The 144,179-nt window shown below is 43.6% G+C and overlaps 1 protein-coding gene and 1 non-coding gene across 5 annotated transcripts; one reads left to right on the top strand and one right to left on the bottom strand.

Moving 5' to 3' along the window:
- Positions 1-30,652: 30,652 nt before the first annotated feature.
- On the bottom strand, positions 30,653-142,230 carry MFHAS1 (multifunctional ROCO family signaling regulator 1). 4 transcript variants are annotated; one of them, XM_088832795.1, is made up of 4 exons: positions 138,955-142,230; positions 48,647-48,773; positions 41,398-41,508; positions 30,653-35,204 (listed from the first exon to the last, which is right to left on the bottom strand). In XM_088832795.1, exons 1-3 carry the CDS (start codon positions 141,950-141,952, stop codon positions 41,481-41,483), a joined length of 3,153 nt encoding a protein of 1,050 aa, XP_088688921.1. In that variant the 5' UTR covers positions 141,953-142,230; the 3' UTR covers positions 30,653-35,204; positions 41,398-41,480. The 4 variants fall into 4 exon arrangements, with proteins under 4 accessions (XP_088688921.1, XP_055272508.2, XP_055272510.2 ...); XM_055416533.2 differs by lacking the exon at positions 41,398-41,508 and having other exon boundaries at positions 30,655-35,204; XM_055416535.2 differs by lacking the exons at positions 30,653-35,204; positions 41,398-41,508; positions 48,647-48,773 and adding an exon at positions 124,232-124,461.
- LOC129549488 (small nucleolar RNA SNORA1) lies at positions 131,602-131,736 on the top strand. The gene has a single exon (XR_008684584.2). It is a non-coding gene; the product is annotated as a small nucleolar RNA SNORA1 (small nucleolar RNA).
- Positions 142,231-144,179: the final 1,949 nt, after the last annotated feature.

The following is a 144,179-nucleotide window of genomic DNA, read 5'->3' as shown; positions in this document are numbered from 1 at the left end:
GGTGGTACCTCATGGTAGTTTTGATTTGCCTTTTTCTAATAATTAGCAATGGTGAGCATCTTTTCATGTGTCTGTTGACCATCTGTGTGTCTTCTGAAATGTCTAGCTCTTCTGCCCGTTTGTCAACTGAGTTACTTGTGTTTCTGTTGTTGAGTTGTATAGCTGGTTGTATATTGTAGAAAGTAAGCCCTTGCTGGTCACGTCATTTACAAATATTTTCTCCTGGTCTGTAGGTTGTCTTTTCATTCTGTTTATGGTTTCCTTGGCTCTGCAGAAGCTTGATTAGGTCTTGTTTATTTTTTGCTTTTATTTCTATAGTCTTGGGAGATTGACCTAAGGAAACATTGGTATGATTTTTGTCAGAGAATGTTTTGCTTATGTTCTCTTCCAGGAGTTTTACGGTATCATATCTTATGTTTAAATCTTTAAGGTATTTTGAGTTTATTTTTGTGTATGGTGTGAGGGTGTTCACTGATTTATATGAACACCCTTTGGTGAAGAGACTGTCTTTTTCCCATTGTGTATTCTTGCTCCCTTTGCTGAACATTAATTGACTGTAGATGTACGGGTTTATTTCTGGTCTATTTTGTACCATTCATTCTTATGTCTGTTTTTGTCAATGGGCAGTGGTCAGTATTGTGCCATTTTGATTCCTGTAGCTTTGTAACATCTAAAGTCTGGAAGGATTCTGCCTCCTGCTTTTTTTTTTCCCCTCAGGATTGTTTTGGATGTTATGGTTCCATATCAATTTTAGGATTATTTGTCCTAGTTCTGTGAAAACGTCATGGGTAATTTGATAGGGATTACATTAAATCTGTAGATTGCTTTGGGTAGTATGACCATTTTAACAGTATTAACTCTTTCCAGCCAAAGAGCTTGGGATATCTTTCCATTTCTTTGAATCATCATCAAATTTCTCTATTATTGTTTCACCGTTTTCAGCATTTAAGTCTTTCACATCCTTGGTCGGGTTTATTCCTAAGTGTTTTTTCTATGTGTGTGGTATGATTTTAAAAAGTGTTTTTATTACATTCTCTTTCTGATATTTCATTGTAAGTGTAAAAAAATGTGACCAGTTTCTGTATGTTAATCTTGTATCCTGCTACCTTGTGGAATTGGTTTTTCAGGTCCAGCAGTTTCTGTGTGGAGTCTTTAGGGTTTTCTATATATTAGAAATAATGTCATGTTTGCATAACGACAGTTTTACCTCTTCCCTCCTAGTTTGGATGGCTTTTCTTTCTTTGTGTGATTGCTGTGATTAGGACTTCCAATACGATGTTGAACGCAAGTGGTCAGAGTGGGCATCCTTTTCTCATTCCAGATTTTAGTGGCAAGGCTTTCAGATTGTCACCATTGAGAATTATATTGGCTTTGAGTTTGTCATACATAGGGTTTTGTGTTGTTGAGACATCCTGCCTCTATACCCATTTTGGTGAGAGTTTTTATCATGGATGGATATTGAACTTTATTAAAGCGTTTTCTGCATCTATTGAGATGATCGTGTGGTTTTTGTCTTGTCTTCACGTGGTGTATCACATTCTTTGATTTGCTTATGTGGAACCATCCTTATGAACTTGGGATTAATCCAGCTTATTCATGATGTATGCTTTTTGTGTGTGTGTTGTTGGGTTTGGTTTGCTAATATTTTGTTGAGAATTTTTGCATCTATATTCATTGAAGATTATTGGCCTATGCTTTTCTTGACTGGTTGACATCTTTGTCTGCTTTGGGTATCAGGGTGATGGTGACTTCATAGAATGTCTTTGGGGGTGTTCCCTCCTCTTAATCCTTTGGAAGAGTTTGGGAAGAACTGGTATAAGTTCTTTGTATGTTTGGTAGAATTCTCCTGTGTAGCCATCGGGTCTAGGACTTGTGCTTGTAAGGAATGTGTGTGTGTGTGTGTTACAGATTCTATTTTCACTTCTAGTGATGAGTCTATTCAAATTATTTATTTCTTCTTGGTTTGGTTTTGGTGGGTGGTAGGTTTCTAGAAACTTGTTCATTTCTTCTAGGTTGTCAAGTTTGCTGGCATATAATTGTTCACAATATTTTCTCTTTTTTATCTCTATGCTCATTGACCTCTATGCTCATTGAAGATGGGAGAAGAAGGGGATAACAGAGGATGAGATGGTTGGATGGCATCACCAACTCTATGGACATGAGTTTGAGCAAGCTCTGGAAGTTGGTGATGGACAGGGAAGCCTGGTGTGCTGCAGTCCATGGGGTCACAAAGAGTCAGACACGACTGAGTGACTGAAGCGAACTGAATTCATTGACCTCTAAATGCTAAAAATTTCTTTTTTGGATTGTTTTTATAGCTAGTGGTATATAATTTTAATCAAAATAGCATAAATATCTTTCAAATTGTGATAAATATTAAGCATAAGTGAAGTTGCATCAGAAGTGCATCATTTCATTAAGTGAATGTGGACTTTATTACTAAGTTTGTGTATCCATAGATTAAATTTAGTTCGAATTAGGCCAGGTTCAGCATCCAGTTTCTTCCTATTTTTTCTTATGAAAGATTTAAGTGATGAGAAATGATATTCATATAAATAAGTGAAATGAAAGGTATGTTGTTACTACAATGTTATTCAAGTCTTTACTTTCCTTTGGAGTGATATAACAAGCAACTTAGCACACACACACAGCATGATCTATCATAAAAGTCGTTTCCAATCATCTATCATCTGGCAAATCAATTAGATCCTTCTTCATTTTGCACCTCAGTTGCAAAAACATTTGTTACCTGAGCACTGGAGTGCTTTATATACCTCGACATTGGAGTGCTTTATATAAAACTGACCTTTTTCTTGTCCTGGGGAGGTTTTAACAATCAAAGACAACAGACTAGAGGGCGGGGTGGGGAAGGCTGGTTGGAAAGAGAAGCCCTCTAGTGGCCCTGCACCATCCTGCAGAAGGAGTTTAGAAAGTACAGAGGAAAGGAATATGGAATACTGACTCACTGGAAAAGACCCTGATGCTGGGAAAGATGGAAGGCAGGGAGAGAAGGGACCAACAGAGAATGAGAGGGATGGATGGCATCACTGACTGGATGGACATGAGTTTGAGTGAGCTCCGGGAGTTGGAGATGGACAGGGAGGCCTGGCGTGCTACAGTCCATGGGATCGCGAAGAGCCTGACACAACTGAGCAACTGAACTGAACAGAGGAAAGGCTTCAACAATATGTGAACAGTGACCTTCCAGATGTTCAAGCTGGATTTAGAAAAGGCGGAGGAACCAGACATCAAATTGTCAGCATCCACTGGATCATTGAAAAAGCAAGAGAATACTAGAAAAACATCTACTTCTGCTTTATTGATTACACCAAAGCCTTTGACTGTGTAGATCACAACAAACTGGAAAATTATTCAGAAGATGTGAATACCAGACCACCTTACTTGCCTCCTGAGAAATCTGTATGCAGGTCAAGAAGCAACAGTTAGAACCAGATATGGAAGAGCAGACTGGTTCCAAATTGGGAAAGGAGTACGTCAAGGCTGTGTGTTGTCACCCTGCTTATTTAACGTATATGCAGAGTACATCATGAAAAATGCTGGGCTGGATGAAGCACAAGCTGGAATCAAGATTGCTGGGAGAAATATCAATAACCTCAAATGCGCAGATGATGCCACCCTTATGGCAGAAAGTGAAGAAGAACTAGAAAGCCTCTTAATGAAAGAGGAGAGTGAAAAAGCTGGCTTAGAATTCAACATTCAAAAAATGAAGATCATGACATCCATTCCCATCACTTCATGGCAAATAGATGGGGAAACAATGGAAAAAGTGACAGACTTTATTTTCTTGGGCTCCAAAATCACTGCAGATGATGACTGCAGCCATGAAATTAAAAGACACTTGATCCTTGGAAGAAAATCTATGACCAACCTAGAAAGCATATTAAAAAGCAGAGATATTACTTTATCGACAAATGTTCATCTAGTCAAAGCTATGGTTTTTCCAGTAGTCATGTATGGATGTGAGAGTTGGACTATAAAGAAAGCTGATCACCGAAGAATTGATGCTTTTGAACTGTAGTGTTGAGAAGACTCTTGAGAGTCCCTTGAACTTCAAGGAGATCCAACCAGTCTGTCGTAAAGGAGATCAGTCCTGAATATTCATTGGAAGGACTGATGCTGAAGTTGAAACTCCGATACTTTGGCCACCTGATGCAAAGAACTGACTCATTGGAAAAGACCCTGATGCTTGGAAAGATTGAAGGCAGGAGGAGAAGGGAACGACAGAGGATGAGATGGTTGGATGATATCACCAACTTGGACATGAGTTTGAGCAAGCTCCGGGAAGCCTGGCCTGCTGAATTCCATGGGGTCGCAAAGAGTCGGACATGACTGAACAACTGAACTGAACAGAGGAAAGGCACTTGCCTATAAACAAATGCCCTGAGAACCCTCTGGCAAGAAGCCCTGTGATTAGTCTGTGTAACCTCAAGACTGTACGTCCCCTAGATTAACAAATACTGATTCTGAGCTCCAGGACTACCAGTTCTGGCAAAGAGCACAGCCTGCTAAGAAAAGTGCCATTTAGGCAAGATGCCAAAGGGACTTGGAAACAGTCCACCTCTGGGTAGACATTTCTCTGAAGTGAATGACCACTTGCATCAAGTATGATCTGCGTGTTTATTTAATATGCTTACTGTGAAGATTCCTAGGTTCTGCTCTGAACCAGTTGAACTGAAGTCTTTAGGAAGAGGGACCTAGGAAACTTTGACAAGCAGCCTACATGTTCCTTAAGCACAGTTAACGTGGGAGAAACACTCTCTAGGCAACCTTGTTTCTACGCTTGGGAGTCTAGATGACGCATCGGAAGCTTCATCTTTTGCCCACAGGTCCTTCGCTGAGGTTTCATGTTACACCCTTGGATTTTGTAAACATCACAGATGTGTGACATCACGGTACCATTTATTAAAATAGCATAGTTCGTGTGGACATCTATATTACTCAGTCTCCCCTGTTGCAAGCCTGTTAAGGATTTTAATTTAGAAAGCAATGCTTAGAAATAAAGGATCTCCCTTGCTGGTCTAGAATGAGACCGAATTATACATCACAATAAAAATTAGGCTGTTTCTGTTTTTCCTTTGTGCCCTAACTGCCAGAAGCTCACAAGTGAATTTTAAGTTTAATCACAGTCATGTTGAACTTTGCAGTTAATAGAAGGATTTTCATTATAAAATTTTTATTAAAAAATTAAAATTCTCATTTTCGTTGCTTCTGAACTTTTCATATTTTAAAATGTCATTGTGCTTTAGTAATAAACTATTCAAGTCTAAATCTTGGACAAGCTTTTTTGTAAGTATAATAACTTAGGCCAGAAAGGCCAGTTATTTCCTTTTTATATTGGTGATGGACAGGGAGGCCTGGCGTGCTGTGATTCATGGGGTCGCGCAGAGTCGGACACGACTGAGCGACTGAACTGAACTGAACTGAACTGAAAGCATAAAGAAGAATTGGTCTGTAATCTTACTATTTGGAAATAGCCAGAGTTAATATTTTCTTGCATTTATTTTCTTCTCTTTCTATACACATGAAGTTTTTGTTTTATTTTTTTGGCCACACTGTGTGGTATATGGGACCTGAGTTTCCCAACCAGGGATCGAACCCATGCACCCCTGCAATAGAAGTGTGGAATCTTAACCAGTGGACCGCCAGGGAAATCCTAGAATCATACTATTCACTGTGAATCCAGTTTTTAAAAAACTTAACGTGATTATATTTACCAAAAGCATTAACCAGGTCATTAAACATTCTTGATAAACCTGATTTTTTAAATACATCCCTCTTCTAAATGTATCAAAATGTGTGTATCTTCTCTGGTTGTTTCAAGTTATTTTCTGCTATACCTCTACTGTGATAGGCATCTTTTACACACGCTTTTATGCTCATTTGTGATTATTTGGGAATAAACTCCTAGAAGCAAAATGACAGATCCATAGGTAAGAACATTTAAATCTTGCATGATATTTTATCAAATCACTTTTCTAGCAGTGCTCACTAGTCGTTGAGTTCCCAAGCTCCACGGCAGTGAAAGCCACCAGCTCTTCTGCAGATTTCATTTTATCATTCCTGCTGCCCAAGGTCAAGTCCTGTCATTTCTCACACTGTGGGGGAGAACCGCCCCTCCCCCACCTCCCACCCCTCCCCATCTGTTCTTTCTTTACTTCCTCCTCCTCTATGATTTAGATAACTTCTCTTTTTAGTATTTTTGCTTTCCCTTTGCTCGCATCACCCTTTCCTCCTTTTATTGACGCATACTTTGTTCATTCTGTGGGACAAGACTTGCCACAAGTGGCTACTGTAGTGAGGAGGGCTCTTCATCTCTTGCTACAAATGTCCACGTCTTTATCCTCTTTAGACCACGAGCTTGAATTGTCCTGTGTCCTGGCAGAAAATAAGCCCACGTTTGGCACCTGTGCCCAGCAAAGCTCGAACAGATAACTCCTTTAGCCGTGGAGCTGAGTCTCTCCTTTGCTCAAAAACATTGAGAGACTCACATTTTATTACCCCCGCCTGCAGTCCATTTCCCGCGTGGTAACTGAGCCCATTCAGGGCGGCTCCAGCCTGGTTTCCAGTGTCACGGCTCATTGTTTCTGCCTCATGGACATTCTTTCCTCTGGCCAAAGTGCCCCGCTTGTTCCTTCGAAAGTCCTCCAGTCTATGCTTTCAGGCCCGGATTCATCTTTCCCTGTCCCCTCCCTCTGTCCAAAGTCTATCCACACTTCAAAGTCCCCTTAGATGCTCCGCCGGGAAGCTGTCCCTGATCCTCCTGCTTCCAGTCAGCTGCTTCTGTTCCCTGGAACCCACAGATGCTGCCTCACTGACTCTTCCAGATATAATCCTTTGCCTCCACCGCAGCCCTGGGGAGCCCTCAAGTGCAGGGACTTACTCTGCGTCTCTTTGAGCCACATCTCCCAGCCAAGTGACCGGCACACATGTGTGCCCAGCAGGCAACAGTTGTATGAATGAATGAAAATCCCAGTAGAAAGAAGTGAAGAAGGGGGAAGAATGGTTGAAGACAGCTGCCCCTGATATACGGTTAGGGTTCAATGACATTAAAATCACACTAGAGAGACTGGTGATGTGGATTAGCACAACCACAAGGTGACCTCCAATCACGTCTGTCTCACCTGTACATTTTTATTAGCTTAAATGTATGTCATGAGATGGGGTCCATGATGTCATGAGCAGGGTTCTGGGATGGACGATAGGGTTATGCCTTCAGTTTGGACATCTGTGAGATATCAGGATGCGTGAAGATCTGTTTGCTGAGGACCCTGTCAGCCTCTTAGGGAAGAGTGACAAGAACTTCGGGATGTTTGTTAGGACGTTGGATATCCTGATTGACATTTATAAGGTAGGCCTGGAGATCTCTCCTCTGCTCTGGAGTTGGGGTGGTAATTTCAGTGGAGGATAAAAATCCTGCCTTTGGCCCAACTCTTGGGAATTTATCTTAAAGGCCTTAGAATGGGAGAAAAGAGTCAAATTACTCACTGGAAGACTAATTAGTAGTTGAAAATGCTAGTGGGTAAAGAATTTCCCTGACTAGCACCCTGAAGCAAAAGACAGCTGCAGGGAACATGGCAATTGCAAGCTGTAACCACAAGATAGCGCAACAGACCGCAAAATTCTCAGCAGGCCCGCCGGCGGCAGGGAGCATAGGAATTGCAAGCTTTAACCACCAGATGGCGCAGCAGACCACAAAATTCTCCGCAAGCCAAGGTAAACCCACCCCTTAAGCTCTTCTTCCCAAAGAGGAGTTTGGTAACCCCCAAAATTTATCTGGATGAGGGCTCAGAATTAGACACCCTTGAGATTGCAGCCCAGTGTTTTAATTTCACCACTCTCCCAATTTTCCCTTAAAAAATATTTCCAGAAAATGTAGTATCTGATAGAACTGGCTCTTGAGAGCCAACTGCTAAATTTTCAGGAATTAACATTTTTAAAATTAGAATTAGATTATACAAATTTTTAATTAAGTAGGTTAAATACTCAAAATTTAGTTATCTATTTTTTGACATTTAACTATCTTTGTCCTTTTTGAGTTTACATTGTATCTTTATAAATTAGGTAATGAGACTGTATTACATATCTCTTGGTAATTTGAAATTAACCACTTGGAATTTGGCCATGGAAACTGACAAATGCTACACATGAGCTTTTCAGAGAGCTGGTTGGTAAGCATTTACCAAATACCAGTGGGTGAGGGAAAGGAGAGATGGCCCATGTATGATGCCAGGAGTCAGGGAAAAGGAGTTTGAAATGACAATTTGCCTCTGATGTTAATTCAGACAGAACAAAATACAATAACTTAAAAACTCATACTCTGCAGTCAGAATCAAGGCTTTGAGTCTGTGCTCTGCCATTTATTAACTGTATCCCTTAGGCGATTGACTCTCAGTGCCTATTTATCTATAAAAAGAATGTAATAGTGCCTTCTTCATAAGATTACTGAAAGGATTAAATGAGTCAACATATATGTCACCTTAAATAGCTCTGTGTGTGTGCTCAGTCACTCAGGCATGTCCGACTCTCTGCGGCCCCATGGACTGTAACAGCCTGCCAGACTTATCTGCCCATGGAATTTTCCAGGCAAGAATACTGGAGTGGGTAGCCATTTCCCACTCTAGGAGATCGTCTCAACCCAGGGTAAATATTAATAGCTCTATGGATTGGTTATTCTGTTTGTTGAAAGGCGATGAGATTATGAATACTCATGAGAGAAGGAACGTTGACGCAAACAGCAGAGATTCATTAGAATTCTAAGACCCTAAAGCTATATATTTTCCAATCGTGTTAGATCTTTACATATAATTTCACATCATTTCCATTTATTTTCTGAAAAGAGATTAAATATAATGCCACATTTCAAGACAGAATAATAACTGTCATACGTCTCTTTTTTTTTTTAACATTTGGGAAGTTAAAATTTCCAAAGTTTAGTTTGAAAGACTATCTTAATGTCTTAAGTATTTTGTAAATAATCAGAGAATAAGTTGAGTTTTCCCAAAGAGCACGCCATTTTACCGCAGAATATATCTTGGGTTGTCCCTGTCAATCTGAGGGGTTGCTCAGAAATCAAGTTAATAGAAAACCTACATACAATTCCTTTAATGAGGGGTTAAGAATTTGTCTCCATACTCAAACGGTGACCGCCTTTGTGAATAAATTCAGAGACCGATCTCACAGTGACAGAAGGGGCATGAAAGGAATCATGAGTAATTGAACACGTGACTTTCTCCGAAATCACAAATGAAGACCCTGCTTCGTGGCATGAAGAGTTGGATCTGTGAGGACCAAATTTTCAGTGGTATAGAACTTAGACTGTCCTTTGGCATTAAGCTGTGGAAGCTCTTCTGGGGAATGTTGGCGAGCAGCCCACACTCCAATGTGTTGACAGTTCTCTGCCCAGAGTCAGAGGAAAACACTGTGACACACTGGAGTCCCCTCCAACTGGCAGAAGCTGGAAAACTGCTAAACAAATTGCCCAGAAACTGTCCAACCTATTGCATAATCCAGACTTTAAAACCCAGACTGCACAGTTCCCTCCTCACACCAGTCACTCGCACCTTTCGATTTATTTTTCAATTAGCTCATCAAAGGAACATTTCTTAGCTATTATGTATGCCCAACACTGTGAGAAGTGCTTTTAATTTATTTACAAAACTTTAACAGGGGAATAATTTGAGTAGTTTTTCCAGGGAACCCAAAGATTGAGACAGCATGTTCTATAAATTGGCAATAAATAATAATTTAAAAAATCAGTGACATGTGAACTGTGCAGATAAATGCCAGGATCATTGCTCTGGATCTCTGCTGCCCCCAGAAAGTGAACAGGGCATTTCTGTCCTAAAGAGAGTGTGTGTTGCCCTATTTGGCATCTCTTCTGTCATACAGCATCGTCCTGGCCTCAGGGGAGAATCACGTGACACCCCCAGTCATTTGAGACCACAGCTGTCTCACTATCAAGACCCCACTGAGGACTATTTTGGCATTTCCGCAGCTGCTGGCAGAGCCCAGATGGGTGTAACCACGTTGGGAGAGTTAGTGATAGTACAAGACAACCGACGCCCACAAGGTGCCAAGGGCGGACCAGGGGCCTCAGCCCTTGCTAGCGTTTTCTAAAATCGCAAATATTCCCGAAAGAATAAATACACTCTCACAGTTGAGTATGTGTAAAACATAAAAGCGTAAACAAGATTAATTTTATTCTATTATTGTTTTCTATCCCTCCCCAGCTTTATTGAGATATAATTGACATATAACATTGTCCATGTATAAGGCGCAGAATGTGATGATTTGGCGATAGTGAAGGACAGGGAGGCCTGGCATGCTGCAGTCCATGGGGTCGCAGAGAGTTGGACGTGACTTGGCAAAGAACAACAACATATTGCACAGTTTACAATTAGGTCAGTTACACCCTTCATGATTATCTTGTTGTTATGGTGAGAACATTTAAGATCTACTCTCAGCAACTTTCAAGTACACAATCGGTATTGTTAATTTTCGTCCTCATGTTGTACATCAGACCCCTGAAGCTTATTAACCTTATGACTGGACGTTTAGACCTTTTGACCAACATCTCTGCATTTCCCTCACCCCCTGGCCCTTGGCATTCACTATAATATTCTGTTTTTATGAGGTTTGTTGGTTGTTTTTTAGATTCTGCATATAAATGATTCTGCATATAAATGCATGTATTTCTCTTTGTTGGACTTAACTTCATTTTGTATAATGCCCTTAAGGTCCATCCATAAATGGCAAGATTTATCACAAATGGCAGGATTTTCTTCTTCATTAAGGCTGGATAATATTCCTCTGCATACACACACACACAGACATATACACACATACATGTGTATACATGCACACATGTATATACGCTTATACATAACACACACATACATGTGTATACATGCACACATGTATATACACGCGTATACATAACACACACGCATGTATTTCACATTTTCTCATCTGTCTGTCAGTGGACACCGAGGTTGCTCGCGTATCTTGACTGCTGCATATGATACTGCCGTGACCTTAGGGGTGAATACATCTTTTCTGATTAGTGTTTTTGTTTTCTTTGGATAAACACCCAGGAGGGGAATTGCTTGATCATATGGTCATGTTTAAGTTTTTGAGGAACCTTCGTAACTGTTTTCCAGAGTGGCTGCACCAGTTTACATTCCCACCAACAGCGCACAGGGGTTACCTTTTGCTCCGTGGCCTCGCCAGCTCTTGCTATTTCTTGTCTTTTTTAAGACAGCCATTCTGACAGGTGAGGTGGTGTCTGATTGTGACTCTGCCTTGCATTTCTCTAATAACTAACGATGTTGTGCACTTTTCACGGACCTGTCAGCCACTTGTATGTCTTCTTTGGAAAAATGTTCAGATCCTCTACCCAACTTTTAATCAGATTATTTGATTTTTGCTACTGAGTTGCATGATTTCTTTGTAGATTTTGGAAATTAATCCCTTATCCGATATATGACCTGTGAATACTTTCTCCCATTTGGTAGGTAACCTTTTCGCTTTGCTGTTTCCTAATCATTTGGTTTCCTTTGGTGCAGAAGCATTTTGGATTAATGTAGTTCACATGTTTACTCTTGCTTTTGCTGCCTTTGCGAGATTAACTTTAAAAGTAGTGTCCCACCATCTAGACATAAATGCTATTAACAGGCTTGCTACATTTCCCTCGGACATGTTTCTGTGGTTGGGTTTGCAGAGAGAGTCAGGGAGACACAGGAGGAAGGGAGGGAGAGGTTGAAAAAGAAGATATTTTTTCCCTTCCCCCCCTCACTATCTCTACCATTTATTTTGAAATAGTTTCAGGTTTACAGAAAAGTTATAAAAATAGGATAAAGAATTCCAAAACGCCATTCACCCAGATTCCCCAAATATTAACATTTTTGTCACATTTGCTTCCCCTCTCTCATCTGTATATTTTTTTCCTGCACCATCTGATGACACATTGCAAACTGCTGGCTCTAAAAAATATCTGCATGTATTTCCTAAAAACAAGACCCGTTTTGCAGATACCTACACTAGGCTTAACAAAATCAGAAAATTAACCGTGACATATTGTATCACTCCATCTACGGAATTTCACCAGTTGTCTCCTTATTGCTCATTTAGCAAAAGAAAAAAAAAATTCTAGCCCAGGATCCAGTCCCACATCGCTTATGGCATTTAGTCTCTTGGGGGTCCTCCTGTCTGGGTGGTTTGTCAGCCTTTGGCTCCGACATTTTGTAAGCACAGGCCCATTTCCCTGAAAGAGAGGTTTGGTTGTGTTGATGCTTCCTCGTGATTAGATTCCTGCTACACAGCTTCTGCAGGAATGCAGAGAAGTGAGGTGGAGTTCTCCTCCTGGCATCTTATCAGCGCGTGTGCCGTGGTTTCGACACGTGCTGGAAAGGTGAACCTCTGTAGGTCAGTAAAGGTGGTGTCTGCCCACACACTCTGTCATAAATGATACCATTTTACCCTTTGTAATGAAAGAATATCTTGCAGGGAGATTACTTTAATACTATATAACAATTGTATTAATCTTACAACTTTTACGTACTGTGTCTACGATCCTTGATGTTCTTGCCTGAATTCAGTATTATTATGATGGTGACCAGGTAGCCGTTTTCTAATTCCATCAACCCTTATTTATTTGTTAGTTGGTTTTCTACTGGAAGGGAGCACTTTCTCCTCCCTACTTACTTACTTGTTCCCTTATTTATGTCAGTATACGATGCAAACACTGTAACATGTAAGATACTCAGAGATTCTCGTGAGTCTGGCTTATCATTTGTTGCTGTTTTGATTTATTTGATGCCCAGACGGCCCCACAGGCGGTTGGGGGAGCCCCTTCAGTGTGGCTCCATCTTTCTGACATGTCTGTTGAGCACACGCTTACCTGTTTGCACATCAAGATGCTCCAGCAGCCCTGGGATCAACTGGTTCCCCAGGAAAATCATTCCTTTCAGTGGAGGATGGTATTCAGTCAGGCGCCAGATCTTGCCAGTAAATGCATTCATTGCTTCTGAGATGGCAGTGCTCTCCAACATATTCAGCAAACAGAGCGGGAATATTTGCTTTGTGTCCTGAGAGTCGTATTAATTTCAGTGTTTATATATTGAAAAACCACGTGTTTATACTCACACATCCAGTTACAATTCAGCACCACAGGGCACATCCCAACTTTGCCTTGGTGTATTTGAAGCTTCCTTCCCTAATGGTAAAATCTGGATCCCTTTGCTCAGTTCAGGAATATACATAAAGTCGTTTCAGAATTGCTAAAATACAACTCTGCAAACAACAAACTTCCTCACTACAATAATCGCTTCTAGTTTTTGTCTTTAGCCTCAGGATATAAAATCAAACAACTGTATTCAAAAATTACTTGGATGGTTCCCCAAGCTCTCTTTCTTATATGGTGGCTGTTTTAGATATTATTAGGCTGGTTTCTGCTGACATTCTATTTGCAGTTTTTATTCCACATCCTCCTCGATTCTGGTTATTAACTAATGTATTTGTGTATTTATTGAGTATGTGAAACAGACATGGTTCTAAAATGTCAAAACTATACAAAAAGGTTATTCAAAAGTATCACTTCCTCATCCATTCTACCCTGTTGCCATCCACCTGTCCTGAAAGTTTCCAAGCTCAATGATTTCCAGTCTCTCTTTCTAGGATTCCTTTTGCAAAAATAAGCAAATATATTTTCTTATTCCTCCCACTTTTCTTGTTATACAAAAAGTAACATACAATACATACTCATTTGCACACTATTTTCTGTTTAACAGAAATCACTGCATATCAGTTCATAGAGACACTCACGTTTTTTCACAGGTGCAAAGGACTCCATTGTACCAACATACCATAGCTGATTGTATGGCATGTACCAACATACCATAACCTCTCACAGCCAGGGGCTCAGGGTGTTGCCAGTATTTTGAACTTACAAACAGTGCTGCCACGAATGTGATTTTCATTTTGCTGGGGTTCTATATTCAGGGTAAATTCTTAAAAGTAGACTTACTGGATAAAAAGTTGTTTTATTTATTTTTAATTTATTCATTTTAATTGGAGGCTAATTACTTTACATTATTGTATTGGTTTTGCCATACATTGACATGAATCCGCCCCGGGTGTACATGTGTTCCCCATCTTGAACCCCCCCTCCCACCTCCCTCCCCATCCCATCCCTCTGGGTCATCCCAGTGCACCAGCCCCAAGCATCCTGTGTCATGCATCAAACCTGGACTGGCGATTCATTTCACATATGATAATATACATATTTCAATGCCATTCTCCCAAATCATCCCACCCGCGCCCTCTCCCACAGAGTCCAAAGACTGTTTTATACATGTGTGTCTCTTTTGCTGTCTCATATACAGGGTTATCGTTACCATCTTTCTAAATTCCATATATATGCGTTAGTATACTGTATTGGTGTTTTTCTCTCTGGCTTATTTCACTCTGTATAATAGGCTCCAGTTTCATCCACCTCATTAGAACTGATTCAAATGTATTCTTTTTAATGGCTGAGTAATATTCCATTGTGTATATGTACCACAGCTTTCTTATCCATTCGTCTGCTGATGGACATCTAAGTTGCTTCCATGTCCTGGCTATTATAAACAGTGCTGCGATGAACATTGGAGTACATGTGTCTCTTTCAATTCTGGTTTCCTCAGTGTGTATGCCCAGCAGCGGGATTGCTGGGTTGTATCGCAATTCTATTTCCAGTTTTTTAAGGAATCCCCACACTATTCTCCATAGTGGCTGTACTAGTTTGCATTCCCACCAACAGTGTAACAGGGTTCCCTTTTCTCCACACCCTCTCCAGCATTTATTGCTTGCAGATTTTTTGATAGCAGCCATTCTGACCAGCATGAGATGGTACCTCACTGTGGTTTTGATTTGCAGTTCTCTGATAGTGAGTGATGTTGAGCATCTTTTTATGTGTTTGTTAGCCATCTGCATGTCTTCTTTGAAAAGGTTGTTTTAAATGTGCAATGATTTGATACTGCTGCAGTCCCCTCCAGAGGTGTTGCACCAATTTCACTTCCTATCGGGTATTCCCATACAAGCTGACTTCTCTTGGTTTCTTCAGTAGAATGTGTAGTCATGCTTGCTAATCATTGCCAACATAAGTGAGAAATGGCATCTCCATGAAATTGTCATTTGCATCTCCCTAATTATGAGTGGGGTTAAACATTTTTCTGCAAAGAGTCGGACACGACTGAGTGACTGAACTGAACATTTTTTCACCTGTTTAGGCTATTTTTAGATTTTTCTTTTTGATGAACCGTCAGTGTCTTTTATCCTTTTCTTCTACCTAGCTTTTGGTTTTCCCTAATTTTAGAGAGGTTTTTACATATTAGGGACATTATCCATTTATGTGCGATAAATACGGCAAATGTTTTCTCCCAGTTTATCAGGTGTATCTTGATTTTATTCATCTTTTGGTGAAAGATTTTTTATTAATCTTTTCTTCTTTCTCTTTGTTTTTAGATTTTTAATATTAAAAAACCTTCCTCAGTACCTGTTATGATGGAATTTACCTCTGCTTTCTTCTAGTACTCCAATTATTTAATTTTATAAAATTAAGATAATGAATTTTATATCCCTTTTTAAAAAGTTGACATTATGTATGAAGACTTTTCTATGTTGATTAAGAATTCTCTGAAAATGTGCACATTTCTGCTTTTTCTTTGAATGTTACTACTACTGCTGTTTAGTTGCTCAGCCATGTCTGACTCTTTGCAACCCCATGGACTGTAGCCCACTAGGCTCCTCTGACCATGGAAGTTTCCATGCAAGAATAGTAGAGTGGCTTGCCATTTCCTTCTCCACGGGATCTTCCTGACCCAGGGATCAAACCTGCACCTCTTGCTTGGCAGGCATACTCTTTACAACTGAGCCACCTGGGGAGCCCTTTGTTTGAATGGATTGATTATAATTGCTTGATTTATCTCTTATTTTTGGACATTTGTGGTTGTTCAGTTGCCCAGTCATGTCTGACTCTGCGATCCCATGGATTGTAGCGTGCCAGGCCTCCCGGTCCCTCACCATCTCCTGAAGTGTGTCCAAGTTCATGTTCACTGCATCGGTGATGCTGTCCAGCCATCTCATCCTCTAATACCCTCTTCTCCTTCTACCCTCAATCTTTCCAGCATCAGGGACTTTTCCAATGAGTCAGCTGTTTGCATCAGGTGACTGAAATACTGGAGCTTCAGCTTCAACATCAGTCCTTCCAGTGAATATTCAGGGTTGATCTTTCTTAAGACTGACTGTTTTGATCTCCTTGCTGTCTAAGGGACTTTCAGGAGTCTTCTCCAGCACCACAGTTCGAAGGCATCAATTCTTTGGTGTTCTGCTTTCTTTATGGTCCAGGTCTCACAACCGTATGAGACCACTGGGAAGACCGTAGTCTTGACTACACGGACCTTTGTCAGCAGAGTAATATCTCTTCTTTTCAAATCACTGTCTAGGTTTGTCATCGCTTTTCTGCCAAGAAGCAATTGTCTCCTGATTTCATGGCTGCAGTCACCATCTGCAGTGATTTTGGAGCCCAAGAAGAGGAAATCTGTCACTACTTACACCTTTTCCCTCTCTATTCGTCATGCAGTAATGGGGCTGGATGCCGTGATCTTAGTTTTTTTTTAATATTTAGTCTTAAGCCAGCTCTTTCACTCTCTTCCTTCACTCTCATCAAGAGGCTCTTTAGTTTCTCTTAGCTTTCTGCCATTAGAGTGGTGTCATCCACATATCTGAGGTTGTTGGTTTCTCCCGCCTATCTTGATTCTGGCTTGTAACTCATCCAGCTGGGCATTTCTCATGATGTGATCAACATATAGATTAAACAAGCAAAGGGACAGCAGACAGTGACAGTTGGACATTTAGATAGCCTCTAATTTTTTGATAATGTAAATAATGCTATAATATATATACCTATACATAAATCTTTGAACAGATCTTATTATTGCCTTAGAATACATGTCCAGAAAAATAATGGACGGTGTTATGCCAGTTGACAGGTGAATGAATAAATTATGGTATATCCATAAATAGAATATTACTCAGCAGAGAAAGGAATTAATTAGATACATGCAACAACATAGATAAATCTCACAATCATGATCTTGAGTGAATATGTAGAGACAGAAAAAAAAAGGATGTACTGTGCTATTTAATGTATATAAAATTCTAAAAGATGCAAACTAATCTATGATGACACCACAGCAGTATTTGCTTGAAGATAGAAAAGAACAGATTATAAAGTGCACAAGGAAACATTTAGGTGCATTGCTTGACTGTGATGATAGTTTTTTGAGTGTATGTGTATATCAAAATTTTCAAATTGTTCATTTAAAACATATACAGTTCATGGTATACCAATTGTACCCCAATAAAACTGTGAAACAAGAGTTTTCACAGTTTCATGAGGGAGCCAGGAGGAAAAAAAAAATAATAGTCACCTTCAAGGCACTTAATACTATGCTGTGCTTAGTCGCTCAGTTGTATCTGACTCTTTGTGACCTCATGGACTGTAGCCCTCCAGGCTCCTCTGTCCATGGAATTCTCCAGGCAAGAATACTGGAGTGGGTTGCCATGCCCTCCTCCAGGGGATCTTCCCAACCCAGGGATTAAACCCAGGTCTCCTGCATTGCAGACAGATTCTTTATCATCTGAGCCACCAGGGAAGCCCTGATATGCTTTCTGCTAGTCGCCCACAAAGGCTTATATGCTATCTACTACAGTCGATCCTCTGTATCCATGGACACAGAATCCAGATATGAAGAGCAGACTGCACCGCACAGTTTTATACTAGGGTCTTGAGCATCTGTGGACTTTGGTATCACAGGGGTGGTGGAACCAATTCCCTGAGGATGCTGAGGGACACCAGTGTATGTGTATATCCACTTCTCTCCCCTCAGTAGCAAGGATTTTGCATCTTTAAAACATCTTTGCTGGTTCGGTATGCACAATTGTGACATTGTTCTCATATGCGTTTCATAAATAAGGCAGTCAAACATTTTCATATGTGTACTTACTATTTGTATTTCTCCTTTTGTGAATTCTCCAGGTTGTTTGATCATTTTGCTAAATTTAATTGATTTTTACGATTTCTTTTTATATAGTATACCATCTCTTCATGTATGTTGCAAATATTCCCTTAAATTTGTCTTTTAACTCCTTGTTTTGTTCATTTTTAGATGGACAGAACTTTTGATACTTAATCAAATGTAATTTCCTTTATGGTTCTTGTTAGAAAATTCAACCCCTTTCTGAAATCAAGTAAATAGTTGCTTGTTTTTTCAGTGTATGTTTTAGTTTTTATACTTAATCTCCTTATTCTTGTTTGGAATTTATTTGTGTATTAAAAAGAAAAGATCTAACTTTTTTTTTTTTCCTGATGAGTAGTAAAACGTTTTCCAGGACCATTTTGGTGATATTTCTAAAGAACAAATGCCATTTTAAAACAGAGGTTTTTATTTATATTGTCCTGGTTTTTCTGTCTGTAAACTAGGTGTAATAATTTCCTCCTCCTCATTTGCTCTCCAGGCTAGTTCTTATGTGCAAGATAAGCACTTTTAAAAAGAGGATTATGAAACTCTGATGCCCTGAATTAATGTACCAGCGAGAGCTTAAATTAACTCTACCTGTAACCCACTGTAGGTAAGATGAAGGACTTTGGGGAAAATGTTCACACTTTTCGTGTTCTCAGTGTCCTAAGAAATGTCCTAAGATTCAGAGGAATACAAGTCAGATCAGCTGCAAGACAGGGAAAGGGAAAGAGGTAACAGAAACAGTAGGCAGTAACATTCACCTACATGAGGGAGAAATGTACAAATCACATCACCTACATAAATTTGACTCCACATTTTCCCCTCTGTCTGCTATTCTCATATTTGGTCCCTAAACACACATTTGTTCCAGAAAAAAAAAAATAATATAATGACATACTCTCTTATAAACATTCAGTTTTGCAGATAAAACCCCTGACACCTACTATGTAAAACTTCAAGTTTATGTGAAACATAAATTAGAGATCACCTACATTACTGTGAAATTACCTACTCTGTGGATCCTTTTAAAGAATTAGACATCCTGGTACATTAAAACCCTGCCCTGGTTGACAAAATACAATGTTCGTGGGTACAGAATATGAATCTTGTGACATTTCCCTTTGGCTTTTAGTCTATATATAGCTGAACTTCTACCCAGGGAACACTGCAATCATCTTTCTGACCTGCATCCAGAAATCACTTTATAAGTGGCCTTACTATTTTAATAATACAGGAAGCTCCTCTAACATTTTATGATCACAGGCTTAGATAAACCATTGGCGACGTCAGGCAGTTGTAGAACAGAGTCACTGCATGCTCAGCAAAGGCTTTACCCAGCGTGGTCAGTTTTATTGCCGTTTCCGGCATCATGGATGTTGGTCTGTTTCTTCCTCCCTTGCCCACACACACGTAAGCCCTTGGAAGAGTCTCTGGAGGCTCTGGGTGTGCTGATAATATTATCAAAGTCTCCTTCCTGGAGGGCTTGAATTTAGTGGTCTGTCGTTTCTCTAGTGGTGGGTTTATGCTTTCACGTGGCTAATGGTGTGTCTTAGTCCATTCAGGCTGCTATAACAAAATAGACGAGGTGGCTTATATACAATAGAAAGTGATTTCCTACAGCTCTGGAGGCCCAGCGGTCCACTGAGCGCACTGTGCTGATGGATTCCCTGTCTGATGAGGGCCCTCTTCCCGGCTCATAGACCAGGTCATCTTCTCGCTGTGTCCTCACGTAGCAGAAGGAACAAAGGTTCTCTGGGGCTTCTTTATAAGGGCACTAATCCCTTTCATGGGGGCTCCACCTTCATGACCTCATCACTTCCCATTGGCCCCTTCCTCCAAATTTCATCACATTTGAGGTTAGGTTTCAACACATGAATTTCAGAGGGGATACGAGCATTCAGCCTACTTCGTGGCTTTCACACACTGTTAGTACTTTTGGGGGTCCTTTTTATTTTGAGGCCAATGTTAAGCCGCCTGTAGGTGGAAACCTATCCTTTCGGGAAGAGGTAGAATATCTGATTTCTTTGTTGTTGTTGTTTAGTCACTAAGTCACGTCTGACCTTTTACAACCCCATGGACTGCAGCACGCCAGGCTGCCCTGTCCTTCACTGTCTCCCAGAGTTTGCTCAAACTCATGTCCATTGAGTCGGTGATGCCATCCAACCATCTCATCCTTTGTCACCACCTTCTCCTCCTGCCCTCAGTCTTTTCCAGCTTCAGAGTTTTTTCCAACAGGTTGGCTCTTTGCATCAGGTGGCCAACCTGAATATTGATTGGAAGGACTGATGCTGAAGCTGAGGTTCAAATACTGTGACCCAGAGATCTACCTAGTAAGGTATCAAGGAGTCTGTGGGCTGATTGCGAATCCTGCCTTGCGGTCCTATCCTCGCCCTTCTCCGCATCTCCACTTTCAATAGGAGCACACCATCTGATGGGGATGCCACTCCGAGCTCCCGGAGCACCCTACGTACCTGTCTTTCAAGCATTTATAATGCGGTGGTCCTCCAAGGGTGAAGCCCAGGTCAGCATCATCTGGGATCAGACTGACTGACTCAGGGAGTCTGAAGGTGGGGCCCAGACACCTATGGTTTAAGAAGCACCCCCACTTGATCCATGCTCAATCTTAGGAACCACCACTATTCCATACACTATTCTGTAACCTCTGCTTCTGCATTCTTGGATTCAGCCAGCTACACATCCGAATCTATAGATAGATGCAGAACCTTCGGATACAGAACACAAGTTGTAATGCACTGTTCTATATAAGCCTCGAGTGTCCTAAAATTTTGGTATGATACAGAGCCAGGTGGTGAGGGGTGGCCAGTCCTGGAACCAAGCCCACATGGATGTTGAGAAAGGACTGGAATAGCTGGTTAACTCTTCTATGTTCTCAGCAAGGGGCTTCCCTGGTGGCTCAGATGAATCTTCCTGCAATGCGGGAGACCTGGGTTCAATCCCTGGGTTGGGAAGATCCCCTGGAGGAGGGCATGTCTACCCACTCCAGTCTTCTTGCCTGGAGAATCTCCGTGGACAGAGGAGCCTGGTGGGCTACAGTCCACGGGGTCGCAGAGAGTCAGACACAACTGAGCGACTAAGCACACGTTCTCAGCCAGACAGAAAGTTTCTTAAGGACAGAGACAGATGTAGTCATAAATGTATTGGTCAATAAATGAATGAAACAAATGAACAATTTTGCAGTCCTCACTAATAAATGTTTAGTAAATAATTTCTGCAGCGTCGAGCTTGAGGTGGATTCCTAATAAACCAGAGCAAACAAATCACTAAAAAAAAATCCTTCCCTCCACTCCCCCAGTTTCATCTTAGTTGTGAAAACAAAACATTTCTCCATAATCCATTGAGGACTCATTTAAATAATTGTATTTTTTTCTGTTGGAAAATGGAATGCAGTTTTATTGCAAAACTGTTCGAAAATGCAAAGAAAGTAAAATTGATCTCTTACCCCACCACCTTCTGAGTCTTTTTTTATGGACTTTTATGCATATCCCTCAATTATCATGTTAAAGATAACTCTCTTCCTTGCAAGCACAGCACATACTTACAAAGATTGGAAAATACAGAACAGCATCACAGGGAAAAGAATAACACCAGTTAATTTCATCATTCGGAGATGTTAATACTCTGGGGTATCTTCTCCAGACTCTGTGTGTCTTTGTACGTATTTTAAAAGCTGTGTGTATGCTCTGTAGCCATCTCCTCCTCTCTGATTCCATCCTCGGCTCCAGCAGGTCATATGTGATTTCCTCCTACGCTGTGTAATATGCAAGGCACACTCAGGGTTACCGCACAGGGCAGACTTCCAGGAAAAGCTCCTATGCTGGATGTGGCTCAAAAGTACCAAGGCTCTCTGATTTTCCTTAGCACTACTTTGACTTATTTTATGATGCCTTAGTAAGGCAGTAAGGAGACAAGATGCTGGAATCTTTCTATAGCTCTGGGCTTTCACCAAGTGAAAAGCCAGTTCCGAGAGAAAGTGTGGAGTCACCGGGGCCAGAAGATGGAGGTGTGCTGGGATAGTCTGCTTTCACCTGGCTCTTCGGTAATGCTGAGGATTTCAGAACAAAGCCATGGTCCATGGATGTCCACCTTGCCATGTTTCTTCCTATTATCTTCAGAAGAGTTATTTGAAATTAGGTAAGATATTGCTCCTACCTATGTTGAAATTCTCCATTACACTTGTCAATATGGAAAGTGACATTTGTAGTAGTTATTACGAGCAGAAGTGAATTTGTGGCTTTGATTTTCTTGTTTCCATTGTATCTGCCGAGAGAAAGGCATGGTGGGGATGAACAGGGAGATAAAGTAGTCACCAGGGAGGGAGGAGTAGTCATCTAAGACAGTGGTCCCGTTTTGACACCAAGGATTGGTTTCATGAAAGACAAGTTTTCCTTTTTTTAAAAAATTTATTTATTTTAATTGGAGGCTAATTACTTTACATTATTGTATTGACTTTGCCATACATTGACATGAATCCGCCCTGGGTGTACATGTGTTCCCCATCTTGAACACCCCCTCCCACCTCCCTCCCCATCTCATCCCTCTGGGTCACCCCAGTGCACCAGCCCCGAGCATCCTGTATCATTCATCGAACCTGGCCTGGCGATTCGTTTCACATGTGATAATATAACCCTGTACATGAGAGAAAGACAAGTTTTCAATGGGCCAGGCTGGGGCTAGTGGTTTTAGGATGATTCAAATGCATTACCTTTATTGTCACTTTATTTCTGTTATTATTACATCAGCTCCACCTCAGATCATCAGGTATTAGATCTCAGAGGTTGGGGACCCCTGACCTAAGGGCCACTCAGTTTTTTGTAATGATATTATAATTTCAAGATAAAACTTGTTGTAGGTAATTCAGAAAGCAGAGTACAGTGGAAAGGAGAAAGGAAAAAAAAAATCACCCACCCTCCCAAATCTAAAGTAACCTGTTAGCATTTTGCTTTGCATCTTTTTGTCTATTTTTCTTCACAAGTGTTGAAAAAATAATATACGTAGTACTTGCAGCCTCAGTTTTCCACTTAAAATTGTAGCAAAAAATTTTGTATGTTATTATAAAACATTCTTGAAAAGTGAAATCGCTCAGTTGTCCAACTCTTTGCGACCCCATGGACTATAGCCTACCAGGCTCCTCCATCTGTGGGATTCTCCAGGCAAGAGTACTGGAGTGGGTTGCCATTTCCTTCTCCAGGAGATCTTCCCAACCCAGGGATCGAACCTGGGTCTCCCACATTGCAGGCAAACGCTTTACCATCTGAGCCACTAGGGAAGCTCTTAGTAAAACATCCTTAAGAAGTGTCATTGTAGTGATATTTTCCATCATGCATCTCTAAGTCACTTCCCCCTTGTTGCTTTACAGTTTTGCTAGAAACATTCTTTTACACAGATCTTTGACCATTTCTCTGCGATGGGATGCCTGGGGTGCTTCAGTCCATGGGGTCACAAAGAGTTGGACACGACTGAGCTAATGAACACATCAACAGCTATGATGTTAGGATAGATTCCTGAGAGCAGGATTAAAATTTGGACAGTTGGCAGCTTTTGAAAGCTGTTCCTAATTGGTCTTCAGGGTGGTCCAGTTTCCACTCCCAGGCCTCAGCACGTGTGCAGAAGAGGCAGACTTGAGAAGCACATTGTATGGGAACGTTTGAAGGACCAGATGACATAAGATGTCAAAAATAAGATGTTTACTGATATGATCCTTCTTAGCAACATGGTCAACATCTGTATTTTACAATCCTAATGATGTGGCATGAATCCACTTTGGATCGTGCCTGGGGAGTCTGGCCTCAGAAATGCCTCACATTAGTATCCAGTCAGCCCACATTTTCAAAACTCAGGTTCTAAGAACAGTCTTCTAGAAGGGACGCCAGGGTATAACCATTTCCCGTAAAGTCAGATTGATGGTTGTCGTTTGGCTGTGCTGAATGCCTGCCTCATTTTTACAAGGCATCAGCCTTGGGCAGAAAATGGATCACTCCTCCGACCTCTCCACTCAAGAACTTGAACATTTAGTTCTTTTCACTTGGGTTTAAAAATAACATAAAATAAAATCCTGGAGGGCCAGTGACCTCATGAATTGGTTCGTTAACTGTCTCTGATCCTCTGTAACTAAGGAGACAGTGGTTCTAGGGACTGTGTCCCTAATACTGTTTATGAGTAAGAGGCTCAGTGTCATCACCCTGGCCAGACCCCATCACCTCAGGCCAGCGTGTGGCAGACACAGGGTATTCACATGGAGAGCCGGGTCAGAACGCACATGTGGGTCAGTGTGATTAGATGATCATCTTTGTGTGGGTGGGTCTGCTCAGTGCCTTTGTCACTGTGAGACTACAATCTCATGGACTGGCCCAGATTCAACTCTAACCCTGGAAGGCAGCTTAAGCAACTGCTGAGTGTGTGGATGAGCAGTTTAAGGCCTAAAGAAGCCCAGGGACACGCCCCAGATCCATGACTAGCCAGAGACTCTCTAGGTCTGTAACCAGGCTTCCTGACTGCAAAGCTCAAGGCTCTTTCTAATATGCTAGCTGCACCTCTGGCCATTGACCATGGAGTCTTGGCAAGGTCAACGGGGCTTGGCAGAACTGGTTGAGAGACAAGCCTGCACACAAGAGAAAGCATCCTTTATTATGACCATTTATACTGCTGCCTTCCCAGGTGGCTCAGTAGTAAAGAATCTGCCTGCCAATGCAGGAGACATGGGTTTGAACCCTGGGTGGGGAAGATCCCCTAGAGGAGAAAATGGCAATCCACTCCAGTATTCTTGCCTGGGAAATCCTATGGACAGAGGAGCCTGGTGGGCTACAGTCCACAGTGTCACAAAGAGCAGGACACGACTGAACGACTGAGCATGTATGCCACCTGCATACAGTTAGTGGCGTTTTCTGGTGCAGCCCAGACACAGTCAGCCCCTCACCCTCATATGCGTGTCTCAGGAGGAAATAAAATTCACATAAGCACCCCGTTTCACAACCCCTCATTTATAGCAAGCCCCCCACGCACGAAGGGAATGATTCCAAACTGAGATTCTTTCCATGTGAGATGCAAACCAATCTGCAGTAGAACGTGAAAGGAGACTGTAATTTCCTGACCCAGCACCATTAAAGCTCAGCAAAGCCATCACGTTAGCTTGTTTGCATGTAATTGTATAAACACAGTTTGCCCAGTTCAAAGCACTTGGAAGTATTTCATTATGCCTTCGTCCTGGCCAGGCGACACTGACCCCATGTCAGAGCTGAAAAATAACCAGCTCGCCCATGAGCTAGGGATGATGTAGAGGAAGACAACTGTACCAGAGTCTTTAGCTGCTTGTCACCGGTGTAATTGTACTCTCCCAGGAGACACGGTGACCGTGGACTTGAATGTGGACGCTGAGCATCACCAAAGGGCATGTGTCCCCCTCACTTTCTCCCTTACAGGTCGAGTTGAATTTGGTTCTACCAGTATGCATTGGAGGGGGCCCCGTGGGGAAGGTTCAGGCATAGGAATCAGGCCCAGATCCTATGCTCAACCAGTTCAAGTTCCTAAAGATGAGAGGGGCGTGTGAACAATGAATTCTGAGGCAGAAGTGTGGCCACGATGGCCGCAGGAGTGCTAAGTAGTCTAAGAAAGAGGGGAACCGTCTTGCCTCGGCAATCCTGGGAGGCTGCGAGGAGCAGGTAGCATTTAGCAGGTGAAAGTGTTTCTATGGAGAGGAACCTTTCTAAACAGCTTGAGCCAAAGGCTTGTAGCCAGGATGTGAGAGTGCAGGGCCTGGGGCCGGAGGAGGGTAATCCAGGGTGAGAGTGAACACGATGGTCTCTGACCACGAGAAAATCGTCTCTCTGCAGAGACCCGGCCTGCCTTAGCTAGCGCTGAATCTCCAGTGCCAAAGAGCACCCAGTACCTAACGAGTGCCCAGTAATTTTACATTTTTTAAAATTAAAGTCTAGTTGATTTATAAAGTTGTGCTATTAATAGTCGTAGGTGTGTGTGTGTGTGTGTGTGCTCAGTTGCTCAGTTGTCTGACTCTTTGCCACCCATGGACTGTAGCCCACCAGGCTCCTCTGTCCATGGGATTCTCTAGGCAAGAATACTGGAATGGTTTGCCATGCCCTCCTCCAGGGGATCTTCTCAACCCAGGGATCAAACCCTTGTCTCCTGAAGCTCCTGAATTGCAGGTAGATTCTTTACCACTGAGCTACTGGGGAAGCCCGTTTTAAGAGTACTGTAAAGTGATTCAATTTTCTCTCTGTGTGTGTATATATACACACATACACATATAAATTCTTTTTCAGATTCTTTTCCCTTATAGGTTGTTACAAAATACTGAGTCCGGTTCCCTGTGCTCTACTGCAGATCTTTGTTGGTTTCCTGGGATGCCCAATAATTGAATGAAGGAATTCCTAGGAAAGGTGTACTGTTGCAGCCGGGTATTAGGGGGAACAAATGCCGGGGTCCATTCTAGGTGCCTCTTGGGAAGGGTGGGACTCAGGGGAGGTGTGCCACTTTAAGAATATATTTGGACTGGAACAGTGGAGGTGACTCCAGGGACCCACAATTGTCTCCAGATCCAGTTGCAGGGGTGTGGTCCCTGGCGTGCTCTCTTGCATTGTTTGGCCAGCTCTCTCTGCTTCAGCTGGGCCTGTGCTCCATCTTTTTTTTTTTAATTAATTTTTATTGGAGTATATTTGCTTTACAATGTTGTGTTATAAAGTTTCTACTGTACAGCAAAATGAATCAGCTGTACATATACATATATCCCCTCTTTTTTTGAATTTCCTTCCCACTTGCTGCTGCTGCTGCTAAGTCACTTCAGTCGTGTCCGACTCTGTGCAAGCCCACAGACCGAAGCCCACCAGGCTCCCCCATCCCTGGGATTCTCCAAGCAAGAACACTGGAGTGGGTTGCCATTTCCTTCTCCAATGTGTGAAAGTGAAAATTGAAAGTGAAGTCGCTCAGTCGTGTCTGACCCTTAGCGACCCCACGGACTGCAGCCTACCAGGCTCCTCCATCCATGGGATTTTCTAGGCAAGAGTACTGGAGTGGCTTGCCATTGCCTTCTTCGTCCTTCCCACTTAGGTCATCACAAAGCACTTGAGTTCCCTGTGCCATACAGTAGGCTTTCAATAGTTATCTATTTGTTGTTGTCCAGTCGCTAAGTCATGCTCCATGAACTGCAGCACGCCAGGCTTCCCTGTCCTTCACCATCTCCCACAGTTTGCTCAAACTCATGTCCATTGAGTCAGTGATGCCATCCAACCATCTCATCCTTAAATTTGAAATACTTATTTTCTAATCATCATTCTTCTATAATCTTTCATTCAAGATTTCTAGCAGAAGTTTTAAAACTAGGGGAAGTATTTTGTGGTGCAGGGAGGTCCTTCTGATGAACACGGAAATTGCGTGATCTTTCCATGGGCAGCATTAGCCCAGACTGAGTCCCTCTGTTACGTTACCCAGATGCTCACTACCATCTTCATAATTTTTGCCATCTAGTCACCTTTTTTCCTATGTTTGTGTACCACCTGCACTTATTCACTTAATATATTTCTTTCTTATACATTTGAAGTATTTCTTTCTAAAAGCATTCATTAAAAAAAAAATTATTTGCCTGCAGTGGGTCTCAGCTGTGGCATGTGGGATCTTTTAGTTGTGGCATGTGGGATCTAGTTACCTGGCTAGGAATCAAACCCAAGCCACCTGCATTGGGAACTTGAATTTTAGCCACTGGACTACCAGAGAAGTCCCTAAATACATTCATTTGTAAAGCAACTGTTTTATCACTAGTGGGAATAATCAATTAGTAAATATGATGAAGACATAACTGTTAAAAATTCTAGTTAAATACTGTCAAGGACTCAGAGCTTAAGACTAGCTTTCCCAGTAAAAAAGAGAACTCTGTGTGTTACTAGAATAGGATGAGCTATGTTTGATGCCCATACTAAGAGCTGTCCCAAGTCCTTTACACACACAACTGTGAGGGAGATGGTTTGTTCCATTTCACACGGGGACACTGAGGCGCAGGAAAGTGGTTGGCAGAGACAGGATTCACACAGAGCAAGTGCTTAGTCTGCTCAGTCACGTCCAACTCTTTGGTGACCGACCCCATGGACTGTAGCCCGCTGGGCTCCTCTGTCTGTGGGATTTCCCAGGCAAGAATACTGGAGTGGGTTGCCATTTCCTTCTCCGGGGGATCTTTCTGATTTAGGGAAGTCAGGAAACCAGGTCTCCCATGTCTCCTGTATTGCAAGCAGGTTCTTTACTTACTGCTGCTGCTGCTAAGTCACTTCAGTCGTGTCCGACTCTGTGCGACCCCATAGACGGAAGCCATTGCAAATTCTCTTAACTACCCTGCAATCCTGCCTCCAAAGAGAAGTGACTCTCTGTTGGTTGAAGCTATCTCTGCCGAACTGACAAGTGCCCTGGTCTCTGTAAACATCCTGTACCTTGGAAATGATGGATTTAGAGATGGTCCACAGCCATCTTCCCCCCTCCAGCACCTGTGGAAATGCCTTCTAATCCACTTTGGACATTCGCAATGTACCTTGGCATCTAAATGGTTCTGAATCCTGCAGTGAAAATTTGTTTGTGCTGTGCTTAGTTGCTTAGTTGTGTCTGACTCTTTGTGTCTGACCCCATGGACTGTAGCTCATCGGGTTCCTCTGTCCATGGGGATTCTCCAGACAAGAATACTGGAGGGGGTTGCTGTGCCCTCCTCCAGAGGATCTTCCCAACACAAGGATTGAGCCCAGGTCTCCCACATTGCAGGCAGATTCTTTTTAAGCTTTATTTAATGCACTTTCTCAAATTTCAGTTCAGTTCAGTCGCTCAGTCGTGTCCGACTCTTTGCGACCCCATGAATCACAGCACGCCAGGCCCCCCTGTCCACCACCAACCCCCGGAGTTCACTCAAACTCATGTCCATCGAGTCGGTGATGCCGTCCAGCCATCTCATGCTCTGCCGTCCCCGTCTCCTCCCACCCCCAGTCCCTCCCAGCATCAGAGTCTTTTCCAGTGAGTCAACTCGTCGCATGAGGTGGCCAAAGTATTGCAGTTTCAGCTTTAGCATCAGTCCTTCCAGTGAACACCCAGGACTGATCTCCTTTAGAATGGACTGGTTGGATCTCCTTGCAGTCCAAGGGACTCTCATGAGTCTTCTCCAACACCACAGTTCAAAAGCATCAATTCTTTGGTGCTCAGCTTTCTTCACAGTCCAACTCTCACATCCATTAGAACCTCTTAAAATTAGAGGACCATGTCTCAGTAACTCTGGAATGCTTCATGGAGCAGTTTGGGAAATACTGAGAGGAGAGTGAAAAAGTTGGTTTAAAGCTCAAAATTCAGAAAGCTAAGATCATGGCATCCGGTCCCATCACTTCATGGCAAATAGATGGAGAAACAGTGAAAACAGTGGCAAACTTTATTTTTTTGGGCTCCAAAACCACTGCAGATGGTGACTGCAGCCGTGAAATTAAAAGACACTTGTCCTTGAAAGAAAAGTTATGACCAACCTAGACAGCATATTAAAAAGCAGAGACATTACTTTGCCAACAAAGGTTCATCAAAGCTATGGTTTTTCCAGTAGTCATGTATGGATGTGAGAGTTGGACTATAAAGAAAGCTGAAAGCCAAAGAATTGATGCTTTTGAACTGTGGTGCTGGAGAAGACTCTTGAGAGTCCCTTGGACTGCAAGGAGATCCAACCAGTCCATCCTAAAGGAAATCAGACCTGAATATTCACTGGAAGGACTGATGCTGAAGCTGAAACTCCAATACTTTGGCCACCTGATGCGAAGAAATGACTCCTTGGGAAAGATCCTGATGCTGGAAAGGATTGAAGGCGGGAGGAGAAGGGAACAACAGAAGATGAGATGGTTGAATGGCATCACTGACTCAATGGACATGAGTTTGAGTGAACTCCAGGAGTTGGTGATGGACAGGGAGGCCTGGTGTGCTGCAGGCCATGGGGTCGCAAAGAGTCAGACATGACTGAACAACTGAATTGAACTGAGTTAGTCTTTGTCTTTAGAATAAAATTCACTCATGCTAAATTATTTCTTGTGTTTAAAGATGGAGGGGTTATTTTTCAAAAAGTTTATTTTTGGCTGAGCTGGGTCTTCACTGTTGCATGCGGGCTTTCTCTAGTTGCAGGGCCTGGCCTTCTTTCTGCAGTGGCTTCTTTTGTTGCAGAGTGCAGGCTCTAGGGCTTTCAGCTTCAGTCACGTGGTTCCCGGGCTCTAGAGCACACGCCTGATTGCCCTGCGAATCATCCCAGACAAGGGATCAAACCCGTGTCTCCTGCATTGGCAGGTGGATTCTTAACCACTGGAGCCCTTGAATATTTCTTACTTGAGCTTGAATATTCAAATAGGGTTTCTAATACCCGGTGAGTTTTTTCATGTGTTCAAACCCATATTTTAAAGGGTCATGTGCTTTCTAAACCTCTTCCAAAACTCCACACCCCTCCCTAATAGGTGCAACCATGCAGGTTCTGCCAGGTGATATTCTTCCTTCTTCCAGGACTGCTGGGTAACAGTCATGGGCAAGGGAAATCCTGAGCATCTGAACCCACCATTTGGGGGACACTGTACATTCAAAGCAAACTAGGAATCTACTTCAAAAAGCTCACAATTGAACAGGAGAAATAGCCTTGGGAGGGAAGGATACATACCTGTGATGGATAACTCACTTGTAATCATCACTGGGGGTCTGCTGGTCCGTGACCTACTCAGCAAGTGTAAAGAACTCCAAACTTATCGGCAAAGAAAAATGAGGCCCAAAGTGTGGTTTATGCTCCTTCTTTCCAGTTCAGGAGGGTTAGCGGTGGCAATGAATCTGAGGACTTTGCTTTACCTAGACATGGCTGCAAGAGCCAGCCCATCCACGGGGGTCACACCTCATTTCCTTACTCTTTTAAAAAAAAATTTTATTGGACTATGTTAATTTTCAACATTACGTTTCAGGTGTACAGAAAATTGAATCAGTTATACACACACACATATATATATATACACACCTCCATTCTTTTTTTTAACCATATATTACAGAATATTGCGTAGAGTTCCCTGTGCTTTACAGCAGGTCTTTACTAGTTATTCTATATATAGTCGTATGTGTATGTTAACCCCAATCTCCTAATTTATCACTTCCCCCACTTCCCCTTTGGTAACCATTACGTTTGGTTTTGAGATCTGTGAGTCATTCTTTTAAAATTAATTACTTAATCTGGCTTTGTCTGGTCTTAGTTGCTGGGAGCAGGGTCTTTTAGTTGTGGCAGGTGGGATCTAGTTCCCTGACCAAGGATCGAACCCAGACTGCCTGGCATTTGTATCACAGAGTATTAGCCACTGGCCTACCAGGGAAAGCCCTGTGAGTCTGTTTTGTAAGTTCATTTCTATCGCTTTTTATTAGATTCCACATATTGGTGATATGATTTGTCTTTCTCTGACTTAGTAGGATAATCTCTAGGTCCATTCATGTTACAAATGGCATTATTTCATTCCTTTCTATGGCTGAGTAATGTTAAATGTTATGTTAGTCGCTCAGTTGTGCCTGACTCTTTGCGACCCCATGGACTGCAGCTCACCAGGCCCCTCTGTCCATGAGATTTTCCAGGCAATGATACTGGAGTGGGTTGTCATTTCCTTCTTCAGAGGACCTTCCCAACCCAAGGATCGAACCCACGGTGCAGGTCTCCTGCACTGCAGGCAGATTCTTTACTGACTGAGCTCCTTTGTAAATATGTACCACATCGTATCCACTCCTCTGTCGATGGACATTTAGGTTGCTTTCATGTCTTGGCTATTGTGAAGAGAGCTGCTTTGAAGATTGGGGTGCTTTCCTACTCTTGAAAATTCTGAACAGCACATGGTTTAAGCTTTTCCACTGGCAGAGGGAGACTTGACGTCACGGTATCCAGTGACGCCACCTACCTTCTCAGGAGTCTTACAACAAGGCCCTCCTTTCTCCCCTGTGTCCCCAAAGCCCCAGCACCTCAGGGCAGGGCTTGTGCACACTGGGTCCTTCCCTAAAGGTTGTTGCTTCTGCAAGAAGCAACCACATGCGTTTCCTTTCTTATCCTTAACTCAACTGTCCTTTTAAAAAAAAAACAAGGTGAATAGAAGTCTCTGATCCAGTATCCATGGGTCAGCTCCTTCAGTCAGCAAATATAGACCTCCAGGGCAAAGGAAAGGGAAAGGGAACTTGCACACCTATCATAAGTTTTAGTAGGAACATAGCAGATCACTGAGAAAAGGTTTTAAGAGACAACTGATATTCCAGCACTGACCCTCCAGCCTGAACACAGATGGGAAAGCATGAAAGAGATTCTTTCGTTTCCTTCCCCAACTGGAGCCACCACCATCCAGACCTCCTGTGGCTCAAAGTGACCTAAGACTAAAAACAGAATATAGTGATTTCCTAACTGATAAAATTGAAACAAAGACAGACAGAAATAACTATACTCTGGAAATATAACTGCTTCATCATTTCTTTGTATTTTTTATTAAACTTTTTGGAAATTTTTTTTTTTAAATGTCTGCCCGGTTATGGCAATTAAATAGGAAACCACAATTACAATGCACAAATTGTGGCATGAAGAAAGAACACACACTCCATCAGAAATGACACCAACCCTTTCCATTTTATTCATTCAAAAAGAGTCCAATGCACAAGTGTCAAATATGAGCACTGGCGGTTTTTTTCTTGGAAGGGAAAAAAACATTTATTCTGGCAGCGCGTTTACAATTCCAGGAAGTGGTTTTGATACCACAAGATGCAGGAATAGAAACCATAACAAACTTGGAGGGCGTCTGTTTGCAAGGCAGGGACGACTGAGTTGAAAAAGATCCCCCTTTGTGCTTAGTGAATTGCCCATCAGTCAGCCTCCCCAGCTGAGTCTTCCCAGGTGTTGAAAGAGAGAATGGAATTTCCTACATAGATGAAGAAAATTCCTATAGAGCAGTGTGTTTTCTGGATCTCCAAACTTCCCCCCTGCCCCGAAGCGAGTTCTCAAGCTTTTCTGGAGCTGCTTTTGGTCACATTACCCTCTATCAGGATGACTTTTTTTCGGTAAAATACATGTGACACCAAGCTTTCTTCTTACACTGCTTCTCTAAGGTTCAGATGACCGCATATAACATCACTTGTCCAAAAAGAGTGGATATTAAGAAATGTGGGCATCTATGTTCATAATAAGAGCACACACTTTGCAGGGTATGTCACCCAAAGGAACTTTATTTCCTTCAGTTAATATGGTCCCCTGGGGACTTAGCCTGAAGTCACTTTACCAGCCTTTTTCTGGTCAAAGTTGGTTAATCTGACAGTTGAAGAACTGTCTTCTGCCAACCAGAAAACTTTTATGCCCAACAATTCAGTGGTCCGTAAAGCAGTTAAATGTTCCCATTCAGTTTACACTTACACACACATGCACACACGCACAGGAGAACTGTGACGGAAGGATTAACAAGATGAATCTTGTGACTGTTCCAAAAGAAAATGAAATTGCAGATTGGAAGTATCATATTCAAGTATTAAAATGCAAAACTAGTCTGATCCCATTTGATTTTATGATTGTAAGAAATCATGCTTGTTTGACTGCAGGTTCTGGAGTTCATAAAGTTAACTCCTGGGGCACAAAAACAATCTACAAAAATTGATTTGTGGTGTTTTTTTTTTGCAACGAAGCCACTTGCTTGTTATTTTATTTTTTAAATATGTGGAGACATAGTATACTGTGGCATTCCAAGAGACAATACTTTATAGAAGTAAATGAATAATACCGCTGACTAGTTTTTCTTGCCTTATACTGGAAAGAAACAGTTTCACACATTTTTCAATCAACATGCAGAGGAGGCAGATGTAAACAGAATCCTGCACACTCTTCAAAGAATGTGTTACTATTGCAGTAGATGCTGTTTGGCCCCAATGAGGAGGAGGAGAGAGCGGTTTGGTTGGTTGGCTTTTTAGGTTTTACGTCATGGAGACTTTAAAACCAGGGTTTTACTAGTTCTTGGCAGTAGACCATCCAATCAGAGGCTCTGTATTTATAAATAACCAATGTGGGCTTGTGCTCTCCAATTAGGCAACTCACTATCTTAGGGTCTGACACCAGCTTTCAGAGAGCTCTGCTAAATTTCACAGACTCTGTTCTTGGGGGCGGTAGGGAGTGGGAACAGGCCCTATTAGCAGAGCTCTTTACATGCTTCGGAACTGACGCCTGACTATCTAAGCTATTGCAAGACTCCACTTTTCCTTGGGTATGTGGATCCCTTAATCCCCCTCCCCTGAAGAATCTTAATCACTAGACTATCTCCATCAGACTATCACCCAGTAACCAGGGACCTTTACTGAAAAGGAGACTAGGGGCTATTGCCTGAAATGCATGTTTAAGGTTCTGATGATTATTGTCAACCTCCAACACTTAAGCCATGAGCAAAGAGATAGGTATCTTTTCTTTTTTTAAATCTGTGAAGGCTTAAAGAATAAACAACACGTCCGATGCTAAAGTAAGAAATCAGCCCCGTGTTGGCACAGTTCTCATCAGAATATTGCACCCAGTGTCAACTAATGCTAGAAGCTTCAAACTGTATAAATTTAAATGTATTTGCGTATTATAAAAATAAAGATAAACATATACATATTTTACACTAGTTATGGAATAGCAATGAATGGTCAGTTGATCCCTCTTTCACATTTAACAGAACTGAAATCTGAGTGCTCTGAATACTGCCACCTGGACTGGAATTATGGCTTATATGTGCATGAAAAAAAAAAAAAATCCCTGAGAAGCCATTCGACTTTATTATTTTTTTTTCTTTTCTTCAAGTAGCGCTCTCCTTGGAGGATCACAGTTCTGAGGTTCAGGTTGTCAAACATTTGCTCCATAGTCTCTCCCGTCCTTCTCCCCCCCTGCACCCTCCCCGTCTCATCTACAGGCTAGGTGTGCTCCCTCGCACGAAAGCACCCCGAAACACACATGCACGCGAATTCACAGAACACGCCTGGGGGTGTGGAGGGCTTGCCGGGTACAGAAGATGGTCCAGGTGCGTTCTGATGCGATTTTCTCCATGGAAATCCCACAGCCGTAGAATTCACTGGTTTCTGTGCTTTTCCCCAGCGTTCTTCCTACGTGGGTAGATGAGAAGAAAGCATAGAAATGAACCAGGGAAACAGGAAATGACATTCTCAATTATGAGACCAGGAAGCAATAATTTTTTTTCTGCTGCAGATTGTCATGTCTACTTCTAGAGCTCCGTGTAAGATAGTAAATGCAGACAACTAATGTTCGGCTTTTTCACTAGAAACCTAGTCAAACATTTCTGTTCATGACATTAAATTCAGACATAAAAGCAAGAACTAGATGAATTAGCCATAACTACCTATTCCACTATAATTTCACATGCTGCTGCTAAGTCACTTCAATCGTGTCCGACTCTGTGTGACCCCAGAGACTGGAGTGGGTTGCCATTTCCTTCTCCAATGTGTGAAAGTGAAAAGTGAAAGTGAAGTCGCTCAGTCGTGTCCGACCCTTAGCGACCCCACGGACTGCAGCCTACCAGGCTCCTCCATCCATGGGATTTTCTAGGCAAGAGTACTGGAGTGGCTTGCCATTGCCTTCTCCACACAGCATAACTAAGAACCCTGAACTCCAAACATAGCACTGTTACCTTTCAAGAAGCACACACAGACACACTAAATAACTCTCTACAAGTAGGAATATATACTAAAACGTGAGAATGAGGGTCAAAGCATGATTTTACTTAAAGACTGTCAAACTAAAAGCTGGAGTTAGATGAACAGAAAATGAAGAAGCTGCTGCTGCTAAGTCACTTCAGTCGTGTCCGACTCTGTGTGACCCCACAGACGGCAGCCCACCAGGCTCCCCCGTCCCTGGGATTCCCCAGGCAAGAACACTGGAGTGGGTTGCCATTTCCTTCTCCAATGTGTGAAAGTGAAGTCGCTCAGTCGTGTCTGACTCGTAGCGACCCCATGGACTGCAGCCTACCAGGCTCCTCCGCCCATGGGATTTTCCAGGCAAGAATACTGGGATGGGTTGCCATTTCCTTATCCAGAGGATCTTCCCAACCCAGGGATCGAACCCGGGTCTCCCATACTGTAGGCAGACGCTTTACTGTCTTTAAACAAAGTGGCATTCAATTCAGATAACATGGTTAAATGAAAACGTGTGAGATGCTCCCATCTCTTATTTTAGCTTTCCTGTAATGACGTATGACGTGATGTCTTTAAAAGTGCTTGGCAGCATTTAATACAATAGATCCGCTTCCCCTACCCTCCACCCTGCATCTCTTTTTTCAAAACTATTTCTTTGGCTGCATCCAGTCTTAGTGGCAGCAGGTGAGATCTGTGGTCTTTGCTGCAGCATGCAGTATCTTTTGGAGAAGACAATGGCACCCACTCCAGTACTCTTGCCTGGAAAATCCAATGGGCGGAGGAGCCTGGTAGGCTGCAGTCCATGGGGTCGCGAAGAGTAGGACACAACTGAGCGACTTCACTTTCACTTTTCCCTTTCATGCATTGGAGAAGGAAACGGCAACCCACTCCAGTGTTCTTGCCTGGAGAATCCCAGGGACGGCAGAGCCTGGTGGGCTGCTGTCTATGGGGTCACACAGAGTCGGATGCGACTGGAGCGACTTAGCAGCAGAAGCAGCAGCAGCATGCAGGATCTTTAGCTCTGGCATGTGGGATATAGTTCCCTGACCAGGGATCGAACTTGGGCCCCCTGCATTGCGAGTGTGAAAGCTTAGCCATTGGACCACCAGGGAAGTTGCTGGCATCCCTCTCTTAATGCTGCCTGACTTTCTGGAAACTGATAATTTAGTATCTACCTAACACACAAGAATCAGCTGGGAGCATAGGATTAATAACGTCACCAAAAATAGGCACCTTCTACTCACTAAGTACTTACTACACACCAGGAATGGCAGCCTTCACCATAGTGCATTATTTGATTAATCCTTAACTCAAAGCTCTAGCAGGTAGGTTCTGCCTTCACCAAAAAGGAAGCTAAGTTTCCAAGAGGTTAGATAACTTCCCCAAGGGCACACACCAGTGAACAGCAGGGCCAGGCCTTTAAAGAGGGTTATTTGACTCCGAGGTATGCTTGACAGCAAAAAGCGAGGCTGGAATATGTGGGGCCCTCGGGGTAGTTTCACGTTTCTTTGGCACTGAGCCATGGGGACTTTCAGAAGGCCTGTTAATACAGTCAGCTTCTCGGCAGAGAAGGTTTTTGAAAACTGCCTTAAAATCAAGTAACCATATATCGAAGCGTAAAGAGGACGGCAGGGTGAAAACACCACTCCAACCAGTTAACTCTGGTGCAGCGAGTTCTGGCTGCATGTGGGGGAGATGCTACATCATGGTTTTCTCACTGAATCCAACAAATCTTGAGAAGCACAGACAGTTGTGTCTGGCCGCCTGCTCCCCTGAGCCACACGGAAGACTGTGAAACACAAGGATACGTAATCAAGGGCACCCAGAGGGAATATTCCAGTGTTCAAGGGAGAAAAAGGAAACCTGGTCTGAACATTTTTCCACATGGATATCATTTTTCTTGTTTGGGTGCTGAGGGAAAGAGAAGAGCTGTCAATCACTAACCACCCAACCCCCCCCAACCTCTCTTTGCTCTTCCACCTCAAACTCGATCTCATCCGACAAGATCCATCTCAAATGCTACCTCCTGGGGTTCTTCCCAATTCTCCGGCAGGGTTCGTTCTTCTCTGTATCCACAGGACTTTATCGATACACCTGTCATTGCAGGTATCAGATTTTAACTGGAATTAGACACAGGTTTCTCTGGCTGTATCTTTGGTTCCCATTCTCCCCAAGGAGGCTACTATAGTCCTGATTTGATGCTTAGATTCTCGGTTATTTTTGTACTGTCAACACTTGGCACAGTGCTTGTTAGTGTTGTTCAACTGATAAGTCATGTCTGACTCTTTGAGACCCCAGGGACTGCAGCATGCCAGTCCTTCACTATCTCCCAGAGTTTGCTCAAATTCATGTCCATTGAGTCAGCGATGCTGTCTAACCATCTCATCTTCTGCCACCCTCTTCTCCTCCTGCCCTCAATCTTTCCCAGTATCAGGGTATTTTCCCAATGAGTTGGCTCTTTGCATCAAGTGGTTCAAGTATTGGAGCTTCAGCATCAGTCCTTCCAATGAATATTCAAAGCGGATTTCCTTTAGGATTGACTGGTTTGAGCTCCTTGTAGTCCCAAGGGACCCTCAACAGGCTTCTCCAACACCACAGTTTAAAAGCATCAATTCTTCCAGCTTTCTTTTTAGTCTAGCTCTCACATCCACACATGACTACTGGAAAAACCATAGCTTTGACGATAACAGACCTTTGTTGGCAAAGTGACGTCTCTGCTTTTTAATATGCTGTCTAGGTTTGTCATAGCTCTCATTCCAAGGAGCAAAAATCTTTTACTTTCACGGCTGCAGTCACTCCTCAGTGATTTTGGAGCCCAAGAAAATAAAGTCTGTCACCGTTTGCATATTTTCCCCTTCTATTTGACATGAAGTGATGGGACCAGATGCCACGATCTTAGTTGTTGTTCTTTTTTAATGTTGAGTTCTAAGTCAACTTTTTCATTGTCCCCTTTCACCCTCATCAGGAAGCTCTTTAGTTCCTCTTCACTTTCTGCCACTAGGCACAGTGGCCTCATGGAGGGCAAATACTCAACAAAGATTTGCTGAATGGAGGAGGCATAGGATGTCATGAGAAAGTCTCAGGCAAAAGACAGCCATGCTATAAGAGGGGTAGAGGAGAAGCGTTGAGATGAGAAAGAGGGGCTGAGGACAGTCAGAAGGTCTGATGTTGGCTTCTCGGGGGAGGGGACACGTGGCCCGGGTCACAGGGATGATGGGTTGTCATCAGGTAGGACAGAAGGGGTGGCAGCTGACCGTGGACTGAGAGCTGGCCGGAGGCCAGGTGTGGCTGACCCTTCACAGTAAGGGGGTGTCACGTGTCAGAAGGGGGGCTGGTGTTGGGTTGGAAGCCTCGTGGGTCTTGCCCAAGATTTTGAACTTGAACCATAATCACCAGGAAGCCATTCAAGGCTTTGCAATAGGGAGTGAGGTGATGGGCATCTGATGTTGAAAGACTGTATTGGTTTCGAGGACAAAGAGACCAGCAAGGAGGAGGCAGGTTGAGATACCCACAGGGATCTTGGCAGGGACAGGAGGACTACAAAGCACAGGCCGAAGATAGAGCTCAACAGCCAGCTTCATTCATTCAAGACACGCTGATGTGCTAAAGTTCTGCACGTAAATTTGGGGAGCCGAATAGATGAAAACAATTCCTTAAAAAAAATAAAATGCACTGACAAGGTGGGGCAACAGGTCTCAGTGGATGGCCGAGCATGGGAAGACGGGGAGAAGGGTGAACAGATCCCCCACCCAGCCTGGCAGCAGGTGCAGGGCGAGGCCATTCCAGGAGACGGGAGGCACAGACCCTGAAGGGCTCTGGGGCGGAGGACGCAATGAACACCTACAGAGACCCTGGCACATCCAGGGGAGCTGCCAAGTAGGATGATGGAAACAGGCCCACAGATCCCACAGGAGAAAGGAGAGGTCAGCGGGGGAGGCTTGACCCCAAATCCTCCCAGGTCATAGAACCTGCCCTTCCTGGGATGTGACAGCATACTCAGGGTATTTAGGAGCTTAGGCTGAGGTGATGCCATGAAAAGTGAAAGTGAAGTTGCTCAGTCATGTCCGACTCTTTGCGACCCATGGACTGTCGCCTACCAGACTCCTCTGTCCATGGGATTTTCCCGGCAAGAGTACTGGAGTGGGGTGCCATTTCCTTCTCCAGGGGATCTTCCCGACCCAGGGATTGAACCCGGGTCTCCCGCATTACAGGAAGACGCTTTACCGTCTAAGCCACCATACCATGTTGTATTAAGCAGCTCTTTTCTGTCCTCTGACACTGGGAGGGGCGGCCCCTCCCAGCATCAGACAGTTAGTTCCCAGAGACAGTCAACAACTCAGATGCGAGCATGTGCTTCTCAGCTTCACACCAGGGAATCCAGAGTCCACACCCCTGACCACGCCCTTTATCGGGAGCCACACTCCGGGCCACCATCCACCTGCCCTAATCACTCCAGGGCCAGGCTCCACATGACTCGGGCTGTCTTTATGCTCCAGAGCCCGAGGGAACTGGCCAACCCTACACCTGCCCCCTGCCTTGCCGGCAGCTTCCCGCAGAAACCACAACAGGGGCTCCTCGCATAGTTCCTCCCCTGCCTAGGCCTCCTGACCCTCCCTGTGCTTCTCCCTATATCCGGGGTCCCCCATACCCCGCCGGCCCCCTCCTCTAAGGAACTGTCTTCCCCCCAGGAGTCCTTTCCTGATGGGTTGGCCTCACTGTATCTCCACTCTTCCATCCCCACAATGTCAACTGTCCAGACACTGAGAATACGAAAGGAAGGATCCCACCTGACTCTCTATCCCAGGAACGCACGGCTAGGACACTGATGTCATTAACTAGCTGTAGGTAGGCTCACGGAACCGCGTGTACTTCACCTTGACCCCTTCACAGTGTGGGCAGGAAGGCGAGCCCGCTTGCTCTCCCGCACACTCAGCACACACGCTCACCTGCTGTGCACAGTCACCGCATTGATACACTAGACGGTCCTAGGTAAGTCACTGAGTGGATTTTACTCAAGCATCTCTATTTGGATTTTGAAATTTTTTTATTATTCCCTTTATAGGTCATCCACAGTATGCATATTTCTAGTAGAAGTAACAGCTGAATTTATTGAATGACACTTACTCAGTGTAAGGAATAATGCTAAATGTCTCCCCTGCAAAGGTCTCTCTAAATGCACCGAATGACCCCACGAGAGGGTGCTGCTGTGACCTGCACCTGTCATAGCCCCAGTGAATCACAGGATTCAAACTTGGAGGCATAACTCCAGAATCCGTCAAACAGGCTTGGGAAAATAAATACCAACACTGCTTTTAAAAAACCTATTTGCTGTGTTAATCAGCTTAAGCTTTTCCTGATGTTATGTTCCTGCATGAGTTTTTTAAAAAATGACTTTTCTTCCAAAAAGGGTCTAAGGTTACTGATATATGCATTATAGTAAATCAGGCAAAAGAATCGAGCAGTTTTCTTATTCTTAAATCCCTAAAACATCTTGATTCTGGATAAAAGATTTGTAATCTTAAAGTGTCCAGCTCTTTGGAATCTCTTCATCCCAAACCCATCCTCCCACCATTTCCCCCTAAACTCTCCAAGTCCTTAGGAAGCCCTTATCTATTTAAGAAACCCTCTCTGCTTCCCAGAGACTTACCCTTAAAAACTGGTGCTCCTAAAGTCACAGATTGGGTACAGTAAAAATGATGGCATAAGGGAAAGAAGCACTATCTTTTCCACTTAATTGTCCAAGAAAGTATGGAGATACCTGAGCAGAGAGGGAACAAATTCCAGTATCAATGTGGCTGATGGGAGACTAAATAATCAGAGAAACACTGTTCCTCCCCGCCAGTGACAGCAACAAGGCAGGGAGCTGTCTTACTCCTTATAGAGAACAAAACAAATCAATGCAAATCAGTGTGACATGCCCCACAGGCAACCTCCTCATATCAGCCTCTTTTCCTTGTGAAATATCATCCCATACCCACCCTGAGATCAGTGAAAAATTCTCCATTGTGATTAAGTCAAATTCATCCCTTCCTTAAAAAAAAAAAGTTTTAATCAAGTCCATACTAACTGACGTGAGTGCATTTAAACATACTTTGCCCATCTGGTAAGATAAAGACCACAGAATCTTCTTCATCCTACTTTTTACAAAAGCTTATTTGAATTGGTCTTAAATATCCTCGTCTTAACAATGTAACTGCCAAAATTCCTATGCAAAGTAATCATTCTACATTGGAGAATACTTGCAAACAGTAAGTAGCTGGAATCTGACTCAAATTGGAATGCTCCAGTATACACGCAATAATTCAAGTTTGAAATGCAGTCTGAGCCTTGTCTTTTATTATCAGGAGACCATATGGAAGAATGTAAGTTGCACTTCAGTATTTTTTTTTAATTTATAGTTTTTATTTTACATTGGACTATAGTTGATTTACACTATTATGTTAGTTTCAGGTATATAGCAAAGTGATTCAGTTTTACATATATATATATTGATTCTTTTCCCATTTAGGTTATTACAGAATACTAAGAGTTCCCTGTGCTCCATATAGTAGGTCCTTGTTGGTTATCTGTTTTAAATGTAATAGGGTGTATATGTCAATCCCAAGCTCCCAATTTATTTGTATCCTGCAACTTCAGTGAATTCACTGATGAGCTCTAGTAGTTTTCTGGTAGCATCTTTAGGATTTTCTGTGTAATATCATGTCATCTGCAAATAGTGACAGTTTTATTTCTTCTTTTCCTAGTTGGATTCATTTAATCTCTTTTCTGATTGCCATGGCTAGGACTTCTAAAACTATGTTGAATAATAGTGGCTTGTCTTATTCCTAATCTTAGAGGAAATGCTTTCAGTTTTTTGGTACCACTGGGTGGCATTGTGAATGGCTGCTGCAAAACCTTCCTGCTCCATTCTATGTTTGAGCCCTGTGCCTCAGAAACGAACCATGCCTCTTCAAGTAAGGAAAACCCCCTGTGGTGAATCTCTCCAGTTCTTCAATTACTTCTTCCTCTTGTCTCTATTCAGCCCTTCTCTGGACCTCCAACTCCATCAGGTCTTCGTTACTGAGTTCTTCGTGTTACACAGCAAAAAGTTCAACGAAGTCATCCTCTTACAGATTGAGCTTGAAATAAAGATGCTGCACTACTGCACCCTGTACAGCAACAGTGTCAGCCGCTCAGTCGTGTCCAACTCTCTGCGACCCCACGGATTGTAGCCCGCCAGGCTCCTCTGTCCATGGGATTTCCCAGGCAAGAGTACTGGAGTAAGGAGCCATTCCCTTCTCCAGGGGATCTTCATGACCCAGGAATTGAACCCACGTCTCCTGCATTGCAGGCAGACTCTTTACCACTGAGCCAGCGGAGAAGCCCCGCTCTTATTAAACATTTCTTGTATCTTCTCTATCTGTTCCTCCATTCTTTCTCTGAGATCTTGGATCATCTTTACTCTGAATTCATTTTCAGGTAGCTTGCCTGTGTCTACTTCACTTAGTTGTTCCGGGGTTTTATCTTGTTCCTTCATCTGGGACTTGTTTTTCTGCTATTTTGTCTAAGTTTCTGTCACTGTGGCTTCTGTTCTGCAGGACTGTAGTTCTTGCTTCTGCTGTGTGCTTCATGGTGGATGAAGTTGGTCTAAGGGGAGAGGCAGGCAGCTGTGGGCTCAGGAAGACGTTAGGCAGCCTGTCTGCAGATGGGTGGGGCTATGTTTCCACCTCTTTGGTTGTTTGGCCTGAGTCATCCCAGCCCCTGAACCTATAGGCTGTTGGGTAGAGCCAGGTCTTGGTGAAAACATGGCAGCCTCCAGGAGGGCTCACGCCAATGAGTACCCCCGAGAACTACTGCTCAGAGTATCTCTGTCCCCACAGTGAGCCACAATCTCCCCCACCCCCCCAACAGGAAACCCTCCGAGAGCAGCAGGCAGGTCCGGCCCCAGCTCTTGTGAGGTCACTGCTTTTTACCCTGGGTCCTGGGGCACACAAGGTCTTGTGTTTTCCCTCCAAGAATGGAGTTTCCAGTCCTGTGAAATTCCTGCGATCAAACCCACTGGTCTTCAAAGCCAGATGCTCTCAGGGCTCCTCTTCCCAATGCCAGACCCCCAGGACTCAGAAGTTTCACTCCTGTGGGAGAACCTCTGCATTATAATAATTTTCTACTTTTGTGAGTCTCCCACCCGGGCGGGAATGGAATTTGATTGCATTGTGCCCCTATTCCACCATCTTGTTGTGGTGTCTATATTCGTCTTTGGATCTAGGGTATCTTTTTTTGGTAGGTTCCAGTGTTTTGTGTTTTGTTGTTCAGCAGTTAATCGTGATTCTGGTGTTTTCATGAGATGGAGTGGGCGTGTGTCCTTCTACTCTGCTATCTTGTCTCTACCTATTGAATGTATCTCTCTTATGTCTTAAGGTAAAAGACATGTCTTCGCTATATTCATAGGTAACCTTCTAGATCCCGTCTTTTAAATGAAAATCAGTAGATAAATTGAGTTACACGGCAGTTTTTCAGAATATATACTTTGATAAAGGAGGGAAATCTCTTTGTAAATGAAAAATAATCTAAGGTATCTAAAAATGAAAAGGCAAACAGCAAGCTGCCATTTCCCCAAAGAAGTTCACACTTCCCTTCCAAATTGGAATTTTAAGTATCTCAACCTGTAGAGCAATAAAATGGAGACAGGAATTCAGAGATAAAAATTCCAAAAATAAATTTCTTCTTTCTCCTTGCTTTCCCCACTGAAAAAATATTTTTGCCCTCTCTGATCCCTAATGACCAAGGCTCAGTACCCCTTTAATGTCCAGATTAAAGGTCAGTGAGGTTGCCTCTCAGCAGTTCTGAAGGGGAAATGTGAGGGATGGATATGTTAATTAACTGGGTGATGGGAATCCTTTCACGGTGTATGTGGACATCAAATCACAATGTACACTTTAAGTGTCCTACAATTTTATTTATCAATTTTACCCCAGTAAAGCTAAAAAAAAAAAAAAATCACTGGTTGCCAAGGGTTAAAAGTGGAGGCAGGGATAAATAGGGGGAGCAGAGAGGATTTTCAGGGCAGTGAAAATGCTGTGTGTGATATACTGCAGTGCTGGATCACGTCATTCTACATTTGTTCAAACCCTGAAATGTACAACCCCAATTGTGAATCCTAACGTAAAGAATGGACTTCGGGTGATAAGGGGGTGTCCGTGTAGGTTCATCACCGGGGACAAATGTTCCACTCTGGTGGCAGATGTTGATGGTGGGGGAGGCTGTGTGTGTGGCTGGCGGGTATGTGGAATCTTTCTATACCTGTGCTCAATTTTACTGTGAACCTAAAACTGCTCTAAAAAACTAAGTCAGGGTTTTAAAATATTGCTCGCTATACTTTAAAAGAAAAAGAGTCCTAAGGAGGCCGATTTCCCTCCAAGAAACACCATTTCCCTTCTATTGTTCAGTAAACAGAGGGCTGGCTGTGGGGGAAGCAAATCAGTTCACTGCCTTTAGACAGCACTGGGCCAGGGATGACAAGTGTTCATATGAATTTCTTAAAAACTCACAAATCTCTCTTATACCAACATAGCAGGGACCAAAGCCATTACTGAAAGTGGCGCTAAAAATATTTATTTTCTGCATAGAACCAGGTATTGTATTAGACACAAGCAACTGCAGGTGGGTATGAAATTTCTCTTCCAAATGATGAAAATGTTCTAGGATGAGACTGTGATGATGGTTGTCCAACTCTATAGATGTATGAACCATTAAATAGGCACCTTTTATGAAAGTATACAGATAAAGCTTTTAAAAATGTATCAGAATCCATATTCTTTAGGATGAGTACCAAATGAACTTTCATCTCATCTCAAAGGCAGGTATCTTTGAAAATCAGCCCAGGAGCACCAGAGTATGGAAATACTCATTTCTATCTGATAATCAGCAAAGGCAGCAAGGAGTCACTCAGATGCCAGGTTTCTCCCTGGAGGGTGAGGTGCAAGAGGACAGGCATTCCATTCAATTCATGTAACCTCTTCCCAATGAAATGCTGGTAGAGATTTCACCATCACCCAAAGTGACTTAATGAGAGTAAGTCACTCTTTTTTTAATCACTACTTACTTTTTTTCTCTCTGCAGGGGAACAAAACACCTAGAAATTTTTTTAAAAATGATAAATAGCTTGGAATTCATAAGGAAGATCCAATCAAATAATAGTCATCAGTGGTTTTTGCTTGGAAAGCTCAGCATAGCACCGTTAATTTACATTTACATCCGAGGCAGGTTGTTAACAATCAGTCTCATTTGACCTATAAGGGAGAGGCGTAAAATGGTCAAACAGGGAGTTGGTGATGGACAGGGAAGCCTGGGATGCCTCAGTCCATGAGGTCGCAGAGAGTCGTACACTACTGAGAGACTGAACTGAACTGAAACTGGTCAAAGAGCTTGGAATGCCTCTTTAAAAAATACTAAGATCTAGATCAATGACCTAAGAATTGGGTGATTATTCTGGCTTTCCTGGGATGGTTCTGGTTGGTGCCTGTCGTCCTGGCATGATTACTAAGAATTTTCTCCTGAAGTTGAGACTTGCTGGCCTCCCACCTGGGAGCCGTGGAGGTGGGGGTGTGTGGGAGAACTTCAGTGAGTAGAATGTCCAACACACACACTCGACAACCATCTGAGTGACTTGTTTCTTAAAGCCTAGTGCCTAGCCCTAGAAATTCTGACACCCATGCCTGATCAAGGAGGTCTGATCTTGACCACTGACCTGCCTTTCAGGGGATGAGAGAGTCATGAAAGGTTCCTCTCTAGTGACTTGCCTAAGTTAACTGGGGCTGGAGTTGCAAAACCCAGGCAGTAACTCCAGTCCCCCCATTTCTGCTGCCTGCTGAGACCCCGAGTCTCACTCTCAGGCTCAGACCATGCTGTGTGGACCTAAGGACCACCTGCTGGGACAATTTTCCTCTTTGGTCCCCAATCTCCCATATTTGGTACACTGCTTTGTGCAGGACTTGTTGGTTTACATTTTATTCTCCAGGATGTTCCTTTATTTACAATTGAGAGTTGCCCTCTAAACCTACCATCCATTCTAAGAGACCCCTTTTAAAAGAATCCATTTCAGAACAAAACTATTCACAGGGCTGGGTCAAAGGCAGGTCAGTCACTAAAGGTATCCCCTCCAGCATCTCGATGTCTCAGGCCACGAGGCTCTGATTACCCAAGACTTTAAAGCTGCTTGTTCATATCAGGTATGAGAAACTGGGTGAGAGGGGAGCTGATAGTGTTTCTGCAGAACAACAGGAGCCCGTGAAAAGACACCGATAACAGGGGCTCAGTGCCACTGTGGTTTCTGTACAAATGGATATTTTTCACTCCGACCTCTATCTCGCCTACTAAATGCCACATAGCTATGACAAACAATAGGCCACCATCCCTCCTGGCTCGGGAAAATCTATACCCATGCAGAGTCTATTGAACAGTCGTTTCCCTCCATCCCAGACCTTGCTGTTTCTGTAAGATCCCTTTATGTTCACCCTATCTGTAAGAGAGGGACCAGCGGAGACCAAAGAATGGTAACATTTTGTTTGGTATGCTCAGGACAGGGGAATGTTCATTAAATAAGAAAAGCTGTAGAATATTCCTGCTGAGTTACTATGTAATCCTAAGAAGCACATCAAGGTCTCACAAGGTCAATATACTATTCATATGCTAGTGATGAATTAACACTATGTACATGTTAACCTTCAAAAGCATTCTGAAGAGAAGAGCCTGAGAGAAGTTTCCCTTGGGTGTTCAGTGATGTTTTCCAGCAAAGATGGATTAGGGATGTTCTGTCTAATGAGTCAGCTGCTTTAGAGAAAAGGGGGCAGCTGCATGAGAAAGCCCCTGCAGACCCCCACTCTGCAGACACTTGGAGAGTCAAGAGACATGAGTTCCTATCACACAGGCTCTCAGGAATGCAGCCTGATAGCAAGTTTCTCAAGATGCATGACAGGTCACCATTCTCCAGTGTGAACTTTCCAACATCCCTACACAAAGCTTAGATATGGGGGGAAAAATCTGTATGGTCAACTAAGAAGAAAAATGGAAATTTCCTTCATGAATCCTTTGCTCATATCACCCAGATGACCAGGGACTGCTACTTTTCAAGATTTGCAATAGAAAGAAAGGTATTTCATCTCAGTGTAAAAGTGGCCTGTTGGGTTCTTAACACTACAGAAAAAGCCAAACAGATGAGTTAACCTAAATTCATCATCTGAGTTTAATGCTAATATTATATATGAAAGTTAGTTCAAATGGGTATATTCTGTGTCTTTAAGTCCATTTTGGGAAGGGTGGGAGCAAACTACACAGCCTCTGATTGCTAGGACTGATAGAGACCCACAGGTAAAAAAGGGGTCTATTTCAGATTTTCTACAGCTTTTCTTACTTAATGAGCTCTGTTTTCTGAAGCAATGGCAGAATTAAGAGAAAAAGCTGCTCTCTTTGGTGCATTATACCTGCAAGTATACTAAAAAAAATACTAAATACCAAAGTTACTCCATTTTAAGATAAGGTTGTTTTTAACTAAAGATTCCTAAAACTGTTTTTGAAAAAATAAAAAAAGAAAAAAAAAAGAAAATAAAGGTGAAAACGTAAAAAAAAATAGTCATATACTTTAAATGAGTGAGCTGTATAATATGTGGATAATATCTCAAGAAAGCTATTTTAAAATGCTCTAACTTTTATCAGCAAAAGAAAACCACAAATAACAAAACATGAAAGTTCCTAGTTTGTTGTATAAGCCATGGTTTTGCTGTCACCCAGAAAACGAGGTCTGCCCCAGGAAGGGGGCTTTTCAGAGTTTGATGAAAGGTACTTTAACTTAGCTTTTTGTTCTTAAAATGACTGAGGCAGGTCCAAGAGTGAGGGACAGGGATTATGGGATCAGAACTCACTTGGAACACGGGCTGATCACAGTTGGTGTGGGTGGGTAAACCAAGGCAACATTCACTCGCTCGCTGCCGTTCTTGGGGCAGATGATCTCTGCCACTCCTTCCGGTCTGGGCTGACTCAGCAACTCCCCTGCAGGCAGAGAGAGAAACACATGTTAATGAGTGGAGTACGTACAGCTTGGATGAAAGTTCTTGTGAGAACCTACTTACAAGGTATCATCCTAGGAGCGTTCAGTGTTTTGTATGCGTGTGTATGTTTGTGTCTGCACACACTGAAATCTGTGCTGTGCTCACTCTCTCAGTCGTGTCTGACTCTTTGCAACAACATGGGCTGTAGCCCACCAGGCTCCTCTGTCCATGGAATCCTCCAGGCAAGAATACTGGAGTGGGTTGCCATGCCCCCCTCCAGAGGATCTTTACAACCCAGGGATCAAACCCAGGTCTCCCGCACTGCAGGCAGATTCTTTACCACCTGAGCCACCAGACAAGCCCTAATGAGTGAGACTTGCCTTCAACAATGGGACCACCTTGTGACTTCCCTGGTGGTCTAGTGGTTAAGACTCTGCACTTCCACTGCTGGGGGCACAGGTTCAATCCCTGGCTGGGGAAGTAAGATCCCACACGCTACATGATATAGCAATTAATAAATACAGGTTTAAAAAAACAAACACAAATGGGACCACCATAGAGAAGAATCCAGCACTTGGGGATGGGGGAAACAGGGGAGGCAGGAAGGAGAGAGAGTCAGAGAACAAACAATCAGTCAGAGCAAAACAGGCTCTGTCCTTAGAACATTCTGCATGGTGAGGCGAACAAGCTGCTAACGGTGGTGGTGGGAAGGCCACCGCTCCAGACAAAGACAGCATCTGCCGCTCCTTCCTTTCCACAGACGGGCTCCAGAGATCTGTATCTAGACATCGTGGCAATCTGAGCCAGGGTCCCTGGAGCCCCAGAGAGGCAGAGCTGCCAAGGAGGCATTCGTAATTAGGATCCGGGCAGATAGGAGTCACGGCAGCCTTGCAACAAAGCCCTGAGTTAATGATCGGGAAGGGCATTCGACTAAAGGTGTTATCAAGGTAAACAGCCCAGCTTCAAGCTAGCAAGAGGATTTCCTGGGCAGGTAGGTGTGCAGATTTGAAAGGACCAACACAATGCTCTCTTGTGAGTCACGGGAGCTAGTAAAAACAGATAATTCACTTACTGGATTAACCACAAGCCCCAAAGGAAATCTGTCTACTCTGCCCTGGATACAATCTCTCCAACCAGATCATCAAATCCCCCCTAAGACCAGCGATTCCTTTGGTTTCCTCCCCACCATCCACTTAACCAGGAGTACCCTGACCTTTCTCAGTTTTCATGGTCAGCATGGTGCTCTTGCTCAGAAAAATTTAAAAAGTAGATTTGGGCAGACAAGGGTGCCAAATCCCCCGACTTAGAAAGTAAATAAACCAAAGAGACAAATCATATGCCAACTGGGGAAAGATGCTAATGCAAATAAAACACTGACTCTGTGACAGCCATCACCTGTATTACTGATTTGAAATTCGAGGGAACCAGAGTGTATGCCAACATGTGAGGATACAAACCAAAAATCCTTTGCCTTAAAATCCGTATATCTAAACATCTCACCTTCAGCAGAACTCACATTGATAGAGCATAATCATATGCCAGCACTGAACAGACAGCTTTAAATATACATCTTATTTCATCTTTACAATGTTACTACAAGGTTTATCCTCATTCTGCAAAAGTGCAAAGTGTGAACGTGTTAGTCACTCACTTCTATCTGACTCTTTGAGACCACATGGACTGTAGCCAGCCAGGCTCCTCTGTCCATGAATTATCCAGGTAAGAATCTGTAGCCGGTTGCCATGCCTTCTTCCAAGAGATCTTCCCGACCCAGGGATTGAACCCAAGTCTCCCACATTGCAGGCAGATTTTTTACCATCTGAGCCATGAGGGAAGGCTGTTTTGTAAAAGAGGAAGCTAATATGCAGGGAGGTAATGTGATGTACCCAGAGTCAAGCCTAGGCAGGGACTGACTAGGGAATGTGACCTGGGGAGCCCATCTCTGGAGCTCTTCCCCCCAACCCCCGCAAGGTGGAGACTGCTGTTTTACTCCAGAACACATCTTTCCTAGAAAAGTAGTCCAAAAATGCTATTCTTCAGTAATGAACTAAGTATTGACATATTTGTACTCTTATGAAAGACAACTATTTCCTGGTTTGAACATTTTATATGGCTTTGAACAATATGAATCTAATGTAATTTGAGTTTCTTAACCGAGCTAAGGGCTTGCAGGAGACATAAGGGATGCAGGCTTGATCCCTGGGTCAGGAAGATCCTCTGCAGGAGGGCATGGCAACCCACTCCAGTATTCTTGCCTGGAGAATCCCATGGATCAAGAAGCCTGGGGGCTATGGTCCATGGGGTCGTACAGAGGCAGACACGACTGAAATGGCTGAGCATGCACAACCAAACTAATATAAACACCAAATGACTGCAAAAGTTAATTTACCATCATTAGCTGGTATCATGGATAAATGGTATCTGACACCAGCTAGGAGAATATTTCAAATTATAAAAAGGAAAATTAAAAACATAAACATTAAATGCTCTCGAAGTCATCAAATGAACCAAAGTAAAAGTGTGTTACATCAGACTGAGCCCTGGAAGTCATCCAGTCCAAATACCACTTTATGAGTCAGAAGCTCTCTGAGTTTAACAGATTTGCTCCGAGTCCCACAGAGAGCTTTAAACCAACCAACTGACCGCGTACCATGGGGCTACAACTGTCCCAAGAGGATGTTCTGAACCACTCATGCCTGTTAACATCCCCACTCCTGGGCCGCCCTCCCCTGCTTCCTCACCTGCTATTTTCAATTTCTACTTTCTGTCCCAAAGTTACTCCCAAGGCTTGAACCTAGACTGGAGATCTCTGGCTTCCCCTGAGAACTCTCTCCCGGTTGGAATTTTCACACAGGCTTGGTTCCTTCTGCCTGAAGCTGCCTAAGAGCCAAGGATAACAAATGCAGATGGTAAGCCCCTCCCCTGGCTTCTGCGATTTCTCAGTGGTAAAGAATCTACCTGTAACACAGGAGATGCGGGTTTGATACCTGGGTCTGGAAGATCCCCATGGTCAGAGGAGCTTGGTGGGCTCTAGTCCTAAAAAAGGGTTGCAAAGAGTCGGATATGACTGAAATACTGAGCACACAGGGCATAAGCCCCCACCCCAAGCTGCGGTTCCTGCATGGCTGGCCTCCTTGCTGGGGGTACTGTAGGTTTTGGTGAGAAGACCAGTTTGCCAGAGAATTTGAAATAACTTGCAGTTGACTATTAAGCACTGGCTATCAGTTTCTCTAAACCAAGAGCTTTATGCTCCCCACCCCAGATTTCCAGACTCACAAAGGTCTAGGTAACTGGTTTTGTTTGGGTCCTACCCCAGCAGCGCTGCCAGCCACTCAAACAGTTGGAAAGTTAAAGGCATCGAGAAATTTCATGCGTATAAAAAATTCACTTGAACTGTGGAAGACAGAGCAAGACACAGAAATGCTCACAAGCTCCAGGACACATATGCACTCAAATAAGCTACTGTATGGGGCCAGGAGTCTGAGGATGTAAGAAATGTGCCCAGTTGCTAAATTAAGAAAGTAAGAAAAATAGCCTTTTTCTCCCCCCCAAAAAAACCCCCAAAACTAATCAATAATACAGAGAGTGGTTCCTAATGTGTTAGCTACTTAAAATAGAAGCTAATCAGCTCAAATTTCCAGAACACAAACTTGATTTTCAAACAAAAGCAGGGCTATTGATTAAGCATCTAATTAGTGAGGCTTCTCTGATAGCTCAGTTGGTAAAGAATCTGCCTGCAGTGCAGGAGACCCAGGTTCGATTCCTGGGTCAGGAAGATCCACTGGAGAAGGGAAAGGCTACCCACTCCAGTGTTTTCATTCCAATCCCAAAGAAAGACAATGCCAAACAATGATCAAACTACCGCACAATTGCACTCATCTCACACACTAGTAAAGTCATGCTCAAAATTCTCCAAGCCAGGCTTCAGCAATACGTGAACCATGAACGTCCAGAAAAACATCTATTTCTGCTTAATTGACTATGCCAAAGCCTTTGACTATGTGGATCACAATAAACTGTGGAAAATTCTGAAAGAGATGGGAATACCAGACTACCTGACCTACCTTTTGAGAAACCAAAATGCAGGTCAGGAAGCAACAGTTAGAACTGGACATGGAACAACAGACTGGTTCCAAATAGGAAAAGGAGTACGTCAAGGCTGTATATTGTCACCGTTTATTTAACTTATATGCAGAGTACATCATGAGGAACGCTGGGCTGGAAGAAGCACAAGCTGGAATCAAGATTGCCAGGAGAAATATCAACAACCTCAGATATGCAGATGACACCACCCTTATGGCAGAAAGTGAAGAGGAATTAAAAAGCCTCTCGACGAAAGTGAAAGAGGAGAGTGAAAAAGCTGGCTTGAAGGTCAACATTCAGAAAACACAGATCATGGCATCTGGTCCCATCACTTCATGGGAAATAGATGGGGAGACAGTGGAAACAGTGTCAGACTTTATTTCTTTGGGCTCCAAAATCATTGCAGATGGTGATTGCAGCCATGAAATTAAAAGATGCTTATTCCTTGGAAGGAAAGTTATGACCAACCTAGATAGCATATTAAAAAGCAGAGACATTACTTTGCCAACCAAGGTCCATCTAGTCAAGGCTATGGTTTTTCCCGTGGTCATGCATGGATATGAGAGTTGGACTGTGAAGAAAGCTGAGCACCAAAGAATTGATGCTTTTGAACTGCAGTGTTGGAGAAGACTCTTGAGAGTCCCTTGGACTGCAAGGAGATCCAACCAGTCCATTCTAAAGGAAATCAGTCCTGGGTGTTCATTGGAAGGACTGATGTTGAAGCTGAAACTCCAATATTCTGGCCACCTCATGTGAAGAGTTGACGCACTGGAAAAGACTCTGATGCTGGGAGGGATTGGGGGCGGGAGGAGAAGGGGATGACAGAGGATGACATGGTTGGATTGCATCACCGACTCGATGGACATGAGTTTGAGTAAACTCCGGGAGTTGGTTATGGACAGGGAGACCTGCCGTGCTGCGATTCATGGGGTCGCAAAGAGTTGGATACGACTGAGCGACTTTCACTTTAGGGAGATCTCTACAGTGTGAGGATGGCAGGGATACAGGAGTCTAATGCCAGGACCTTGAGGGGGAGGGTTCAGGCACTGGATTAAATCAAGTACACGCAAAGAAGAACGATGTACTTACTGTGTGTGCCCGCCCCAAAGGTGCCCCAAAGGAAGTTATGAGATGCTAGAGAATGAATGCCAAAGACAGACTGATAAGAAGGACAGAAGGACAGTCCTGATTTTCAGAACTGGAAAAGGCCTGGAAGTGTGGCAATTTTAGATTTATGATGAATCTGTTATTGCTAGCAAACGCTAATAAAAAGAAATTCCAAAGTTGGTGGGAAATGCAAAATGAAATGTTATATTCACATAAAATGTGTTACCAATAGAGTAAGGAGAAATATACATGTGACCTGGTATATTTCCATTTTTAGGGATTTGCTTCAAGGAATGGGTCTTCCTTTCTGGCAAAAATTATACAATGACTGTTCATAGCAACACTGTTTATGTAACAGTGAAAACTTGGTAACTGTCTCAAATGTTCAACAAAGAGGAAATGATTAAAAATTATGACACAATTCAGCAGACAGAATTCTCTGGAGTCATATAAAACACTGAAAACTCGGTAACCGTCTCAAATATTCAATGAAAGAGAGATGATTAAAAAGTATGACACAGTTCAGAAGACAGAATTCTCGGTCGTCAAAAAAAAACAGACTGATATTCTTATGGAGAAAGTAAATTTGAAAGTGCATTCTCATTAGAAACATGAACTGATAAGGAACACAAATGGATTTGGAGTGAAATGGGTCATTCAGGCCTAAAGGTCCTCAGGTAATTTATTTTTATGCTTGAGTCAATTAAGAAAAAGACTACGCATGCTTCACACTGATGGGTGGTGCCAGCTTTAAATGGTGGTGCTTTCTCCTCTGTTGGCAATTTTCTATTCATGTAGGGTCTTCATACAGTCTTCCTGAAGAAGCAGAAATCTGGCCAGATCAACAGACCACTGCATCACTGAGGCTAAAGTCTACAGTCTCTTTGTGCCCATTAAAGTTATGAAAAGCTATTCTTACTTAATTAATTACTCTGTCTCATCAGCTGTTTTTCCCCCATGAAAGGATAGAAAATCAAGTTTTATTATGACTTACCTTTAAACAACAGGAGATAAGTGAATGAGCTTGTCTTTTCTCCACTTATCATCAGAATTCACAAATACTGGCACATTGTGCAAAATACTGAAAGTGTATCACTCTGACAACCCAAACCACAATATTTCAAAAGGCCCAAACCTGCCTTTTTCCGTGCAAATAAAATCCGCTTCCTGATCCAAGAAGTTCTGAGTTATGAATATCCCTCAAAACAGAAAAAGTGGTCTGGAAATTTTAAAATAAGCAATTATATAGATTCTATGAAACAAGGAATTATCTAGGTTTCAAGGCCTCTTTGAACTGCAATAGTCTAAAGTTCACTCCTCCACTGCCCAAAGTCCGCTGCTGTCTTTTAATTAAACATGACTCTGGATGAGGCACAATGATACACAATACGTGTTTCCACACCCCCTCAGGGCAAAGGCAGCATCCTCGGAAACCGAACAGCAGGAAGGCTCCCACTCTGCAAGCCCACACAGTTATCAGAGAAGCAAAAATGGGAGAACTCCACGGTCACTTTTATATGGAAGACGAGAGCCAGAGAAAAATAAAAGGACATCTTGTCTTAAAACCAAATAAAACCTAGAAAGTATATACACAGGAGGAGTAAACACTGAAAAACTAAGTTAGTGCAGCCACTATGGACAACAGTATAGAGGTTCCTCAAAAAATTAAAAATAGAACTACCCTATGATTCAGTAGTTCCACTCCTGGGTACATATCTGGGAAAACACTAATTTGAAAAGATACATGCACTGAATTTTCATAGCAGCAATGTTTACAATGGCTAAGATATGAAAGCAACCCAGGAGCCCATCACTAGGTAACTGGATAAAGAAGATGTAGTGAATACATACAATGGAATGTTACTTGATCATAAAAAAGAACGGGATGGTGCCATTTGCAGCAACATCAATGGACCTAGGAAATACTATGCTTAGTGAAATATGTCAGAGAATGAAAAACAAATACTGTATGATACCACTTATATGTGGAATCTAAAAAATACAAGCAAATGTATATAGCAAAACAGAAACACTCACAGGTACAGAAAACACACTGCTGCTGCTGCTAAGTCGCTTCAGTCGTGTCCAACTCTGTGCGACCCCATAGACAGCAGCCCACCAGTGGTTACCAAAGGGAAGGGGGAGGGACAATTTAGGAGTATGAGATTAACAGATACAAAATATATACATAAAATAGATAAGCAACAAGGATATACTGTAAGCCCTGGAGTTATAGCCATTATCTCATAATAACATATAATGGTGTATAATCTACAAAAATGAATCACTACACTGTATACCTGAAACTAACATAAACTGTAAATCAAGTGCACTTGGATAAAAGCAGAATAAAAACATGCCACTGTGCACACTCAAGAGCATGAGAAAAGGGAGCAGAAGTGACATCTCGATACCTGTTGGTTCCCACTAAGCCAGCTTTTGCAGGTCTGGCTGCCTCATGCTGTCTCAGGGAGGGTCCCCAGAGCTGAGCCTCCTCACAGCACAGTGGCTGGGAGGCTCCAGGTGGGCCGCTGCTCCGAAGAAATAGAGTTGGTTGTACATTTTGGTAGTCTTGATTTTTAAAAAATCCATTATGACAATGAATTAATGACTTTTTAAGAAGAGAAACTGACATGTAGGAAGTAACACAGTGAGTCCATGTCAAGAGCAACAACAGACCTGGCCCCTCTATCTCCAAGTCCAGGACTGGACCCAACATCTTTATCACGAGGTAAAAGTCATGCACAACTATGGAAACACGCTTTTCCCAACTTATAAAAGTATCTTAAGGGCCGTTTCATAATAGCCAATTGGAATAAATGGAAAAAAAAGTTTTAAAACCAAGGGATACAGGTCACAAAATGTCACTGAACGTGGTCTTTTCTATCATATTTAAATGAAAGGTGAAATTTATAAGTAAATTTAAAATCAGAATGAATTAAAGGTAATGTGGCCTTGGAATTGTTTTTGGAAATCTTAACCTTTAAGTATACAGGAGACACAATAACTTAACAGGCAGGAATGACTTTACTGGCAAAGGAAATCCTGGTATAAATTAGATGTGAAACAAAAGAGGAAAATTTATGGCCTAGGTCTGGTTCTGCTACTAAGTTCATTCATTCAACAGGTACATAACCACCAGCAACTAACGCAAGACAGACAGCACCAGAGACTCTGAGCAAGCAGCAGGGAATAAGACAGACAACGGTCCCTGGTTTCCTAAAGCTTAGAGTCTAGGAGGAAGACTGGTAAGAAAAAAGCTGCTTAAAACCTCATTACACAGATCATTAAGGCAGGGTAATGAGAGAGGCAGATGACTGGGTTGCCTGAGATGCCTCTCCGAGTTGGTGACGTTAAAGCTGAAACCTGAATGATGAGGAGAAGCAAACCATGGGGAGAACACTCCAGGCAGAGGAAACCACTAATGCAAAATCATGACAGTAGGAAGATGCTTGGTTGCCCAGAGATGAGTCTACATGGTGGGGTGAAGGAGAAGCATGACAAGAGGAGGGAGGAAGGGAGGAAGGCCCAGATTTTGGGGACTCTGCAGACCAGGGGAAATGTGGGGTCTTTATTCTAAGTGGTAAAGCGCCATGCTGAAGGTTTTAAGTGAGGTGATGGCATCTGACCTGAGAAGATCACTCTGGCTGCTGTGTAAGGACAGCAAAATGAAGGCAGGGGGACTTGAGGAGGCTCACAGATGAGCCCAGGTGAAAGGTGGAAGGGGCCTGGTCTGGAGAGGCGCCCACAGAGATGGAGAGACTGGTGTGTTCTGTAGGCAGTCAGCAGGACTTCCGATGACCTGGACGTGGAGGTAAGAGGCGGAGAATAACCAAGGATAATTCCAAATCTTTGCTCTGGGAAGATGACAGCTGGTGGTGCTGCTTGTGAGACTGAGAGAGAAGTGACTTGTGGGAAGGGGAGAAATTAGGAGCCCTCTTTTGGTCAAGTTAGATCTGACTGTTAGACAAAGATGGTAATGCATAATAGGTGTGTGACTACTTGTTCAGTTCTGGACTTTGGGGTAAAGGTTAAGGCTGGAGATGGAGGTTCAGAAGAAACCAGCACACATGCAATCGGTAAAGGCATAAAGGTGAATGGGGTCACCCAGGAAAGTGAGCAGATAGAGAAGTGAGAGGAACTGGAGACGGAGCCTGGGGAGCTCCTAGCTGATGGTTCAAAGGAGAGAGGCCAGCCAGAACTGCCACAAGGCAGGAGAACATGGCTTCACCAAAGAAACCAGACCCCTTCAGGAAAAGGGGGTGACCAGCTGTACCAAATTCTGCTGGGTGGACAAGCAAAGTAACCAGAGACATGGGGCCTCTGGGTTTGGAGGTGACCGGAGCCTTTGACAGAAGGTGGGGAGGGGTGTGACTGAAGACATGGAGGAGTGACCGAGTGAATGAAAGATCACAAGGCTCAGAAGATAAAAAAGAGAAAGAAGTCCAGCACAAAGGCCCTGGAGGCCAACGTGATGAACCGCAAACGAAGCAACCGACAGGGGATTAATCTCCAAAATATACAAACAGCTCATGTAGCTCAGTATAAAAAACAAACAACCCAATCAAAAAACGGGCAGGTCAAAGGAGACATCTCAACACAGAAGACAGACAGATGGCCAAAAAGCCCATGAAAAGATATTCAACATCACTAATTATTAGAGAAATGCAAGTCAAAACTAGTACTACAATGAGGTATCACCTCACATCAGTCAGATTGGCCATCATCAAAAAATCTACGAACAGTAAATGCTGGAGAGGGTGTGGAGAAAAGGGAACCTCCCTACACTGTTGGTGGGAATGTAAATCGGTACAGCCACTATGGAGAACAGTATGGAATTTCCTTAAAAACTAAAAATAGAACTACCCTATCACCCAGCAATCCCACTCCTGCACTTACACCCAGACAAAACCATAATTGCAAAAGACAACGTGCGCCCCAGTGTTCACTGCAGCACTATTGACAACAGCCAAGACATGGAAGCAATTTAAATGTCCACTGACAGAAGAGTAGCTAAAGAAGATGTGGTATGTATATACAATGGAATATTACTGCCATAGAAAAATGAAACAATGCCATTTTTAGTAACATGGATGGACCTAGAGACTGTCATACACAGTGAAGTCAGAGCAAGACAACATCATATATCACTTATATATATAGAAACTAAAAAAATAAAAATAGTACAAATGAACTTATTCACAAAACAGAGGCAAAGTTACAGATGTAGAAAACCAACCAGTATAATACTGTAAAATAATTAGCTTCAAATAAAAAAATTTTAAAAATTAAAAAAAATAAATAAGGAAAAAAAAAAAAAAACCAGGAAAATCCTAAAAAAAAAAAGAAAACAAACTTATGGCCACCGGGGGGGAAGGATAAACTGGAAGTTTGGGATTAACATATACACTCTATTATTGCATAAAGAGAACTAATAAGGACCTACTGTATAGCACAGGGAACTCAGTCAATACTCTGTAATACTCTATATGGGAAAAGAATATAAAAAACAGAAAATATATGTATAACTGGTTCACTTTGCTAAACACCTGAAACTAACACAACATTGTAAATCAATTATACGCCAATAAAAATTTAAAAAGACAAAAATAAATCAGTCTAAAGCACTTTAATCACAACCATCACCTCAGTGTATATGAAACTGCTGATCGCAGAGAAACGATACAAAGCAGTTTGGTTCTGGAATTAGCCTTAGTTCCAATCTTGGCTAAGATTTACTGGCTCTATGGTTCAGCCTACTCAGGAGACAGAAACCAGAGACTAAGGTTTAATATAAATAATTATTAACCTATTACAAGGGATTCACTACCAAGGGGAAAGAGAATTCTAAAGATTATGATAGGCTGAGGGAGAAGAGCCAAGGAAGAAGGGCTTGGGCATGAGGGAGCCCCCAGCCAGGCTCGAGAGTCAGACCTCATGAGCTGGGGTGGGGTGGGGTGGGGTGCAGCCCCTGAATCAGGGACAAACCCGCTGGGCTGCCCAGGCCAGATAGTTCACAGTCAGGTGGCCGAAGCCCGCAGCAGACTGTCCTCTGGTTGCTGATGAAATTCCCCAGGAAGCTGTCTTGCGGGGGAAGGTGGGGAGTATGCTGTTGAAATGAGGCTAGATGGGGGCGCCAACTGGAGTCCCTGAAAAGCTGCCCCCACTGGGTGCTGCTGAGTTAACGAGAAAGCCAGCTAGGCCACCCTCAAAACGCTCCGGGGAGTTACTGAACTCGCCAGGAAACTGGGGTACCCCTAGATTCAGCAGGCGTCTTTCTGCTCAGTCACAGGGAAGTCAGCTGGGGTGCCCACAGCTCTCGTCCGGCACCTGGCCATACCATATACTCTTAGGGCACTCTGAGACTCCAAGAAGGGTTCCCTAAACTTCAGGGATTCTGTGTTCCTCCCATGAACACTTTGCTTTTGGCTCAATCTGTTCCTCTTGGAAATATGTCAGACTGATCGGACCACTTAATAATCAGACACATCCTAAGTTACGAATTCCGAAGGCAGCTGCAGAAACTCACACCATCAGACACTGTGAATCTCTTCCAGGACTGTTTTCATTTCCCCATTTAGTCATGGCATTCTTCAAAATGTCGGAACCCAGTGAGTTCTAGGCAAGGTAACAGTGTAAAGGCATTTCTGTCTCCAAGATCGTTGCATTCTCAAGTTCAGTTTTGATTCTTACTACACTTGATCTTAGCCAAAAGGCCGAGAAGCGGATCAGTTTTGATTCTTAATGCTGGGACTTTGTTTTTTAAAAAAATCACTCAGAAATGCCCTTCTGTGCCTTGAAGCTTTGGGGACAATGTTAAAGTCTTATCATTAAGAGAGTACAACCTACAACAAGCCATACAGAAGCAGGCCAGCTGGGGTTCTTAGAGATGACCTGAACTAAGGGTACAACTCAGTACCCACCTTCAGCGAGTTTGCATGGCCTGTCATAGGCTGCACTGAACAAGCAAACTTTCAGCACGTCAGCTTCTTCCCAGCACCCTCCGAGGTGGGGATAGTGGTGATGGTCACAGGCAGAAGGAAGAACAAAGACCACGCTCCTGATGCCTCTTTGACGCATTCAATTCAATAAAGATGATGCTAACCTGTGAAGCCCTCAGACACTCCTGACGAGTAATTCAATGGAAGCCAAGCCTCCCCCCGCAAATCCGGGCACAGATGACGCACACTTTGAATTTTTCCTATTTTGCCCAGTGCTCCCCTGGGAGCCGACAAACCCAGCCTTTCCTTGTTTAACCCAATTCGGGACAGAAGATGACTGTCCTCATAGTTATGTTTGCTTTCAATTACATAAAGCTTTTTGTTTGTTTGAGGGACAGAAGGAGGTGACTAAGCGTCTCAGGTATGCTCCACTATGAAGAATGGCATTTGGTTCCACTAAGAAGAATGGCATTTGGTCCAAGGTGCCTCCTGAATGGATCATCACACAGGTCTCTTCTGGATCAAAAGGGCTGGGATCTCAGATCAAGCATTTGGCAAAAGTTCAACCAAGGAGGGGGGGGGAAAAAAAACTGCTGACAAAATTTCTTTGCAGATCTTCTTCCCTCACAAGTGTACACTTCCTCTTCTTAATGTCTTTTTTTTCTTCTTCATTTTTATGTTTTTATTTGCACACATGCCACCCCCTGCACCATTCTTCCTCACACTCAGCACTTTGAAATTCCCACTTCTACACCCGCCCCCATTTCCATTACGTGTAGTGAAACAAGAGCGCCCATCCTCTCCTCCTCCAGGATGTTTTTCTGTCTAGACCCTCTCCATCTGCTGACAGAGTCCTAGGGTCCCCGGGGAGTTTTCTTGCCCAAGTGTCCACCCCAACATTGAGATGAGATGCCAGGGAGAAACTTGGAGAAGGTTCCCCTTTGAAGTGCGAGGCCCCATCAGACACATATTCCTGGGGGCCAGGATAAACATCCTGGGACAGCAGGTGAATGTGGCTCTCATGGCACTTATTAATATGTAGAAGAATTCCTCCAGAGAGGTTGCCAGAATCTGGGGTTTGGCAAGAGCAAAAAATAGTGAGATAAAAGATTGATTTATATCACAAAAAATGGGCCAAAGAACTAAACAGACATTTCTCCAAAGAAGACATACAGATGGCTAACAAACACATGAAAAGATGCTCAACATCACTTACTATCAGAGAAATGCAAATCAAAACCACAATGAGGTACCATCTCATGCAGGTCAGAATGGCTGCTATCCAAAAGTCTACAAGCAATAAATGCTGGAGAGGGTGTGGAGACAAGGGAACCCTCTTACACTGTCGGTGGGAATGCAAACTAGTACATTCACTGTGGAGAACAGTGTGGAGATTCCTTAAAAAACTGGAAATAGAACTGCCATATGATCCAGCAATCCCACTGCTGGGCATACACACCAAGGAAACCAGAATTGAAAGGGCCATGTGTACCCCAATGTTCATCGCAGCACTGTTTACAATAGCCAGGACATGGAAACAACCTAGATGTCCATCTGCAGACGAATGGATAAGAAAGCTGTGGTACATATACACAATGGAATATTACTCAGCTATTAAAAAGAATGCATTTGAATCAGTTCTAATGAGGTGAATGAAACTGGAGCCTATTATACGGAGTGAAGTAAGTCAGAAAGAAAAACACCAATACAGTATATTAATGCATACATATGGAATTTAGAAAGATGGTAATGATGACTCTATATGCACGACAGCAAAAGAGACACAGATGTAAAGAACAGTCTTTTGGACTCTGTGGGGGAAGGTTAGGGTGAGATAATTTGAGAGAATATCATTGAAACATGTATATTATCATATGTGAAACAGATCACCAGTCCATGTTTGATGCATGAGACAGGGTGCTCAGGGCTGGTGCACTGGGATGACCCAGAGGGATGGGATGGGGAGGGAGGTGGGAGGGGGCTTCAGGATGGGGGACACATGGACACCTGGAGTAGATTCATGTCAATGTATGACAAAAACCCCTACAATACTGTAAAGTAACTAGCCTCCAATTAAAATAAATAAATTTTTAAAAAAGTTTAAAAAAGATTGATTTATATCAATGTTCTGTACACTGGCTATTGTCAATAATTTCATCATGTCCAGACTAACCCAGACAATGTGCTTCCCTGGTGGCTAAGTGGTAAAGAATCTGCCTGCCAATGCAGGAGATGGATTTGATCTCTGGGTTGGGAAGATCCCCTGGAGGAGGGAATGGCAATCTACTCCAGTATTCTTGCCTGGGAAATTCCATGGAGAGAGGAGCCTGGCATGCTATAGTCTATGAGGTTGCAAGAGTAGGACACGACTTAGTGACTAAACAACAGTGACAATAGACAAATTATGATATCACAAGAACAAGGGATGCTATCTTTAGATTCTGTACAAGATTTCTCTAGAATATCTGAAAACAAATCATGCTGTAGCCTAGAAACATAGAACCATGAGGCACCACTTGAAGCTTAAAGGAAGTGGTTTTAAGAAAGCCATCATATCAATGTGAAACATGCCTGAAAAACTCACCACCCTGAAATAAGGTGGAGAAAAACAAATACTGTCTGATGTCACTCATGGGGAATATTAAAAGCTAATAAGCAAAAACGAATAAATCAAACTAAACAAAAACAAACATATAGATACAGAGAAAAGAACAGTGGCTCCCAGGAGGGAAAAGATGAGGTCAGGGGAGTTAAAAAGGATTTTGAAGTGTGGTGTTGGAGAAGACTCTTGAGAGTCCCTTGGACTGCAAGGAGATCCAACCAGTCCATCCTAAAGGAAATCAGTCCTGGGTGTTCATTGGAAGGACTGATGTTGAAGCTGAAACTCCAATACTTTGGCTATTTCATGTGAAGAGTTGACTCATTGGAAAAGACCCTGATGTTGGAAAAGATTGAAGGCAGGAGGAGAAGGGGACGACAGAGGATGAGATGGCTGGATGGCATCACCGACTCGATGGACATGAGTTTGGGTGGACTCCGGGAGTTGGTGATGGACAGGGAGGCCTGGTGTGCTGTGATTCATGGGGTCGCGGAGAGTCGGACACGACTGAGCGACTGAACTGAACTGAAATGGATGGTGATGGACGGAAACTGAGTTTTTGGTGGTGATAGACAGAAGTAGAAATATAATGTTGTACGCATGAAACTTACATAATGTTACAGATCAGTGTTACCTCAATAAAAAAGCGAAAACTCACCACCTTTGAGAAGTGGCAAGGGCTGGTCCAAAAACGTGTGGACAGATCCATGCAAGTATCAGTAAATCAGCAATGGACACACTGTGAGAAGGTCAAGTTTCCAACACTAAAGTTTCAGAGGATGGCTAAGACCTTCCACACCCTATATTCTTAGTGACGACAGAAGAAATAAGGTGAACTAATCATTCACATACATAAAGGTATCTCACTGGAGTTATGATCTGGAGTTAATTGATCAGTTGCTGGCTCAGCTTGAGCTGCTGTATAAACAGCCTTATGTATAAGCACATCCTCCAGCAAAATGCACGCCAGGACTTACACCACCCTATCCTGACCTTTGACCCATGTCAAAGCAGACCCAGGGTACAGGGACCCATTGCCCTGCCCGATCCTGCACTCAGTCATTCCAACACTCTGCTCCTCAGACGTGTGTGCTGGCCACTTGGCTCCATCAGCATTGCTAAGGGTTTATATAAATACAAATCCACCCAAGAAAGGAAAAATATTTCCCCTTTTCCTGCTTTGGATAAAGTTCTAGCAGACTTGGCTGAGGATTAGACATGCTTCACAGATCAAAGCGCGCTAAGGCGAGGAGAGAGAGAGGAGGAAGGGAGCCCAGACCCAGCTCCGGCCTGCCTGCTCTCAAGATACAAGTCAGGATCATAAAAAGCCCCCACGCTGCTGGGCTGGAGTGCTTTCAAAAGGTGACTCTTTATTTGGATAGCCTGTCACCTACTTCTTCCTGGAAACGGTTCCAGGCTCAGAGGAGTGAATGCAGACAGTTTCATAAAAGCCTTCAGACTAAAACAGTTTCCCTCCAACTTGAGTTCTCCTCTCATCTGAAAAGGGGAGGAACCTTTAGGACCTGAACTGAAATTTGAAACAGTGGCCAGGCTGCCTTGTCGAAGTCGACCTGGTTTTGAAGGACAAAGGGAGCAATCTGAAGTCTTGAAGAACAGTCGGAAACTGTATCTTACCTTCACGTCTCGGAAGGAAGACGACAAGAATTCCTGCAAATTCATTTTTTCTTTGGAGAAAGGGAGGGGCAGGCAGAATGAATTTCTCTGGGTGAGGAGGGTGCTGAGAAGCCACTAAAGGGGCCTGAAAGACCCCACAAACTAGAGTCAGACCCACAGAGCCTAGAAGGAAACTTGAAATTCTTCCACCTCCTTACTTTGCACATGAATATCACCCACTTGTATAAACAAACACTACCAGGAAAGTGGTCCAGCCAGACCCTCTTCCAGCATCAGCGTTTCTTTATCTACTCCCCCCACCCAAGATTCATTCCCAGAAGAGCCAGCCTGGACTTGAGTCTGTTTTAAACAAACAAAAAGCACCCCTGGCTTACTGAAAAGTTTTACATCACAAGACCAATGGCAGCCGAGCCCTCATCTCCAACCTCTTCTAAGTTGTAACTGTGAACAAGGAAGAATTCTTCTTCAGTCTGTTTTTTCTTATTTTTCAGGTACACCTCCCAACAGGTAGGTGCAGCCAGCTTCCAAATGAAGCCTCAGTGAAGCCAAAAGAACATAATCATGAAAATGTTAATGTCCATTAGAAAGTAAGGGACTTCCAAACAGGACGGCTTCATCAAGGCAAACAGCCACTTCCGGGGGCAGCTCAATCTACATGGAAACTCCCTGTAATCTGGCCACTTGCCTAGCCACGATCTCAGGTCACCTTCTTGCCTGAATATCACACTGAGATCTGACTACCTATTAAACACTGTCACTTGGGCACTAATGTGTCTAAAATCAAACTCTTGATTCCCACTGGCCCCATGCCCCACCAAGTTACTCCTTTTCCAAGCTTCCCTATGTCTGTGAATGTCCATTCTGTTCTTCGCTTACTTTGGAAAAAGTACATGGACTCCTTTATCTCTCTCCTTTTCCCTCACACCACACACTGCATACATCGGCACACCCCGTTGCTCTAGCTTCAAACCCATCTATCTGACCATTTCATCAGCTCCTGGTCCATTCACCGTCAGCCTGCATGTGTGATGCTCTCCTAGCCGAGTTCCTGATCCCACAGTCTGTTCCCCGCTGAAGCCAGAGGGATTCCCACACAATGCACACCACAGCACGTGACTCATCTACTCAGACTCTGCCCGCTGTGTCACTCCCGCGTCAACAGGGTCCTGCATCTTCTGCTCCTTTCTTCTGCCTCTCGCTCGCTCGTCATCCTGCTCTAGCCTCGTGACCTCCTTGCAAAGCACACTCCCACCTCAGGACCCCGTTTTAACCACTGAGGTCCCCCACCAGCCTCCCCACACCCATACACGCTTCATTCAGGTTTCTGCTCAAATATCATCACCTCAAAAATAACTTCCTGACCACCCTGTACAAACAGCATCATCCCCACTCCCACCACCTCCCGGTCACCCACATCCCATCTCCTGCTTTATTTTTCTTATGGTACTTCTGTCCACCTGATGTACTGGCTGATGGTGTGTCTCCTCTACTAGAATGTGGGGATTTCTCCTGTTCGCTGTTGGATCCAAGCATCCGGAGCAATGCCCAGCCTGCAGCAGGTCTGAGACAGATGGTAAATAACTGAATCCATCATTTGATGAGTCCATAAATGGACAGCATATTCAGGTGGCTTCCCAAGCTCCCTCAGGTCTGTGGTTCCAAACCTGACGCTGGTGTGGCACACAGGTCAGGCTGCCGGGGCCACAGTCTATACCTTCTTCTTCCCAAGGGAACACAGAGGCCCAGCGGGGCAGGTGTCCAGACTTCTGGGCTCGTCACTGCCCCCTCCACACAGAGTTTGGTGCAGAACCCAGAAGCGCTGCACTCCTCCGGAACTCAGTCTGCTTTTCCATCCTACCTGTTCTCACATCTTTGACAAGCAAAAAAATCACACCAAAGTTAAGATCCATTTGGGGAGATTCTAATGCCAACATCTTGAATTGTCTTGTAAATTTTGAGAGTTATGACTCAGAGACTCTTTAGGGAAGGGGTCCCCAACCTCGAGGATCTAATGTCTGATGATCTGAGGTGGAGCTGACATAATAGTAATAGAAATAAAATGCACAATGAATGTAATGCACTTTAGTCATCCTGAAACCACCACTGGCAACCCCAGTCTGTGGAAAAATTGTCTTCCATGAAACCAGACCCTGATACCAGAAAGGTTGGGGACCGCTGCTCTACGGAAACTGGTGAGGCTAAAAATGCTCTGTTCTGAATTGTAGTTGGAAATGGGTTATTTAGAGAGTGGGGGTGGGGAAGAGGGAAGCAGATGTGGCACAAGTTATTTAGTGCTCTGAGTGAGGGGTAGGAGGAGACCACAGCTGAAATAAGATCTAAGCACCCGCCACTGCTTTCCACAGTCTTAGATCGTTTGCTCACACGCATGCGCTGATGAGCATCCTGCTGGTTCTCCAGGGAACTCTCAGGAGGTCTGTCCTCTCCAGTCTTCTGTCCTCTAAACTCTGCTCATCCTGTGCTCCTTTATCCAGGGGTTCAGCTTCAGCTCCCCTCTCTGCACCGCAGCCTGGGTGCTCTCAAGGCACTGCTGCTGCTGGTAAGTCGCTTCAGTCGTGTCCAACTCTGTGCGACCCCACAGATGGCAGCCCACCAGGCTCCCCCATCCCTGGGATTCTCCAGGCAAGAACACTGGAGTGGGTTGCCATTTCCTTCTCCAATGCAGGAAAGTGAAAAGTGAAAGTCAAGTTGCTCAGTTATGTCCGACTCATAGCGACCCCATGGACTGCAGCCTACCAAGCTCCTCCTTCCATGGGATTTTCCAGGCAAGAGTACTGGAGTAGGGTGCCACTGCCTTCTCCCTCAAGGCACTAGGCTGGGACAATTATTTGTTGACTAGGACTCAAGATCATTGTCCTTTGTCACATGGTGCTCAGGGTCTCAAATATCATGATTTTATATATTTTCTTGGGTTCTTTTCCAAGTGCAAAAGTAAATACAGTCTCTGTTACTCTACCTTAGCTGCAAGTGGAAGTGTGGTTATGAAGTTTAAAAGTGCTTTTGATACCGTAAATAAAATAGTTGCTTTCAAAATGGTAAACCCATCGTCAAAGTTAACAACTTATGCTCTTCCAAAGACAGTGAATGAAAAGATAAGACACATGAGGAGGAACGATTTGCAAACCATAAATCTAATAAAAGGATTTGCATTCTGGATATATAAAGAACTCTAAAAACACAGTAAGAAGAAGATAACCCAATTTAAAAAGGGGGCGGAAGCAAAAGTCTGAATGACATTTCTCCAGACAAGTCACACCAATGATAGATAAACACATGGAAAGATGCTCAGTGTCATTAATCATTAGGGAAACGCAACCAGACCAGAAGACCACATCTGTAAGGGTGACAAAGTGGAAAAGGTTGACCGCGCCAAGCATTAGCGAGGGTGTGGAGGAGCTGGGACTCTCAGACACTGCTGATGGCATTTCTCGAAAAGCTGACTACACCTACCATGTGGTCCAGCTATTCACTCTTAAATTTTTCCCCAAGAGAAAAGTATAAATCCAATGAAAGATTTACATGTAAATGTTCATAGCAGCTCCACCTGAACTAGCCAAAAGCCAGGATCAACCCAAATGTCCATTAAAAGTTGAGCAGATGATGAACTGTGGTATATCCATACAATGGAATACTGATCAGCTATAAAAAATATTGGATATACTGTGTATATCCAGCTATACTGGATGGATATACACAACTGGATCATCTATACACAACATAGATGAATCTGAAAATAACTGTGCTGAGTAAAAGAAGGTGCTTCCCTGGTGGCTCAGCAGTAAAGAATCCACCTGCAATGCAGGAGACTTGGGTTTGATCACTGGGTTGGGAAGATCCCCTGGATAAGAAAATGGCAACCCACTCCAGTATTCTTGCCTGGGAAATCACATGCACAGAGGAGCCTGGCGGGCCACAGTCCTTGGAGTTGCAGTGTGGGACATGACTGGTAGTTGCCTGGGGTGAGGGTGGAGGATAGGAAGGGACAGGAGTGAACAAGCAGAAACTCCTGAGGGAGGTGGCTTTGTCCATTATCTTGACTGTGCTGATAGTTTAATGGGTACATACACAGCTCAAAGCTTATCAAATGGTACATTTTTAAATTGTGCATTTTACTGTATGCCAATTGCATCTCAACTATATCTCAATTAAAATAAAAGCAAAAACAAACCCTATTAGTTAACTAAAAACCCAAACTATCACTAAGAAACATCCACTGATGTTATAGCATCACCACCCTCACCCCCTCAAAAATGAAATGCTTGACAGATTCTGGGAAGGGTAAATTTCATTTAACCGTATCTTCCATGACGTTCAAGCTGAAAAACCAGGGAATCTTAGATCAACTCCACAGAAAGTGGAAATGTTACATAAGTATGCATTTTTTGGCTGAGACTCTTTTTTCAGCTTTTATGATTATTTCACACGTGCCTCACACTGCGATATTTGTAAAATGAAAAAGTATCCTCTTTTAGATGAAACTCAAACTGAAGCCATACACAATCACATAGAAAGTTCTGATAGTAATAATAGTAGATACTATCTAAAACCTGGTAATAATTGGCAGGTGACACCACCTACTAATGGCTATTAAGTTAGTAGATCAAAGTAGTAAAACATCATCAATGGTTACAAACTTTCAGGAAGCATCAGTAACATGAAAACACCCCAGTGTCAGTTGCGGGGGCACAGACATGTAAGAGCTGATACCTGTGACAGGGTAAGTCAGGGTAAACCTATTCCCATCCACCTCTGACCAACTAGAGACCTGTAAGCTTGGCTTCCTCTTCTTTCTCAGGAAATCACTCTCTGCCTATTGCATGCTTTGGAGTATTATTAAAGGTGAGACGTAAGCTTTTGTTCATCCAGTGCTATCCCACCAAACTTCCAGGAGAAGACAAGGCTAAGGAGAAGAAGACATCAGGACACTGGATCCTTTCAATCTTTCATGAGTTGTTTTTTTTTAATGTGGACCATTTTTAAAGTCTTCAAATTTGTCACAGTACTGCTTCTGTTGTTTATGTTCCTGTTTTGGGGCCATGAGGCAATGTGGGATCTTGACTCCCTGACCAGGGATCGAACCCACATCACTGGCATTGGAAGGTGAAGTCTTAACCACTGGGTCACCAGGGAAGTCCCTCCTTTCAGTCTTGAAGCACAAAGTAATCCAGTGATTGACTCATAACATTAGCTCAAAAGAATACCATCTAATCTCCATCAAGTGGCAACTACACCACTTTTGATAATGAACAGAAAAATGAACAAGTACCACAATAAGTTCTATCACTTATGAGAAAATTTATCCTGGTTTTTATGGGAGGAAAAAAATCTCCTTATTTCTTGAGAAATTATACCAAATTATATCCAGGCTCTTTAACTGAAGCCCATTTGTATCAGAGGCTATTAGTCTAATAAAGCCATTTGAAACAAAAAGTACAGACAGTTGCCAATCTACATACATTTGAATTTCAAAAATAATACATGGCCCCATTCCACTTAGCAGTGACGCTTTTAACAATTTCACCTAAGCAAGCTTTCCATTGCCCTGTGTTTTGTGCCAGCCCTGAGCCTCACTGTAGCCATGCCCCCAAACCCCATCCCAGCTCCCAGATGTGGGAGACACTGCCATATTTTCCTCATATCTTACATCTCTTACTTATTCGTACGTCCTCACCTATGCACCTTGCTATGGACTGGGAATGCCAAGACGTTACAGCCACCAGTACTATTCAGAACACTGTAGGTTGACGTGGGCTTCATGCTTCAGTTAGAGCATCACTGCCTCAGGCCGTGTCTTCTTCAGAGTTAAAGAAAGTTTGCAACACGGCCCTTTGAACATTAAGGATGATCCATGTAATCGAAAAGCAAACTCCCTCAACCCACAAATCTGTTTACAGAGCTTCCAAGGTACAAGCAATGGTAGACATTCATATTTCAACTCTAAGTGACACCAGTCTTCTGTCCCTAGTTTTTGCTCAGTACATCCCTACCTTTGCTGCAGTGCTAGAGCTAGAGAGATTTCTAATTCTCTGAGAAAGAGGAGGAGAAAGATCAGAAAGAACGTTAAGTACTCTGACACTCAGAAAGTTAACTTTGCCACTCACCCACTGTGTGACCTTAGGTCAGTTACCTAGCCTCTCTGAGCCTCACTTTTTTCATCTGTGAACTGTGGATAGTAAATGTCAAATCCATACCTCATATATGTGTGCTGCATGAATTAAAATGATGATATTTGAAACTGACCTAACCCAGCACCTGGCACATAATAGCAGCTCCCTATGTTTGTCTTCCTCACAACCTTGCCATCTGAAACATAAAAAACAAGGTTTGAACAAAAATAAACTTCTGGAAAGAGAAGAGCCTTAGAGGAGCAGTTGAGAAGGCCCTGACTTTCCTAATGCCTTCTCTAAAACTCCTGTTGCTGCTTTTATATGATAGCCATCTCCAAGGCAGCACTGACCTCTGAAGACTGTCGACCACTTTCACACATGTCTGAAAGAAGCATCAGTTTGTACCTCCTCTCTGGAGAGAAATTTGGCAGTTCCACTTCAAGATATTTATTCTATGGATATACCCATAAATGTCTAAGGATATCCTGGCAGGTAATTACAGGTAAATTCAGCATTGTTTCCAAAGTAAGAGACTAAAAACACCTCAAATGCTTGTTCATCATAAGGCTGGTTAAACAAAACCAGTGTAAATAATAGAATATACATACAACAAATATAAAAGGAGTCAGATGGCTCTATATGTCCAATAAATATTTTTAACTGAGAAAAGACCCAAGCAGTGTTTAGTGCTACATTTGGGGGCAGAGGGTGGCGGGGAGGCATGACTTTCTCTTCCCCTATTTTTACATTCAAATATATACTTGCAAAAACACAGAGCATCTTGAAAGGATACCCAGGGCAGACCACAGGCAGACAACCCCATCTGGCGAAACCAGCTGCCTCCAGGAGGAGAAATAGGTGGCTATAGGAGAAGACTTCCCTTTCCCCATAGAGCCTTATGTATCTTTTGAATTTGTACCATTTACAAAGACTACCTGTTAAGCATAAGACTTAAAATAATCTACCCCAGTGTAAATTTTTCCCCCTTTCCCTCCCTAGAATAGCTTTCTTATTTTTTAAAAATATTTCTTTAAACTGATCTTTTGTAATTATAAAAATTACCATGCACTGCTTTTAATAAGAAAATGAACATAAAATATGTAAAGAAAAGGCTATAATCCCTTCCACCATCTCAAGTATCCAGGGGTGAACTGCTGTGACCCTTCCTTTCCTTTCTCCTGGCTCAGACATGCAGATAAAACTTACACACACACCAGGGACTTCTGGGGTTGATTTATTTTCCACCAGGCAGAATCCAATCATAAGCCTAAGTGTAGCAATCCTTTCTTTCAAATGACAGTATATTATATAACAGTCATGTAAGAGTGAGAGCTATATTTGTTCCCAATTTCTTTATTCATTGAATCTTAATATCTTTTTCTTCCTTGCCTTTCCTTCACTCCCCCAAATAATTTTACAAAAATGGACTCATATCACACATTCTTTCTTTAATGGGGTCCTTCTAGTTTTGGCTCCCACCCAGTCCCCCCATTTTCTAAACAGCCTCATGGCCCCTTGGAGGGTGGGTCTGTGTGCCCACAAGAGACCTCATGGTCTCCCCAGGCCCACCCTTGAAGCGGGGTCCTGCGATTCAGGGGTGCCCTGTGGCAAGCCTCAGCCTGCTGGCCTGTCAGAGAATCTGGGCCTGGCCAAGTGTCAAGTGTGAGTCCAGACTCCAGTCGAGACCCTGTTTGCATCACAGAATTAAACAGTCTAAAAGGAGAAGCCAGTGGAAACTCTCCCCAACCCAAATCGCACATCTGATTAAGAGAAAGTAGCCCAAGCGACAGAGCAAAGCTCTCCAGCAACTAATGGCCTCTAGTTCCAGCATCCTTCCCTGTCTGTCATCCCTTGCGGAGATGAGAGAACATGATAAGTCAGGACAGGACCGACCGGGGCACCAGTCACAGGCACCTTCACACGGCCCACCCACCGGGTCCGAAGCCACGGCCTGCCTGGCCTTGTGGTGGAGGAAGCAGCTGCCAGATGGAGCCGGAATGCACTGCGAGGGGATTAGCGGCTTCCGTGTAAAGCTCTCGGGATGCCTCCAAGGTCCCTGCAGCAGGAGGTCAAAGGAACAAGGAGGCGGCAGTGGAAATGGAAAGTCACTCACTACCAGGCCTATTCCCAGCCCGCACATTTCACGGAACACAGTGAAGGACTTGCAATCTTTGTTCAGCAAGGAGGCTAGGGTAGGAATGGTGACCTCGCTTCCAGCTATGCTTATAGTTCTCATGTCAGTGGGAAATCTTTCCTGATGTCAGGCGTTATGAAGGGACAAGTCAATCTGATTACTGATTACTCAAAATTTGATTTACAGCAGAGCTTCACAATTTCTTTCAAAAGGGATGCAGGAGCTTTTAAAAATTCCACACAGCAGCTAGTAATGTTTAAACCTTACTTGGGTGTTTCTATTTATGAGGACTTGACCTAGATCAAAGAAATCCTCCTGGACCTGAAACATGCTAGACACCATGAGGGGCTCGAGTGAGAGTTTGTATAAGAATCCTGCTGACATCAAGCCTGTACCGATAGCCCAGATGTCTTCATGGTGATGTCCAGACTCATGCAAAAGACAGTGGGGTGACTTAGCATCAGAGCGTTCTGTCTTATTAGGGATCCACTGATTAACTTCACAAAAGCCCGGCATGAGGAGGAAGAGGGTGCGGGCCTGATTTTGGAGGCTGCCTGCCAGTTCAGCCACCTCCTGGCCGTGGGTGCCCAGGCAATGGCTTTACTGGTACTGAGCCTGAGTCTGCACATCCCTGTGGGGGATGATACATCACAGGGTCCCCAAGGACTCAGTAAGGTCATATATGCACAAGTGTTTAGCAAGAGGCTGATTCCCTTCCCCAAAGCCCGTGAGGCCCCTCTGGGACCCTGGCCCTGGAACTAGACCAGGGCAGGCCACCTGGCCAGAGGCAGCCAGTTCCTCAGTGTGATGGCAACATGCTGCTGGTGAGAAAAGCTGATGTAGGCAGATCAGATGGCTCCCTGGGAACTGGAAGTTGGGGTGAGAAGGGAAAATGGGGCAAGTCCCTGGGGAGAGGCAGAGATGACACTGAGGGGTGAGCATACCTGGGGCGGAGGGCAGAGGATGGGAGGGGGCCCAGGAGGGGAGACCGGGATGAGCCGGGGGGTGGAGACAGGGTGACGGATGACTAGAAGGACAAGCCAGGAGGTACCAACAGACTAGGCTGGGGGGAGGGGGAGAACAGGGGATCTGGGACAAGGGACACAGAGAAAGTCGGGGACAGAGGGACTTCCTTTCTGTGGATCCAGGGAAAGGCTCTACTCTTGACATAATCCTGCTTTATTTTCCCCCCTTAAATTCGCCCAAGAGCCCTGCCTATAATGTAATGATTACTAAATGGCTTTTGCTAAGAGTATCCATTTTGTGCATTAGCTGTGTTATTGTTATTTGCGATGAATTATGTAGCTCTAATGAATTACTGTAAAAACCACTTCTGAAACCTTGGCTTTGAGATGAACAACATATCCCTCTGTGTCCAGGGAAAGGTTTTGCAAAAGTCGGGTGAGCATCCCTGCTGGTAGGGAAGGGGCAAGGAGCCTGGTGTCTGGTCCTAGGCTCCAATCTTGCAAGTTCCCAGCAAACCCTGACTCCTCTGGGCCTCAGGCCTTCAGCCACAAAAAGAAGCTGAACTGGTTTATCTCCAGGGTCTGCTCAGCTTAAAATAGTCTGTTCCAGCTTAAAATACTGTGAAAATGTATTTTCTACTGAATTTTCTAAGCTTCTCGAGTTAAACGCCCCACAAATTTGGCATGAAGTAGAACAATCTCTTAAATCAGGCCAACAGACATGTCCTGGGCTCTCTGTGGCCACTCTCCACCATTCCCTCACTCATCCATGCCCCTGCCTCCACACAAGGTACTGGAACCAAGAAGAGTATTATCTGTGAGCTCCGTCTCTTGCTTAGCACGGAGAAGAGGGAGGATGAGAGAAATTATATGGCCAGAAAAACCCTCCATCCAGAGATGGGTCTGCCCCCCTGGGCTTCAAAGAGCTCAGCCGTGGAGGGCATCATATATAGCTGAGCGTCTGCATGTAAGGCCTGTTACTGTTCTCATCACAGCAAATTTCCATGGAGTGAGAAAATAATGCTAAATTATTAAAAAAAAAAAAAAAAAAGCAGGGCGATTTAATTCTCCATATAAATAAAAGTGCCTTTCATTTCTCACTTAGCAAAAAACCAGTACAGTATCCCCCACCCCGGCACACACAGTGACATGCCACATGGCCAGACCTAAATATTTCTATCTGTGTGGCTCTCTCCTCCCACACCAGGGCCTCCATAAGGGGGACACGCTGACCATCCAGGCTGCCCTGACCCACCCATGCTCTGGGCTTCCAGGAGAAGAAACTGGTACACAGTCTGGCGAAGACCTCACAAATGAGGCCGCCTCCTGAGAGGGTCAGCAGGGAGCAGAGTGCCCTGAGGCCAGCCTCTGCTCAGCTGCAGTCAACTGAGCCCCTCCTAGAAACCAGGCCTGGGTCCCTCCCACACTGCACTTTGCTGACACTAGTCACTGCCCACACCAGCTCCAGAAATGGGCCCTCATCTGGCTCCAGGAAAGGTAAGAGTCTCACTTTAACTGGAAGACTGCAGGCCATTTCAGAGTCCTATGGCCCTGGTCAAGGTCAAGATCTGGCTTAGACAGAGTACTGGGCTGGAGAAGGTGTGAGACCCCAAAAGTGTCTGTCTGTCTTTCTCTCTCTCTCTCTCCTCCCTGCTTTATCAGCAGTGGAATATACATACTGCCAATAGGTGTCATAAAGTAACTCTTGTAACACAGGATTCCACCCTCAGATCTCACCAGCTGCCTGGGTACAGATCTTCCCTAAAAGGTAAAACCATTTGTGGTCAAGACAGACTTCTCGGCCAGAGGCTGTGCAAAGAATTAAGAGCACAGGAGAGCATCCATCAGTTCCAAAGGTCAGGGACAGAAGATGGAGCAGAAAAGAGGCAAGCAAGCTGGAGGTAGGGCTCCAGGGACCCCAGGAGTGAGGTGTGTGTGGCAGTGAGACCTGGCGAGAGGCTGGCACTGGCCTCGGAATAACAGGCACATGCTTCTTCCTGCCCACGTTTGTTCCATATTTCCAGGTTCCCTGGGGACCAGATTTCACTGGGGATAGGACTAGATGAAGCAGCCAAGTCTAGGGCCATCTCAAGCTATCCTGGAGATGCTGCAAAATACAAAACTATCCCCACAAGAATTTAAAGGGATAGAAGACTGTATTCCTTTGCCAGGGCTGCCATAACAAAGCACCACAGACTGGGTGGCTTAGAAAACACAAAGGATTACCTCGCAGTGCTGGCGGCGAGGAGCCTGAGATCCAAGTGTCAACAGGGCTAGTTTCTTCTTTGGCTGCTTCTTCCCTGTTTCTTCACACAGTCGTCCCTCTGGGTGTGTGTGTTCACACCTCCTCTTCTAATAAAGACACTCATGCTGGATTCGGGCCCACCCTCAGAGCCTCATCTAACGTTACCACCTCTCTCCACACACAGGCACATTCTGGGGTACTGTGGGCTAGGACCTGAACATGAATTTGGGGATAAGGGGGGCACAATTCAGCCCCTAACAGAGACTAAATAAGAACCTCATCAAGGTACTGGGTTTCTTTTGTGACTCAAGGAGCCTGACTCTTAATCCCCTTCTCCAGTTCCTGGAGGTTGTGAAATTAACTGGAAGAGATTCAGACCCAAGAGTCCAAGATAGGATCTAATCTAATCTTTCATCTTACAGCTGAAGCTGAAGCCCCCAGGCTCTGAGGAACCGGTCGGACAGCTGTATCCAAGGGGTTCGTCAACTTCCCATCAACTTCCTTCCTTTAAAGTTAACACACATGCATTGTTTTGTTTTGTTTTTTAATCTGAACAGGAAAGAACAACATAAAGTGAAAAAAATATCTCTCTTCCAACTGCCAGCCTATTCCAAAGAGGTAACTACATCTGTCACCCATTTTTTGAGGCCCTCCCAGAAACTGGAACGCAGACACAAATGTCCACGTGTGTGAGTGATGTGCGGCACAGGTTTCTGGCTGCCTACGCAATATCCCCTCTCCTCCTCATCCATGCTACAGGACCCTGGGTGGTATGTCAGGAAGACTGTGTGCCTCATTAAAATCCTTGCCTTCACAGACCCCCTGAAGGTCTGGGGAGCCCTGGGACAGTTAGTCTAGTCAACGAACTGTGAGCAGAAGTCTGCTCAGGGTTTCTGGAAATGTTTTGGCTTTCACGATATAGGAACCATTCCTTCTTTCTACTTTTCTCTGAATATCTTTTACTATCTGGCAGTGCAGATGGGAGGCCTGATGGGGATCAAGAGAAGAAAGAAACTTGAACAAAACTTGAACAAAACTCAGACTCTTTGCAACCTCATGGACTGTAGCCTGCCAGGCTCCTCTGTCTATGGGATTTCCCAGGCAAGAATACTGGAGTGGGTAGCTGTTCCCTTCTCCAGGGGATCTTCCCAATCCAAGGATTGAACCCAGGTCTCCTGCATTGCAGGCAGATTCTTTACCAGCTGAGCCACAAGGGAAGCCCAAGAGTGCTGGAGTGGGTAGCCTATCCCTTCTCCAGCGGATCTTCCCAACCCAGGGATTGAACCAGGGTCTCCTACATTACAGGCAGATTCTTTACAACGTGAGCTATCAGGGAAGCCCTGAATTTATTTATTTCATAGCATACACAAAAAATATCTTGAAATGGATCCTAGACCACAACATAAAAGTTATAAAACTTCTAGAAGAAAATTTAGATGAAAATCTTAATCCTGAGATAACCAAAAACTAAAAAACAAAAACCACTAATCAGAAAAAAAAAACACAAAAAACCTGATATATCTGAATTTTAAATTATTGTTCCTCAAAAAATACTGCTAAGAAAATGAAGAGCCACTAACTGGGAGAAAATCTTTGTAATACATATATCTGATAAAGGACTTGTACCCAAAATATGTAAAAAAACAAAAAAATTCTTACAACTCAGTAAAAAGAAGACAAGCAGCTCAATTAAAAAAAATGGGCAAAAGATCTGAAAAGACACCATGCACACACAACACACATACACTTGGAAAGATGCTCATCGTTAATCTTCAGGGAAATGAAAATTGAAACCATACTAAGATAAACAACATATCCAGTAGACTGGCTAAAATTTTTTAAAACTGACAATACCAACTATTTTGAGTACTGGAGCAACTACGAATTTCATACGTTGTTAGTAGGAGTACAAAGGTACAATCACTTGGAAACGTTTAGCAGCTTCTCATAAAGATGGACATGTGTTTATCGTATGGCCCAATAATTCTATTCTTAGAGAAATGACAATATGGATCTGCCTACACAAAGACTCACACGTGATGTGAACAATGAACATCATGAATACGGTTCTAGTCACAACAGCCAAAAAGTGGAAACAAAGGCTCCCATCAAGTGAATGAATATACCATGGTGTTTTCTGAAATGAACTAGTATTGAGCAGTACGAATAAAGGAACAAACTAGTAACACATCCAACAACATGAATCGATCTCAAAAAGTTATGCTGAGTCAAAGAAGCTGGATGTCTGGTTCTCAAACTCTGTACTACCCCGGAGCACCATGGTGAACTCACAGGTACCAAGGGGTATTTTAAATTTTTGAGGAAAACACAGCAACAACTGAACCATGGTGCCAAGAACTTCTACCGTGTTCTCTGGACCTAATGGAACTATTAGATATTGCTGCTGACTTGTGAAAAGAATGACTGATCCTCTAAAGGTGTTATGAGCCAAGAATGTCTAGCAACCTCTGAGCCAGACATGAGAGAGTACATACCTTGTGAATTCTATCACAGGCAATCTCAATCTACAGTGAAAAAAAGCACATCAGACTGGGACACCTTTTAAGAAGATAGAAATATTCCATATATTGATTAGGATGGTGACTGCATGTCAAAACTCGCGGAATTTATCATATGCTTCCGTTCCGTTCCGTCGCTCAGTCGTGTCCGACTCTTTGCGACCCCGTGGACTGTAGCCTACCAGGCTTCTCCGTCCATGGGATTCTCCAGGCAAGAATACTGGAGTGGGTTACCTAGGTACATTTTTTTCTACATGTAAATTACACTTCAAAAAAGTTTATTTTAAAATAAAATATCCCCAAAAGTTAAAACACATAAAAAAAAAAATCCTTTCTCGTGGGCCCTGAGCATCTTTCCCAGGTGGTAAGCACCTTGGAGCAGAAGTGTGTGATGCCATTCCAGCATTTTAGCTGCCCTCAGGGCCCGGGAAAGCATCTCAGTTCATGCTCAGAAAACATGTGCTCATTAAGTCCCTAATTTTCCTCACAATGAAGATGTTTCCACAAGGAACTGAAAATTGAAACCAAATTCCAAACTTGACATATAATGATCTTTTCATGAGAACGAAATTTTAGCTCAGCAGTTTAATTTTTAGCATTTATAAATATTTATAAAGCTTTTCTCTCGTACTCCCTCAAGAGTCTAGTCACTGAATAAGGTTTCAAATGAAAAATTTAAAAGACCATTTAACCCGCTAAGAATATTTTTGGATCCCAATAATACCATGGAGAAGAGTCAACATTTGGAGACAGCTCTCATTAGCCATGTCTTAAGCTTCAACCATAGACCCCTGAGATTAGTCAGAACAGAAATTACCAAAATAGGGCCCACTGCCTGCTCCTGTAAATAAAGTTTGATTGGAATATAACCATGGCCAGCCTTTTAACAATTATCCATGGCTGCTTTCCAAGATGGTACAACTCTGCTTTTCCTCTTTGCTACAACAGCAGAGTTGAACAGTTGCCAGAAACACTCTAGGACCCATAAAGCTGAAAATAATATCTAAAGCCTGATGCTGGGAAAGACTGAAGACAGAAGAAGGGAACGGCAGAGGCATGACAGTTGGATAGCATCACTGACTCAAAGGACGCGATTTTGAGAAAACTCCAGGAGACAGTAGAAGACAGAAGAGCTTGGCGTGCTACAGTCTATGGGATCGCAGAGAGTCAACACAGGACTTAGCAACTGAACAACAATAAGCTCTTTGCAGAAAAGTCTGCTGAACACTGACCTTAGATATATCTGATCTAAAACATGTACCATAGAAACCTGGAAGAGAAAGAGGAGGAGAAAACCAAAAACTTATGAAGGATTTCTTTTTAAACAGGATGAAACAATTTTCTGCAGACTGTGATGCAGGAGGGAAGTTTATTGTTTCAAATGTAGATTTCAGGCTACTGTTTTTTTCCCACAAAATGTGTAGCTTGAGGAGTACCAAGATTCTGGATTGTCTCTGACCCAAAAAAAACCTACTTCTGCAGGCTGTTTCACGTTGTAATCATCAACGGCTCTAGACTTCTTAGAAAAAAAGTACCCAGCTTTCTATTTTAAACACTTCCTGGGTGCAATGATTCATCTATTCACGAACTCAACATTTTTATGAGCAAGATTAATTCAGAAGAGAAAAAATAAAGTGGAACTTTCTTTAGTTTCCCTTTCTCCTCACAAGGGTCAGAAAAACCTGACTGCTTTTCTCAGCTAAATTTAATCATTTTTCTCTAAGTTAACCAATCTTTGCCCCTCCCCCCGCAACAGTCATCTCATTGTTTATTTAAACTGGCTTTTTACATATGTATGAGTTTCATTCTGCCTAATGTAGAGACTGAGCATAGTTACATGTAAATTTTTTTAAGATATATTTATACAAGTTGAAGTGAGTTAGGAAGAGCAATTTGGGAAGAGTGGCCTGTGACTCTGGCAAAATGTAACTACATTCTGTGTCTATATTTGTTTAGTACTGTGAAATAGAAAATCAATATGTAATCACCAACTAGATGTTTATAACACTGCAGTTCTTACATGATGATGCAAACGCTCTGCTATTTTGAGCAAGTTCTTTATATATTCTTGAAGCAGATGACCAAATAAGTTATCCTGCTAGGCAATCAGGACAAAATATTTTAAGTAGCAATGAAATAAATATTTTATTTTATCCGAATAAGATATATAAATAGCCAAGAAGCACATGAAAAGATGTTCAACATCAATAATCATTATGGAAATGCAAATCTAAACCATCATAAGATACTACTTCACACCATTAGAATAGCTACTATCAAAAAACCTAAAAACAAGTATTGATGGGAATGAAAATGGTACAGCTGCTGGGGAAAACACTATGGTAGTTTCTTAAAAAATTAAAAATAGAATTACTGTATGATCCAGCAATTTCACTTCTGGGTATGTACTCAAAAGGATGGAAACCAAGATCTCAAAGAACTATTTCTACACCCATGTTGAAAGTGGCATTATTCACAATAGCTAAAACATGGTATTATCCCAAGAGTCCACGGACAGATGAATGGATAAGCAAAATGTGGTATAGACATTCAATGGAAAACTATTCAGGAATAAATTGACTCATTCCACAACATAGATGAATTTTGAGGCTATTATATTGAGTGAAATAAGCCAGAAAAATAAAATATGCCCTTCCCTGTTCTCTCTCAACTACCTCTCTTGTGGTTTGGCAATTTGGATTTATAACTTAGCATGTTTTAACCACTGTGAAAACAAACAGAAATAGGTTTGCATATAAGATTGTGAGACAGAAAAAGAGGGGGGTCTGTATGAGACAGAACAAATTAAGAGTGAAAGATACTGGGTATAGATTGGATGGGGCAAGGCAGGGAAGGGGAAGAGAAGAGAGGACAGAGATAAGGACTTTTCTTGCCTGGACACTACCCTGTGCCCCATCCCCATGAAAGTGAAAGTCAGTCAGTCATGTCTGACTCTTTACGACGCCATGGTCTATACAGTCCATGGAATTCTCCAGGCCAGAATACTGGAGCGGGTAGCCATTCCCTTCTCCGGGGATCTTCCCAACCCCGGGATTGAACCCAGGTCTCCCGCATTGCAGGGAGATTCTTTACTGTCTGAGGAACCAGGGAAGCCTGCCCCATTGCCATAAACACCAGCAAAACCACTCATTTTATAGGCTGGAAACCAGAGACTAGCATTTTGCTTAAATTTAGCTTTTACACTAAGATCAGTGAAAACAAAACAAAACTGGAAAGGTATATAAACTGAAGAATTATTTCTCTGTTTTGTCATTATCTGGGGGCAGAATTATGCATAAAGAGGACAAAATATAAATGGCAGAGACATATTTTATAACTCCAATTTCATTGGAGAAGGGAATGAGAGATCACTGCAGCATTTTTGCCTTGAGAACCCCATGAACAGTATGGAAAGTCAAAAGGATATGACACTGAAAGATGAATTCCCCAGATCAGTAGATGCTCCATATGCTACTGGAGAAGGGAGGAGAAATAGTTCCAAAAGGAATGAAGAGGCTGAGTCAAAGTGGAAACAACGGCCAGATGTGGATGTGTCTGGTGGTGAAAGTAAAGCCCATTCTGTAAAGAATAATACTGCACAGGAACCTGAAATGGTAGATCCATGAATCAAGGTAAACTGGAAGTGGTCAGACAGAAGATGGCAAGAGTGAACATCAACATTTTAGGAATCAGTGAGTGAACTAAAATGGACGGGAATGGGTGAATTTAATTAAGATGACTAGTATATCTACTACTGTGAACAAGAATCCCTTAGAACAAACGGAGTAGCCCTCACAGTCAACAAAAGGGGGTGAAATGCAGTACTTGGGTACAATCTCAAAAATGACAAAATGATCTCTGTTCGTTTCCAAGGCAAACCATTCAACATCACGGTAATCCAAGTCTATGCCCCGACCAGTAATGCCGATGAAGCTGAAGTTCAATGGTTCTATGAGGACCGACAAGACCTGCTGCTGCTGCTGCTAAGTCACTTCAGTCGTGTCCGACTCTGTGTGACCCCACAGACGGAAGCCCACCAGGCTCCCCCATCCCTGGGATTCTCCAGGCAAGAACACTGGAGTGGGTTGCCATTTCTTCTCCAACGTGTGAAAGTGAAAAGTGAAAGTGAAGTCGCTCAGTCGTGTCCGACCCTTAGCGACCCCACGGACTGCAGCCTACCAGGCTCCTCCATCCATGGGATTTTCTAGGCAAGAATACTGGAGTGGCTTGCCATTGCCTTCTCCGGACAAGACCTTCTAAAACCAACAAAATCGATGTCCTTTTTGTCATAGGGGACTGGAATATAGAAGTAGGAAGTCAGGAGATACCTGGAGTAACAGGCAAGTTTGGCTTTGGAGTACAAAACGAAGCAGGGCAGAGGCTAAAAGAGTTTTGCCAAAAGAATGCATTGGTCAGAACAAACACCCTCTTCCAACAACACAAGAGACAACTCGACACATGGACATCACCAGATGGTCAGTACTGAAATCAGATTGATTATATTCTTTGCAGCCGAAGATGAATAAGCTCTATACAGTCAAAAAAAACAAGACCAGGAGCTGACTGTGGCTCAGATCATGAACTCTTTGTTGCAAAATTCAGACTTAAATTGAAGAAAGTAGGGAAAATCACTAGGCCACTCAGTTCAGTTGCTCAGTCGTGTCCAACTCTTTGCGGCCCCATGAATCACAGCACACCAGGCCTCCCTGTCCATCACCAGGTATGACCTAAATCAAATCCCTCACGATTATACAGTGGAAGTGAGAAACAGATTTAAGGAACTAGATCTGATAGAATGCCTAAAGAACTATGGATGGAGGTTCATAACATTGTACAGAAGGTGGTGATCAAAACTATCCCCAAGAAAAAGAAATGCAAAAAGGCAAACTGGTTGTCTGTGGAGCCCTTACAAATAGTTAAGAAGAGATATGAAAGGCAAAGGAGAAAAGGAAAAATATACCCATCTGAATGCAGAGTTCCAAAGAATAGCAAAGAGATAAGAAAGGCTTCCTAAGTGATCAATGCAAAGAAATAGAGGGAAACAACAGAATGGGAAAGACTAAAGATCTCTTCAAGAAAATTAGAGATACCGAGGGAACATTTCACGCAAAGATGGGCACAATAAAGGACAAAAACCCTATGAACCTAACAGAAGCAGAAGATACTAAGAAGAGGTGGCAAGAATACACAGAAGAACTACACTAAAAAGATCTTAATGACTTAGATAATCACGATGGTGTGATCACTCACCTAGAGCCAGACATCCTGGAATGCAAAGTCAAGTGGGCCTTAGGAAGCATCACTATGAACAAAGTTAGTGGGGGTGATGGATTCTAGCTGAAATCCTATTTCAAATCCTAAAAGATGATGCTGTGAAAGTGCTGCATTCAATATGCCAGCAAACTTAGAAAACTCAGCAGTGGCCACAGGACTGGAAAAGTCAGTTTTCATTCCAATCCCAAAGATGGGCAATGCCAAAGAATGTTCAAATTACTGTATAATTGCATTCATTTCACACATTTTGAACAAAATAATGCTCAAAATTCTCCAAGCCAGGCTCCAACAGTACGTGAACTGAGAAATTCCAGATGGTCAAGCTAGATTTAAAAAAGGCAGAGGAACCAGAGATCAAACTGCCAACATCCGCTGAATCATAGAAAAAGCAAGAGAATTCCAGAAAAACATCTATTTCTGCTTCACTGACTACACTAAAGCTGTTGCCTGTGTGGATCACAACAAACTGGAAAATTCTTAAAGAGATGGGAATACCAGACCATCTCACCTGCCTCATGAGAAACCTCTATGCAGGTCAAGAAGCAACAGTTAGAACTGGACATGGAACAGACTGGTTCCAAATAGGAAAAGGAGTATGTCAAGGCTATATATTGCCCCCTGCTTATTTAACTTCTACGCAGAGTACAACATGCGAAAGAAATGCCAGGCTGAATGAAGTCCAAGCTGGAATCAAGATTGCTGGGAGAAATATCAATAACCTCAGATATGCAGATGACACCACCCTTATGGCAGAAAGCAAAGAGGAACTAAAGAGCCTCTTGATGAAGGCAAAAGAGGAGAGTGAAAAAGCTGACTTAAAACTCAACATTTAAAAAAAAAGATCATGGCATCTGGTCCCATCACTTCATGACAAATAGATGGGGAAGCAATGGAAACAGTGATAGACTTTACTTTCTTGGACTAGAAAATCATTGCAGATGGTGACTGCAGCCATGAAACTGAAAGATGCGTGCTCCTTGGAAGAAAAGCTATGACCAACCTAGACAGCATATTAACAAGCAGAGACGTTACTTTGCCAACAAAGGTCCATCTAGTGAAAGCTATGGTTTTTCCAGTAGTCATGTATGGATGTGACAGTTGGACCACAAAGAAGGCTGAGCGCTGAAGATTTGATGCTTTTGATCTGAGGTGTTAGAGAAAACTCTTTTGAGTCCCTTGGACAGCAAGGAAATCCAACCAGTCAATCCTAAAGGAAATCAGTCCTGAATATTCACTGGAAGGACTGACGTTCAAGCTGAAATTCCAATACTCTGGCCACCTGATGCAAAGAGCCAACTCATTGGAAAAGACCCTGATGCTGGGAAAGATTGAAGGCAGGAGGAGAAGGGGGTGACAGAGGATGAGATAGTTGGGTGGCATCACCGACTCAATGGACATGAGTTTGAGCAAGCTCCTGAAGATGGTGAAGGACAGGGAGGTCTGGTGTGCTGCAGTCCATGGGGTCGCAAAGAGTTGGACACAACTGAGCGAGTGAACAAGATCAATCTCAAGTAGGTAAAAATCTGCCCTTCTCCAAGACCCTGACTGCATGGTCGTCTTGCTGAAAGACATACAGACAGAGATTCTAATCGCACAGAAAGCATGACAGACAGAGAGGAAAGTACCTCTTGACCGTGGTGTCAGCCCCTCCAATAACTAGCAGGGAAACACAGGGCAGAGCTTGTCCTTTTCAGCGTTGTCATTCAAAGAAATGGGGGCGCTCAGACTGCATAGTCTCTAAATGTTCCTCCCTTTAGCTCTAAAAATGATACGATTCTATGTCATACAATCATTGTCCCAATATTACTACTTCTCTTAAAAATGGGGCAAATAACCCACAGATATTCTCAGCAGATGCGGGCTTCAAATGTGCTACTTGTTCCCTTTGGGTAAATAGTACCACTCTCTTCAAATACAACTTTGTTCACTTAACCAGGTTTCTTTACAAAAATGCAAATATAATATGCACAGGCACATACATCACTACTGTCATTGTTTAAAGTTAACAGTGCTCTGGTACCAACCTCTTATCTGAAAAGATCTAAAACTACCCAAGTAAGATGCTTTAATTCTGCAGAGGCAAGGCTGGCTTCCATCCACCTTCTCTGTCATAAACCAGGAGGCTGGTGCAAGGTCAGTCTCAGCTTCAGATGCCTCCTCAGATAATCCCACGCACTGCCCATCACTCTCTAAAAACACTGTAAGGTAAGTGTAAGACTTGCCTTACACTAACTAAAGCTTAACTCGTATATCTGCATACTGGATTACTGATCAGCCACCCATTCCACACAACACACACACAAAGCTAGATCTTTCAACTCCTAGACAGCTGGGGAGAAAAATATCAATAACCTCAGATACGCAGGTGATACCACCCTTATGGCAGAAAGCAAAGAGGAATTAAAGAGCCTCTTGATCAAGGTGAAAGAGGAGAGTGAAAAAGCCGGCTTAAAACATTAAAAAAAAAAAACTAAGATCATGGCATCTGGTCCCATCACTTCATGGTAAACAGATGGGGAAACAATGGAAACAGTGACACTTTATTTTCTTGGGCTCCAAAATCACTGTGTAGGTGACTGCAGCCATGAAATTAAAAGACACTTGCTCCTTGGAAGAAAAGCTATGACCAACCTAGACAGCATATTAAAGAGCAGAGACATTACTTTGCATACAAAGGTCCATATAATCAAAGCTATGGTTTTTTCAGTAGTCATGTACAGATGTGAGAGCTGGACAATAAAAAAGGTTGAGCACCTAAGAAATGATGCCTTCAAACTGTGGTGCTGGAGAAGACTCTTGAGAGTTCCTTGGACTGCAAGGAGATCAAATCAGTCAACCCTAAAAGATATCAATCCTGAATATTCATTGGAAAGACTGATGTTGAAACTGAAGCTCCAATACTCTGGCCACCTGATGTAAGGAGCCAACGCATTGGAAAAGACCCTGATGCTGAGAAAGATTGAAGGCGGGAGGAGGAGGGGATGACAGAGGATGAGATGGTTGGATGGCATCACCAACTCAATGGACATGAGTTTGAACAAACTCCGGGAGATGGGGAAGGACAGGGAAGCCTAGGGTCCTGCACCCCATGGGGTCGCAAAGAGTCAGACACAACTGAGCAACTGAACAACAGATGTGTTGGTTGCACCGCGACACCCCCAGGCACATAAGGATGCTCCATAAACACTGCTTCAGTAAGCAAAAGTAAGTTCTCATCCTGGGCACTTAGGTTGTTGCTTTATTTTTAAAAGAAGGCCCCAATACTATCAGCATTACTAGAACAACTCTTGGATGAATTCATAAATAATAACAATAAAAGATGAAGGACAAAGGGAAAAAAAATTCACGTGAGCTGGAATACGAGAAAGACTATGAGGACATTCCAAATAGAGTAAGCTACAATGTCCCTAGGTATTTTGAATGAGCATGTTTTTTTTCCTTTAAAGTTAGAGATTTAAACTGGCCGGCTTTCAGCCATACACAGAGACAATAGAGTGGATTTTTTAAAAACATTCTGCTTCAAAATTGCCATTCTTTCTCAGGCATGATCAGCTAAACAACTAATGGAGTTTTCTAGTTTAGTTCATGTAAAAGGTAGAAAGAGTTCCATTAAAAAAAAAATAAGCTGTTTCCACAGTGCAAACCAATATTGGAAAGGTGATTAGAATTGATCATCTATGATGCCCAGGAAAAATCCATACTCCTTTTCAGTAATATTAGCCCCATCACATAGCATGTCAGGTAACAATGTCCAAACCTGGAAACACACCCAGTTAGAGCCAGAAGCATGAACAAAAGATGTTAAAGGGCATGTGTAGGGCTGTTTGGAAACCGGTTCTCAGTCAGGCGCCTACAGTTTGATTAAATTGCATTTTACAAGACGTTCCTGCTAGGGCCAACATCAGGCTCCTGGGAATGTCTCTCGTCACTGGCTTTTTCTGATCTTTATCCAGAAGTTTTCTTTCCTTGACTTAAACATTTCCGCACCTTAAGCTTAGTGTTTGAGATTTATTAATAAAAGCATACATCCCCATGGAAAAGCACTGGGGAGCCTGAATGAGACAAAGTTTTGATCAAGTACCGTAATAAAAAACTACATGAGTCCCACACTCAGCTTTTGATTTTCCCCATCAAAATTTCCTCCTCTCCCTTTCTTTCCCAGCTTGGTAAGTGGCAACTCCATCATTCCGGTTCTTCAAGACAAAACCTTTCATCTTTATTTACTTCTTTTTTTCATAACCCAGAACCTCTCAACAAACCTTTCAGTTCCATCTTCCCATTAGGTCTAGACTTTGACCACTGCTCACCAGCTCCACTGCTGGGAAGCATTCCAAGTTACCATCAATTCGTGCCTAGACTACTACAACAGTCCTACTTCCCCTCCCTGCTTTCTCTCTTGTCTATTCACCCACACATCCTCTGTGATCCTTTAAAAATATTTAATTAAAAACTTCCTTAATTTTTTTTTTCTCAGTTCAAAAACCTCCACTGGGTTCCCAGTTGTCAGAGTTGATGAGATTACAAGTGATTTTTATTTTCTTTCCACTTTCATGCGTTGACAATAAATATATTTTGATTGTCCCTGGAAGGAGCAGCCAGAGTTTTTGTTTCCAATAAACTAGTTACAAATGTCTTGAGAAAGAAAAGATTCTCTAAAGTAGATAGAAGTCACTTAAACTGAAGAAAGAAAATATGGAATAGAATAGGAATTCATTATTGATAAGGTAGTGGTTATAACGGAGAAGGCAATGGCACCCCACTCCAGTACTCTTGCTTGGAAAATTCCATGGATAGAGCCTGGTAGGCTGCAGTCCATGGGGTCACACAGTCAGACACGACTGAAGTGACTTACCAGCAGCAGCAGCAGTGGTTATAGACAGTGAAAATAACCTATTTTTTTTAATTGTCATGTATTAACTTCCCGAATGAAGATGCTTCATGGCAAAGTTTTGCAGTAAAATTTCCTGCTCATTCTAGCCTTCAGAAAACATGTGTTGACTAAAGTTCTTCCTGATGATGAATGGTGAAAGGAATACTTCCATTCCCAACCATTTCAAATAGCAGGCATCTAAAGTGAAATCATTCTTCCATGACATATTCTGCTTATAACCAATACTCAGTATAGCTTGTGTGGCTGAATAACCTCAGTTTTCTACTCCATCAATGCTTTAGAAAAACACCCACAGACACTGGGGGTGTGTATTATCCGATATGGCACACACAGGGAGGATAAAGCAGTTAACAGATATCCTCCCTGTGTGGGGATATCTTCTCCAAGCCTAGAGTAAAAGGTGAGAAAAGACAAAACACAACGTAGACACTGATGTAAGGAGATTGTGTGGACATTCGCCCTGGACCAGGGCTTTATCCCCACGGCAAGAGCGGCCCTTTCTCCTCGGTTTCTTTGACTGACACAGTGTCCCACCTGCTACCAAAAGGCCTGAAAGGTCCATTTGTGTCCTGCTGGACTGATACCTTTCATCATTGCCAGCACATTTATCAGAATAGCACTCCTCCTATTCATCAAAGAAAGGACTAAGACCCCAATTTATACACAGCTGAACACTTTAACCATTTTGAGGGAGTGACTCCTTGCCCCATTTTATAAAGAGCCAGTCGGGCTGAAGCATGAAAACAGTCATCCAATTTCATTTTCTTCTCCATCTCAAGCAAAAGAATAAAAATGAAAGCCATTAATATAAAAAGACACGAGGGTAACAGCAAATACAACTCCCAGGGAACTCAAAATCCTCTCATCGTTTAAGCAAAAACTGAGATGGTGAAACACTTCAAGAGTTGATGGGGAACCCTCAGACTAATAACAGAGCTGGATACTCATTTTTAACCAATAAGTGAAACAGTCAATAGATAACTGATAAAGGTTTGTGTCCTAATATTAGGATTTTTAAGTTAGCAATTGAAAAATGCAGGCAACCAGACTAAGCTACCACCCTCTAGGTAACTTAACACAAAAAATTAAATATCCACACAACTACTTTTAGCAAACTCAGTGCAGTGTGCATTTCTCCCTGGTTAGGAAAACTGATTAAATCAAACAATCCTTTTATTTTTCTGAAAGTGGGAGGGAGACTTACTTCTGATTTCAAAGCACCATTACACTTATTTTCCTCTTAAACTGTAAACTGATTGAACTTAGTATTTCTTTCCTAAATATATTGGTAAAGATATGCAGCTGAAAGAACTCAGAAACAACTCTGAAAGTTTGCAGGTCACTTTTATTCCTTCCTGCACTTACATATGTATGTGTGTATGTATCTATATATGCCTGCAGATGCACCTGTAATTTTATATCTAATATTTATTACTATGACACACCAATATAGTAACATAATAGATAGTAATACATATTATTAATATGATATAGTATTTTACATATTTTCTCATTTTTTATATTCTAGTTTTATATATAGATAATATTTATAAATATATAAGAATATACATAATATATAGAGAGGATATCTATATTATACATATATAATATATAAAAGATATATAACATAAAGGATATGCACTATATATATATATATAACATACATAAAGGATATAAAATATAATACACATAAAAGATGTGCTCTGTGCTCAGTCATGTCTGACTCTTTGTGACCCCCATGGACTAGGTTGTAGCCCACCAGGCTCCTCTGTCCATGGGATTCTCCAGGCAAGAATACTGGAGTGGGTTGCCATTTCCCACTCCAGGAATACATAAAGGATATATATTTACGGAGTCCTCAGAATTCAGCCCAAATCTGGTACCGAAAGAGTCTTCCATAGGCTGTTAAGCGCATCTGTGTCTCCTGGACACAAAATGAGCAGCCTAAGTGCCGCTTTATCATGGTCAAGAGCGCTAGACTTTTGTATAAATGAACTATTTCTTTTTTACAACTGCAGACAGGTAGGGGCAGATAAGCTTTATTTTGTACCAAGGGTGAAAGTTCTCTCCCTTTCTCTCCAAGGAGGTGGTTTATGGCTCAAAGCCCTGATTGCTTGGTGTGATCCAGGAAAAATTCCATCTTGAGAAAATCCACTGGCCTTAAATACCCTGAGACAGAAAGCAGGCAGGTCTCTGAAGAAGCCACTAGACTTTCTCAGGATAGCAGACACTTTTGGAAAAGCAAACGAAATTAAATTACTTCAACCTAACAGGAAGCCTGAAATCTTTATCTTGAGCAACACTGAAAAGCTAATCCTATATACCTGTGCTTATGAAGATGATTTACATGAGTCATCTATTCTTGACTAGGTGTGGGCTACCAAAACTAAAAATCCGATTGTAAACTTGTAACTCCTGTGGCAACTATCAGCTGGTAAACTAGTTAGCTCTTACAAACTATTAACTCAGAGCTGCACCCCTTGGGAAAGGCTAACAGTCACTTAAAGTTCTCTTCCATTAACTGAAACACAAATAGCTAAACCCAGAAATGCCAATATACATGAATAATTTCCCACTTTATACTTTTATAAAATATTAACAATAGTAAGTTTTGCTGACATTCAACCTCAGTAAAGAATCTGCCACTAACACAGACACACACTCACACACACAACCTGAAAACACTCCCCATATTAGAAAAGCAGACTGTAGCGCCGATATTTTCACAACAGCATATTTCCAAGTGAGAGCAGAATTTTTAACCTGGAAGGGACTTTAAAGGTCATTTAATCCAGCTGCTCATTTTAAAGATTAGGTGACAGGACTGGAGAGTTGAGATGTCCAAAGTCACAGAGTTTATTAGTGGAAATAACACCGGAAGGCCCTGAATTCCATGCCTTCACACTGTACATCAACCCACCGGGTCCTTCACCACTCATGTGATCTCAGCAAACTCTTCTCCTTCCCTGACTGGCTCCCAGCTAGCCACCCCTCCTCCAGCAGGTTCCCTACACACCCTACAGCTCTATCAACTGTTTTTTTTTTTAAATCATCCTTGGAACCACTCACCTCCAGCCAATCAGCTCTTCCTTAGAGAACCTCTGTACTTCACAGCCCAGAAGTCTCACCCAGAGTTACGTGTATAAGTTTCTCACAAGGGGAAAACTCCAGAACTTAGTACAGAACAGCAAACTGAAAGGTTGTTTTCCTTTTTTTTTTTCACTAAGCTTTGGTTGTTTTCAGGATGCCCAATTCTGCTGACAAGATTTTGCACTTAAGTCTACATTTGTGCTAAGATCTTGACTTTGGTATCCGATTAATAGGAACTAGATTTATTCAGTTCGGTTCAGTTCAGTTCAGTCGCTCAGTCGTGTCCAACTCTGCGCGACCCCATGAACTAATCTGAGCCCAAATATTGATATGTAGTATTCTTCTGGCACTTAATATTTGCCCAGTTTCCATCCCTGAAATGAGTAGTATGCTGGCAGGTGAGGACACTGGGCTTCAGGGGACAAGATGAACAGTCAGCAAACAAGCACTCCACAATATATAGGTGCAGGTGAAACCCTCCTAAAAAATGAGGTCCGGATTCCAACCAAGGGCCTCTGCAAACTGAGGAGCTGCCACCTGAAGTTTAACCACATTTGTTAAAAAAATAATGGCGTTTTAATGCATTCTGAAAGAACCAGGGACTAGAAAGTAGAAAGCACTTAGCCACTGTTGCAAACATAACTGGAAACAAGACTCTTTTTACCAGCAGACCCCTTCCTCCTACCTTATTTTTCTCCTTCCATTCACTTAGTAACACTTTAACCAAAGAATGTGCGTAAGATAAAAACAAATGCAGGAAGTTAATCTGAGCGCAACACTGGCAGTAATGTTAAAACTAAGGTAAATGGAAAATAGGAAGTTTCAAGGCCTCCCATAAAAATGAAGCCCTGAACCTGTGAGACTTCCAGAGTGCCCTGTTATCCATTCCCGGTTAAGTCCTTGGTGATGGAAAGAAAATGTTTTCTCTGAGTAAAGTGGAAACTTAAGTGTAAATTCCAGGTCATCAAGACCCCTACCAATGTTCTTCAGAAACAACTTCATAGAGCTCAGTTTTGGAGATGCAGGCAGTGGGGGTGGGTTGCCAGCTTCCTGTCCAGGACAGCCAGCTCCAGCAAACAGGTGACCCCCCCGCCTCACCACCTCCCCAACATCCTTTCTTCCAGAGAGCTGTTTCGGGAGTGCCTGGTATGTTACATGCGTCATTTGCATGACTACTGAAAACATACCACACACGGTTTTCAATATAGCATCTGTGAGTCTCCATGGCTTCAAAACTAATGGGAGAATTTTGTTTCTTTGCAAATTCTGTGTTCTCAGGACACCATCGCCCTTCATTAAGGCTGAGATCCTAACTGCCATGGCCATTTGCCACTGTTGCTTTTAATAACTATACATCGATTTGGTCCTCAAGTCTAGAGAAAAAGCTTTCTATTTTTGCTTTCCCTAATAGGGTAGAGTCAACATAGCATCCCCACCAGGCACAGCTCTAATTTGGCTGACAGCAGAACAAAGTCTGTTAAACAGTTTCTTATAGTAGGCTATAATTGCTTTCAGCCCTAATGAGTCAAGTTTACAAGCTGCAGCAAGAAGGGCATGAGTCCTCAACTTCTAAATACTTTAGGTCAGAAGATAGAACAATTCTATTTCCACAAAGACGTTTATACCCAGACCTATCAGAGTCTTACTTTGTGGATGGGAGGATAACCTAAAAAACCCCATTTAACCAGAAGGAGGCAGGAGGTCCTAATTCTATTCTCTGCAACAGTAACTGCCTGACTCAGACTATGTATCTGTTCTCAAGGATCCAATTTCACCCATGCCTGCTCTTCTTTCCCCAAATATAAAAATGGGGATTTACCCCAGTAAAACAACTAAATGAAGTGGAGATAGGCAACCTCCCAGAAAAAGGATTCAGAATACTGATAGTGAAGATGATTCAGGATGTCGGAAAAAGAATGAAAGCAAAGATTGAGAAGATGCAAGAAATGTTTACCAAGAACCTAGAAGAACTAAAGAACAAACAAACAGAGATGAACAATACACTAGAAGGAATCAATAGCAAAATAACTGAGGCAGAAGAAGAGATAAGTAACCTGGAAGGCAGAATGGTGGAAATCAATGTTGCAAAACAGAATATAGAAAAAAGAACGAAAAGAAATGAAGACAGCCTAACAGCCCTCTGAGACAACATTAAATGCACCAATATTCACATTATAAAGGTCCTAGAAGGAGAAGAGGGAGACAGAAAGGACCCAAGAAAATATTTTAAGATAATAACTGAAAACTTTCCCAGCAGAGGACAGGAAATAGTCAACCATGTCCAGGAAGCACAGAGAGTCCCAGGCAGGATAAATCCAATAAAAGCCACTGAGACATACGGTAATCAAACTGACAAAAATTAAAGACAAAGATAAAATTATTAAAAGCAACAAGGGAAAAAAGATAAACATGAAGGGAAAACCCATAAAGTTATTAGCCGATTTCTCAACAGAAACTCTATAAGCCAGAAGGCAATGTCTTGATCTATTTCGAGTGATAAAAGGGAAGAACCAGCAACCAAGAATACTCTCCCCAGCAAGACTCTTATTCAGATGTGATGGAGAAATCAAAAGCATTCCAGACAAGCAAAATTTCGAATTCAGCACCACTAAACCAGTTTTGCAACAAATGCTAAAGGAACTTCTCTCGGCAGGAAATACAAGAGAAAGAAAAGATCTACAAAAAATAAACCCTGAACAATTAACAAAATGGTAATAGGAGCATACATGTCGATAATTACCTTTAAATGTAAATGGATTAAATGCACCAACCAAAAGACACAGACGGCTGAGTGGATACAAAAACAAGACCCATATGTATGCTGTCTATAAGAGACCCACATCGTACCTACGGACACTTCAGACTGAAAGTAAGGTGATGGGAGAAGGTATTTCACACAAATGGAAATGATATGAAAGCTGGAGTAGCAATACTCATATCAGACAAAACAGACTTTAAAACAAAGACTGTTATAAGAGATAAAGAAGGACAGTACACAATGATCAAGGGTTCAATCCCAGAAGAAACTGTAACAATTATAAATATATATGCACCCAACATAGGAGCATCTCAATATGTAAGGCAAATACTAACAAACAGAGGGAAAAATCGACAGGAACAAAATAACAGTGGGGCACTTTACGACCCCACTTTCATCAATGAACAGATCCTCCACACAGAAAATCAATAAGGAAACAGGCCTTAAATAACACTTTAAAAGAGTTGGACTTAACTCATATCTATAGAGCACTCCATCCAAAAGCAGCAGACTACACATTTTCCTCAAGTGCACATGGAACATTCTCCAAGACTGACCACGTGCTCGGCCACAAGGCGAGCCTCGGTAAATTTAAGAAAATCAAAATAATGTCAAGCATCTTTTCTGATCACAACACTATGAGTTTAGAAATAAAACTACAAGAAAAAAACTCTAAGAAGCACAAACATGTGGTGGCTAAACAATACACTACTAAACAAGCATTGGATCATTGAAGAAATCAAAGGAAAAATTTAAAAATACCTAGAGACAAATGAAAACGAAAAGTACAACAGTCCAAAACTTACACATGCAGCAAAAGCAGTTCTAAGAGGGAAGTTTATAGCAATACAATCTTACCTCAAGAAACAAGAAAAATCTCAATGAAACTTTACACCTAAAACCTCTAGAGAAAGAAGAATAAACAAAACCTAAAATTAGTAGAAGGAAGGAAATCATAAAGATCAGAGCAGAAATAAAGGAAATAGAGACAAAGAAAGCAATGGCAAAGATCAATGAAACTAAAAGCTGATTCTCTGCAAAGATAAACAAGATTGATAAACCTTTAGTCAGACTCATCAAGAAAAAAGGGAAAGGACGCAAATCAGTAAAATTAGAAACGAAAAAGGAGAAGTTACAACTGACTCCACAGAAATAGCAAGAATCCTAAAAGAGTACTATGAACAACTGTATGCCAATAAAATGGACGTCCTGGAAGAAATGGAAAATTTCTTAGAAAGGCACAGTGTCCCTACACTGAAGGAGGAAGAAACAGAGAATATTAACAGACCAATCACAAGCACTAAAATGGAAACTGTGATTAGAAACCGCCCAACAAACAGAAGTCCAGGACCTGATGGCTTCACAGGCGAATTTTATCAAACATTTAAAGAAGTGTTAACACCTATCCTTCTGAAACTGTTCCAAAAAATCACAGAGGAAGGAAAACTTCTCATTTTATGAGGCCACTGTCACCCTGATACCAAAACCAAAGATATCACAAAAAAGAAAATTACAGACCAATATCACTGATTAACACAGATGCAAAAACCCTCAACAAAATACTAGCAATCTGTATCCAACAATACATTAAAAAGATGATCGAGTGGGATTCATCCCAGGCATGCAAGGATTTTTCAACATCTGAAAATCACTCAGTGTGATACACCACATCAACAAATTGAAGAATAAAAACCATATGATCATCTCAATAGATACAGGAAAGGCTTTTGACAAAACTCAGCATCCATTTATGATAAGAACTTTCCAGAAAGTGGGCAAAGACGGTACTTCCGTTCCGTTCCGTTCAGTCGCTCAGTCGTGTCCGACTCTTTGCAACCCCGTGGACTGTAGCCTACCAGGCTTCTCCGTCCATGGGATTCTCCAGGCAAGAATACTGGAGTGGGTTACCATTTCCTTCTCCAGGGGATCTTCCCGACCCAGGGATCAAACCAGGGTCTCCCGCATTGGAGGCAGACGCTTTAACCTCTGAGCCACCAGGGAAGCCCCTCAACATAATAAAGGCCACATATGACAAACCTACAGCTAGCATCATACTCAATGGCAAAAAGCTGAAAGCATTCCGTCTAAGATCAGAAACAAGAGAAGAATGTCCACTCTCACCATTTTTATTCAATATCGTTTTGGAAGTCCTAGCTACAGCAATCAGAGAACAAAATGAAGGGAATCCATACTGGAAAAGAAGTTAAACTGTCACTGTTTGCAGATGACATAATACTATACATAGAAGATCCTAGATGCTTCCAGAAAACTACTAGAATTCATCAATGAATTTGGTAAAGTTAAAGGTTACAAAATTAATACACATAAGTCTGTTGCATTTCTATACACTAACAACAAAAGATCAGAAATTCAAGAAGCAATTCCATTTACCATTGCATCAAGAAGAACAAAATATCTAGAAATAAACCTACCTCAGGAGACAAAAGACCTGTACTCCAAAGACTATAAGATGCAGATAAAAGGAATCAAAAAAGACATAAGCAGATGGAAAGATATACCATGTTTGTGGATTGAAAGAATCTATATTGTCAAAATGACTACACTACCCAAGGCAATCTAAAGATTCAGCTCAATCCCTGTCAAATTACCAATGGCATTTTTCACAGAACTAGAACAACAACAAAAAAATCTCAAAATTTGTATGGAAACACATAAGACCCTGAATAGACAAAGCAATCTTGAAAAAGAAAAATGGAGCTGTAGGTATCAGGTGCCCTGATTTCAGACTATACTACAAAGCTACAGTCATCAAAACAGTATGGTACTGGCATAAAAATATAAATCAATGGAAAAGGATAAAAGAAACCTGAAATAAACCCATGCACCTATAGTCAATTAATCTATGACAAAGGAAGCAAGACTACACAATGTGGGAAAGACAGTCTCTTTAACAAATAGTGCTGGGAAAAGTAGACAGCCAGATGTAAAAGAATGAAATTAGATCATTCCTTAAATCCATACACAAAAATAAGCTCAAAATGGATTAAAGACCTAAATGTTAGATCGGACACTATAAAAATCTTAGAGGAAAACAGGCAGAACACTCTCTGACATAAATCACACCAAAATCTTTTTTAATCCATGTCCCAGAATAATGGAAATAAAAGCAAACTAAACAAATGGGATGTATGTAAACTCAAAAGTTTTTGCACAGCAAAGGAAACAATAAACAAAAGACAACCCACAGATTGGGAGAAAATATTTGAAAATGATGTGACTGATAAGGGATTAGTCTCCAGAATTTAAAAAACAGCTTATGACACTTAATAGCATCAAAACAAACAACCCACTCAAAAAATGGGCAGAGGACCTGAATGGACATTTCTCCATTCAGGACATACAGATGGCCAATAAGCACATGAAAAGATGTTCAAAACCACTAGTTATTAGAGAAACGCAAATCAAAACTACAATAAGATATCACTTCACACCAGTCAGAATGGCTATCATCAAAAAATCCACAAACGACAAATGCTGGAGAGGGTGTGGAGAGAAGGGAATCCTGTTGAACTGTTGTTGGTGGGAATGTAAATTGGTTCAACCACTATGGAGAACAGTATGGAGGTTCCTTAAAAAACTAAAACTAGAGGTACCATGTGACTCTGGAATCCCATTCCTGGGCATATATCTAGATAAAAACATGGCCCCAAAAGATACATGCACCCCAATGTTCACTGCAGAGCTGTTTACAATGGCCAAGACATGAAAACAGCCTAAATGTCCGTTGACAGAGGGATGGATAAAGATGTGCTACATACACACAACGGAAATTACTCAGCCATTAAAAAGAACGAAATAATGCCACTTGCAGCAACATGGATGGACCTAGAGAGTGCCATACTGAGTCAGACAGAGAAGGAGAAATATCAGGTGACATCCCTTATATGTGGAATCTAAAAAGAAATTATACAAATGAACTTACTTACAAGACAGAAAGAGATTCACAGGCTCAGATAATGAACTCATGGTTGCCCAGTGGGGAAGGAATAGTCAAGGATTTTGGGAAGGTCATACACGCACTGCTATATTTAACATGGATTACCAACAAAAACCTATTATATAGCACATGGAAGTCTGTTCAATGTTATATGTCAACCTGAAAGGGAGGGGGGTTTGGGAAGAATGGATTAACATATATATGCATGACTGAATCCCTTCACTGTTCACCTGAAACTATCACATTGTTAATTGGCTATATCCCAATACAAAATGTTTTGGTGTAAAAAAATAATTTTTAAAAAAATAAATGAAAAATTAAAAAAAAGAAAAAGAAATCAGAAAAAAAAAAAAAGTAGGGGGGAGTTTACCATCCACTCGTGCTAATTTTCTTCCCAGGTGGCTCAGTGGTAAAGAACCTACCTGCAGGAGACATAAAAGAGGGTTTGATCCCTGTGTTAGGAAGATCCCCTAGAGAAGGAAATGGCAATCTACTCCAGTATTCTCGCCTGGGAAATCCCATGGACAGAGGAGCCTGGCAAGCTACAGTCCATGGGGTCCCAAAGAATCAGACATGACTGAGCACGCACACACAACAGCACATGCGTATTTAGTTACATCCTGGATACACACCAATCCACACATATACACTCATGAAGCAACTCCATGAAGTTATCTCCCTTCTACTCAACAGATGACAAGTTCCTGTCCTGCCTGACCCTCCCCATCTTATAAGAAGGAAAAAGGGAGCACTGGTGAGCTTTCCCCAGAAGAACAGAAATGGCAGAAGGAGAGAAGGAGGCCAGTACCTCTTAACCACAGTTCCATAAACCAGACAAATATTTTATTAATTAATATGTACACTCTCCCCAATGTCTGCTTTTTATTACCACAAAAACCTTAGGTTGGGAGGGCCTGGCTCAGGGAAGGCCAAAAAGACTAGCAAATCCATTAATTCAGGTCCTAACTGCCTATTTCTGTTATCAAGGCTATGCAGGTGTTGCAGAAGAAATGGTTCATCTTCGCAAATGCTACTTGTGAAGCAGGGTGGTTATTCCTATTTGCAATTCCCATACTACAAGCCTTAATTGCCTTAGTTGGGGTCACATTATAGAATTATACTTATTTTGGTTTAAAAAATAGTTATAAGTAAAGGACATTACATAGGATTGTTTGATTTAGCAAATAAAAATACAGGATGGCCAATTAAGTCTGAATATTGCATGGGGGCATATTTATACTAAAAATTATTTGTTGCATATGTAAAATTCAAATGTAATGAAAGTGAATATTATGGAATTTCTTAAACTCTAGAATTCTGTATATCTTACAGATTTCTAATCCTGATACTTGAACTTGCTGTGTTCTACACATTCTTCCCTGACTGGCCATCACCCACCACTCCTCTTTCAGGAATAACATCCACAGGAACAAGTAAACTCCAAGCTAAGCTGAAGCTTCCAAAACTTCCAGGAGTGAAGAACTTCGCTCCCTGACTGAGAGCTCTGCTGCTAACCTCACAGGAACACACATGAAAGCAGAGAGAGCAGTGTGGCTTGCACGCAGTTGCTCGTTAAGGGTCATCTGGATGAGGAAACTAAAGGTCCTAAATCCACACCAAGTGGAAACCCCAAAACATGAGTTATCATGAAGATCGTTCATTCCACTTTCTGCTGTTAGTTACATCTGAAGCAAGTTATTGTCGAGCTAATCTGGAGAGATTTAGAGGATACTGGCCATCAAACAGACTTGAAAAGACCAGAAAACATACTGAGTCGTTTCTATCTCAAATGCGTTTCATCCTGAGCCTGGGGGCTCCCGCAATCTGGGAATGTGTCTGTATCGAATATGGCGCAGAGAACAGTCTTCCCCGTTTCGGCTGAGAGCAGGATTCCCCACATACTACTCATGAGAACAGCTCTGAAAGGATTTTGGGCCCATATTTGGAAAACCAGCTCTCCTTTTCTGTCTCAAGTTCTCTTAGTGCCAGCAGCCAAGGGAGCTGGGCAAGGCACAGAGTTGACTGGTCAGGCGGGGTCAGGCAAGGACAGTGCCAGAGAGACCTGCTCAGCTCACGTCATTCTCAGAGGGCACCCAGGAGGTGTGATCGGCGCCACCTGGCACAGAACCGGCTCTGGCCTAGAAGTCTCCTGCAGCTTCTCGTGAAGAACTACTTCATTTCCCCCGGATTCCAAGATGACTGGAGAGAAAGCAAAAGGTGGGTAAGGAGAAAAAGAAGCTAAGAAATGGGTGATGTGTCCTTCTGGAATTGCCTCTAGGGTTCAGAGGTGGGAAATCAAGGACATATATCACACCAAAGGCAATAATTCAAAGACTTAAAATTGGTTAATAGCTCTGGTATGATTTTACTTACAAGGTCTCATTTAATTGCTAATTCGTGTCCAACTCTTTGTGACCCCATAGACTAAAGCCCACCAGAATTCTCTGTCCATAGGATTCTCCAGGCAAGAATACTGGACTGGGTTGCCATTTGCATCTTCAGGGGATTTTCCCAACCCAGGAATCAAACCTGAGTTTCCTGCACTGGTAGATGGATTTTTTACCACTGAGCCACCAGTGAAGCCCACAAGTCTCACAGTTCAGTATTAAAAATATTAGTACTTTAAAAAATAGGCATCTTATTCCAAGCCTATTCATCTTTGCATCTCCAGCACTGAGCACTGTCATGGCACTTAGCGCATACCCTCTAATGTTGAGTCGCTGGATAGATAGTATCCATGAAGCTTCAACCCTATGAGCAGGTTCCCTAGCACAGGCATTTATTTGTTTAGTACTGTTCTCAGGGAAGCCTGGAGCCACATAGTTCTGTCCATACACTTTCCTAACAGCCAACACAATCCTTCAGTGCTAAAGAGAAATTAACAGACCTCAAGTTTTCATCTTTCAAGGTCTAATACTAAAACTTACTCCAAATCAGACACATTTATAAGTCAGGAGAAACCGCTCCAGTACTCGGGCCTGGGAAATCCCATGGACAGAGGAGCCTGGTAGGCGGCTTATAGTCCACCGGGTCACGAAGAGTTGGACACGACTAAGTGACTTCACTTTCACTTTTCACTTTCATGCACTGGAGAAGGAAATGGCAACCCACTCCAGTGTTCTTGCCTGGAGAATCCCAGGGACGGGGGAGCCTGGTGGGCTGCCGTCTATGGGGTCACACAGAGTTGGACACAACTGATGCGACTTAGCAGGTAAGTCAGAAGAGTAAAAACACTATTTTATACTACATCAAAAAAAGAAGCCAACCTGCTAACAATTTTGTTTTGGAGGCTGTGCAGAAGGAAACACTTTGGAAAGCATTGCCAAATTCTTGGGGGAAAAAAAAATTCCTGAAAAAGTGAAAAACAAATTCAGCCCATTAAACAAAGTGGAAAAAAACAACTGTATCAATTCAAAGTAATGGAAGCTGAAACAGAAAGTTCATGAAAGATCAATAAATAAATTCCAGATGTGCCCCCACTGTTTAACTGGTAAACAGTCAACCCAACTTTTATTGGTTAACCAACCCAGGATAGGCTTGCTTCTAATTTAATATTCCTTTCAGATCTCTGACTCCATAATGAGATACTGTCCAAGCCAACATAGGCCAACTTTTTCTGCCTTAAAATAAACATGTGAAGTTTCTGGGCTTAGATACTTTCTTCTTCCTCTTATTCAGCCACAAATGGTCTAGTCACCTCAACCACATTTAGTAATACACATAAGTAACGTATAATTAAAAACACATAATACATATTTATATATACACATAACTAGTGTATATATATATATATATAAATCTAGGCAGTATGTATATAAAATTCAAAACAGAAGTGAGTACAGATAACTGTCAAATGAGATGAATTAAAATGATGAAATTAATTCTAAGAATAATTTTAATTAAAAATGAATTCAACATTAGTCAGTCTTCTGTTTTGAGAACTCAATAGCTGTATATGACTTTTAACTATCGGTGAGCATCATAAACTAATTATAAAAATGCCTAAAACCTAAGGCAAGTTTTCCTCCACAGTCAGGAAAGTTCCACCTGCTGATCTGCCACACTTGCTGACACATACACATTGCTATCAATAACCCACCAACCCCAACCTGTGGTAAAACATTTTCTAATTAGATTGAGGAAAACCATGATAATTCCAATACCTGATTCTCTGTTGAACAAAAGGCTCCAGTACAATGATCTGGGTCATTTCCCAACCTTTGAACCTGACAACCCTTGACCCAAGCTACAATAATCACCATCTATCTAGCATCTGCACTCAACCCCCAGGAAGGGATTGGGAGTGGTTAAAGAACCAGGAAGGAAATGGTTTAGTAAGTGCCTACACCATGTCATTCATAATTAGGCACTTTTACACTGTTTTGTATCTTCTTTAGTCCTCACAATACCTCTATGAAACAGATTTAGCTTTTGCATATAGTGCAGGAAACAGACTCAGATGTCCCCATGTTATCTAAGTATATCAAAGTACTCTTTTTCACATCTTTTTTTTTTATGCTTTGTTATATAAGAAAATTCTATTAAAATGGCCCATCCAGTTTCAGAGGCTAAGAAGGGTTTAATATTGAGTTATTTATCTTACTAGGACCTAAAACTACAGGCTGTGCTAAACTAAAACTAAAGCTACAAGGTCAGTGCAACTTAACATGTTATATATACTATGATTACAACTACATTAAAAATGCTCATGACTTTCAGGGTGGATACATTCACTGTCTTGATTGTGGTGTTGGTCTCATGGGAAAACACATTAGATAGAAACTTAAATTGTATACTTGAAATACGTGTGGTTTATTGTATGTCAATTTCACTTCAATAAAATGGTTAAAAAGAAACCAAAGATATGCTCATGGATCTGACCCAAACAGGTATAATGAACGTGAAAATATCCATAACTGATAAAATATCTTGAGTCAAAAAAGCCATATGATGAATGTAAGCAAGATTTTTCTGCCAGCATTTCTCAAAGTGTATTCTATTATAACATCAACTTTGGGGGATGTACACAAGTGTCTTATACACACATGCACACAGGTTCTGTGGTCACATAAGTTGGAAGAATATGTGCTTAAAGTAGGCATTTCTTAACTCTGAAAATTCTCAGAGGCTTCTTCATATGCTAAGATATGTGGTATTTTTCAAAAACAGCTCTATAATACACAGTTTTTCTGAAATTAATTTTACCAGAAAACCCTTTTTTTCAGAGGATCTCCTTGGACTGCTAATCTATACAACATACTTTAGGAAGCAGGGCTTTAATTCACAGACTCCTGGGGTTTGAACTGGCTGGGCGTTTAGGGATGAGCGAGTCCGGGGATCTCAGCACTTAGCCCAGAGAGTCACTGTAGCTCTGAACTCATGACCTGTCCCTCCCTTGTCAGCAAGGCTAAGGGGCAGAGCACACAACTCAGAGGCACCGAGGGACAACGGAGGGTGCTAATAGAGACTGTAAGTAAAGCCAAGCTGCAGGCGTTCTCCTGACCCTTCCTGGACCGGTGCCCCACAACATCTGCCATAACAAAGGATCGCCAACTGAGGGGCTTACGCCACAGAAATGTATTGTTCCAATTCTGGAAGCCAGAAGTCCACAATCAAGGTGTCAGCGGGGTTGTTTCCTTCTGATGGCTTCAAAGGAGAAACTGAATCAGCCCCCTCTCCTTGGTTTGGAGATGTCTGTGTTCCTGTTTGTCCGTCTCCAAATTGCTCCTTTTCAAAATGAGGATGCCAGAGAGACTGAAACAGACCCATCTAAGGAATTCATCCTAACTTGATCACCTCTGTCAAGACTGTCTCCAAATAAGGTCACATTCTGAAGTAGCCGGACTTAAGACTTCGGGACACAATTGAACCCACAGTGTCCTCCAATAGAGCACAATGGCCAGAGATTTAAGAGACGTCCAGTTTTCAGAGTCACCCTATCTATGGAAGTTGGACCCGATCGATTGTTACTTAGCTAAACGTCCTTATGTATTCTCCAACGTATACCCTGATTTGGCAAGCTATCTTTGTTGTTATGTAAATAGACTATAAAATGTTCTCCTTTATTTGATATCTACATATAGGCGGCTTCTCACTGTGGTTCTATTAATGATTTACTGAGCTTAGTATATGTCAGACACAGTATTCACCATCCTCGCTTGCCTTTGTGGAAGTGAAAGTATTAGTCACTCAGTCCTAACTCTTTGTGACCCCATGAACTATAGCCTGCCAGGCTCCTCTGTCCGTGGAATTCTCCTAGCAAGAATACTAGAATGAGTAGCCATTCCCTTCTCCAAAGGAGCTTCCTGATCCAAGGATTGAACCTAGGTCTCCCACAATGCAGGCAGATTCTTTACCATCTGAGCCACCAGGGACAAGTAGGTGTTTTTCATATTTAAAGAGAGGGAGTAGGCGGGTGACTTTCTCAAGGTCACATAGTTAGCAAGGAGCAAAATATTGGGATTAGAACACACATCTGACTTCAGAGTCCCGACCCTTCCTTTCCACCACAATCTGGGATGGCTGCATTTCCCTCACTTTGACTGAGGTTAAACTCACAGAAATAGCTTAAAGAGGGGAGAAAAAAAATCATGAGCTCTGTTTTAGACAGGAGATGCCTATTGGACACTCAAGTGGAGATATAACACAGGGAGGTGAATATGTTAGTCTGAAATTCAAGGGATGGTTAGAGCTGGAAGTACACATTTTGGATTTCTCTGGTGGTCTAGTGGTTAAGAATCCACCTGCCAATGCAGAGGACACGGGTTGGATCCTTGGTCTGGGAAGATTCCACATGCGACTGGGCAACTAAACCCGCGTGTGCCAGCATGCTCTAGAGCCTGGGAGCTCCAACTACTGAGCCTGGGAGCTGCAACTACTTAAGCCCATGCACCCTAGAGTCTGTGCTCTGCAACAAGAGAAGCCACTACAAGAAGAAGCCCTCGCAGAGCAATTAGAGAGTAGCCTCCACTTGTCACAACTAGAGAAAGCCTGTGATCAACAACAAAGACCCAGCACAGCCAAAAGTAAATTAAGAAAAACTTAAAAAAAAGAAAGCATATACATTTCATTCATTCACATGTGTGCTATAGTTAGGCCAAAGTTGCATGACATCACTTAGTGAAGGAAAGTAGGTATCAGCAAACTACAGCCGATTTTGTATAACCTGTGAGTTAAGAGTGGTTTTTACATTTCTGAAATGGTAAAAAAAAAAAAAAAAGTAATATTTTCTGATGAAGTTAAAACAGAGTCCAGAAAGAGTTTTTACTGGAATACACTGTATGCCACCCATTTATCTAGGGCTGTCTCTGTGCCAGATCAAAGTTGAATAACTGAGTATACGGTCCACAAAATTCAAAAGATTTGTTATTTGGCCCTTTCCAGAAAAAGTCTGCCAATCCCTCCTAGAGAAGAGAGAGCAAAACTCAGGACGGAGGGATCCTTGGTGGCCTGTGACCCTCACTCTGGGATAAGGAAGGACACCAAGCAAAGGGGACTGAGCGGAACCCCCAGCGAGGGAAGAAGACTCCTGGGCAAATAGTGTCCTGAAAGCAGCGAAGCAGCAGGAAGCCTGGGGGAAGGCAGTGTCTCCAGAAGGATGGAGAAAACAATAGAAGGGGTCAAGTGGGCGGGGGGCTGAGAACTGACCACTGACCATGTGCAGATCACTGGAGACCAAGGCAAGAGCAGCGCTGGGTCAATGGTGGGGACAACGTCAGACTGAAAGAAATCCAAAGAGAGAACAGGAAGCAAGGAGATAACTACAGAGGATGAACGTTTTCAAGGAACTTTACTATAAACAGGGTAGAGACAGCAACCAGAGGGGACCACAAGGTGAAAAACGCCTCTTGTTTGTTTGAAGAAAGGAGATGCGACAGTCTGATGACTGGCTGGCAGGACTGATCACGTAGAGGGGAAACTGGTAAAGCAGGAGAGAGGGGAGACACTCCCTGCAGGATGAAGGGCTTCCAAGCGGATGAGAGTAGAAGGTGACCTGTGAGTGAGTGGCCAGAGCAGAGACAGCTCATCTACCACAACAGGCAAAATGGGCTAAGCATATGGATGTGTATGCCAGTCAGCTGCTAAATGTAGCGGTGGGAAGATGAGAAAGTTCTCTTCCTATGCGTGCTTTTTCCTTAGTAAAAATAAAGACATTAGCTGACAGCGGGGCATGGAAGGCTGCTGGACATTAAAGAAGAGATGATGATAAGAAACTCACCCCAGAGAGGGAAAAAGGGAGCTGACTGGGGTGATGTGGAAGGGCTATCTCAGTTCTCAGGGGACACTTGAGTGATGGAGTATCATACTTTTAAGGAAAACCACTCCGTGCAGTGGTTTTTTTCTGCAGTTGCACTCAAATACATGAGCACCAAACTGACTGTGCAGCATGGAAACCCGGCTAAGGGAACTCAAGACGAATAGTCAGTAATGGACCACGCAATTTAAATGGGGTGAGGAGGTGAGAAAGGACAAGAGTGGGGTTGGAAAACAATATGAAAGTGGAAAGGTCTGGAGGTCTCAGTGAGATCAGAGAACTTTTACATAGATTATGTTAAATATGCCCTATGAATTTGGATCTTCAAATATCACAGTTTTTAAGAGGTAAAGCAGAGGCTTGTCTAGAGTTCAGGGGCTTCCCAGGTGGTGCTACTGGTAAAGAATCCACCTGCCAAGGCAGATTAGACATAACAGACACGGGTTCGATCCCTGGGTTGGGAAGATCCCAGAGGAGGGCATGGCAACCCACTCCAGTATTCTTGCCTGGAGAATCCCATGGACAGAGGAGCCGGGCAGGCTGTGGTCCATCAGTTCAGTTCAGATCAGTCGCTCAGTCATGTCCGACTCTTTGTGACCCCACGAACTGCAGCACGCCAGGCCTCCCTGTCCATCACCAACTCCCGGAGTCCACCCAAACCCACCTCCATCAAGTCAGTGATGCCATCCAACCATCTCATCCTCTGTCGTCCCCTTCTCCTCCTGCCCTCAATCTTTCCCAGCATCAGGGTCTTTTCAAATGAGTCAGCTCTTCGCATGAGGTGGCCAAAGTATTGGAGTTTCAGCTTCAGCATCAGTCCTTCCAATGAATATTAAGGACTGATTTCCTTTAGGATGGACTGGTTGGATCTCCTTGCAGTCCAAGGGACTCTCAAGAGTCTTCTCCAACACTACAATTCAAAACCATCAATTCTTCGGTGCTCAACTTTCTTTACAGTCCAACTCTCACATCCATACATGACCACTGGAAAAACCATAGCCTTGACTAGACAGATCTTTGTTGACAAAGTAATGTCTCTGCTTTTCAATATGCCGTCTAGGTTGGTCATATAGGGTCGCACAGAGTCAGACACAACTGAAGCAGCTTAACACGCACATCTAGAGGTCAAGCTGGTGTCTGACAGGAGTTTTCTTGAACAAAAAATTAATCGATTAAGAAGCAGTCACCCCTAACCACCCATCAATCATTAGTTTACTCCTGCCAAGGGAGAGGACTCGATGAAGTACAATATCATTTGATTCACATCTTCTCTGTGCAGCCATGAGTGAAAAGGTATCTGAGGAGAGCAAAACAGAGGAGGAAGCAGACTTAGGGGATGCAAGGGAGAAGAACAGGCGTTCACGGGACAGGAAGAAGAATCAGGAAGAGAAAGGGAGTGAAATGGGTTCAGGGAAAGAAGGCTGGGAGGTGAAGGTAACAGTAACTATAAAAACCACTTTGAAAAGAGTCAAGAAATGAATGTTTTACACATGGAGGTGTAAGCACCAGGAAATGTCCATGTCACGTACTGAGCAGTCGTGAGCACCAAGGTTCCAAATTTACCAAACGCCGGTGTCCTTTCTTCTATACACAGAGAAACTGCCATTTTAAAACATCACTTTTATTAAGGACAGGGTATTAAAGTCCTAGGGCTGCCATAAAAATACCATAAACTGGTGGCTTAAACAACAGAAATGTATTTTCTCAATAGAAGTTCAAGAGCAAGGTGTTGGCAGCGTGGTTTCTTCCGAGAGTTGGGACAGGGAAGCTGTTCAATGCCTCTCCCCTGGCTTCTGCATGGTGCTGGCAAGTTTGGCTCTTGGGCATCTCTTGGCTTATAGATAGAGCACCCAGTATCTGCCTTTCTCCTCACATGGCACTTTCTCCTGTGTGCATGTCTCTGAGTCTATATTTCCCCTTTTTATAAAGACACCGAGTCATACTGAACTAGGGCCCACCCTAATGATCTCATTTTTCACTCATTTCTATAATGACTCTATCTCTGAGTAAGGCCACATTCTGTGAAGTACTGGAGTTAAGACTCCAAAATACCTTTTATGGCAGGGACACAATTCAACTCATAAGGGACAGGAGACTTGTCTTAGTTTTGTCTTTTAAATTCGAATATGAGTAACTTAGGGCAGATATCATTTTTCAAAGAACTCAGATTGTCTCAAAAGATGGATGGATTTTACAGACAAAATGCACACTTTACAACCGTGGTTGGAGTTGATACTAAATGTGGTACAAAACACAACTTTGTTAAATTTCATGTCAGTGTATGATTTCATTAGAAAGGTTCTCAAAGCAGAGGACATGGTTTGGGGATTACTTTCCTGGAGTTTAGCTTTTCCAATGTGCAGGACTATCTAAGTATTTCCTAAGAAACGGGTGAAGGGGGAAGGAAAAAAAAAATCACATGTTGCCCCCCCATGCACACATACTCTCCTGTCACAAGCAGAAAAGTGATTCCTGATATATGCATGTTTTTAATCATAAGCTAAAGATTTTCCTAATTTAAGAGCGACATGCCATATAAATTGAGCATAATTTGTGCCCCACAACCTTTTTCAGAAACATGTCTTTGTGAAGGAGGAAGGATGTGAGTATAAAGGGTCAGCAGGAGGGGGTTTTGGGGGGGAATAGGATTTTTCTGTTCCCCAATTGTGGTGGTGACTACATGAATCCATACATGAGTTGAAATTCGTAGAATTGTACGCTGAAAAAAGGCAATTTTACCATATGGTAATTTTTAAAAGAATATTGGCACTTGGTGTCTATTTTTTTAACAATCTTGGGTGACTTCAGTATTAATTCCATTTTTTTCAAATAAGAAAAGCGGCAGCTCAAAATTAGATAACATGCTCAGGATTATAGACCTTAAGTGGAGGATCTCGGGTTGATCCACATTTGCCTGGCTCCAAAACATGTATTCTCTTCCACTGTCCAGCAATGGCACCAAAAAAACTACTGCACTACTTAATTTGAGTATGCCCGTTCCCTCTCAGAACTGCAAAGCCTTGATCAAGAGTAAAAGCTATTGTCAGCGGGAACACACACAGAGGCGTGAGACTCCATACAGAGCACAGAGCAAAACATGGAACTCCATCCCACTTACACAGCATCATTTCTTGGGTACACGTTCTCCTGGGGCAGAGGACCAAAAACAACTAGCAACTACAGTCAACATGTGTCAACTGTCAAGCATCTCATCTCTGACTGCTAGTATAGCTCTGCTGCTGCTGCAAAGTCACTTCAGTCATGCCTGACTCTGTGCGACCCCATAGATGGCAGCCCACCAGGCTCCCCCGTCCCTGGGATTCTCCAGGCAAGAACACTGGAGTGGGTTGCCATTTCCTTCTCCAATGCATGAAAGGGAAAAGTGAAAGTGAAGTCGCTCAGTCGTGTCCGACTCTTAGCAACCCCATGGACGGCAGCCTATTAGGCTCGTCCATCCATGGGATTTGACTCTACATAAAAATAACAGCCACGTGCCTTCTCAGTCCGCCCCCCCCCCACCTTATTTAGGAAAAGAGAAGGAAGAAATTCACCAGAGCTGAGAAACATAAAACACACATTCTATCATTTTCCATTTTGCTCAGATGGGTCTCCGTTTAGACACTTAAGGAAACAGGGCATCAAGTTGACCAACCTGGACACACTGCTGTATTGAATTCTAGGATATGTCTTTAGAAATTTCCCAGGACTCTTCATCTGATGGCCCCTGTCACTCACCACCCCAGCAAGCAATAAAATCTAGGATAACGTGATAGCCACTCTCCCCACATTTTCTGCACACCAAACAAAAAAAGCCACAAAGACACCCAGAAGCCAGCCTCCTGAAGCAGTGATCACTCATTCATGACCAATGGCTCATTACTGTCACCTAATAACTGAAGGGACAGTCAGTGCAAGGTCATCTACTAAGTAACAGCAAACTCTGCGGACTTTTCTTGAAAAAGGACAAGAGATGCTCATTCCCGGGAGACTCTAGTTTTATGCAAACTGCTGGTCTTGTCTTCATTTTTTTCTTCAGGCTCACATGCACACGTATTTATATATACACATCCACAACCGCTTATTTCTTTGATAAGAAAACCCAATTACCTTCTTATAGTTACCACAACAGAGACAACAGTGAGTAAGAGTTGTATTTCACCGTCGTGATTTACAGCAAAGTCTATACATGTCTTTTAATTCCAGCCCCTAAATCCTCCCAGGCAAGGGCAACAAATTGACCTGTATATCCATCCACTGTAATTCCAAGTAGAATGCCCTGAAAGTGATAGAGATACATGAAACAGCTACTTAACTGAAAAAGTGAGGGAAAAGAAAAAGCGCAACTTGGAACAAAAATGTAGGCTTTTTGGCTTACAAAACCCTTTAAATTTGACCACTGCCATATAATCTTGAGCTATAACAGCTGCCAAAAGTCTAATAAATTAGAAAGCAAATTTTTTTCTTAAACTACAGGAAATTGCCACTTCCGCAGATCAAAAATTACTGGATATCAGCAATTTCATATAGTTCAACCTAACAGAATACAACCAATCACCCAAAGGTGGGAAATCTGGATCTATCCTCATAATGTGCTTTACTTATCAAAATATTCATATACAAAGGATAGGATCACAAGACACATACCACATTAATTCATGTGTTTTCTAAATATTTTCTCTTGAACTATAAATTGCCTCTTAATTTTCTTAACAGAGCTTTTGAAGACCAAAAGTTTTTCATTTTAAGTCCTATAATGTACAACAAAAATTTTTATATAGTTTCTATGCTTTAAAAAAAAATATTTGCCTAGTCAAAGGTTACAGAGAGTTTCTCCTATGCTTCCTTTGTAAGATTTTATAGTCTCGGCTCTTACATTATGACTCATTTCAAGTTAATTTGTGCATATGGTACAAGGTACAGGTTGAGGTTCATTTTTATAAATACAGATATCTAATTGTTCCAACACTATTTGTTAAAAATAGTATCCCTCCCTCATTGGATTACTCTTGCACCTTTGTAAAAAATCAATTAACCCATTATATATATATAATATATATATACATACACCCAGTCTGTTCTACTGACCGATTTATCTATCCTTACACTAATACCCCTGAGAGTCCCTTGGACTGTAAGGAGATCCAACCAATCCATTCTAAAGGAGATTAATCCTGGGTGTTCATTGGAAGGACTGATGCTAAAGCTGAAACTCCAATACTTTGGCCACCTCATGCGAAGAGGTTGACTCACTGGAAAAGACTCTGATGCTGGGAGGGATTGGGGGTGGGAGGAGACGGGGACGACAGAGAATGAGATGGCTGGATGGCATCACCGACTCGATGGACATGAGTTTGAGTGAACTCCAGGAGTTGGTGATGGACAGGGAGGCCTGGCGTGCTGTGATTCATGGGGTCACAAAGAGTCGGTCACGACTGAGCAACTGAACTGAACTGAACTGACACTAATACCACACTGTCCTGATTATTATAGCTTCAAAGGAAGTCTTGAAATCAGGTAGTATAAATCCCTCAGCTTAGAATATGTGTGTGCGTGCCTGCATGCTCATTCAGTCTGACTCTTTGAGACCCCCACTGACTGTAGTCCACCAGGCTTCTCCGTCCATGGAATTTTCCAGACAAGAACTGGAACAGGTTGCTGTTTCACACTTCAGGGGATCTTCCGGAATCAGGGATGGGATCGAACCTACATCTATTGTGGCTCCTGCATTGCAGGCAGATTCTTTCCCACTGAGCCACCTAGGAAGCCTTCAAATTAAAATACCTATTTTTAAATAATTTAATAACTGACTGATTCTGCAGGGGACAATTCACCCCCAACAGACACAACATAAGTCCTCCAACTGATTCTGTTGCTCACATCTCCCTATCCTTTCCACACATACCATAAGCTTCAAAGACATTCATCTACTTCCTGCTTGGATTCAGCACAAAGAATTCCTACTCATTTGACCTTACCAACAACTGGCTCTCATCTACGTTGTTACTACTCATGCTCTTGTGCCACCAGCCATGATCCCCTAGACTCTTGGTCTCCACTCCTTAAATTTCTCCAGACCACATTACCAAAAGGTTGCTAACCTCTGTGTTGACCATATGACTCCTACCCCTTTGGGTGGCCCCAGAGAATGATCTCCTTGGGGTGCTGTGACCTAGTTCATTTTGAGTTTGGACATTATCCCTTACCAACTATAACCACAAATGAATAATTGAATGAACAGCTACTTCTACCTGCAAGGCAACTAAGCCTGTTGCCAAGGACCAAGAGAGCTGTTCGGGGCATGACAACGGGGGCACTGCTCACGCTGCCTGCAGCGGGACTGGGAAAGAATATGGCCCCGCCCTGCCTCTGTCTCCTGCCCCCCCCCAGACTCACACAGTAGTGACGTAACATCTTCATATTAAATATTACAGAGTAAAAATATGTTCAACGTTCCCTGGCCCAAATTCATATCCTAAATATTTTTATGTTGACTTAGGTGTGTTTCAGTTCAGTTCAGTCGCTCAGTCGTGTCCAACTCTCCGCGACCCCATGAATCACAGCACGCCAGGCCTCCCTGTCCATCACCAACTCCCGGAGTTCACTCAAACTCATGTCCACAGAGTCGGTGATGCCATCCAGCCATCTCATTCTCGGTCGTCCCCTTCTCCTCCCGCCCCCAACCTTTCCCAGCATCAGAGTCTTTTCCAGTGAGTCAACTCATCGCATGAGGTGGCCAAAGTATAAATGCAGAAGACCTCAAATAACTGGGTGAAAGCTCTTTTTACATTTCTTTCCCCTAAAATGTTCAAACATTTTTATGTTGTCCTATAGAACTATAATCAGCATAAAGTTATCTATTTCCTTCCTGTAATGTGTACAACTATCTACCAAATACTTTTCAAATTTATTTTATCATGAATTTTCCCAGTTGCATCCCAATATAAAACTCACCTATAGGCTCTAGGTTCTGTTTAAAGAAAAACAATAATAAAATAAAATGAGAGAGGGAGAGGAGGAGGGAAGAAAAACAGGAGCTGAGGTGAAATATCCTAAAGTTATTAACAGATAGCACTGAATTTTTCTCCTCTTAGAGATACTTGAGATTTCTTTTGGCTTTATGTGTGAATTAAGATCCCCTGGAGAAGGAAATGGCTACCAATTCCAGTATTCTTGCCTGGAGAATTCCATGGACAGAGGATCCTGGCAGGCTTCAGTCCATGGGGTTGCAAAGAGTCTGACATGACTAACAGTAACTACTAAAAAGGTATCTAGTTTCCAAACAAATCAATTAAGAGTCTACCTAGGTTTAAAAAAAAAGTTTCAAAAAATGAGAGGTTTAGAAACTGTTTCTTAGCTCTTCTTGAAGAAACTAAACTCAAAAGGCAAAAACTGAAACTTCCTGGGACTTCCCTGGTGGTACAATATATAAAAATCTATCTGCAAATGCAGGGGACACAGGGTCAGTCCCTGGCCTGGGAAGATTCCACATACCAAGCGGCAGCTAACCTGTGTGTCACAACCACCGAACCCATGCTCTAGAGCTCAGCAGCCACAACTACTGAGCCTGCGTGTTGCAACCACTGAAGCCTGTGCACCTAGAACCTGTGCTCTGAAACGAGAAGCCGCCACACAAGAAGCTCGCGCACCGCAGTGAAGAGCAGACCCTGCTGACCGCAACTAGAGAAAGCCTGCGTGCAGCCAGGAAGACCTACTGCAACCCAAAGTAAATAAATACAAAAATGGAAAACTCCTGGATATCGTGGTTACAAACATGCAGGGCGATAAACAGGTAGAAGCTGGTGAAGGCACAGATTACTAGTTACCTTGACTCAGAAGAACTGCTAGCCCAACCAGGGCCGTGGCCCAGGAAAGCCTTGCGGGGGAGAATCACGCCAAAAAGCAACAAATGACACCTGATATCAATTACTATCTGGACGCCTTCTCTTCATTTTAGAAAATGTCTGTTGAGTACAATTTAAAATCACTCAAGTGTCAAATCTTAGGCTGTTCCAAGTGAGTTAACTGCTACTTCTCTGAAATTCCTAGTAACTACATATTATAAAAATTGAGTCTGGGATAAGGCAAAATGGAAAATGTTCATTATATAACTTGGATCTCTCCAATCTTCTGAACCACCCAAATAAGCAATTACGTTGTTGCTGCTGCTGCTGCTAAGTCGCTTCAGTCGTGTCCGACTCTGTGCGACCCCACAGATGGCAGCCCACCAGGCTCCCCAGTCCCTGGGATTCTCCAGGCAAGAACACTGGAGTGGGGTGCCATTGCCTTCTCCTGCAAGCAATTACCTTGAGGAATCCCCAAATAAAACCACAGTATGAATTCATGAATCAAGAAAGTGCAGCTAATTTGCATAATGAGGCTTTAGAGAATGAGGAGCTATATATCCGATACAATTCTGAAAGTATAATCCCATCATTTACTGAGCAAAAACAGAGGAGAGCGAACAAAATGGCTTTGTATGATCCACTTTTAGCATACAGTTCAGCTACACAAAATATAGTCACAATATTTCTTATACTACTAAGACACATCAGTATAATAGAGAAGGGAAAGAAAACAGGACTCAGATGGAAGGAAACCAGACAATAAAGCAGGTGAATTAAGCTCAAGTCCATGCTACTACAGAATGCAATTAAACAAAGGCTAATTAAACAAAGAATATGGTTTTATTAAAATCACAATGGTTAATAGCCTAGGTAGACCCACTAAATTCTTCACCATAAAAACTGTCCCAGGTTTACAGCCCAAATTAAAAATGTAATCTCACACTACCAGAAGTATGCCTTTAAACTCTTTCTAAGATAGCAAAGAAAATAAATACTCCAAAAATAGCATCAAAATAAAGGAAGTACATTAGGTTCCTTATTTGCATTGTACACAAAAATTTTTTAAGTAATCAATGTCTCTACTTTTTAATTACTATTTCAATCCCAGGATTTGAAAAGCAAAGCACTATTACAAGAGAATGGGCTAATGATAATTCAAAAATTATGGATTACTGCATTTTTTAGCTAACAGGTTAAAAGCCCAGAGATTTGACTGATGATCCTTGAGAAGACAAAAAAAAAGAGGGCGCTTCTTGGTGGTTCAGACCATAAAGGATCTGCCCGCAATGCAGGAGACTCGGGTTTGATCCCTGGGTCGGGAAGATCCCCTGGAGAAGGGAATGGCAACCCACTCCAGTATTTTTGCCTGGAGAATTCCATGGACAGAGGAGCCCGGCAAGCTACAGTCCATGGGCTCTCAAACAGTTGGACACGACTGAGCAGCTATCACTTTCACTAGAAGAAAAAAAGACCATCTGTGATTTTCTTTGTTCACAATATGCTTTCCTACCACCTGTAAGTGAAATTCTAGTTTCCCCATGACCTGGTCTGTTGGCCTGAGTCTCTTTCTCCACTGAATCCTCAGAACACCGGGTCTAGACTCATTTTACAATGCATCACAGTGGTGCCCAAGCCTCACCTCCTTTCTGGACCAAGGTCCTAGAGGACAGGCTCTGAGGGTGATTTCTGCTGGATGTCCCCTGGTGCCCGGCCCTTGCTGGGAAGCCCGAGCAACCTCCTGCTGAATGAACACAGGATTAACTGAACGCATATCGTGACAAATGTCTACCTGGCAGGCACTATCCCATTTCTCTACATTGCATGAGCACTGTGTTGTTTCTTTTGTTTAACAATATAGACAAACTGAATTAAGCGATGTTTCCTGCAAAGACTTTTTTAAATTTAGTATGAGCTAAAACTGTGATGAACCACTGAGACCAGAGCAGCCTCAAAATTATGCAACTGACTATACTGTGGAGCTCTGATGAATCCATGGGAGCCAACCCTTGGTAGAGGTGCACTTCCAGAGGCAGCCACAGACCTTGGAGCCTCATCTGCTGCATGCTCAGTCGTGTCTGACTCTGTGACCCCATGGACTGCAGCCCACCAGGCTCCTCCGCCCATGGGATTTTCCAGGCAAGAACGCTGGAGTGGGTTGCCATTTCCTCCTGCAGGGGATTTTCCCAACCCAGGGATCGAACCTGTGTCTCCTGCATTGGCAGGCAGATTCCTTACCACTGAGCCATCAGGGAAGCCCCAGTCTGGAGCCACTGTCAATTATTTAGATATTAGCCTCCTGTCATCCCACCAACAACCATCTTAGGGCTGATAGTACGGCTCACCTAACTATGGTGAAATACATGGGTAGACCCTTTCTAATTGATTCTAGATGAGCCAGGCCTGACACCTGGGTCTGGGATACTCCACTTTCATAGAGTAGACAGTACGTTCACTAGAGAAAGAAGTTATGAGTGACTAAAAGGGGCAATGTGACCACCAGCTTCCACTTACAGTCATCCTTCCTCCATGTATGAAGTGTAAACAGTACCTCTGATAGCTTGCTGCTGGGGCTAAGTCACTTCAGTCGTGTCCGACTCTGTGCGACCCCATAGACGGAAGCCCACCAGGCTCCCCCATCCCTGGGATTCTCCAGGCAAGAACACAGGAGTGGGTTGCCATTTCCTTCTCCAATGTGTGAAAGTGAAAAGTGAAAGTGAAGTCGCTCAGTCGTGTCCGACCCTTAGCGACCCCACAGACTACAGCCAACCAGGCTCCTCCATCCACGGGATTTTCTAGGCAATAGTACTGGAGTGGCTTGCCATTGCCTTCTCCGTCTGATAGCTTACTCAGATCCTAAAAGAATCTGTGCCAGAGGAGGGGAGGAAAGGGGGAAAGAGTACAAACGAATTCCCTGCTGTGTTCCATGTTTTTTTCATCCTCTCTGATTGAACTGAGAGTCTAGAGAAAATTAACTGGGAGAAAAGATCATGAGCATGTTAATAATTTATTCCAGTTTATTCTGTTTAATTATTATTAGGTTCAAAAGTAGTTAAGGCCTAACCTACTTCTACACAGAGCATAAAGATCTTAGTGGGGCTCGCTGCCTTGAAGAACTGAAAGAGGCTACGGCTCAGAGGAAGAAGGGGCAGGGAGAGAATTGCTTTAGAGACACAGAGACCAACAAGGGGTGTGCCAGCCCCCTGCTGGGTCATTAGCCTGACCCACAGCTGTTAACTCCACAGGGGGTCCTCTGCCACTGTCCCCAAATCCCACCCTACCGTGGACCAATTTGATAATGAAGAAACAAAGCGCCAACAAAAGCAAATAACACAATAGGATAGCCACACACAAAAAAATCATCCTGCAGCAAACAGATCTCTTCAATGGATTTGCTTTGACCCCTTCTTTTACAAGCAACCCCACTGAAAATAAGCTAGAACAAAGAAGATTCGTTATGCACAGCCATAAGATCTCCAGGGCACGCCACATCCATAATTCATGATGCAAACCCAGCGCCATCAGCATCGTTTATCCTTTCAATATTTTAAAGTGGTGAAAGGTTGCTGGATATTTATAAAGTCGCCGATTCTTACAGGATCCTTCCAAATTGAGGAACAAATGGGGAACTTTATTCTTCTGCAAATGACATTACTTACAAACCTAAGACTATAAATCTACTAGAATTCACTTGGTATCCATCACAGGAGGGTGACTAGACAGCCCTCATAAACCAATTAAGCCAGCAGGCAGAATACACATATCAGTTCTGTTGAAATTAATCTTATCAAATAGCTTCTGCTTTCTCTTTTAAAAATGAACGCCCCAGTTTTCTTCTCACTACAGTTAAAATCCACCTCATCCAATACGACCAGATCAAAGAGGCATGCTTTCCTCCTTACAGACTGGAAAAGTGAGGCCCAGAGAGCTACTTAGCTTGCTCAGGATCTCCCAGCCAGGCAGAGAAGCCCTAATTAACGTCCTGACCTGTTTCCTTCATTCCCAGAGACCTGCCTGAGAGCCTGTATCACAACACAGAGTCTGAATGACCTCAAGAGTGATCCCCTGACTCTATTCCCACTCCATTCAAGTCCTGAGTGGTCTTACAAAAACTAAACTTGACACTTCACCCATTTGACCCTTCAATGTGTCCTTCTCATCCTAGGGGGGGAAAAAGATCATCAAATCAAATCAAAATATTTCAGCTTTCTATCAAGCTGCCAAGAAGTCTAGCTAATCAGGTAGACAGGCTAAAAAATATTGACATGGCAAGTGCACTGATAAGTAAAACAGCTGACTCCTCTTCCCTACTCTGACTCCACTGCACCTCAGTGGACCTGGTGGTTTGCAGAAAGTCCCCTAGCATCACCTCCACTCAGCTGGAGATCTGCTCCCATCCATCCAACCCTACCCACAAGGCCCCTCCCATCCCCAGCCCCTCCTGGCCCCTGGAGATCGTTTCATCCCAGGATTTATTGCAGCACTGTCCGCTGACTGCGTGCGTCTCTTTCCTAAACCACTGCTTCCTCTTCACCCCCGGGCTCCCCGTCACCTGCCTTATCGTCATGGCAGAGTCCCAGTTAGTGCACAGAGTCTGACACTGCAGAGCTAGACACACATCTTTCACATACGTTATTTCATTTTTCATTCAACCAACCGCCTGTTTTTGGCAGGTGGGCCCTGCCACGTACTAGGTGCACTTGGCCACATTCTTCAGCTCCCCCCACCCGGACCCCCGTGCCTCGGTGTCCCTCCCTGTAAACAGGGATCACCAGTTAACATGTACTGAGCGTTCACTACATGATAGAAACTACCCTGGACCCTTGGCGTGCATGAGGTCATTTAATCCTCACAACATCTGAGGCAGCTGAGCAAATGCTTAGCAAGTGTCAGAATTATTTTTCCTCATTCACAGACGAAGAAACTGAGGTTCAGGGTGGCTTCCCTGAGGTACGGGCTGCTTTCCTCCCTAATCCACTGGCTTTAAAAGGTAAAAGACACAGGCCTTTTTCTCTGATGCTGGTTTAGTTTAACACAAGAAAGCCGCATGGCAATATGCATCTCTAGCTGTGGCTAAAGGGACATTTTTCCAATGTCACCTTACAGCGGAAGCTATGTAGACCCCTTGGGATAAAGATCTGTTCCGTTAGAGAAATGAGCTAACTCGGTGAAGGAGGAAGCAGAAAGATATTTGAAGTAGCACACCCCCAGATTCTGAGCATTATCAAATCATCAGCACGATGTGAGTGCCTGCACCCTTAGCAGGCGAGAGAACGTGTTTGCCGCATGGATGTGAACAAAGCTACCGACACGCCACCAGATTCTTGAAAAGCAAATATTTGTCTACAGCCAGAGAACCAGGATTCTTTTCTAACAAAGAACAATGTACACCATTCTAATTCCAGACTCTTCCTCCTGCTTTATAGTGGGCTCTGATTTCAATGGAGACTCCCCCCTCCACGAATAAACGAGTCTTGAGTCCCAGATGGCACAATGAATCAGAAGATTTATGGGCCGTAAAAAGGGATGACACGAGTGGTCCAACCTTCATGGAACACCTGGGGCTGTGTATGCAGCAGCTTTTCAGTTCCTGGAAACTGTCACCTGTCTTGCCGGCTCCACAAGAGAATTTAACAGCCCTGGTAACTGACAAGATGCGACCATCCCTGCTATTTGGACGAGCTTTTAATGCTGTGCCCCATCGCACAGACAAAGCTCAGATGCTTCAACAGTTTTCAAGAAGCGGTGAGAGGCGAACACAGACTCGATAAGCTCTGTGGGGCTACCGGAACATCTGACTCAAAAGCCCCAAAGGCAAATTCTTGAAATGACCAAACAGAACAATAGGGTATTTTTCTCCTCCCTACACCAAGGGAAAAAAGATGGAAACAAGGTACCAGCCAGGGAGGATGCACATTACAGTATATAGTAACCAGAGGGCCAGCACATGTGTTTTTCCTGAGAAGGAGAAAAGGCATACATAGTGGCAGAGGTTTAATAAAACAAATGAATTTGAAAGAACACCTGCCCCAAGCTAAAGCAGGGCACGATCAAGGCCGTGGCAGTCACTAGCCATCTGGGGGTGAGTGGTGTCAGCAGAGGGGACACATGCATCCTCCTATGGGGGCCTGGCATATCATTTTTTGTTTCTGTAACCTGAACACAAAATGGCCCAGCTCTCAGCAGACCAGTGAGCTATTTGGGGGCATCACAGTGTTCTAGAAAATTTCAAATCTCGCTTTTTGGCTCTTCCCCAAGTGATTCATAAACTTCAGTCCACGGGGTCGCAAAGTGTTGAACACGACTGAGCGACTGAACAACAAGTAATTCATAAAGGAGATCAGTCCTGGGTGTTCATTGGAAGGACTGATGCTAAAGCTGAAACTCCAATACTTTGGCCACCTCATGCGACGAGTTGACTCACTGGAAAAGAGTCTGATGCTGGCAGGGATCGGGGGTGGGAGGAGACGGGGACGACAGAGAATGAGATGGCTGGATGGCATCACCGACTCGATGGACATGAGTTTGAGTGAACTCTGGGAGTTGGTGATGGACAGGGAGGCCTGGTGTGCTGTTATTCATGGGGTCGCAAAGAGTCGGACATGACTGAGCGACTGAACTGAACTGAATCAAACAAGCCCCTAAGTCAGACACGCCAGCTATGCCCTGCTAATGTGCAGCTAAGGTGAGCCAAAGTCATCCCAGTGAGTATATACGCTTCAGTAAGAAAATGTGGTGTTGGAGAAGACTCTTGAGAGTCCCTTGGACTGCAAGGAGATCCAACCAGTCCATTCTAAGGGAGATCAATCCTGGGTGTTCATTGGAAGGACTGATGCTAAAGCTGAAACTGCAATACTTTGGCCACCTCATGCGATGAGTTGACTCACTGGAAAAGACTCTGATGCTGGGAAAGGTTGGGGGCAGGAGGAGACGGGGACGACCGAGAATGAGATGGGTGGATGGCATCACCGACTCTGTGGACATGAGTTTGAGTGAGCTCCAGGAGTTGGTGATGGACAGGGAGGCCTGGCGTGCTGTGATTCATGGGGTCACGGAGAGTCGGACACGACTGAGTGACTGAACTGAACTGAACTGAAGAAAATGTGGCTTCCTTTTTCCTACCATGCTTTCTGCACTGATTTAGACATTTCCTATAAGAGTGAGGATTTTTAAGACCGAACACCTCAACAAACCCTGTGTACAATCTCTTTTCCCCAAGAACCCGACTGGTGATGATTTTGTTTGCTTTAAGCAAAACGTACAACTAAATGGCTTTTAAACACATAAGCCACTCCACCAGAATTTAATTGTTTACTGTTCTTCCACATCAAACACATTTTAGTGGGCTGGGTTAGACCCATTCTTTATTCATGACACACACAAACAGTTTGGATAATCTCTTAAATTCTGGACCCCTACTATGACACACACACACAAACAGTTCGGATAATCTCTTAAATTCTGGACCCCTACTAGTCCCAGGATAAAATATCCAGGCACATCTCTGGATAACACACCAAGCTGAGGGCAAGAAAATACAATGGTATGGAACTCTGGGGCAAGTTACAGGGCACAAATGAAAACTGCTCCGCTGGCCTAGGCGCACTGGCCTTTAGACGGTAGTTGGGGTGGAAATGTAGAAGCGGTGTTTTGAGCCAATGAGATCAAAACACTTTGCTATCCATTATTTTCCATTAACATCTCCCATCGATGCAGCACTATTCTTGCCGCCATGGTCTTATTTCGATCAGTGGTATATTTATCTGTAGACATGCAAGATTTGTAATTATTGCGATGTCTAAACATTACATCACGTTATAATGGATGAATTAAGCTGGTAAATGCGTAATTACATTGCAAACAATGGCATTCCAATAGGCATCACAGAAGCCAATTAAAAAGATTACCCTCATTTTAAATCACAGAGTTAAGTTTTTATAATTCCCGAGCCCCCCTTTTAAGTCCCAACATATGACTGAGAGATTTGTCTTTTTCTCATTGCATCTCGACAGTGTCCTGAGCACAAAGAGGGATCACCAACCCTGAAGGAAATAAAATTGAGCATTTCCCAAAATTCTAGAAAGGGAGAACTTAGTTTCAGTTCAGTACAGTTCAGTCGCTCAGTCGTGTCTGACTCTCCGCGACCCCATGAATCACAGCACGCCAGGCCTCCCTGTCCATCACCAACTCCCGGAGCTCACTCAAACTCATGTCCATCAAGTCGGTGATGCCATCCAGCCATCTCATTCTCGGTCGTCCCCGTCTCCTCCCGCCCCCAACCTTTCCCAGCATCAGAGTCTTTTCCAGTGAGTCAACTCGTCGCATGAGGTGGCCAAAGTATTGCAGTTTCAGCTTTAGCATCAGTCCTTCCAATGAACACCCAGGATTGATCTCCTTTAGAATGGACTGGTTGGATCTCCTTGCAGTATAAGGGACTCTCAAGAGTCTTCTCCAGCACCATAGTTCAAAAGCATCGATTCTTCGGCGATCAGCTTTCTTCACAGTCCAACTCTCACATCCATACATGACCACGGGAAAAACCATTGCCTTGACTAGACGGATCTTGGTTGGCAAAGTAATGTCTCTGCTTTTTAATATACTATCAAGGTTTGTCATAACTTTCCTTCCAAGGAGCAAGCGTCTTTTAATTTCATGGCTGCAATCAGCATCTGCAGTGATTTTGGAGCCCAAAAAAATAAAGTCTGATACTGTTTCCACTGTTTTTCCATCTATTTCCCATGAAGTGATGGGACCAGATGCCATGATCTTCGTTTTCTGAATGCTGAGCTTCAAGCCAACCTTTTCACTCTCCTCTTTCACTTTCATCAAGAGGCTTTTGAGTTCCTCTTCACTTTCTGCCATAAGGGTAGTGTCATCTGCATATCTGAGGTTATTGATATTTCTCCCAGCAATCTTGATGCCAGCTTGTGCTTCTTCCAGCCCAGCGTTTCTCATGATGTACTCTGCATATAAGTTAAATAAGCAAGGTGACAATATACAACCTTGACGTACACCTTTTCCTATTTGGAACCAGTCTGTTGTTCCATGTACAGTTCTAACTGTTGCTTCCTGACCTGCATACAGGTTTCTCAAGAGGCAGGTCAGGTGGTCTGGGATTCCCATCTCTTTCAGAATGTTCCACAGTTTATTGTGATCGACACAGTCAAAGGCTTTGGCATAGTCAATGAAGCAGAAATAGATGTTTTTCTGAAACTCTCTTGCTTTCTCCATGATCCAGCGGATGTTGGCAATTTGAAACTATAAAATGATCTGAAATGAATCAAAGGTCTATCAATATAGGACTAACTAAACAGTACATCCATTGGTAGAATGTTACGTATATATACACACACAAACACACAGAAGCACAATAGGTTTGTAACTGCCCATATGGAAACAAGTCCAAAATATATTTTAAGTGACCAAAAGCAAGGTGCAGAACAATGAATACAGTATGATCTCTTTCAGGTTAAAATATATGCAAATGCATGTTTTATCTTCCTTGAAAGCAATAACTAGAAACATTTTAAAGATAAGAGAGGGGGCTGAGAGGGGCTTTTGCTTTTGAATATGCCATCCATGTGCAGGTATTACTTTTTTATTGGCAGTACAGGTTATATAAGAGAATTACGGTTCATTGTGTGGTCCCTCCTATTACTTCTCTGTATTTAGAATATAATGGTATTTCATTTAATCACAAAGGAAGTCATCAGTTCATTGTATGAAATGAAATTTTTTAAAGATCAAAAAGGCAAACAAGCCAGAAAACAACACCTTCAGTACAATGGGGTTTAGGGCAGGCTACACTGATCGTCGAAGAATCGATGCTTTTGAACTGTGGTGTTGGAGAAGACTCTTGAGAGTCCCTTATACTGCAAGGAGATCCAACCAGTCCATTCTAAAGGAGATCAATCCTGGGTGTTCATTGGAAGGACTGATGCTGAAGCTGAAACTGCAATACTTTGGCCACCTCATGCGACGAGTTGACTCACCGGAAAAGACTCTGATGCTGGGAAAGGTTGGGGGCGGGAGGAGATGGGGACGACCGAGAATGAGATGGCTGGATGGCATCACCGACTTGATGGACATGAGTTTGAGTGAACTCCGGGAGTTGGTGATGGACAGGGAGGCCTGGCGTGCTGTGATTCATGGGGTCACAAAGAGTCGGACGCGACTGAACTGAAAGAACCAGCCAACGTAAGGACCCTCTGACCCTCCTTTGTCCTTCCTGAAAGTAGGATATAAATCTCCCAGGTGAAAGGTGCCCACCTGTACCAGGAGATAAACAGACATTCTTATCACTGGAGATAGGGAACTCGGGGTAAAGGTGTATAAACAAACTCTACTTAGTTTCATCATTAATTAGTACCGGAGCCTAAGTTTGTCTTGTTAGCTCTTCACAAATTTGTTTCCTTGTCTAAAAAATATATAAACAGCCGGCTTTGGTTACCTCTTGGATTCCATATCTATAAGATCTCTGTCCTTATGAAATTAAATTTGTTTTTTCCCTATTAATCTGCCATGTGTCAATTTAACTATTAGACCAGTCAAAGTAACCAAGATGGGTAGAGGGAAATGTTCCCCTCCCTGACAGTTTGATAGACAAAAGGCTACCATCCTTCATATATAAAGAGTTAATATAAACTGAACTCTGTGATTCTAAGAAATCACTGTGATTTTAAAAAAATATCAATTATCAATAAGATGATCCCAAAAGGCATGATCAGACAATCCACAGAGAAAGCAACACAATAGGCAACATTCATTTAAGAAAATAAGCATGTTCCCTAATTAGAAATCTGATATATCAGTGATATATTGCCTCCCATTCATTGTTAGTGTATTTTTAAGATGATGCCCAATGCTGAGGAAATGCAGTGAAATCAATGTAGCATCCCATGCAGGCAGCACAATATTTCCCAAATGAAAAGCAACATAAGCATGTATCAAACATTAGACATTCTTTGCCTTTGACTCACTGAGTTTGCTTCTAGAATTACTGACCAAATAAGAGCCTTTATAAGAAATACAGTCATCACAGAATTACTCATAACAACAAAACTTGAAACTACTCAAGTGTTTAATGGTTAAATAAACAAAGGTAAAAATCTCCTTGATGTACTATTATGCAAGCATTTATAATTACCATGTAGCTACTAATAATATGAAACCATACTCATGGTAGCTTAGGTTAAGAAAATTGTTATTTACACAATATGATTATCACTATTATCACTAGACATTTTAATGGGCTTCCCTGGTGGCTCAGATGGTAAAGAATCTGCCTGCAATGAGGGAGACCTGGGTTCAATCCCTCGGCTGGGAAGATTCCCTGGAGGAATCACTCCAGTATTTTTGCCAGGAGAATCTCCATGGACAGGGGAGCCTGGCAGGCTACAGTCCATGAGGCCGCAGAGAGTCAGACACGACTGGGCAACTAAGCACAGCACAGACATTTTAATAAACCTAAACTTAAAGGGAAAAAGTTGAAATAGAGCAAAATGTGTAATTATGTTAGATACCAACATGACTATATTTTTTCCTCTTCACACTTCAAGATTGTAAATATTTTAATAATAAGAAAAACACATTTTGAAAAGAGCATGAATACAAATCACACTGTACTATGCTCCTATGAAAAAGAGGAGTTTTATCCATAAGCTGATCCGATTTCCAGATCTTTCCGGAATATTGGTAGAAACAGCAGAAGCTAATACCTATGGGATTCCTGCCGCAAGTCAAGTGTCATTCAAAGCATTTGACTTGTATTAACTCAATCTGCACGGTCAGCCTATGAGACAGAAACTATTATGACATCCAAAGTCACACAGCTAGCAAGGGGTGGACCGAGGAATTGAACCCAGCAGAATCTCAAGAGTCCTTGCAAATAACCGACATAATACTTCCATTTAAAAAAGCAACACAAAATTCCAGGGGTTTCAAGATATTAAGCAAATATAAACAAAATTAAAATTTTTTTAACATCTTGCACTTCCTAGGATTTCAATTAAAATGTAACTAAGTATATTTTGATAAGTTGAGAGGCACAGGGAGACACACTCCAATGGGGATATGAAGAAAGGTGCAAAAAAAAAAATGCCATCACAGAGTGATAAGTGAAATCCGAACAAATGAAGGGAATAAAATATGCTACTCCAGCAGTGCAAAATTATTTTTAAAAATGGTATTTTCAGTCAGTCTGCAGTGTCACAAGAAAGCCTAAAATAAAGACAGGAAACAGTCCACAATAAAATGTTAATTGTTACAGCCAAATTTTCCTTTATCACAAGATCTGTTATGGTAAGATTTCAGGTCAGGAAAATCGATGTTCTGGATACATTCCTAGGGATCACAGAGGCATGTGGCCATCTGGCTGGGGGAACAGCCAACGCCCGTGTTCTCTCTGGACTCAGGCACGGAGAAACGGGCCAGGGGCACACTTAACTGGGGATCACACAGGACAGGTGCTCTGTCAGCCCGACAGTGACTGTGAGTCTGAACAAATCATCTGAAACCACGCTTAGGTCCTCCGAGCCATAAATCCCCTCCATGGTCTCAACAGAACCCTGTCTGATGGACAAGGAATGAGCTAGGGCTGCTGCTGCTGCTAAGTCGCTTCAGTCGTGTCCAACTCTGTGCGACCCCAGAGATGGCAGCCCACCAGGCTCCCCCGTCCCTGGGATTCTCCAGGCAAGAACACTGGAGAATCCCAGGTGCCATTTCCTTCTCCAATGCATGAAAGTGAAAAGTGAAAGTGAAGTTGCTCAGTCGTGTCCGACTCTTTGCAACCACATGGACTGCAGCCCACCAGGCTCCTCCTCCCATGGGATTTTCCAGGCAAGAGTACTGGAGTGGGTTGCCATTGCCTTCTCCATGAGGTAGGGCAGTGCTCCCGAAACTCTAGTTCCTGGGCCTGCAGTGGCCACTGGCAAACTCTGACCAGGCCATAAATGAAACTTAATAGCAAGAAGCCTCTTCTTTATGACAACTGCTAACTGCTTTTGGGCGCACACACCCACCCCAAGGCATTGCCCGCTAATCTATCTGAATGCCCTCCACCTTTTTAAGAGCCTTTCTAATTTAAAATACCTTTTCCCACTTTTCCAGGGCTGACTGGGATGGGAGATCTTGCACTGAGCTATAGTACAGCCCTTTTAGGAACCCCTGAGACCTAACCTGTCCCCAGCGCCTGACGGTGACCTCTGCTGACTTCTGTGCGGCAGGTCTATGCCTTATTGGACCCTGTATGCCCAACACTTAGACTGTGGCCAGCACGCAGAAACACAGAATGGACATTTAGGAAAGAGGAGGACAGACCTGAGTCTGTGGGTCCTGGGGGGCAGTGGGTGACCCAGCCTTGAGGAGCAGGGCGGGACAGTGGGTAGAAGCAGAGGTCGAGGCTGAAATCCCAGGGTGCTCTAATTCTTTGGAGAAGACTCTTGAGAGTCCCTTGTACCGCAAGGAGATCCAACCAGTCCATTCTAAAGGAGATCAATCCTGGGTGTTCATTGGAAGGACTGATGCTAAAGCTGAAACTCCAATACTTTGGCCACCTCATGCGACGAGTTGACTCACTGGAAAAGACTCTGATGCTGGGAAGGATTGGGGGCGGGAGGAGAAGGGGACGACAGAGAATGAGATGGCTGGATGGCATCACCAACTCGATGGACATGAGTTTGAGTGAACTCCGGGAGTTGGTGATGGACAGGGAGGCCTGGCGTGCTGTGATTCATGGGGTCGCGGAGAGTTGGACACGACTGAGTGACTGAACTGAACTGAATCCTGTGAACCTCAATTTCTCCCCCTGAAAGTCAGGACAATGGTAATACCAACCCTCTAGAGCTGCTGGAAAAATTCAATGACTTCACCCATAAGAAGTACTTCGCATTGTCTCTAGAACATAAGAGGAACTCAAGAGTGTTACTGACTCTCGTATTTTCTCCCAACTCTGCATCCCCAGAGTGACTGATGTGATGATTAACATAACAACAACCTTTATGAAATGAAAAATAAGAATCCCCTGGAAACAACAAAGTGAGGAGTCAAACAACTGCACCTAAGAGAAATATTATTTTTCTTTTATATTTTCCTTCCCCATTAGCTTTTTTAAACTTGCTCGTTTCAAAAAAAAAAAAGAAGAAGGAAAGAAAAGAAAGGGAGGCTTGTTCTGCTACCCTCAAGTTCACTGCTACTGTAACACAGTATTAATACAATGTCAAGATCACATGCTTCATTTCGGAAGTGGAGAGGATCTAGGAATGTTAATCCTTTAAATTCTGTCAACATTTAATAGCCTAAGAGTAGAAAACCACCCCAACAAAGCATTCCTTAACAAAGACATCTCTAAGCAGCAGCCATATATTTTTAACATGACAGTACCCAATTTAATTTAGACTGTCTTTGGAGGCGGTGTCTTTGCAGTCTTTGGGGTTCAGAAATCACTGCTGATAGCAATTTGCAAATCCACAAATGACTGAGAAATGTAAAAGATTCCTGAAGAGGACGCATTTTTCCCTCCTCAAAAAAGCTGATTCGTTTTGGAAGTTTTGAGAAATCCTCAGATACAATGCCTTTTCGTTTTTTAGCATCCTCTCAAGATCTGTCAGAGATTTCTTGCAAACAAGTGACCTAAACTATAAATAACCGCAGAGAATGACTGCTGCTGCTGCTGCTGCTAAGTCACTTCAGTCGTGTCCGACTCTGTGTGACCCCATAGACGGAAGCCCACCAGGCTCCCCCGTCCCTGGGATTCTCCAGGCAAGAACACTGGAGTGGTTTGCCATTTCCTTCTCCAATGTGTGAAAGTGAAAAGTGAAAGTGAAGTCGCTCAGTCATGTCCGACCCCCAGCGACCCCACGGACTGCAGCCCACCAGGCTCCTCCATCCATGGGATTTACTAGGCAAGAGTACTGGAGTGGCTTGCCATTGCCTTCTCCGAGAGAATGACTACGTCAAGCAAATTCAAAATTATAGCCAAGTTTTCCTCCATATGACATTTCCTTCTAGAAAATCAAAAATCAGTGTTGTTTAGTCATTCCTCAAACATGCAATGTACTTTCTTCATATATGATCAGATTCCACATGTACAGAAGTCAACAATTAGACCAACTGAAGTCCCATCTTGATTCCTCATGACCAAGGCCAGGTATTTTTTTATTCTCCTAAAAATCCTAATTCGGCACAGACTTCCATATACAGCAGGTACTCAGCAGCGACTGATGACAGCATCCAGCTCATAAACTTATGATACACTTCTCTGTTTTTGCTAACGATGTAATTTTGAATTAATGCAATCCCCATCCCCTTAACCCTCATATATGCCTCCAGCCTTGCCAATCCTGCTGCAGCTCTACTCAAAATCTATGTGGGGAAAAAGCACTGTCCAGAAGACAGTAACTACATGGTGCTTATGTGCGCTTCTCCCCTACCTGTCCTTTCTGTCAGTCTCCTGTTAAATCACACATGCACAAAACAGACCAGAAGGTTCCGCCAGCATCAACACTAAGGAAGAGGATTCTCAAGGCATCTGTGTTAGAAGATGTCCATCAGTGTGGCATCTCAAGGCCCAGCTTAAGAATCCCTTCTCAAGTCATGCCTTAGAAAGACAATTGCCACAAAGAGCCTGGCAAAAGAATCCCAGACCATTCACCCCAGGAAGGAAGTTACCAACCTCATCAGCTCCTTCCTTCCAGAAACACCTGCCTTACAGTTGTGGCTGCAAGGCACTGTGAATGCACTAAATACCAGGGAACTGTTCACTCAAAAACAGTTTATCTCAAATGGTATGCTGCTGCTAAGTTGCTTCAGTCGTGTCCGACTCTGTGTGACCCCATAGACGGCAGCCCACCAGGCTCCCCTGTCCCTGGGATTCTCCAGGCAAGAACACTGGAGTGGGTTGCCATTTCCTTCTTTAATGCGTGAAAGTGAAAAGTGAAAGTGAAGTCGCTCAGTCGTGTCCGACTCTTAGCGACCCCATGGACTGCAGCCTACCAGGCTCCTCCGCCCATGGGATTTTCCAGGCAAGAGTACTGGAGTGGGGTGCCATCGCCTGCCTTCTCCGATGGTATAGGTGCTCTTATTTGCAAAACAGAAATAGAGACACAGATGTAGAGAACGAACATATGGACAGCAAGGGGGGAAATGGGGGTGGGGTGGGTGGCATGAATTGGGACTGACATATATACACTATTGATACTGTACATGAAATAGGTAACTAATGAGAACCTAGCACAGGGAACGCTACTCAGCTCTGCGGTGACATAAACGGGAAAGAAATCCCAAAAAAACGGGACATATGTATAGCTGATTCACTTTGCTGTACAGCAGAAACACATTTAAAGCAACTATACTCCAATAAAAATTAATTTCAAAAATAAAATGGAATATAAGCTATTAAAAAAAAATTGTTCAAGCCTAATTCCAGATGCAAATGGGCACTGTTGTTCATGGTGTCCAGGTATTATTGATGTGGCCACACTGAGACACAGGTTTTGCTGTCATCACAGTCACTTTATTGCAGAGGTGACAGGGAGATCTGTGACCTGTTTTGCTAGGTTCATGGGTGAAAGCTGGATGGAAAAAAACTTTGCAGTATTAGAAAAGATGAAGGAACAATCTACCTTAGATCATTTGCCAAAATAGCAAGGTACTTCCTACAACTTCCAGGGCCCTAAAGTAAATTGCATAAAGAAACTGGACCCCAAAGATTACAGATGGAGAATTTTGGAAGCAATTCCATGTTCAAGTGGAGAGCAAAGAACCCCAATTCAAAAGAAGTGTGGACGGACTAAAACGGTAACTGTTATCTTAGCAAAAGCTCTCTTTAAAAGGGTTATCTTGAATATGATGACCCATACATTGAGGAACCAAGGTGATGGGCAATAGAAGGAATCATAACATGTGAATTCTTCAAATAAAAATTCGACTTTAAATACTTTTGCCAAGGTTACTCATGATTTTTTTTAAAAAAGAAAAACTATATTGTTTTAAAAAATGGTTAATATCACGTATGTGAATTTCACCTCAATAAAAAGGAGAAGAAGAGCAGCAGGACTGGACTCAGTAAGCCAGCCCCCCCCCCCCCCCAAGAAAGCAGAAAGACATGCACATACACAGAGAACCCTCAAAGAGCAGTCTTGATAAAACTTAACACAACTTCCTTTCTCCTTCTGGACCTTCTCCCACCCACCCTTGTGCGCAGATTTGCAAAAGCAAAGGAAACAGCTGGCACGGGCCCGGGTGCCTAGGACTGCCAGTCCAGAGCAGGAAGTTCCTTCCTGAGGCGGTAAACCAGGCTCCAGGCTTGCAAAGCCCATGCAAACCTCTGCAGGATCTCACCAGGACCCGAGGGCCTCTCCCCTGCTCCTGTGATCCTCGCTCAGGCTTTCTGTCTCCTTCTGTCTTCTCTACTTTTTTGTAAACAGACAGCTAAAGAGAAAGAATTTTGCGGATGGCTTTTCACTAATTTACCCTTAGAGAAATAGGCATCATTATTTGCATCTAAGAGATTAGGTTGCTACTGCTACTGCTGCTAAGTCACTTCAGTCATGTCCGACTCTGTGTGACCCCATAGACGGAAGCCCACCAGGCTCCCCCATCCCTGGGATTCTCCAGGCAAGAACACTGGAGTGGGTTGCCATTTCCTTCTCCAAGAGATTAGGTTAAGGAAGGACAAATCAGAAAATGTTTTCTTTCATTCAGAGCCGAATATAAAAATAACTTTAAAAGTTTTCTCCTCCCTCTCCACAAATAAGTCAGCCCTGCTGGCAATGGTGTCTGGGAGTCGTTACCATAGCCTGTGGGAACCAGCGCTGCCTTTGTTACAGCCAGCAACTCTTCCATGGTCTCCTCTGAGCTTAAATCAGCAAGAACGCTGGAAGGAGCTTCTGGAAATCAACAGCACTCAGAAGAAGGCAAAACAACGGGTACCCACCACGGCAAACCCCTTCTATGCTGCATCTCCAGCATCACACCTTCATTCTCCTTACCATTTACACTTTCCCACATCTACAGGACAATGTCAAGGGAGGGTCAGGGGCTAGTTAAAAAGGAAGAGCTATGATACTGGAGGGAGGGAAACACCTATTGCCTCAAAGAGAGGGACTGCAAGATCAGGTGGTAGAAACTTTCTGAGGCCAGCGTCCACGCTTCTGTCACTTGCGCATCCTGATAAGCTGCCCCTTGACTGCTCTTCCAGCATCTCTGTAAGGACCAGGAGGATGGACACAGAGGACAAGGGCTGATGTGCCAGAAAAATCCCATGGGAAAACTATACACGCTTCTGAAAGTACACACTTTGAGAAAAAGAACATCACAAGCAACCTACAAAAAGCACTTGGCCGAGGAATCAATTAAGAAACACTAGAATTTCTTGAGTTTTTGAAAAATAACCAGTCTGCTTTGAGTCCCTTCTACCTGCTCAGCCCTTAGGCCAGGCACCACCTGGGGAGCAGTGTGCCATCACATGAACCATCAGAAAAGTGAGGGTATAACCACAGAACAAACTGCCATGCTATGCACAGAGAGGGCCTTCATGGCTTGACAAAGCATGTCATCCACAGCCATAGAGAACAAATACATGGATATCAAGGGGGAAAGGTGGGGAGGAAGGAACTGGGAGACTGGGACGGACATATATACACTATGATACTGTGTATAAAATAGATAACTAATGAGAACCGACACTATAGCACAGGAACTCTACCTAATGTATTGTGGCTGAATGGGAAAGAAATCCTAATGGGAGGGGATATGTGTATATGTACAGTTCATTCACTTTGTTGTACAGTAGAAATATAACATTTTAAAGCAATACACTTTAGTAAAAAGTAATAAAAAAAAAAAAGAAAGAAAAGACAGGTCATCATATATATTTGGAGGCTATCTGAGATGCCTGTCAATCACTCTGGACTTAAGGCACTAAGCCAGAACTGGAGGGTCAGCGTCATGAGTGCTGTAGCAGGACTGGAGAAGGCAGCCAAAATGGGGTCTCCCAGCCCTCCGTTCTGAAGTGAAGGTAACCAGCTCAAGAGGATGGTAAACCCAACAGCGACCCGGCACTGGTTTTACAATCAGAGCAGCTGAACCAGGGGGGAACAGAGGCCTGGCTGGGCCTGCCCCAAGCACAGCCTAAAACACAAACCACCCTCCTCTCCAGCCCTGGGCTCAGACGGGCCACGGCTGCAGCAGGCAAGAGAGGGCAAGAGATGAGGCCAGCACTGGTCCCCTGCTTAAAAATAAAAAACCCTCCCTGATGGATGGATGGTCAGATACTTAATTAAAACTTCCATGGAGAGAAGCAAGTTAGTAGGTGAAGAAATCAACCAGACGTGCTCACTCCAATATCAACCACCACTCCCCCGACCCTCACATTCCCTACCCCCAGTACATTCAGCAGAAGCCCCTCATTTCCTCCAGATGCTGGAAAACAACTACTTTCCCAGTCTCTCGCCTGATGCTCAAAACGACCCTGTTAAGTAGACCCTATACATTTTCTAGGTGTTCAGATAAAGAGAATGAGTAAGAACTAAAATAGGTGAGGTTCGGGATGGACATGTACATACTGCTGTATTTAAAATGGAAAACCAGCAAGGACCTACTGTACAGCACAGGGAACTCTGCTCAGTGTTATCTGGCAGCCTGGAAGGGAGGGGAGTTTGGGGGAGAATGGACACATGTGTATGTATGGCTGAGTCCTTTTGCTGTCCACCTGAAACTATCACAACATTGTTTGTTAATTGGCTACAGCCCAATACAAAATAAGTTTAAATAAAACAGGTCGGATTTCCTGGGGAATAAGATGAACAGGTGGTAGAGGATGCACAAAACATCTGTTAACAAATTTAAAAATACTTTCTCTACGAAATTCTAAACTGCTTGTGCAGAGATGGACTTGAGAGTTGATTCTAGAGTTTGAAGGAGAGGCCTCGAATATTTAAAATAATATGAACACTCCAGTGGCCTTTCAAGTCTTTCAGTTCTGTTATGCGGAAGTTTCTTTCTTCCACTGCAAGACGAAGGTTTTGATTTTTTATGTGAAACAAAGTTCAAGAGAGTTCAAAGAGGACTCACTACAAAAATAAAAGCCGAGCGGCATCAATATTAATAATGCCAAACTAAAGAGATATTTAATAACCTTTGCAAAATTAAAAACAATGACTAATTCAATCCAAGCAACTAGGTCATGCTCAAATTCCAGTAAATCTAAAAGTGAGATAGAATAAGGCAAGAATTTTGCTTTGCTTCAGTGGTCAAAGTGAAGGGCCCATTCAAAGGCAAGGCTGGAAATATAGTCACAATGAGAACACTAGAGGGACAAGGTGGGGCTGGGGAGGGACACTGGGACACAGGACAAAGGGACATGACCATAACAGTACCACCTGGGAATCTGACAGAGAATCTGAGTATCAAAGGGAAAAAAAACTTCTCGTAAAGACCGGTCATCTAGCAGACAGCTCAGAGGTTCTTACAGAAGCTGCAGCGCCTCTGGCGTGTTTCCTGCTTGGAGAAAACCAGTGAACGAGCTAACCAAAGAGATATTAGGACCTCCACAAACAGCCACAGAACAGGGCTTCAGAGAGGTACAGAGTGTGTACGAAATTAAGCAGGGACAAAAGGCACTTGACCAGGGAAAGGCAGCAAGGCGCTGAGCCACCAAGCGAATCAAAGGGATCAAATATATAAACGATCATCTACCAGTTCTCTGCCTACCACTTCGGGTGGCTTTCCAATTATTCTTAAGAACAACCTTGAATAATTTGGAGAGTAGGATACTTCAGGCAAAATCATACGTGGAACAAGTTCAGCTCACCAAGATGCACTCTTCCAATTGCAAAACACATAGCATGCTTTCAAACACTGAAGTGGATAGCAAAGCACTAGAATCTCACAAAGGTAAATATCCCACAAGAAGAAACTTACTCTAGGCCAAGAACATTCCACAGAGTTCCCTTGTTAAAGAGGCTGTCAGGGCTGGCAGTCAAGTCAGTATCTGCAGAAGGCAGGTAAGGACTCACACCTGACACGCAGGCTGCATCCTTTCAGTTTGCAAAAGCCTCTCGTCACTCAACCATTTATTTCCAATGAAACAAACAGGTGATTTCTCTGACAATGTGATTAGATCTTTTTACAAGAACTTTTAAAACCAAGCGGCCAGGGGACTAAGGACTGTCCAGAATACTGCAGTAAATCAAAATAAGAAAAGAGAAATCTAGCATTATACTTCCCAAGGCCAACTACCTTAGCTCAGCTCAAGCCAGGAAATTCAGTGTCCTATGGACAGAGGCAGAGTAAAAATGGGCTTTTCACACACAAGAAAGAAAAGGTAAGATAATAATGCAACTTTGTTTCTTCTTAATGTCAAAGGAAATACTGATTAATTTCCTATTTAATCTTAATGTCTTGAAGTTGAAAAAACTAAAGAGCCAGTGTTTCTTTCACCATTGTATATAAAATTGTTAGTTTACAAGAGAACTTGACACTTCAATAAAATGTAAAACTAAGTAACCAACTTTCTTAACATGGCTAAAAGCCAAATGACTTCTTAAGGCGAGGAAAGGCTATCAGAGCTTTCAAAGGTTTCTGCTGAGCTACAATGTATTTTAATAAACTAGGGACTTGAGCATATTCTTAAATGTATGCATGCCTTCATTAACTGAACACTCAACCTTAGAATTCTGTTCTTGTATCACCTTCTAGCTTTTTATTATTTTAGCTCTTCTAAATCTTTCAGAATTGTGACAAATACTAACAAATGATGGCTATCACAGAAAACTATAAAAGAAGAAAATGCTTTCCCCCCTTGTTTTCTTAATGTAATAAATGTATTCTAATCATCCTTTTCCCCACGACTCTGTACTCTGCTACGTTTGGAAGGAATATAGTCCTGAAGGAAGCAAGAAAGCTAATTTCTTTCTCTGACCATAAATAAGACAGAAATGTTCAGTCCATATTATAAAAACAGGTGATGATTTATTCCTACTCAATATTTAAGATATTCTGACAACTGTCAAACATTTAATTGCTTTTTACGTTGAATCCTCTTTTCCCTGCAGATGGATTGTAAACCAGGTGAACCTCCTTTGAAAGACAAAAAGGCAAAACAACAAGAGAATGGGGTTCCTTTCTGCATCTGGAGGCGAGCTTGTCTGTGGACTTAAAAAATAAAGAGCCGAGGTTAGAAAAACAATGCAGCCTCATTGTTTACTCTTCAAAGTTCGTGGAATTCCTCTACACAGATGCTTACTTCAATGATTAGTGTCTTTCCCTTTGTTGCTAATAACATCAGTTTTATTAATGTTCCATCTTTGCATTAAGAACCGGCTTTAAGTAGCTCTTTCAAATAATCTGCTGTGAATAGGTAACCCACAACCTCTTTCTTCAATTTAGTGGCACAATAAAGACGTATTTTGCTTTCATGCATAAAAGACAATAGCAAACAGAAAACTGAAGAAGAGGCCACCAAGTCACGAAACTGATGAGACACTAGATAATACAGAGAATGGAGGCTCAACTGACTGGTAACTGGATATGGCCTCTTTCTTCAAGCTGATGAATGACACTCAGCCTAGATCTAGGGCAACAGGGAGATGTTACCTTCGGAAATATTGGGGTCCGATTCCTTCCCGATACTGTCATAAGCAGCATTCAGACTAGGACAAAGATGACAGTGGCATGCAGTCTTCCCTTTCATCACCGCCTCAATGTACTCTGGGGTGGGGACCGAGGGGAGACTCTGGCAATGATGCTATCATTTGGTTTGTCCTTAGGACACTTAGACTGTTAACCAAGCCAGCTCCACAAAAATCAGAGCTGTTTAGAGGAGTTCCAAATAAATGGACCCATTCCCAGACACTTAGAATACCAATTAACCAGGCTCAAAAAATCCCCCTAGTTTTGGAATTCTTCCACTCACCTAAACATTAGGGGGGAAAAAAAAGTCTTCTGGAAAACACTCCCCAAAGAAAAGGGGAAAAAAAAACCAAAACTTGTCAGTTTTTTTTTTTTCTTGTCAGTTTCTTATCCATTCCATTTCTTACAAAGCACTTCCATAAAGCTCACTCTCTAACACTTAACCAAAATCAGGCTTCAAGATGTTGGTAAAACACAAAATTACCAGGAAATACCCCCAAAACTCCCCTCAGCGATTTCAGTAATCTCTCTTTCATGCCCCAGAGTGTACTGGGTGAAACAGAGATCCCAGAATTGAGTCACGCCTTACAGACTGACATTTTTGTCTTTACTAATCATCATTCACTCCGATTACAAAACATTCTTCTCTGGAGCTTCTTAAGAAAAGGGTGCAATAATTTCTACATTATGGTCACAGTCTGCACTTAAACAGAAGAATATGATGACAGATATTTCAAACTTGGAGCACCCCTTGGATATGTCTAACAAGCATTATAGCCCATGACTCAACATCAGACACCACCCATCTTCTGTACAACCATTTGAAATTTCCTTCCAGGAAAGGCGAGCTGAACTGGGAAGACGGAAAAGGAGATCCAAAATGTTTGGACCGGAACTCACTTCAGAAGTCTGAGTCTTTCTACTAGAAGAGTAGAATCCTAGGGACTGTATTTCATATTATTCACACACTGACTGCCTCTTGCTGGTCCCCAAATCCCCCTCTATTTACCTTGAAAAGCTTTGCTGGGAAGCAGGTGAGATAAAGCAAACAGTCTGACACAGGAGAAACAAACATCTTCCCCAAATGCATCTTAAGACACCCTGCAGAAGAACCAGGTCGTTCTGCCCTCTTACCTGGGAAAGCGTGTGGATTGGGCGACCCTCTCTTAAGGCACTTAGAACAGAGAATGTGCACGGTGTAGTGCAGTCCAGGCCATTCCTGAAGTAGGACATTCAGTTCCTCTACCAAGGGGGTTATGGCTTGCCATGCCGTCCATATGTTCGGTAAGGATGCGTGGCTGGCAATGGACAGGGTGTCCGGCTGCAGGACCCCCTTGGCAGGTCTGTAGCTCACCACCACCGGGACTTTCCCCCTGTAGGCGAAGATCTGAAGTTTGCCATCCGACCTGTGCACCACGTGGTTGTTAATCTGGACGCTGTAGCGGGCGAACAAGCCGGGTGGAAAGGTGAAGGGAAAACTGTATTCAATCTGCAGCTGCTCAGCCACAAAGGACTGCCCGGCGAGGTTGGTCCCGTTAATCCAGGCTTCCGCGTGCGGCACCTCGTTCTGCACGTAGCAGGGGAACTTGTACCAGGCCGTGGACCCATTCAGGGGCTTGCCCTTGGCTTTGTTGAGGCAGTAACAGAGTCCCATCTTCTCCAGCAGCTCCAGCAGCAGCTGCAGGTCCTGCTGAGCTTGGACGTGGGGCTTCAGCAGCAACCGGATGACGTGGGCTGGCAGGAGCCCGTGCAGCAGAAAGCCCTCCACATAGTGATGGAGCTGGGTGGCCCGAAGCGCGTCCTGGCTCGGGGCGGGCGGCACCATCAGAGGGGAGCTTTCGGCGCGGCCCTCGGCCTCGGCCTCGCCGCTGGTCCCCAGGAGCAGCTTGCGCAGTAGCAAGGAAGGGTCCCTCTGGAAGAAGACGTTGAGGATGTCGATGAGGCGGGAGAGGTTGTGGAAGACGTGCTCCTTGAGGGCCGGGCTGTCCTCGAAGTACAGCAGCTTGCCGCTCTCGTGCAGGTAGGAGAGGGCGCTCTGCAGCCGATCCTCGGTCAGCCCAGCCTGCAGCCCCAGGCGAGCCGAGTCCCACCAGCTGAGCCAGAGCCGCTGCGCCTGCGGGGGCTGGAAGTGCAGCTCCTCCAGCACCTGCCAGGACCGCGGCAGCACGCGGTGTAAGTTGGGGAAGATTTCGCGGTGCTCGGCCACAGAGAGGAGTTTGCTGCGCAGGCGCTGTACCTGGCGCGGGTCCCGGCAGCTGACCGGCAGCACGGGCGAGAGGATCTGCAGCCGGTGGTTGAGCAGGTACTGGAAGTGGGCCTTGCGCCGCCGGAGGTTCTTGTCCGACACCCCGTAGTAGGCGGCGTGAGGGCTGGCGGAGCGGAGCTCGAAGTCCCGGGCCAGCGCCTCGTCCACCACCTGGGCCAGACGGCTCAGCCCCTCGGCGTCGTGCTTCTCCTGCAGGGCGATCTGGCGGTGGATGTCCAGACACTTCTCCTCCAGCTCCTGCTCCCCGCACAGGTCGGCGTGGGTGCCCACGATGCACACCACGGCGTGGGGCACCCGGGCCCCCACCCGATGCAAGAAAGAGCCCACGGTGGTGGGAAAGCGGAGCGGCTCATAGGTGGCCAAGTTCACCACCAGCACGTACAGGGCCCCCGGGGAGAGGAAGAAGGGCTGGATCACCTCGTAGCGTTCGTCCCCGGCTAGGTCATACACGATGAACCGCAGGCCCCGGGACGCATCCGCCGTCCAGCTGGTCACCTCGATGCCCTTGCTCCCGAGCGGAGGTGAAGGCGGGTAGGTCTTCTCCTGGCCCCCTCCCCCGAGCTTCCCCTCCCCTCTGTCCTCAGTGAGGCAATGCCGGAGAAGGGTCTTTCCTGCCGCCTTCTGACCCATCAGAAGCAGTTTGAGGCGCGGCTGGACAGCCGGCTGGGAGTGAGCCAGCTCCTTCTGGTAAGCGGCGATGTATGGGATCCCCTTCATACAGACCTCGTAGGGGGGCTGGATCAGAGGGTTGTCCTTGATCTTCCACAGGCCCACGCGGGACAGCTGACCAAAGTTGTCTGGCAGCACGGCGATCTGGTTCCCCTGCAGGACAAGCTCCTCCAGGCCGGTGAGCTCCACGATGGAGTCGGGCAGGTAGCGGATCCGGTTGTTATCCAGCCACAGGGTGAGAAGATGGCCCAGGCCCGAGATCAGGGATGGCACCGAGGTGAGCTGGTTGCGACTAAGGTAGAGCTCCTCCAGGCCAGCCAGGGGCAGCAGGGCGGCCGGGAACTCCTCCAGGAGGTTGGAGGAGAGGTTGAGCATTTTGAGTCGCTGCAGGCGGCTGAACTGGGCGGGCAGAGCCCTCAGTCCGTTGTTGTCCAGCATGAGGCTCTCCAGGCTGGCCAGCTCGCAGAAGCCACTTGGCAGGGTGCCAAGTTCGGCCCCGCTCAGCCAGAGGATCTTGAGGGCGCGCAGGGCACTGATATCCTCGGGGAGGCCCCGCAGCCGGTTGCTGGACACGTCCAGCTCCTCCAGGGCCGCCAGCTGCAGCAGCTGCCGGGGAAAAGCCGTGAGCTGGTTATGGTCCACGTCGAGGGTGCGCAGGCGGGAGAGGCAGGCGAGGGAGTCGGGCAGGTGCGCCAGCCGGTTGAAGCTGACGTCCAGCTCTTCCAGGTGGACCAGCGCACCCAGCTGGGCTGGCAGGGCGGGCAGCTGGTTGTGGCTGAGGTTGAGCTTCCGCAGCTCGCGCAGGGCGCCCACCGCCTCGGCGCCCAGGACGGTCAGCCGGTTGTGGCTCACGTCCAGTTCCGTGAGGTGGTGGCCCAGCTCGGCCACTGCCGGAGGCAGCTGGGCGAAGCGGTTCCGGCGCAGGACCAGGACGCGGAGGCTGCCCAGCACCGAGCCCAGCCCGTCGGGCACCTCCTCCAGGCCGTTGTTCCCCAGGTTCAGCACTTCGATGTCCCCGATGTTGGCCGGCAGCACGAGCTGGGGGGCGTCAGGGGAGTCGAGCGGGTCGGTTCCTGGGCAGCTCCCGGCCGAGCTGAGGGTGAGCTGGCGCAGGTTGCTCCGCAGCTTCCTGGCGCGCAGGGCGGCGTCCCGCCACAGCCTCACCGTCTTCAGGTTCCCGCTGTCCGTCCCGGCCATGGCGGGGCCCCGGGCCGACACCCTCGCGCGGGAGCCCGCAGCTACATGCCGCGCTGCGCCCCTGCGGGCGCCAGTCTCCGGGGCCCTCTCGCTCCCGCTCCTCCCTTCCTACCGGCCCTCGGCAGCCCGCGGCGGCGGCTCCTAGCGCAGCCAGCGGCCGGGCGCCCGCAGCTGGGGGGCGGCGGCGACGCGAGAAGCTCCGCTGGGCGCCGGGCGCGCGGCGCGGGGAGAGGCGGCGGCAGGCGGGGAGCGCAGCTCGCATTCTCCGGGCTCCCGGGCCAGGGGCGCGCCGGGGCAGCAGGGCCGCCGCCCGCCCGCCGCGCCGCGGAGGATGCCTGCCGCTCCTCCTCCCGCTCTGCCCGCCTCCGGCGCCTCGGGGCCGACTGCCGCCCCGCTACCCTCGCCGCCGCGGCCCCGCGGCCCGCAGCATCGTCGCCTGCGCGAGCTCCACGAGGACGGCGGCGCCCGGCTCCGCTGCGGGCATCATGCGGGCGCAGGGCCGGGCCGCCGCCGCTGCCGCCTCTCCGCTTCCCCGGGCTCGGGCGGGAGCGCGAGCGCCGCGTCCCCGGCACGGGGAGGGCGAGATCGGGAAGCAGCAGCGCCGCCCGGCGGAGCGGCCCTCACGTGACCGGCGGAGGCGCCGCGTGTTCCCGGCACCGCCCCGGGGGCGGTGGCCACGGACCGGCGCCGGGTGCGGGCTGGGGGCGCCTCGCCGGTGCAGGCCGGCAGCGTGCACAGCGCTGGGCGGGAGGTGCCCCGGGTGGGGCCCGTCCCCGCTGCAGATCCGGGTCTCCGGGTGCTCCAGCTTGGGTTCGCCTGCGTCTGGCTCTTTGTTGGCCCTGCACCTCTAAGGATATCTTTCTTTTTCCCTCGCGTGTCGGATCCCTGGCCTCCCTTACTCATCCCTCATCTCCCTTACCTCTTCCACTCATCCTACATCCACACGCTAGTAGAACTGACCCATGCAGGGCCCTGGGATTCATTGTAGGAGATTAAAAAGAGTGTGACTAAGCAAAAGAAGGAGAAAAGCAGGCAACCATTCATGCACTTGGTAAATATTTACTGAGGCCCTATTTTGTGCCAGATCAACAGAGACAGACGTTCTCCACTCCCCTGGGGGAGGCTCTGAGCTGGATCCCCGCTGGCCTAATTGGAGGGTGAAGCAAGGGGTGCCACGCATTGTTTTGTCCAGGGTATTCTATTCATCCTCCCAACAGCCAAATACAGAACAAATACTGTATCTCAACTATACAGTACTCCTTGTGCTGTAGGTTCAGGAAAATGAAAGCTGTTTCAAGCAAAATCTGCAGCCCAGTGCTCAACTTGAAGATTTATTTGATTTATGTGAGGCAGTTTCTTTGAGATCATGTCTATACTAAGTGAATAATTTCATCAGAATTTACCCAAACCTTGAACTCTATCAGGCCAGCGAATACCACCTCCATCACTGCCCCCAGCTTCCGTTCCGTTCCGTTCAGTCGCGTCCGACTCTTTGCGACCCCGTGGACTGTAGCCTACCAGGCTTCTCTGTCCATGGGATTTTCCAGGCAAGAATACTGGAGTGGGTTACCATTTCCTTCTCCAGGGGATCTTCCCGACCCAGGGATCGAACCTGGGTCTCCCGCATTGGAGGCAGACGCTTTAACCTCTGAGCCACCAGCTTAGCTAATAATAAAGCAAATCGTTTTCAGAGATGCAAAACCAAATTTCATTGGTTCATTGCGCCAGTTAACAGTCACGGCTCTCCTCTACAAATGACATTGCTGTTAGATGGAGACCCAGATTCGGTGCAGGTATCTGAGTAGTAATCATCTGTCTCTTCAAAGAGACATCTGGAGCTGGAAATCTGTCCCCCAGATGGTTAACAAGCCTGGGGTGGTACAGTCTGTAACTGAAGGATGCTCCCAGAGCCAGGTGGATCCCAGAGGCCCCAAGTACCTTAACAGGATGCAGGTGCGCTGTGCTCACCCTGCAGGGCTTCCTGGAAGACCAAACTGCTCAAGAATTCCTCATACCCTCCCGCCTGCCCCGGAGGAGGAAAATTTGAAATCACCTAGGCTGACCCTTAGGAGAGGGCAATGGCATCCCACTCCAGTACTCTTGCCTGGAGAATCCCATGGATGGAGGAGCCTGGTGGGCTGCAGTCCATGGGGTCGCTGGGAGTCGGACACGACTGAGCGACTTCACTTTCACTTTTCACTTTCATGCATTGGAGAAGGAAATGGCA

Source organism: Moschus berezovskii, chromosome 26 (genome assembly GCF_049115385.1).
Source record: "Moschus berezovskii isolate FMDL1 chromosome 26, NW_MosBer_1.0, whole genome shotgun sequence".
NCBI classification, from domain to species: domain Eukaryota; kingdom Metazoa; phylum Chordata; class Mammalia; order Artiodactyla; family Moschidae; genus Moschus; species Moschus berezovskii.
The sequence above is the reverse complement of the archived record's forward strand: the minus strand, read 5'-3'. Positions and strand labels throughout refer to the sequence as shown.

Coding starts and splice junctions, on each gene's coding strand:
- MFHAS1 (XM_055416533.2), bottom strand. CDS start 141,952: ATGGCCGGGACGGACAGCGGGAACCTGAAGACGGTGAGGCTGTGGCGG. Junction 48,774..138,954: donor CAATCCACACGCTTTCCCAG/GTAAGAGGGCAG, acceptor CTCTGCCTGCAG/GGGAGTTGCTGAGTCAGCCC. Junction 35,205..48,646: donor GTGATCAGCCCGTGTTCCAA/GTGAGTTCTGAT, acceptor CTACCCACGTAG/GAAGAACGCTGGGGAAAAGC.